Source organism: Vigna unguiculata, chromosome 1 (genome assembly GCF_037176805.1).
Source record: "Vigna unguiculata cultivar grain cowpea cultivar isolate G323 ecotype 2 chromosome 1, ASM3717680v1, whole genome shotgun sequence".
Taxonomy (NCBI): Eukaryota; Viridiplantae; Streptophyta; class Magnoliopsida; order Fabales; family Fabaceae; genus Vigna; species Vigna unguiculata.
In genome coordinates this window covers 29,598,950-29,743,128 of record NC_140792.1, presented here as the reverse complement: position 1 = coordinate 29,743,128, position 144,179 = coordinate 29,598,950, and the positions used below count along the sequence as shown (strand labels likewise).

Sequence of the window (144,179 nt, the reverse complement as noted above, 5' to 3'; positions counted from 1 at the left end):
GTAAAATCTATAGCTATAGCTTCTAAGAGGCAGGAGTGAGTGTGAGAGGTGCAAAGCCTTGGAGTTTTCTCAATACGCTTGACTTTCGCAAGTAGAGTTAAATGTCTAAGTGTTGTGGGTTATTAGGGTTGTGGTTATCTTTGTGTCGATATTGTCATACTTTTTGTAGACATTTGATTGTTGTTGAGAGTATTTGATGGTTGAATTGAATGGGATTAAAATTCATTCTAATGTGATATATTATAAATGATATGTTTGGTTATAACTACACTAGTTTATCCTGTTGTCTATTGTGTTGTGGTTTGTCCATGAGAGTCGAGCCTTGAGGGTTGTGTTGTGATGATTGAGGCTTGGAGTTGTCTTATGAGAGATAATGAATTTCTTACAATTAATTATTGACTTCAAATTAGATGATGAATCTTATTTGTAATGCCATTTTGATTGATTAAACTACATTTATGATAAAGATGAGAGGAGTGTGATAAATGACGGGACATGTAACTTGTTTAAAGAATGATTATATATATTCAATAAAAACTATAGATTTTGATTTGATGATAATTGAAATATATAATATTTGTTAATTTTCACTAGCTTACCTTTTTCATTGTGGTTGTAATTTTCACAAACTATAATTGTATGTTATACGTGAGCAACATTACGCAGATGGTTGAAGAAATAGAAACAAAACCACAAAGATCTTAGAATGTTGGAGTAAAATGTTTATATATATATTCATGTTGTTTTCAATTAGATAGACTTAAATTATTTTAGAGAATGTATACTCAACAAGTGTGATATGAATGGTTTGTTGACTTTGTTTACGTTTTTTAAGGCACACTAAACTCTGCTATATCTGTACACTAAGCACATCTTTAAAGAGATGTCATTGTTCATTCATTCAATAATGATGTTAAATTACCAAATATTTTTTGCCCTAAAGTCTACATTTAAAAAGACTCGTAGTAGGGTTATAGAATAAATCTTAAAATCGCATATCAATAAAGTGAACATACTCCGAATCATAGAGACGGTATAATCCACCTACACTTTTATTAGCATGCCACCTTAGACAAATCTGAAACTAGTTGTGAAATAAACAAGTATCTTTTCAATTGGCTCAAACAAGTATTTGAAACTAGTTGTGAAACAAACAAGTACCCGTATACTACTGAAATCAAATAGGTCCCAGTTCTGGCTTTTTCATGATTTGGAAGATTTGTACCATTTCTTTCTCTTTAAACTTCCAACCATTCTTTTTATAAGAATATCCTCTCAGAAAACTAGTTTATTGAAGGTATTTTCAATATACTTTTACAGGTCTAAAAATGCTTTTAAATATATTTAATATATTTTCAAAATAATTTTTAAAATATAGAGGGAGTATAGAGAGGAAAAATATATGGTTTACAAAGAAAGAAACATCATTTTTAACAAAAGGTGAAGTGTATAGAAGTGAGGGGGAAAGAGGTAGAGAAATAACTTTACCCGCTGTGAGATTAACAAACAAAAATGCGATAGTAATTGCTAACAGCTGGTGTTCATGCAACTACCAAGATTACACTGTACATAACAAAAGTTTGATAAAACTATACTCCCTCCATATAACCTTCCACACAGCTAAAAATGCATATTACAATGTAACTAATTCTTTAAATTAAAAGAGTGGCTCGAAAATTTAATATTGGGAATGAACATAATTCCCCAACGCTTTATACACCAAGTCATCGACAAAACCTAAATGAGTGAAACCCCATTCCATCTATTCACCAAGCTATTTCAATGAAACTGTCTTTGTTTTGGCTTTAGAAAAAGCGAATCAATTTTGTATTTAAAAAATAAAACATTGTATATCAGCAAGTAAAGTGCACAGTAACTGAACCACCCCAAGAACCAGTCATTTCAGAGTATTTTCAGAAAGTATAGATATACTCAGTATTTCCGAGCCAATAATTCGCAGGTTACTACATCGTCCATGGATGAGGCAGACTTTCCAGCACCTATGACAGGAACTATGCTGAAGATTGGCTCCTCACCATTTTTAAATTTCTTATGACTCATTTCCGAAAGTTCAAAAAGTGCATTGCTGAACATAGGTTGTAATAGCTGCACTGACATTTGAAGGCTTTCCGGGATGTAGAACCTCAAACTCTGCATAAGATGAAACGAGAATTTGAAAAGTGCAAGAGAATGATCAAGCTCATAAAAGAACACAAAGAGGGTGTGGAATAAAGTGGATCGCTGGTCTTCTTAACTTTTTTTCTTCAAATAATTATAGTTTCTGGCAACCTTTTGTTATATCGCCTACACTAGGCTCCACTGTGACACTGTTCCTTACTTCCAAATAGGAGACAAACTCCAAAAAAATGCATGGATATTTTTTAACACAAACGAACATGATGAACAAGGAGATGCATAAAATATCTGGATCTAGAAAGAGTGTTAGTTAAAGGTACTTAAAATTTTGTCCTTCATCTCCATCCCCCAAAGGTTTAACAAGACCAGACAATCCAAGGTGGAAGTTATTGCTTAAAATTGTAAAGAAAACAAGAAATGGGTTTCTTACAGACTGCAGAACTAAATTAAAATTCAGACAAAGGAAGAATAAAATTGATCAGGTGTAATATTTTAAGAAATATACTAACCATTATGCCTTCCCAGGTAAAGTCATTATCAGTCATAACTTTGTCAAGAAGATAGATGCAGAACTTCGATATCTTATCCATATATGCCTTAGGAAGAGAATATCTACCATTATTCACATTATCAGCAGGCTGAGAGTCAAAACATATCTTCGTGGACAGCTCACTTGTAATATGCAGTATAATGGCACATATCTTTCCAGAAACCAGACATTTCTGAACGCAAGAATCATGCCAATTTTCTGGCTTGAAACCCCAATAATGTGATGGTGTCTCTGATCTAGATCTTTCTGTTAAGGCCTCAGGAACTGTATCTGTTCCATCCTCAACATAAAGAATAGGCTTTATTTCTACGCATGCTCTGGAAAGTACAAATTGTAGATGCCCATGGACATAAATAGTGAGGATTTGTAATAAATAATAATAATAATAATAATAATAATAATAATAATAATAATTAAATAGAAACAATGATTCAATAAAATCCCTTCTAAATCCTAATATTCTAACCACAAAATATGAAAGACGGAAGATAATCCAAATGAAAGATAAGACTTTATTTCTACTAATCTGGGCAACTTTATTTGTGTTGTGGTTATGTAGAAAACAATGTTATAAAGGAGGGCATCATTTCTTAGAAAGGAGACTTAACTCATAAAACCAACTTATACTAATTTATAAAGTGGGACCTAACATACACACACATGTCAAGGACTGAGCATCTTGAACATGGAATTAGATATTAGTAAATGATACGACAGCGACCCAATCCAATAGTAGATGATACGATAAATCCAACAAACTTCGCTAAGATCTTTGGTACTATCTTAGAAAGGCAACTTTAAGCCTACTTTAACTTTACAAAACCGGTTTAAATTGCGAAGTTTGCACCTACTTACATACTATAATATAGTCATATCTCTAATTGATATGAAATTTCTAACAATCTTAAAACAATGAAACCTAATTTAAATAGAGAGTATGAGAGAACTTTAAAAAAAGGAAAAAGAATAGCAAATTATAGGTTCTAAATATGTAAATGGTTGTCTTTCTCTAGTTGAAAATCCATGAAAGCACAAAGGTTTATTGCTTAAACAAGCACAGTTAAGAAAAAGATGACTTATGGTGTACCCTACAGTACCTTTTAGGTAGATCAGGAACAAGAACATAAAGGAACAAGGGATCCAACCCTTTGTAGGTGTCTGTTTCCTGCAGATGGGAGATCTTCATCTGCCTAAGAATTGTTTCTTGTTTCTCCTGAATATTGAATCTCTCTGATGATGAAGTACGTTTAGAACAATAGATAACAAAAGCAATTGCAGATGTCGATATTGAACAATTATAGCATTTTGCCACTGCTTCACTGTTTTTCAGTGCTTGTTCAAGTTCAACATCAGGGCCTCCCTGGCAAAGATTCATTGTAGGAGGATCAAGCCCTAATTGACCAGCCATGTGAAGTAGACCCTCATGCAAGGTTGCCTGAAAGCAAAAACCATTAGGAAGAACAGAAGAGCCACTAGGTAACATATGAAATGTGATAATGGTATAATGTGCATAATAAAATGTAAAAATGGTAAACATATGGACACTATATGAGGTAAGCAAACAAGCAGAACTAGCATTATTCAATTAGAGGATTACCACCCCTTTTTAGTAAGGGCACCTAGAAATGAATCCCAACTCTCAAGTCAAGACACGTTGAATAAAGTAGAAATAAAGATCAAGCAACTAAAGTATTAGTTTGATTTTGGATTAGTTAATTTTGTGCTCAAAACAGCTTATAGTTATTAATCAGAGACTACAACTAAAAAACAAAAGTATTGGTCCAAATATTTAGGTAACAAATAAAATTAGTTAAAAAAAAATCAAGATAAAGCTATTTTTAACCTAGGTAACTTTAAGAACAAGCTTATAGAAATTAGGCAGAAGTTCTGCAAATTGTTATTTATATATAAATGCATTTCGCACTTATTAAAACAATACCAAGGAATAATCTTTCGAATTAAAAATTAACTCCATTAATCAGACCAAATAACTTGGAATGAAAACAGCATGATACTCTTGGGTCAATAGCAGAAAGTTTGACATAAATTTTAACAAAACTAATTGTCTAATTCTCTAAAGAGAGAATAGCACTAAAATTCCAAAGAATAATAAGTTCCGGTTTGAATTTTGTCATATTAAACATACACTAAAATCACTTTAATCTTAAATAAGCAGCATTCAGTCTCAAATTCAACTGCTTTCAGTTGTGTCCCATCCCAAGCCAACTTCCATAAACAGGATACAGATAACATGTGCAAACTACTTGTTCTGATGTAAATAATTGGCTACTGCTGAGATCAATGTGGTATACCTGGCTGTATGGCCCAATGCAACTAGGTGCCCAACAGGAAATACTCTGCACATGCAAAACCTTTTTATTTTTATTGTTTGATACCAGAACTTCTATGTATGCGCTGCTGAAACCTGATTCTATAAGAGGCATTTGAACAGTACTACGAGACGGGACGCCAAATGGACATTTCTCCTGTCTTATAAACTTTACATACGTCTCATTTGCCTCAGAGAACTTATTCATGTCATCAATGTAAAGGTGAATATAGAGCACATTCTCCCATCCAAAACCAAGGTCCAATAACTGTGATTCAATTTTCCCCAAGACAATCCTCAAGTCTTTTTGCAAACCTGCACTAAAGAAATAAGAAAAAGTTGTGTCAAAGAACAAAATGTTGTGAAAGTATGAGGTAAAACAAAACGATTTAAAAAAAATAGAAAAAGTAGAGAACAACTATGACCATTGCATGAATCTTGCAACCAGAAACTTAAAGAGAATGTGCCCTTGTTATTTGTTCTTGAGATGTTAAATTTATGTTCTATGCCATCCATTGCATCGGCTCTACAATCTAGAGGCTTGTACGTGGCCTCACATCCTTCTAGACTGTCATGCACTTCATACACAGATCCCGGTTTCTGTGTACAAATCTCATGTATGTTGTCTTTTGATTTTAAATACTGAACATCAACTTTATTTTCCAAATGAAATGACAAGGGATGAAGGATTCCAACAGGAGCTATGGCATCTGAAGAGTGCATCACAACTTGATGTTCATCGAGCACAATGCGAGCATTCTGAAAAATGTAGTAAAGATAGATATAGATAACAGAAGAAAAATATCGATAATAAATTGAGACCAGTATTTGGTAGAACCATAAAACTGACATCAAATGAATGAAGGAAAATCGAATACACAAGATTCTCCAGAACAAGATTTGGTAGAACCACAAAACAGAAACCAAAATGTATGAGTTTAAATTGAGACCAGTTTTATGGGTGACAACTAAAGATCAAATGGACAATGGTCAATACGCAAGTTGGTGCGCAAATTAAAGTGTGTTGGTGCACAAATTAAAGTGTGAAACCAATAAACTTCAAAAGGTGGTTGTATAAACTTACAGAGAAGAGAGGACAATCAAGAGTTAATGTTTCATATTCCCCTCCTTCACCACAAACATTGATTCCATATAATCTGCAAAAAGGAGTTACAATAAAGGATAGGGTGAAATAAATATATGAAAAGACCGTAGAGTCATTTACTCTAAAAACTTTAAAGAATTTACACAGATAATACACAAAGAAAAAGGAGGGAGAATAACTTCCGACATACTCTTTCAATTTATGTAAATAAGCAGTTAAGAAGGCTAATTCTTTACCCAAGTGCTTTGCAGGATCCAAACCCATGGCAGCTACCTTCAAGCATAGATGAAACATTAAATTCAGAACTATCAATTATTCAAGAACATTGCAAAAACAAGTTTAACACATTTCTTGGCTGGAAGAAAATGTATTCAGATGTAAAACTTTTTATTTTTGGCAACATATAACTCACCATAATATATTCAAACAAACCTCATTATTTTTAAAATTACGTGAATTACATTAGCATCAGTGTCATCAATTGATATTACAATGGCATGATGGTCAATAAAGCACAATTTGATCACTCTGCACAAATTGTAAGTAAGAAACACACAGGAGTAAGAACAAAGGAATCCCCTCCCATTTTACAAATGAAAAAGAAAGACCACAAAAGGCAAAAGCAAGCAAGAGAAACGAAATTAAAGAAGTTATACCTTCACGGTTACAGCTACAATTCCATTTGTAATCTGGTCAGGACCAAATTGGAGTTAGAATTATATGAACAATGGAGAAAATTAAAATCCTACTACACAATCACATATATGTATGCTATCAATTATGGTGACAATAATCCAAAACACTGTTTACCATTTCCTGGAGAAGCAATGACTGATCTTGTTTCCATAAGTATGCCAAAGAAACAAGGCCTAACCTTGAACAAACACTTTCCACCCGCAATCTCTGATAGTCAGATGCAATGGCTCCAGATGACACTGCAGTAACTGAGGGTATCTTCTTTTTCACCTCACGTAATAAAATGAACAGGTCTTCGACTTCATCACCTTGAGTTTCTTTGTAACCAAGCTCTTGATGCCTGTTAAGAAATTATCACACGAATGTTTAAACCAAACATTATAAGTTAAGATGGTTTAACAACGTTATAGTTCATAGCTTAAAAGGTTAACCACCAAACCGTCATTAGAAAACATAGCTGTTGAGGAGATTAATTGAGACAGAAAAGGGCGGGAGAGTGGGGAACTATTCTAGAAGACTATCAAGAACCTACTGGGTAGAAAAGCTAGTTTGAATGCTCATAACATACAATGGTATAATTATTCTAAAAATATAAAGGATAGGATACATTTAAGATACATATATAGATATGTATATAAAATCGTAAAATTTATATATTTGAAATTCTGCAAATCCAAACTAAAAAAATTAGACACTTATAAACAAAAAGGTTTATAATCCACTGTGATCATGAATTACTTCTTATTGTCTATGAATAGGAATAATACCATCAATCTCACTCCTTTCTTGAAATCATGAAAAGTTCCACTTTCAGTTCACCAAGGAAGGAACATTGATTTTATGTTGCTGTCTCATTAAATTTCATAAATTTTTTACAGTCCTGGAATACTTCACCTACACATATCAGGGAAGTATTCAAATATCTAAGACTATTGGTATCAGATATAAATACCTAAAGCAAATTAAACTGTCAGTGCCTCATTGTTGTCAACAATGCATTGTGGCGGCAGAGTAGCCTCGGGACATTATTCCAAACTTGTAGCAGAGCATTTGTGGCAGCTAACCAGGAAACCACAGTCATTTTAGCGAGTATAGTGGATAGAGGGAAATCCCCTCTAAACCCCTATGCTTGCGTGATGCTAAACCGTTTCTTGAGGGGATTTCTTTAGATTCCATTCTTGAAGCATAGATTCATCAGAGCTCTCTCAGAGGCTTAAAGTTTTTTTATTCCATGACTACTGTTATTATTTACTTATGCTTAGCTTCAAATTATGACTTTCAGTGATTAATTATGATTATGTTTTTTATGATTATGTTTCCCCTTTTTGATACCATTGAGTTTTGAGCATTTATGTATTTATAGCTCAAATTATTTAGTATTCATCTTGAAATTTCCGAATAGCACCATCTACCCAGTACTTGTATCACGATGTTGCAGATTTGGAGTCAGTCACTCCACACAGCTATTTGGTATTGATAACTATAGAATGTCAATAGGAGTTTAATTACCTTTAATTAACTAAGCTAACCTAACCTACTGATTTCCCTTAAATAAAATAATTGGCTGTATCAAAAGATTTATAATTAGAAGGCTTGCCTTGAGGAGCCTTGTATTCGCCTCCTGAACAATGGTAATCCCATGCATTCAGCATACCTGACGATAATTTGATGTCCAACCTGTGGAAAACATTGAGCAGTCCATTTTCATTTCATACATAGATGGAAAAAACACTTTCCAGTAAATGATTAAATATAAGCAGAGGTCTATGATTATGACTCTCTAACAATTAAGTTCATCACTTCAACTTTTTGTGAAACATCATATATTACAAAAGTGAGAAGAAATAACAAAAACTTATGAGGAAAGTAATTCCTTTCCAAAACAAAAACAGCTTGAATTCCAAAGGACCAAATGAAATTTTAAATTGCAATGTTACAATGAAAAATACAAAAATTCCTAATCTCATTCAACTTGCTTAGTTTAAGAAAACCCTGATATAACAGCAATGCTAATACTTTCTGTTATCTCATTGCTTCTTCAGTTGCAAAACGCGTATAAAAAAGGAGTCCATTTTCTTTTCAAATTTACCCTAAATAAAAGTTACTAGAAAGTTAGAAAACTGAGCAATGGAAATAACAAAAAGGGAAAATGGAAAAGAAACATACAGTTTGGTACATGTAACTATCGAGCTCGTCCACAGAATCATCAAGCGGCATCAAATTGGCCAATGCTACAATCTATTGTAACACCAATTAGAACAAATAAATACATTAAATAGATAAAAATGGAAAATGATTTCGGGAAAATAGGAAAAAAAAAAAAAAAAAAAACCTCGTGGCCATAGTGAATAGCTTTCATCATGGCATAGCAACTATCTTTGCCGCCGCTAACTAGCGCCACCACCTTCATCGTCGTCGCCGCTTGCACCACTGAAAGTGTGTCGTTTTAGGGCTCCACTGAACGAACAGAGCAGCAGTAAAACGCTGCGTTTGGTTTTTTCTGCTTCCTTATATTGTGGAGTTTATTTAAACTTAAAAATAAATTACTTTAAAAAAAAGTGAATATTAATAAAAAATTCTTATCAAAATGAAATTACTTAAATTTAATTATTATTACAACAAGTATTTTTTTAATTAACAGTGTCTTTTCTTCTTTTTTGAAAACAGCTTTCTTATCGATTTATTTTTCCAAATAGTCTATCAAAAATAAGCATTTTATAGTTATTTTTGGTTTCTGCTTTTTAAAATTAAATACGTATTAAATAGTTTTTCTGTTAAAGAGTTCTTTCTTAAAAGAAAAACTTAAAATAACCCCGCGGTATTGTAATCACTGGATTTGTGTCTTTCAGTTTTTCTTTAAATATTATATTAGACTATTTTCCAGATATTCTTTTTTAAAGAGAAAATACATAAAAAAAATTACACCTCTGAAAGTAGTAGTTTATTTGTTTTATTAAAATAATTGTTGTATAGAGAATTGAGAATATATATTACTGAGAGTCGTTAACTCCAGAAGATGTCATAAAAAAATTAGGTTGCAATAAATTAAAGTTCTCTCAAAAGCCTAAATTTACTAAACATAGAAAGTGCAGCGGTAACAAATTTTTAATGTGACTTTCCTTTTTTTATATTAAAAAAAATATTGATAGTAACATGAACAAAGTCCAAGAAAACAAAACAAATTTTACAGAAAAAAAAAAAGAAGCTTCCATGATATTAATAATTCAGGTACCTCAAAAAATTTAAAGAAATTTAAAATGGTTCGACATCTTAAGATCTACATACATAAATATTTAAAAAAAATATTATCACTCAAAGTATAATTTTTGATAGACCAAAATTGCAAACCCTTCATAATACAATTTTTCTAGTAAAAACTGCAAACCTTTTAATGACACACAACTACCCAATCCCCCATACATCCAAAAGATTTATTGAGTTATGGTGTTAACTCTCTAATCTCAACTCATCACTTTTATAATAATTTCGTACTTTTTCTTTCTTCATTTTAGTTAATGTGGGACTTTGATGAATACCCACCTCAGAACAACATATTCCTCCTTCACCAAAAGTCTCACATATTAAAAGATCATCTTCATAATTAACTACATTTGCAGAATGCGTGCTTTTATATTTCTCCATCATTTCCTTCATGTGTTACAAGTCCTCTTTGAATGCTCGACATTTAACCTGTACATGACCAAACTCTCCACAATAATGGCATTGAACATTAGTAATATCTTTCGATTGAAATATCCTGTTGGTAACCATATTTCTTTCTTGGCTCACCTTTAGTTACTAATATTTGACTATTTTCTTAACTTTTATCATCACCCATCATTTGTTGACTCTCCTTCAATGATCTCACTACATCATCTAGTCCTAGCGCACTCTTCCCAGCTAGAATTGACTGCACTAGTGGCTTATAAGACTTGGGCAATGATGCCAACAAAAGTAATTATTGTTCCTCATCTTTAATACTTCATCTCTTGCATTCATAAGTCTGGATACTAATTCATTGAACTTATTAATATGATCAAACACATTACCTCCATCTTCCATCTTCAATGAGTAGAAATTCACTTTCAACATCAATCGATTGGTGTGAGTTGTTGATGCAAACTTACTTTCCAACAAATTTCACAAATTCCTTGGAGAGGTCTCTCTCAACACAGTCACTTTAATTTGAGGAGCTAATGCCAATCTAATTGTGCTTACTGTTCTTTTTTTCTAAATCGTGTTCCACTCTACATCTTTCATCTCAACAGGCTTTTCCCTCTCTAAACCTCTCTAAAGCACAATCTAGACCTTGTTGTACCAAATAATCTTGAATTGTGCATTGCCATAAGGGAAATCCATCCTCCCATTAAATAAAGGAACATCTAGCTTCAACGAAGTCATTGCACAAATTTAAGAAAAATTATCAATACTAACCTTTTTCCAAGGAACCCACGTAAAGTTGCCTTTGTTCAGCACTTCAAATTGTTCATCTGCCTCCTTTGATCAGAACCTCAACTCGGATACTACTGTTGGGAAATCACGCACTAAGAAAATAATCTCTTCAAGTGGAAGCACACTCATAAATAAGAGCAGAAAAATATAAATAAAAACACAATAAATTTAATGTTGTTTGACACCTCAAGGCCTACATCCAGAAATACTCAACAAAAAGCATTATCACTCAAAGTGCAATTTTTTGTGGACCAAAATTACAAACCCTTCATAGTGCAATTTTTCTGGCAAAAACTACAAACTTTCTAATGACACACAACTATCCAAGCCTCCATACACTCAAAAGACTTATTGAGTTGTAGTGTTAACTCTCAAATCAACTCATCACTTTTATAATAATTTCCTACTTTTTCTTTCTTTATTTTAGTCAATGTGAGACTTTGATAAATACCCACCTTATAATACTAACTAATCATGAATTAGTTTCATTATAGATGTGCAAATATGAGTTGATAAGAGTGGAATGAGTGTGTATAGTTTCCTACACATGCTTTTGAAGGAAAAGTTTATGTTGGCTTTTGTTTTTATTTTTGAAGTTAAAAGTCTATATTTATCTCTCCTCTTGGAATTAAATTGATATAAATTTTGTATTTTTATTTTGTTAAATAATATGTTGTCTTAAATATTCTTTTAAAAGTATAATTAAAAAAACATAATATTATTAAAAAATTTAATGTTAAAAAAATATATTTGTATTTTCAATATTAAATATTAAAAAAGAAACTATAATTAGATAAATTTAAAAATAAAATGCTAAATAAATGAATGAATTTGTAGTAACTTAATATGAGGAAGATCACGGTATATATATATATATATATATATATATATATATATATATATATATATATATATATATATATATATATATATATATATATATATATATTTACTCATTATTACTATATCTTTTGTATCCAAATTAAAAAATTAAGTATTTTTTATATGTATACCTCGTTAATTCATACATTTTCATTTGTTTAGTGTGTTCATCCAATCAGAATGTTTTTGATAAATATAAATTCACCAATTTCATATGAAGTAATGTGGTATTACCCATATCTTTACGTAAAAGTATATTTTAGTCAACCAAATATTCTAGTTCTTCAATTGTGACCCAAATATGAATGTGTGAACCAAAGACATTCTATACTTGAATTATTTAGCTTGTTTTATATTATTAGTGGAAGTTATTAATCTGTATGAAGAAACTTTCATGTTGTGTATTGCATATGTTTGCGTTATTGTCCTTTATGTGTTATTAATTTGAGAAATTCTTAGCTTGTGGATCAAATGTACCAGTTGAATCTTATATTTCATCCATGTCATAATTCTAATCAGACTGCTTCTGGTTTTGTTATTTTGTATGATATTTATGTTATACTATGCTTTACTTGAACCCATAAACTACCTAAATGATCTACTGCAGGATAATGCTGAAAATTGTATTTATAGTGAAAAAGGATCATCATTGGAGCGTGTGCTTATTGTTGTTACAGATCCAGTATATAGCTTCTCATCACAGATCCTTTCAATTCCTTTTTTGTGGCATGTTTTTCCAAACTTAAAACAGGTATTCATTGTACTAACATATTTAATTGGCATCCTTTTCTCTGTTCCAGATTGATGAAGTAGTGTTCAAAGTATCTAATCATTTAACATAGAAAGCATGTATGATGGTGATGAAATTCTTAGAAATCACTGAAAGAAATTTTCCTCACTAACTTTAAACTTCTTTAAAATTCATTTTGTTTCTCCCTGCTGAAATACATAGAATTAATACATTCCAAATTTTCTTTGTGCTGATGGATCTTTATTGTGAAATTTACCAATATAGAATATAATCTTGTTAACCAAAACTGAAGGAAAAGGTCAACATGCCATTCATAATTCAAGTAAAAGGACCACGTCGAAAAAAAAGAAGAGAATCTTTATATTATGTGTTTTGGGCCTCTGTATGCTACTTAAATAATCTCGGGGATTTGGGGACCTCCTAAACTAATTAAAAATGAAATTATCCTTATCTTTTTTTGCTTATGTCTTTGTCTTTTCAAATCTCCAACACTCATGCTAAATTTTCCTTGGCACGTTGGATAACGTTCTACATATATTTTTTTCTACTTGCTTTCACCTTGAAAAGTCTTGTGAGAAGTTGGATTATTTTTTTTCTACTTAGGTATTTGCAAAACAGGGCCTGGCCAACATTCTGGTGGTTGGGCTTTCCTGCAGTCGTTTACTCCTCTTAATTGTGATTGCATGTTTCTTTCTTTTCATTGGGATAGTTATATGGATTCTGGAACACAAGATCAATGATGAGTTTAGAGGTCCACCCAGACAACAAATTATAACCTTGTTATGGTAAGTGATTTGCTTGATACAAATCATCATCATGATTCAACTGGGTGATCTCGTTTTTGTCTGATCCATATTTTAACAATGCATGCAGGTTTAGCCTTTCAGCTCTGTTTTTTTCCCACAGTATAGAAACAAAGAAGAAGAGGAACAAATGGATTTTACATTGCCAGAAACCGTCGAAACTCTCACACCAACTACTTCTGGGATTGATCCTTTACCTCCTTGTATGGCTACATCGTCAACTGAACATAGTAAAGGTCGGTCAGATGTGTGGGGGCATTTTACCAAACAAAATCCTTATTCTGAGAAGAAGGCTAAGTGCAATTACTGTGGTTATTTGATTAAATATTTGGCTGGAACAAGTGGGATGAGGAATCATTTGATAAGATGCAAGGAAAATCCTAATAGAGAAGCATTCAAAAGGAAAAAATTATCATCATCAACTACAGAAGGGGCTAGTGTTGGCCCTTCACCAACTATTTCTAAGTTTGATCAAAATGCATCTCGAATGAAGTTGGTGAAGATGTTTGTGAAGTCCGAGCTTCCTTTTCGATTTGTGGAAGATGAAGACTTTCGTGACTTTGTACGATCCTTGCAGCCACGATTTGAGGTCCCATCCCGCACTACATTGAGGCGTGAAATGTGGGAACTCTATGAAGAGGAAAAAGCAAAGTTGAAAATTTTTCTATCAAAGCAGTGTGGGAGGGTTTGCTTAACTACAGACACATGGACTTCAATCCAAAACCTAAACTACATGAGTTTAACAGCTCACTTTATTGATGAAGATTGGAAGCTGCATAAGAAAAATTTGATTTTTTCTCAAACAACAGGTCATTCAGGGGAGCTCATTGCTAAACATGTTGAGGCTTGTTTGAATAATTGGGAGTTGAAGCGAGTCCTTAGTGTCACTGTGGATAATGCTACATCAAATGATGTTGGGGTCCAATACCTCAAAAGAAGGATGTTATCATGGAATTGTCTTGTCTTAAAGGGAGAATATGTTCATATGCGTTGTTGCGCACATATATTAAGTTTGATTGTGAAGGATGGGTTAAAAGAGATAAGAGATTCAATTTCAAAAATTCGGAGTGCAGTTAAATATGTGAAATCTTCTCCAGCTCGATTTGCTAGATTCAAGGCTTGTGTTGAACAAGAGGGAATTTCTTATAAAGGTCTTGTTTGCCTTGATGTTGAAACTAGATGGAACTCAACTTATTTAATGTTAGAGGCAAGCTTGAAGTACAAAGATGCCTTTGTCTTGCTAGATATGCAAGATAAGAAATTTGGTGCTGAAATGGCCAAAAGTAGTGGTGTGCCACTAGAAGAGGATTGGGAATATGCGAGGTCTGTTCTACCGTTCTTAAAGATGTTTTATGACTCTACCATGCGCATTTCTGGTTCTTCTTACGTCACTAGTCATATGTATATGAAAGAAGTGTTTGGAATTGGTAAAAAGATTCGACAATATTCTGAGAGTAGTGATGTGAGTATAAGATCGATGGCAATGAGGATGAAGGGTAAGTATGATAAATATTGGGGAAATCCCAATGGAATTAATATCTTATTATTGATTGTTGTTGTGCTTGACCCTAGGAGTAAGTTGGATTTTGTTAATTACTTCATTGACTATATATTTGAATCTAGCATGGCCAGTGGATTGAAATCAAAATTATTGTCATCTTTAAAAACACTTTATGATCAATATCAAGGGGTTGAGGAGGGTTCTCAAAGTAGTCAACAAGAATCCCAACTAGATGATGAAGATGATGATCCTCATGGCATGAGCTTCTACCTAAGAGCTACAGGACATAGATTTGATTATATATCAGAGCTTGATAAATATTTGAGAGAGGATCCTGAACCTTATACAAAGTCAGTTGAGTTTGATGTTTTACATTGGTGGAAGGTCAACTCAACTAGATTTCCTATCCTTGCAAACATGGCTCGAGAGGTGTTAGCCATTCCCATCTCTATCGTAGCATCAGAGTGTGCATTCAGTACAGGAGGAAGGGTGGTTAATCCTTATCGTAGTTGCCTAACGCCTAAAATAGTGGAAGTACTTGTTTGCACACAAGATTGGTTAAGAGGAACTCCTTTCTCTATACTTTTTAATGAGGATCCTAAAGAGCTTGATGAATTTGAGCAAGGTGAGTTTTTATGAAAACTTTATATACTTTTTAGTTGATACTTTATATGAAAGCCTAAAATATTTTTTTTTTTGTAGATATAACTTCTCAAGACGAAGTGGGACCTTCAAGTGCAATTAATTTAGATGATTGAAGATGTATTAAGATGTATTAAGATGTATTAACATTTTGATGTTGTTTATGGGAGAACCTACTGGAGAACCTATGTATTAAGATGTATAAATATTTTGATTTTGGTGTATTGAAGTATGAGGCTTATTTCAAGTATTATTTCCTAAGCACTTTCAAATTATAAACTTTATATTATTATTGCGTATTATAATCATATGTAATTAGTGCAATTCGGTTCAAAATATTGTAATTCAGTTCAAAAACAGTGCAATTCAGTTCAAAAACAGTGCAATTCAGTTCAAAATCAATGCAATTCAGTTCAAAAATAGTACAATTCGGTTCAAAAATAGTGAAGTTTATTCAAAATCAGTGCAATTCGATTCAAAAACGGTTCAAAAATAGTGTAGTTAAATTAAAAATTAGTGCAGTTCAATTCAAGAATAGTGCAGTTCAGTAAAAAATAGTGCAATTCAGTTAAAAAATAGTGCAGTTCAGTTATGATATAGTGCAGTTCATAAAACAGTTCAGTTTATAACAGTTCAGTACAGTTCATATTATAGTGCAGTTCAGTACAGTACAGTTCAGTTCAGTTTATTTTTCAGAAAAACAGTTCAGTTCAGTTCGTTTGAACTGTTTTTCAGTTCAGTGCAGTTCATACGAACTATTTTTTAGTTCAGTGCAGTTTTTGGTAGTTCAGTACATTATAGTTATTTTTGCCCAGCCCTACTTGAATATATAAAAAAAAAGAAAAAAAAATCATTCTGTCTTCACTTTAAATATTATAAGACATCTCATTTTTCTTCTTCTTCTAAGAATTGCTATTCCATATTCTTGTGGTTTAGGATAGCAATACAAATTAATAAAAATAATGTAAAAATATAATAATTGATTGAGTGTTGGATATTGAAAAATTAACACTATGACACATGAAACATTTATGTAAAATATCACTGCGTGATTAAAAGTCATTGAAATGGACATTGGTTGTGAAAAATAATCAACTTTATAAAAAATATTATAGAAAGCTTAGTTTCTTGTAAAAACAATATTCTCTCTGAAGCCTAAATTTACAAAAGTTAGTCTTATTTATTGGATTATTTTTATTTGTCTGGAAATAAATTTACATAAAAATATATGAAAAATAGGTCTAAGGTAAACCTATCTTAAGTTTTAATGATAATAAATAAGATATTGATATACTTTTAAATTTGTTACACTACATACATTGTATGAGAGTAGGATTATTTATCGTATCCACTCATTTTCAATTGGTTCATAACGAAAAAGATAATCATTAAGATTAAATCATTCCATTTCCTAAATCTTTCTTAAGAAATAATTAATATATTTTATGTGTTAATATATTCTAATATAAAACACATTGTTATGAAAATCTTTTTTAGTAAAAGATTTGTAACACATTAGTTTAGTAAGATTACTTTATAAATTATAGTATGATAAAAGAAAACATAAATAAACGCAAGTAAGTCAGTTTTTTATAAAAAAAATTAAGTTAATCTTTCGAAACATAATTAATTCTTGATCAACTAGAAAAATTTACACAATGCAAAAGTTATATATTCAATCAACAATTACTCACTATCCACTTTTCAGTAGTCTCACAGTTACTCATCTTTCAAACCAGGGACGGATGTTAGAAGGGGTAGGCGGACCACGCCCCTCCTCCAAATTTTTTGAATTTTTTTTACATTATATACATTTAAATTTTTTTAAATTATATAAATTTTAAAATCTTTTTAAATTGTATATATCTTTTCAAATTAAATAATATTATATTAAAAATTAATGAAAATTAAATTATGTATTTTTTATTTATTTTATAAAGTATAATAATAAATAATCAAATATATAAAGAAACAAAATTATTAAAATATTTTTTATTTTCTCTTCCATTGTTTTTTGAGTTTCTCATATGTTGTATTCATCTCTCATGCTTATTTGTTTTTTGTTGTTACTAAAATAAGTTAGATAGAAACTCATCATTTATCAGTTTTTCATATTTTTTCTTCCATTCTTAAATAAATAAAAAATATAATTTTCTCTTGTCTTATTTGATAGTGAAATATTTATTTAACATTTAGCACTATCTTTTATCTCATGACCTTTTTGTATATTCATTTTTTATTAATATAGAAGAAGAAGCAATGTACTATGTGATTTTTCATAGTCGATTTTTAATTGTAACTTTATTATCATAGTTTTATTTTTAATAATTATGTCTCTCAACTTTTGATTAGATTATTATAAATTATTTTTTAATCTTAAACTTCTTTTTTAAATAGGTATATTGATGAAAAACAAAATAATAAATTTATTTTTTAAAATTGATAGAGAAACTGTCGGTGGAGATAAAAACATGATAATATGATTGCTCGTCGCATAACAATGAAATAAAAACTTCTGAAGACTTTTTGAATCAAATGCACATTAATAAAATGGAAGATGAATATTTTACAGATAATATGATTATTTACATCGAAAAAAGTTAACTGAAAAATTTAATTATGATTCAATTAACATGAGTTCAAAAATATGAAAAAACGATAAACATTTCTTTAGATATGTTTAATTTCTTTGATAGTTATAGATATACTAGATTATGTATTCATTTTTATTGAATTAGTCACAGTAATATTAAATATATAAATTTTGAGTACATTATTTTGGCTTCCCAAAAATTTTGGTGAAGATCTGCCATTGTTTCAAACATACACTATCATATGCTTATTTAAAATATAATATCATACTAGGTGAACAAACTACAACATAACAACACAATAGAGTAAGCTATAATTAATTTAAATCATACTACTTATAAGTTAAACATCATCTAATGAGAAAAAATCATTCTTTCTCAATTCACACATCATACTTAAATACATAAAATGTCTAAAGCTCCTCATGGCTTAGTCCTCTTGACTATTCATGCACAACTACACATTTGACTCCACCTTCGGATGACACACATATTGAGTAGAATTTTGAGACCTTGCACCTATTATCACTTTCTCAGTCTTACCTTTTAGGAGCTATAAAATATATCACGGGCATGCCACATCCTAACCAAAGAGTATGACAAGATAAATTCTATATTTGTGAGGTCTAATCTCTTACCGAAGCTCTAAATAAAAACCTCCATTGACTCTCACAACTAAGTATTTTCCTTTGTATGATTTTCATACTAGTAGAGTCAGGATAATCTCATTATGAAATCTGACATTAATACACTTCTCACATCATCACACAATAGTATTCCCATTCTAGGAATCACTAAATTCACAATCCACGTAATTTGTACCAAATAATATCATACAATACATAAATTTAAGACTATTTTTTCAAGGTTATAATATATTTTTTTCAGCGAATCCATGTCACGCTTAGCGAGTCCACACTAGAGTGAGACTCACCTAGTGATTACCTTATTCACCTAGTGAAAATATATCACTGATAATGTCTACTTTTACCTATTTTTGTGTGTTTATTGTCATTAATAAATCGACTATTTTCTGGTTTTTATCTTGTTATATTCTCAAGATTAGTGTGTTTTTTATTGTTTAATGTTTTAGTTATTGTATGCTTGTTTTTACCTCTAATCTCTATTTTGAGCGTGTTAAATAAGTAAATAGGAAGCATTTATGGTGGAGGAAAACAACAAGAACTCAAGGAAGCATATTTTGGACAACAAAAGTTTGATTTTGAGTCAAATACCCACGCCAAGTGCCAAGGAATCGCGCCCACCACTACAAAGTCATAAATGAAAATTAGTTACAAAGCATCAAAGTGCCTGGCGACAGAATAGTGTTGCCAGGCAATGACTCTCTAGAGTTGCCTGTTTTGCAGTTTTGTTGATAGCGCCCGACAATGCTAAGATGACGTCAGGCGGTGACGACGCTAACATGTCAAAAATGGGTATTTAAACATATTTCTCGCAAGGCAAAGGGTCATTCTCTTCCTTCTACGATTTCGCTCCACCTATAGTGATTGAGAGAGGCCCTTGGAGGTTGTTTGGGGTGTTGGGAAGTTCTCTCACTTCTCCTTGAGTCCCAATTTTCATCCATGGTGTTTTCTGTAAGACCCGTGAAAATTAATTAATTAATTAATAAATGCGGGTAGAAAGAGCCTTTATGACATTAATTATTGTTTGTTGTGACGTGGAAAAGTACTAGTTCAAGTGGTTGAGAGTACTTGATTGTGTGAGAGGACTTGGGTTCGAGTATACTTATGTATGTTTGTTGTGTTATTAGATTTATTATCTTTTTATTAATATATTTGTGAGTAGTGAGTGATATCATAATTATAGGATTATAATGGTTATCACCAAATGTTAATTGGCATAGTGGTTGTGCTTTGGCTTTATGAGGGGAAGGTCACGGGTTCAAACCTTGATGGATAGGAATTTAATCTTTATTTTTGCTATATATGTATATATCTGTGGATAACTCATCCTATTTGTGTGTGTGGCGATGATCGAATAACTTGTTATCCAGAAGTAGATGATTTGACAAGTGAGCTAGGAGATACTTAGAGGCGGAGTGCAGGGGGCTGCCTAGGGATTTTGAAAGGATTTTTCCATTTAATACTTTTGATGTAATCTAAATTATGTTGAACGTTGATAGACTTTTGGTATTAATGTAATTGCAAATATTGGAATTCGGTTATAACTAAAGTTTTTATTTTTCCCATGTTTTTGGGAATATGCGATTATAAATGAGGTTTTATTGATATTACCGTGTTTTAGATTATTTTATTATTCATTTTTATTTACGTAAAAGTAATATTCCTTAGGGATGTTACATTTTTCCTGATGAGGGAGAAAATCTACAAATCGGAGGTGTTGATGCAAATGGGAGGCACAATTGGAGCATGGAGCAGTTGCTAAGAACCTTGGGAGAAGCCTTGCATCTTCTCTTTGGTTTCTATTTCTTCCTTATCTCTTCTATTTGTAAACCCTAAGTTCTCCACCATGGAGAGCTAGACCTATTTGTTGATATTAGATGTAATGAACTGAATTCTTGTGTAATTTGTGATGTGAATACGTATGTTTTTCCATTTCAATTTTAGTATTTGATTTCCATGCTTAATGCTTGCTTTGGTTTGACCATCCATGCATGATTTATGGTTCTTGAGGTGTTGAAAAATGTCTTTTGAACCTAGAACTGAAATTGAATACCTAATGGAACTTGTATCTAGGGATATAACATGATTCATAAGTAATCTTGAGACTCTTGAACTTAAGGCATGATTGCTTGTTGATGATCCAAGGGATTAGACTTTGATGATTCACCATAGGCTCAAAGTCACTAGGAATATGATTTGAGTATTCTTGTGAGTTGATTTTGACATGAATATGGAATTGAGATGTTTGTGAATACATGAGAATGAAGTGAATGAAATCTACTCTTGACAATTTTAAATACTCTATGTTAAATTTCTATTTCTATTTGATAAAAATACAAAAAGAGTTTCTTTGTGTTTTTGTGATCTTTGTTGTCTACTTAAGTTTTCAATTGCGAGAGTTATCATGTGTTGCACAAGTCCCTTTAGAGAGAACAATATTTATCACTTGCTATGTGCGACCGGTGCACTTGCCGTTTTCCACTAACAATCAATGGAACTCTCTATTTTTCACATAAAATTCCCACTAAGTGACATGCATGCTCTTGCCAAGCAAGGGAGCACTATAACTAAATTTCCTAAAAATCCATCCAACAAAAGCTCTTCTCTCCCAACGACTAAGCACTCACCTCGCTCTCAGATTTTCACTCAGTCATTCCTTTACTCACCTAGTGAGCCCACCACCTCGCACCACTCTTGACGAGCTCGCCCAAGGAGTTGTAGCTCAACCAACGAGTTAAGGAGATTGAAGCCCTCTAGAATGCATATTTTTTCATTCTCACTCAACGAGACACATGCTCGTCCAACGAATATGCATAATTATATAAAGTCATATCTGATAACCATGCTACTAACCAATCTATCCAACATTTCACTCATTTTTTAGATGAAAACACACAAATCATAAATATATAAATGCCTCAAATAAAACTAGCTAGATCACACAACCAATTAAAATTACAGTTAACACCCCATTTCGTCCGAGTGAATAAATTTATTTTCATAAAATTAAAAAAAATGTGAAACAAAATTTTCTTCAAAGATTTTTCAAACTTTAATTTTAGAAAAAAAGAAGAGAGATGGAAAAAAGAAAAAAAAAGAAGGAAAAAAGAGAAGGAAGAACCCAATTTGTTATTAATTATCACACTCCTTCTCATGAGTCCAACAACTCAAATATTTTACACCCTTTGTTCCTGATAGAGAAATTAGTGATATGATTCTAATCATTAGAAGCAATATATCTTCAAATGATAAGAATCAATATTATTAATTGGGATTGATTTTATGCTCTGATTTGCTGCGATTTGATCCTCATAATGTGCTGCTATCATGACCAATTTCGTACTTATATTGTTCATTACAATTAATGCTGAGATTGCATTGATATTGCAAGGTGTGAGTATAAATACACACTCTCTCATGATCGAAAAAAGATTCTCTACACTTCTATATTTTTTTCCCATCACCACTTCCACATACCCACCTCCTTTTTTATCTCTCTTTTAAAGAAAAACATATTGAAGGAGGTAGAAAAAAAAACATTCTCTATACTTCTCTAAATCTTTCTCATTACCACCCATATAGACACCTCTCATTTTTATTTCTATTGGAAAAACAAACACAAAATATTAGAAATGAAGCAAGAAAAAAAGAAAAGAGTAAAGGTGAGGACATATTGAAATTTTTTTAAGGTATATCACTCTCAGTTCTTTCATCTTTTGATTTAATTTTTCCAATTTTCATTTTTTTAATCATAAAATAATATTTTTTCCCTTTCTTTAGTGTTTGTCTGGCTGCTCGCGTCGCATGACATCCAATTTAACTTTTGTTTTTTTCTAAAAAATATATATAGATGATCTAAAAATAAAAAAATAGTTTTCTTTGTTTACCTTTTGATATTTATCTTGTTGATCACGTCGCAATGACATCCACATCCACTTTTAAATAACTTTAAAAAAAATTAAAAATTTATAAATGATTAAAAAAATGAAAAAAATAAAAGATAAAAAAAAATTATTTCAAGTGTTTGTCCGGCCACTCGCGTCGCGTGACATCAATTGTAAAATAATTCAAAATATGAAAATTTTAAATAAAAAGCTTTTCAAAAATATCAAAAAATCTAAATCATTTTTCAAATAGTTTTGCAAATAGTTTTTCATAAAGAACTACGTAACCTTGATTCTCCATTGTAAATGGAGATACGTAGGAGCAAGGATTAATCATTGTTGGGCCTGAAAAAAAATTGTTTCTTTTATACATCCTTTTATATTATTTTTTAGGAAAAATAAATATTTTGAAAAATCACATAACTTTTGCACATTTAATTAAAGGTATCATCTTAGGACGGGCGTTGTGGGGTGCTAATACCTTCCCCACGCGTAACCGACTCTCGTATCCAAAATCTGGGTTTTTAGCATACCTTGACTTATCTTTTTTATTTTTCCGTAGTTTTCCAAAATAAGCTATGGTGGCGACTCCAAACCTCTCTATTTTTACAAATTTTATTTTTGGTTCGTCGTGCGGTTGCGATTTCGATTTCGGTTACGACAATTACCATACAACTAAGAATACATACAAAAATCAATACAATTCATTATCTATAGAAACTCAATTTAAATTAGATTTCAACACAATAAAGCACCATATTCCACCATCACACAATTCAATCTCATCACATATATTTAAATCTAAACTAGCTTCCCTTACCTAGCATATGAATACCCTTATCTTCCCCACGTGTCATTTTCTCATTCTCAATTTGATCCCTATATTTTAATTTTTGTCTCAATTTAGTTCTAATTTTTGTAAACATTGTGTAATTTCGTCCTCCTCCAAATTGAAAAAAAAAACTTTTATATAAATGTTATACAAATATTTTTATTAAATTTGTTTTTTTATTCAAAATGATATTTTTATTATATATTTTTAACAAAACTAAGTTTATTTAAATTTGTTTCACATTCAATTTTACTTAAAATTGTTTTCAAATTTTAAATTTATTTGTTTTTGGTTGTTACATAAACTAGGTAATCTTTTTTAAATTTATATAGTTGTTATTTACACCAACTAAAACATTTGTATAGAAATTATTGAATTTTACACATTTTAAAAATATGCAATTATTTAAAATATAAATTTAAATAAAAATAATATTAAAGTATGATGTAATAAAATATCACTATAATTTATGAATTTTTTTTGTTATTAGCATTATTTTCTATTAACAACTTTAAAACAATTTTAAATAAAGTTCAATGTAAAATATAAATTTAAATAAAATTAATCTTATTAAAAATATTTACTTGAAACATCAATTTTGATAGAAATATTTGTGTATATATTGAAATTAAATTTGGTTTCAATTTGGACAGGGACAAAATTGCTCAATTTTTACAAAATTAGAACTAAATTGAGACAAAAATTAAAATACTAGGACCAAATTGAGAATAGAGAAATGACACCTGACATAATAGCGACATGTGGCACTATCACTGCCACGTGGCACGATGTCAGCTTGACACGTGACAAATTTTTAATTTTTTAAAAAAAAATAAAAAAAAATTTCAAAAAATCTAGAAACTGACACGTGGCATCCAATTTAACGCCGTTACTACACCACTAATGAAGAGGACTTCATTGCATCAAATTTCCCAAAATAAGGACCAAATTGAGATAAAAAAAATAGAGGGACCAAATTGATATTTTGCTACGAAAATGGAGACCAAAGATATAATTTAACCAAAAATAATATTAAAATTAAATATATTTGGATGTGCTTATTTACAATATTAAAATTATAATTTATACTATTTATAATAGTTAAATATGAAAGTTTAATGTGATATTATAATTTTTATAAAATTATTAACATCTCTAAATTGTGTTTGCATTCTAATGTGATATTATATTTTATTATTTATTAAACAACTATTTATGAAAAAATAATTCATATTTTAAATAATGAAATTTAATTATTAAAAATATATATAATATAATACAAACAAAATAAGTCTATAATTTTCATAAATTCATAATATTACATAAAACTTACAAGTTTAATTATTGTAAATAACTTTAATTGTAATGTTAACTTTTTATATTTAATTACTATAAATAATATGAATTATAATTCCAATATTATATATATATATATATATATATATATATATATATAATATTTTAAAATAATTATAATGTAATCTTGTCTAATTAAAGTGTATATATTTTTTAAAACAAAAAATTATTAATAAAATGAATTTTGTAGATCCCTCATCAAGAAAGATTTTTATAATATTTTTTTTATGATCAAATTATATATATATATATATATATATATATATAAATAAATAAAGAGAACTAAAAAGATACATTTGAAAACAACACAAAATAACTACAAAAGAATATAAACTCAAATTCCTGACATATTAAAAAATAACTAATATGTAATATCTTGTTGACATATTTCACAAACATTAGATATTAATGATTCCGTAACACATTACAGAGATAACTAGTACTGAACTCATATTACTGACGCATTACACAAGAGATATTAATGATTCAGTAATTTGGACTTATATTGCTCACACATTACTGTACAATATTTTTTACGCATTTCAATGAGATCCTTTAAGCAATAAAATAATAATATTAAATATTATGTATTTAGGTCTCTCCAATAAAAAATAAAAACTCACTAGTTTCAACCATCTCACATTCAAAATTGTTTTCAACCAAAAAAAATGTAAACAAGTCTAAATAATTAACTTGATATGCTATATAGTTTTTGAATACAAAATTTAAATGACTTCAAATAACTTATTACTTTACATATTTACATACTTTTTCATTTAAACTTAATTATGATTATAGGAATATTTATTAAAATAAGACCTTTTATTCAAAAAACAAAAAGTTATTCCTACTTACTTGAAAGAGAAAACTACATATTTTGAAAACCTTTGGTACGCTCTTGTACAGTCCAAATAGTATAGAGTGGGTGTGAGAAGAAAACATTGAAACAAGTTTATTGCACACTAATGAAACAAACAAAACCCTAAAGGCATATGTATCCACACATTTATTTCCACAACATCTTATAAACATGAAATATGAAACTTGCATGCAAAGCTTTCCCTATTAACAACATCAGATATCACATGTATAACTCAAAAACTATTTAACGCGCATTCTGACTGAAATTTGAATTATTTTTTGAAAGATGAGAAATTGCAGACTAAAAAATTTCATGTCCTTCCCCAACTTCTAAATAAGCTCCTATGTTAAAGCTTCTATGTTAAGCATCTCAAATAAACTCGTATTGGACACATGTCATTGCATACAAATTTTATTATAAAATAAAATAATATTGGAAATCATTATTATTATTATTATGATTATTATTTAACTTTCCACAAATGTGTCCTGAAAAGCACAAATTTGACCCGATCTCAGTTTTGTTTCCATAAAAAGTCAGTCAACCTTTATAATCACTTGTTGAATAAAGTTATAATTGTGTGGACACCTTGCACCAACTAGAACCAGCAAAGCCAAATTAATGAAACATGATTGAGAGGTAAACAACCTAAGCCCATGGTTTTCTATTATAAGTCCTATGATGTTATAAATGAAGAAATAAATTGTCGATGCCGTTATAGTAAAGAGAATAAATGGAGCGTACTATTGATGCAATCTCAAAGTAAAAGAACAGAAGCATTCCTTGAATATTGACAGAAGGGGAAAGTGACAGGAGATTTTTGCATTGTTCTGCTACGGAACCATAGCGTTAGTAGTACACAGTGAGATGCTACTACTAAAAGGTTGAGAATACTACATATTCAAAACAAAAAAAGAAAAAAAAACTAAAAGGGTGTTGGACCCAGGTACTCTATTCCATCCATTTCTGAGTTCTCTGGCATTTCAATTTCTTCCAACCATGCGTAACTATAATCCTTGTCATTTTCTTCTTTCCCCTCACCAATCCTTTCTTCTGCACAGTAAATCGTTAATGGTCAGAGACTTGAAAAATAATGTGTCATTCAACGTGCTCAGACTCTGCAACGAAGTGGACAAAACCTCATACCAATTAACAAAGACAAAATCTCTTATTCAAAGCACACTGATTATAATTAAGTTTTGTGATTCCTTGAAGCAATGTGAATGTGTTTAGAGAGAGAGAGATACTGACTTGGGAAAACAGTAGAAGGGTGATCTTTGTAGTAGGAACAGTCACGGCCATCTTGTTTGGAGTAAGGAGGGCCAATGACATCAAGAACAGCACATGGGGTTATGGCTTTGAATTCATGGATGTTGCCTCCACTCGTTGGATACAGCACAGAAGTGTCACAAGATGATGTGAACACCTTATCAGCTTTCAACTTTGCCAATCTCACTACAAAAAATTAGAAACAAGAAACAGTACCTGCATCAGTTTTCAATTGGAAATTCATGAGTACTACAAAAATTGATAATTGAGAGAGAGAACGCACATTGAGATGGTTGTTGGATGAGGTTGTCATTAGAGATCTGAGGCTGAACCCAATCATAGGACTTGATGTGCATTAGTCCTAACAGAAGCTTGCTGAAAACAGTCATGCCTGGGTGGTTATGGAGAGGAATGATTCCTCCTTCAGGTATGAAAAAGATGCAGAGCTGCACAAAAAGGAAAGTGTTATTACCATAATTACTTAAGCACACAATAGCTAGCTAGAAGCAATGAGAATGAAACACACTTACTGAGAATTTGTCACACTTGTACACAGTTGTGTAAGTCACCCTTTGATTCTCTTTCCCTACATTTCCAGACTTGAAGAACTGCAGATCTTTATTTAGCCCAACATCTTCTGCCTTCATGTTATCTGAAACATATTTATTCACAAATCAGATCATGTCAAGATGAATATACCAAGTAATGGCAAAAATCAATGCCCAGATTCTGAAAGAGAATAAATTGCAAATCACAATCTACATGCATGTCATAGTTTTCTTCATCTTTAGCTATATAATTATTTTCTGAGTTAAATAATTGACATGAATAACACAAAATAAAATACAATTCTGCATTCTTGAGAAAATGAATATGTTAATTGAGTGCGAAAAACAACCTGAGAAAGTAAAGTTCAAACATGCAAACAGATGCAAAATTCAGACAGGCCCAGAACATGACAACATGCGAAAAAGGAAAAAATCATTCAACAAGTATTATCATGATTAACATCATACCAAGTATCTGACGCAATCTCTGAACATCTTGTGGAGAAGGAACAGTGCCAGCACCTTTGAAAGCTTGTGTGCATGAATGAAACAGCCGCTGAAGCGTGTTTGAAGCAGTCATGTCGGGTTTCCTAAGCCTGCGATGAAGCTGTTTCTTCTTCTTTCCAATGCCCCTTTTCACATAACCAACCTTGTTTCCACGTTCAACTCTCTCTCTACCACTATCCACCAAACTTCCCTCCATTATACGAAGAACCAGCTCTTACTTATAACTCTTCTCAGATCCTCAAGAATGGTTTTTGCAGAATCAAAATGAGAATTGAGAAAGTGTGACAAAGAAATGGAACAGTTGTGTTGTTTGACTTGAAGGAGAAGATGATTGAAATGTTGATATTGACAATAAATAAACAGTGAAAAAGTGCATGAGGAAGAGAAAAAAATGAGGATGAAATTTAAGATATTTAGTACATGATAAAGAGAGAGAAGAACACGGTTCGAAAACTAGGGGCATACAACATGGTATTGTGTTACTGTTTTGTTTTTAAACGAAAAGAAAAAAAAATAAAAAAAATAAAAGAAGAAGCAAAACCGGTGTTGTTGGTGCACTTCGTTCACACCCCATAGATTATTTCGAAACTGGCGGTTAAAGCGACCCCTGTTTTGTAGGTCACGACGGTGACTAGATAAGAAAATTACGATAATCTCCATTTTGTTGCTTTATCTTTTATTTAGGATAAAAACAGATTTTTTATTTAACTTTATCCTTATCTAAGTTAGGTTTTATGTTTCTTTTTCAACCATCATTATTTTGTACACACCTGTTTTCGGCATAGGATTAATTTGGCTTTATAACTTTCTTTATTAAATAACTACACATAAATGATCATTATGAATGGAAATTAAATTAATATTTGACTTTAATGAATTATCTCGGATTTTGTTAGAAAAAATTAGAATAATTGTTTTAATAGTTATGTAAAAGTAAATTTTAAAAGATATATTTGTTAAACTTGTATTTATTACTTATTCTTCTTTTTTGTAAGTATCATGTTTTATTTCAAAACATATATGAACATTTTTGAAATATAAAACCTGCAGGATATAACACGAAGGGTAGATGGTAAAATGAATCATTGTTGTGCATGACAACAAAAATGCATTTGGGATATTGAAAATGAGAAAAATAAAAAAAAGTAAAAATAAGTCACAAGTGTTTCAGACATTGTTTCACGAAACATAGATACTACCCGTGCACTCTTCTTCCCAAATACACAGATAGATGACAGTAGAATAATTGTAAGACAGCTTACTTTTTTTCTTTTTTTATAGTTATGTTTATTCTTTGAATCTCTTTGCAGCGTATGTTTCATGACTTAAACTTGTTAGAAAAATATTAAGGAATAAATATTTTTTTAATATTTTTGTTTTATTGATTGAAACTTATGAAATTGAAAAGAATCATGAAGATTTAAAAAATGATTTCTAATAGATTTTGATGACAAAGAGACAAGAATTAGCGAGAAGGTTATCTTGTTTACATTTATTTGGCCTGCTATGTTTTCGAATATCAAAGCTAATGTGGCAGAGCTTGAATTTGGAATTTGGAAGCATGATACGTGTAAACGATCTTTTGCTGTATCTGCGTTGTAATTGTAAATTTGTAAAGAGAAAATTCGAACAAAACAAATGTGTACAGTCAAAATCAGATGAAACACTGGCACATCTTATCTTTTCTCAGTCGATGATGGGAATGACTTCGAAAGTTGTGATTAAACGTGAAAACAATGAAGAGAAGTCAAATTCATTTATTTCTCTTTTAAGGTTAAAATCGAGAATGAGTTTCCAAAATTTGAGAACGAGTTTTTTAAATTTTATAAAAAGATATTTTTTATCTCATCTTTTTAAAGTAATTATCATTTATCCAGATAGATTAAAAACATAAATGAAGTAAAATATCATTTTCTTCATACAAATACAAATACAATTGATTGATATATTTCTATAGAAAATGTAGTTTCAAGGAGTGTGTAAGTAAAATTTATCTAATAAGTTTGTTCATTGATTCAAGTAAACCCCAACTGTTCATAAAGTTATTCTACTGGATTGAGAATCCGAATTTGTTAAATTTCTCACAGTGAGAAATTCAGATTATAAAATAATATATCAATAGCAAATTGTATATATTATTTTATATGGAAAATAATATATATTTACCTATATGGAAAATATTTTTAAATTGTATATAATGCATTTGATAATTTAATAAATTAAGAATACAAATAAAAACAATTATTAATATGATCTTAACATTTTATGTGAATGGAAAATATTTACTTTTTAATTTTTTAAAATTATATTTTTTATAACTTAAATATAAATATAATTTTAACATTATTTTTTATTTTAATATTTATTTAATGTTGAAACTTTTTTCATAGTACATCTAATAAAAACAACAATTTTATCTCGTGCATTTATTACACTATCAAATTTAATATATTTCTTAAATTTTGAACTCAATAATTAAATAAATATTTATTTTTCCAATTCTTTTACTTTAGATTTTAATTGAATAAATTAAGTTTAGATTTTAATTGAGTAAATTAAGTTTGAAATATTGTAACAGTAACAAATTAAAAGTTAAGTTAATACTTCATTTATCACTTTAACTTAATTTAATTTATTATGTAAATGATAAAATTATTTATAAAAGAATTATTCTAACGACTTAGAAAATGACTTTTTACTATTGACATAATTTTTAAAAGTAAGATTCAATTATTTTAATTAATAGAGTTTATAAAAGTGAAATTCAATTATTTCAATATAAATAAGAATGAGTTTCATCATTTAAAAATATATTATATTTTTAGAAATTACAAGTTATTTACCTTCTCTCTAAGTTTTCTCACACTTTTTGTTCCATTATTTGAAGATTTGAGATTTCTAGAATGATTTTTAAAGTGAACTCCCTCTTTCTTTCTATTCGATCAATCTCTTTATTTGAGTAAGTTGTTTCCTACCCTTTCCTCTAGGTTCAAATATGTTTTTCTTATGCATGTGGACACGCCAAAGTCAAAGAGTTCATTGACTTTGTGGTCATTGGACAAAAGTATTCTCGTTGGATGACTCTAAAGTCAAATAACTCACTAACTTAGTTGTCATGGGTGCTACCTGACGTTAGTGTTGTGTGAATTTTGTCACAAAATCTTGAGAGTTTCAACAATGCTCTCGTTGGGCGAATACTACATCGCTAGGTGATTTATTATAAAAATTTGTTATAGTGCTAAAGTCTCGACGAGATAGCCAGGTGTTGTTCTTTAAGCGAGTGTATGCTCTCACTAAGCGAGACCAGCAGTGTTTCTGATCATTCAATTTTATGAGATTTATGTTTTTATGATATAGTTTAATGATAGTAGAATGTTAGTACTATAATTATCTATGCATTTGAACTGTATGTTTGAGGTGTTAATGTGTATAAATATAATTTATTATGTCTTTAATAGATTATTTTATACCTTTAATACATAATTATCAAGGAATTTTAATTACTCCCTGAAAATAGAAAATATCCTATAATTCTCTCCTCCTTTAATTGAATATTAATATGTAAATATATTTTATAGTGCCTATTTAAGAAAAGAAGATTGCAAAATAAAAGTAAGTCTTTTTAAGAAACAATATTTTATATTTGAGTATGTTTTCATATACCGTGATATTTTGACATGGTATCATAACTACAACTTTGAACCGTGGGTCTCTCTTGTGTTCTCCATCCTAATCTTCTTCGACGTGTAATCGTGCTTCGGGTGTCCATCTTCGACATGACACCGTTCGCATTCGCTGGTTTCAAACTTGTGATTAACGTTCAAAATCGGTGGTAATTCTTCAACTTGTTCGCTTCTTGGTTCGTTCTTGTTCGTGTTTAGTGGTAGTTCGCGACTTTGATTCACGCTCGTATCACTATGATTGTCGTGTTCACTTTGTTTCGTTCTCACAGTTCGTCCTTGCTATTGCCCGCTCACATTATTTTGTTCTAGTTTGACATTCGTTGTTAATCGCAACGCCCCTCTCATCCTTTCTCCGCGTCTTTGTTCATCATGGCCTCAAATAAACTTGTCGCTTTTCTAGTTCGATTTAATGGGAAAAATTATACTGCTTGGGAATTTCAAGTTAAGCTCTTTGTCAAAGAAAAATAATTATAGGGTCATATTGATGGCAACGATCTCTTTCCGACAACTGAGGCATATTTGGCGAAATGGGAAACATAAGATGCCCAAATCATGACTTGGATTCTTAGCTCTGTTGAGCCTAGGGATGGCAACGGGACGGGGCGGGTACGGGTATCATGATCCCATCCCCATCCCCATAATAAAAATTAATCCCCATCCCCATCTCCAAACCCAACGGGTATACAACTTTTGACCCATCCCCATCCCCACCGGGTAACGGGTATTTTCTTATACCCATACCCATACCCATTTTTTTATTGTTCCATATATCAATTAAATATTTTTTATAAAAAAAAATTTAAAAATCACACCAACGGAATCATGATACTATCAAAATATTCAATATTAAAATAACATACTCTTTTTGATTTTCATGATGTCAAATATTAAGAAAAATATTATAATAGTATAAATCTCAAATTAAAGTATCAAATAACAACTAAATAAAATTCAAATAATTATATAAAAGCTAAAAAATTACACATTACTAAAATTTTATAATAACCAAAATATTTATTAATTTTACAAATGATCAGTGGTTTCATTTGCATTCGATCCACCTACACATAGAAAAAAAATGAAAAATTAGATATGATATAATAATTGAAATTGAAAATTTTAATTACTAGAATATAATGTACCTTCTTCATCAGATTCATTTTCAGAACATCTTTTCCTTTTAATTTTTTAACACCTACAAACACCAAATGTAGAATATTAGATGAGAATTCACAAAAAATACTAACAAAAAATATTAATAAATTTGAGTAACTTACCTAGATGGTTTGAGTTCCATATCCAACTTCTTGTACACATCAAAGCCTCTATAGTAAATAATTAAACATTATCATGAAACAAAAAATAAATAATAAATAAAATTATCATAAAGAAGTAAATATAATTAAATGTATGACCCAAATTTGAAAATATCCATTTGAACATAACATAACGAAAAAAAAAATGTATAATTAAGATTATGATAAAAGGAAAAGTACCTTGAAGATCTGCTTAAACCTTAAAGAACAAGCCAAACAATTAAAAGAGAGTAAAAAAGTGTATAACCAAAGTAACAAAAAGAAGAGCTACAAAATAAGAGTCAAACATTTTCATGAAAATAAATAAATAAATAAAGATAATCAAATGTGTAACCTAAAAATTATTTCATAGAATGAAATTGAGGAACACCTATTTGAACATAACCATGTACAGAGACTAAAAATTATGTAATAAGAAGAAGAAAAATTACCTTCAAAATTAAATCTTGAAAAACAAACCAGACAATTGAGAGAGTAAACAAAGTGTATAACAAAAAACAAAGAGAATGAGAAATATGTTATATATATATATATATATATATATATATATATATATATATATATATATATATATATATATATATATATATATATATATATATATATATATATATTATATTATATTATATTATATTATATTATATTATATATTATATTACTATGTATATATATATATATATTATATGTGTGGATATCTTATGTTTATATATATATATATATAATTATTTATATATATTATATTATATTATTATTACTATGTATATATATTATATGTGTAAATATCTTATGTTTATATATATATATATATATATATATATATATATATATATATTTTTTTTTTATAGATATATATTTATTTTAAGTATATATTATATTATATTATATAATAATATAAATATAATAATATATATTATATTATTATGTATATATATTATATGTATATGCGTAGATATTTTATGCTTTTATATATATATATATATATATATATATATATATATATATATATATATATATTTCTTTTAAATTTTTATAAATTTGTCATGTTATAAATTTGTTTATAAAAGATCTCACTAGTTAAATGATTAATTTGTTTTATACGTATATATTATATATATTATATTATATTATTATGTATATATATTATATGTATATTATATTATATTATATTATATTATATTACATGTATATGTGTAAATATATATATATATATATATATAAAAGTATATTTTATTTATATGTATATATACTATATTATATTATATTATATTATATTTTATGTGTAAATATATTATTTATTTATATATATTTTTTAGATTATTTAATAAATTATAAATAGTTTAGTAATTTAAGCGGGGACGGGCATTTGGGCGGGTATATATATATCCCCATCCCCATCCCCATCCCCAGTTGAAAATTTCGGGTATTACCCATACCCATACCCATATCCAGTCAAAGCGGGGATTTCCCGTCAAAACGGGGACGGGTTCGGGTGATACCCACGGGCACGGGTTTATTTGCCATCTCTAGTTGAGCCTCATTTTATCCTTAATCTTTGACCTTACAAAACTATTAAGGACATGTGATATTATTTGAAAAAGGTTTATCATCAAGCCAATGCAGCTCAGAGGTTTCAATTGGAACATAAAATGACTAATTTCAACATGGGAGTCTATCGATTAAGGAATATTTTTCTAGTTTTCAAAATCTTTGGGTTGAATACTCCAATATTATTTATGTAGGTATTTCTGGTGAAGCCCTATCAACTGTTCAAATATTGCACGAGACTAGCAAGCGAGATCAATTTTTGATGAAGCTACAATATGATTTTGAAGCTACTTGATCCAATATGATGAATCGCGACCATGTGCCTACTTTGGATGCTTGCTTGAGTGAGCTTCTTCGAGAAGAACAACGAATCATAATGCACACAGTTATGGAACAAAATATCAATTCTACTACTCTTATTACTATAGCCTATGTCGCCTAAGGAAAGAATAGACTAAGAGATATGTGTTCTGTCCAATGCTACAATTGTAAAGGATTTGGTCATCTTGTAAAGGATTGTTGACAAAAATTTTGTAACTATTGCAAACAAAGTGGGCATATGACCATTACTTGTCCTATTCGCCCTGCAAAGAAACAAGACACTACTTATCATGTCTCTTTTTTTTGTGACCCCATTAAGGCTCATAACTTGGGCCATTGGCTAAGCCCATTCCTTTTTAGTTTTTTAATTAAATAAACCTTCTAATTTGGTTTGCTTTTAAACATTGCAACCCATTTCACCAAATTGTTCACGAGATGTTTAAGTCAATTCAATCCACCAACCAACTACGCGCTCATAATTCAGTGCTCCATTTTATGGGCTTCCAATTAAGTCTACAACCCATTTCCATTGCAAGTGGCAGCCAACATTTTTCTTCAGCAGCATCAACGTCAATTGGGCTTGCACGTAGCAACCCAATTTCAGCAAGCAAAGTCTGCAATTGCTTCCAGCACACCAATTATGTTGCAGTCCACATCACGTCTCTATTGGGTCCAGACTCATGCATCATTCAACAACCTAATTTGAAGACCGCTCCAAGCCAACCTTTTGGTTCTCATTATGCTGCTGAACCAACATCCGTTTCTGTTTTCTTCTCTTGGAGCACCGCTAGGTTCATCTTCACTCATGCCTTTCGTTAGGGTTTGCTTTTCCTACCACACACATGCCTCCTTTTCCTAGCTAGGATTTACGGTTATCTTCACACATTCAACCTTTTGTATAGTTAGGGCTTCTTCCTCCTGTCATTGTGATGTTTCCTTAATTGTTAGGGCTGCTAGCCAAACCATTCTCCATTTACCGTTAGGAAACATTGTTAGACAACTTTCCTTTCATCTTTGTTTTTCTCGGTTTCCTTTTCACCTATATAAAGGCAAGCCAATCTCATGTAATAGCTAGCTTAGATGAATGATATGCGATTTATTCCCCATTCGTCAGCTCACCTTTCTCCTTAAACGAGGATTTCTCCTCCTAGGGTTCTAACACCGTGAGTGTTGTGAGGATTCGTGAGAGAACGAGAGTGATTCATTCCTTAATCAAGTCTTTCACTGCATTCTGGAGGTCGTTTCGGATGTTCACCGTCGCTTGAAGCTAATTTTCGCCGATTAACGGCCTGACGGCCTTATCACTTTTGGTGCTTTGAGTTCTACTGTTTTGCCTGCTCCAAATTTTGTTCCTACACCTCCTGTAAGCACTCTTACTCCAAAAATTGTAAACCAGATGATTGTGTTAGCCTTTTCAACCCTTGGTCTTTCCGGTAATACTCTTGTTTCTTCTCAACCCAGTTATCTTGATTCTAGAGCATCTTAATCATATGACAAATTTTGTTGTGTCCCTATCCAATGTGAAACCTTATAACGACAATCAATAATTTATACAACTAATGACACCTCCTTACCTATTAGTGCTATTGGTGATATTTCTCCTTCTTTGCCAAATGTTTTTTGTCTACTAATCTTTCCACAAATCTTATATCTATTGGCCAATTAGTTGATCATGATTATAATGTCCAATTTTCTTATTTTGGTTGTGTTGTGCAGGATCAAATGTTAGGAAAGATCATTCTGAAAGGACCTGAAGTGGGACAACTCTTTCAGTTATGCTTCTCGCCTTCCACATATTGTCCTGCTTTTTCTGTAGTTTGTTTTGATAATAGACAACTAAATAAAATGCGGCATAATCGGTTAGGTCATCCAAATTCTCATGTATTTAGTACCTTGTTTAAATCTGATTCATTGAGCAATAAAGACTCATATGTTTCTTTTGATTGTACTACCTGCAAACTTGGTAAAAGTAAAACTTTACCATTTCCTTATAATGCGTCTCGGGCAAATTATTGCTTTGACATTATTCATAGTGATGTTTGAAGGATTTCTCCTATTGTATCTCATGCAAGTTATAAGTATTTGTTACGTTCATAGATGACTACAGTCGATTTACTTGGGTATATTTTCTTTGGTCTAAAGCAGAAGTTTTCTCCATTTTCAAAGTTTTGTTTCTTTTTTAAGACTCAATTATCTACTCACATAAAAAAAATTCAAATCAGATTCTGGAGGTGAATATATGTCTAATACATTACAAAGTTTTCTTCAAAATGAGAGAATTATATCTCAACGATCTTGTCCTTCCACACCACAACAAAATGGTGTTACTGAAAGAAAAAATTGTCATCTTCTTGACATTGTTCGCAGTCTTTTGCTTGAACCTTTGTTCCTCCTTGTTTTTTGGGTGAAGCTCTCTCCATTGTTCATTTAATAAATCAGTTATTGTCTCCTACTATACATAATATTACTCCTTTCTTTAATTTGTTACGATATTTTCCTTCTTACTTTAATCTTCGTACTTTTTCTTGTGTTTGTTTTGTGCATCTTGTTCCTCATAAATGTCACAAATTCACTAATCAACCGATTAAGTGTGCCTTTCTAGGTTATGCTATTAATAAAAAATGTTATGTTTGTTGTGATCCTCAACTTCATCGCATTAAACTTTCCTGAAATGTGGTTTTCCTTGAAAATCACTTTTTCTTTCCCTCCTATGTTACACCATCATCTTTCTCCTTTATGCCACATTTTTTAGACTCTTCTCGCACTGTGGAACAGTTCAAGTCTGGTTTGGTGTATACAAGATGTCGTCTTCCTTCTAGTCCCTTTCATGATTTTTCTCTAATACTTGATTTTGTCCTTCTGCCAACATTTGATCTTGTCACATATGTTCTACCTCTTCATTGGTCCACTTGATCATCAAAACCTCCGAATTGGTATGATTTCTTTACACATGTTTCTTTATCCACTACATTGTCTTCTATTTCTATTCCTTCTAGTTATACACAAGCTATGGAACATGACTATTGGAAAAAAGCAATGTAAGAAGAACTGCAAGCACTTTAAGAAAATCATACGTGGAACATTGTGTCTTGTCCTCCTATAGTCAAATCTATTGGAAGTAACTGGTTGTTCTCTATCAAGCTTCGATCTTATGGCTCTTTAGATCACTATAAAGCTCAATTGGTCGCTCTTGGTAATAGACAAGAGAATTGGATTTATTATTATGAGACATTTTCTCTTGTAAATAAGATGACTACAATTCAGACAATCCTTGTTATTGCTGCTTCTTAATCTTAGTCATTGCATCTAATGGATGTGAAAAATGTTTTTCTTCACAATGATATCAAAGAAGAAATCTACATGAAACTTCCCTCTGGTATGCATCCTTCTTCTTCTACTGATGCTTGTAAACTTCAACATTCCTTCTATGGGCTTTAAACAGGCTCCTCAGACTTGGTTTGAGTAGTTTCGTATTACTTTGCTTAAGTTCTCCTTTACGTATGAATATTCTCTCTTCTTTCACATGTCTCCTACTAGTATACTTCTCCTTGATCTCATCATTACCAAAACTAATCATGAGTTAATTACTAAGTTGCAAACTCAGCTACATGCAACATTTCACATGAAAGATCTAAGACAACTAACATATTATTTAGGATTGGAGGTACATCATCAATCCAATGGCATTTTTTTAAACCCACAAAAGTAAATTCAAGATTTAATCAAATTGGCAGATTTAGATGGAACTACATCAGTTGATACTCCTATAGAAGTAAATGTCAAGTACAGGAAAGATGAAGGAGATCTCTTGCTTGATTCCATTCTTTATCGACGTTTAGTAGGAAGTCTTATCTATGTCACCACTACTAGACTTGACATTTCGTATGTTGTTCACTAGGTCAATCAATTTATGTCTCCTCCTTGTCATCTTCATTTTGTCGTCATTTGTCATATTATCCAAAATCTTAAAGGATCATCTACATGTGGGTTATTCTTTCCCAAAGCATTATCTTTACAACTTATGGAATACAATGATGCTGATTGGGCAGGATATCCAGATACTCGTAGGTTTACTAGCGGTTGATGTATATTTCTTGATAATGCCTTAATTTCTTGGAAATGTAAGAAGCAAGATCATGTTTCAAAATCTTCTACCGAGGCTAAATATCGTTCAATGTCATATGCTTATGTTAAGTTATATGGCTATATAGTCTTTTGGACCAAGTTGGGTTTTCCCAACTTTCATCTACACCTTTTCATGTAGATTATACAAGTGTTATTCAGATTGCTACCAATCTAGTGTTTCATGAACGTACCAAACATATTGAAATGGATTGTCATTATATTCAAGAAGCCTTGACCAACAATGTCATCTCTCTTCCTTACATCTCTACTGATCTTCAAGTTGCTGATATTTTTAACCAAAATTATGACTTGGCAACACCATCAATTTCTTGTTGGCAAATTGTTACTAGTTGATTTACGAACATCAATCTGAAAGGGGATGTTAATGTGTATAAATATAGTTTATTTTATCTTGAATAAATTATTTTATACTTTTAATACATAATTGTTAATGATTCTCAATTACTCCCTAAAAATAGGAAATATCCTATAATCCCTCCATCCCTTAATTGAATATTAATGTTAACATATTCTATAGTGTTGATTTAAGAAAAGGGGACTGCAGAATAAAAGTAAGCCTTTCTAAAATACATTATTTTGTATTGGAGTGTTTTTCATATACCATGATATTCTGACATGAGGAAGGTATACTTTGATTCAAGATGAATTAAACTTGAGTTTCTTTAATGTATACATTGATGTAAGGATTCAATAACCATCCAAACTTATATAGAAGAGGAGGATGAGTACGTGAAAGAGTAATAGAAAGTCTTAATCTTTGAACAATCACAGAATTCATATGACGATGGGAGGACTAACCTTATGTGTGGTAGGATAAAACTCACTGACAATAATTCTACATGACAGTAAAAGTCACCATATAAATTTGAAATGTTTGACTTTTAAAAACTTTAGAGTATATTTTGTAATAAAAATTGTTCAAAAATTGTTCAAAAATTTATTTTTCAATTATAAAATTTATAAAATATAATACATAAATCTAAATATTTTCTATACATTATCATTAATTTTATATGCATAAATTAATATTTCAGTGTAAGGTGATAAGAAAAAATATTTAAATTACTTTGATCTTGGGATGATATTTTTTTTATAATATTGTTTTCATAATTTGAATTGTTGTGGTGTTTATTGTCATTGTCAACTAAACTTGGAGAGTCAACTCAATAGCAAGAGACAACATTAAATAATTAATTCTGCTTGTAAAATTAACTACATCCAGGTACATCCCCAAGTGTTTTTTCCTGTTCTTAACAAATAATTATGAGAAAATTATGAGAAGACAAGAATGAAGTATCTCTCACGATTTATGCACCTTTAAAGCTGACCAATGTGACGTAATAACTATCGACGTAATTGTCTCTGCAAAAACAAATATTAATTGCATGAAAACCATTTCCTTTTAAAGGAAGATAATCCATGTGATGTCATTTTTTAATTCACAAAAAGGAAACTTCACATAAATTTCTTTATCATCTGAAGCATAAACAAAAACTATATAATGAATGCAAGGGAAACGTACTCTGGGAGCATTGTTGACAACTTGGGGTCTTCTATCAGAAACTCTCTCGGGGTCTGGTATCAACTCTGGACTATCATGCTTATAAAATGCTTGTAAAGCTCTTCCAATAAATGGACGAACAATATTCACTTCCATGGCAGACAAATTTTTTATCTGCAGTATGCAGAGAATTATGAGGTGCACTGGTCATCAAAGACATAAGTAGACATGTAATGAGACTTCAAAGAGGGGAATAATGACATAGGAATCCAATTCTCAAAGCAATTATTGAAAATGAAGTGTAAGAAGATCAACATCCCAAACCTTCTCCACTCTTAATCTTTATTTAATTGTATAATTATGGAGAAAATTATGAGTTTTTATAGTAGAATGAAAGTATTCAATATAAGGTATGTCACGCAGTATAATGGTAAAATTGTCTTTTTTTGTGACTTCAATTTACAGAGATAAGCATAAAAGAAACTTAAGATTCAAACTATAAAACATCCTGGATTCAGAAGGTTTTCATTGTCGTAATGTTCAACAGCTAAAGAAGAAATTGTTATATTCAAACTTTCACTTGTGTTTCCTCAAATTTAGCTACATGGAGACCATTTTTAACAGTATTGGCAGCAGAAGCACAATTGAGATGAGAAGATCTTATAACTTGTGGGTCAACTACTGTTATACAGAGAATGGTTGTATCACCTTCAAACAAGGACTACTGTAAATTTAAATTTAAATGAAAGGAAGAATGCATATATATGGTTGTGTATTAGATAAATCCTAATCAACAAAAATAAACAAATCACTGATACATCTGTAGATATAATCAAATCCTGGCTAAAATGCATGAATCTACTATAAATATTACCTTGACAGCAATTGTACGACCATTAAATGCCTCCAAGTCGGTTTCAACTTTATGAAACCTTACATTTCTTATATCCTCTATTAGAGATCTCACCATATATAAATCGGGAATGTTGTCACGGGCACTGAAAATTTAATGAAGAAAAGGTAAGTTGGTAGAGTAAAATAACTGCATCTAACAGAACAAATATCAGTGTCCCTAAACGTACTGATCAAAAAGAAGTCTTGAGATTTCCACATAATGAAATGGCAATTGATCTGACATCTCTTGAGAGTCTCGCTCTGCCTCCAAAACTTGACTCAACTTCTCTAGTCACAAACAAATGTATTGGATTGGAAAATATTACATCTATATTTCTTGCATCATTTACTGTTTAACAGAACGCAACTATAATATTCACATGAATTTTAACCTATACAATAAAAAGAACGGTACTACTGTCTTCTACATATCAATTAACCGCTACGAGAAAGGAAATAATAAAAAGGAAAGAAGTCATCACATTGATGAAATAATTAGTGACAAAACAAACGGTGGAAGATATTCAAATAGAAGAGAAATCAAGAAAAAAAATAATGAATTTTGTATATTGTATAGCATCGTATGATGTCGTGTGAATTGTTACCTATAACAAATAAGAGAGAGAGAAAAAATAAGCCATAAAATAATATCTAACCATATGAATTAGTATGATATTTTTTCTATCACATCTTATTTAATATGATCAAATCATGTCTTTCACAGGATAATTTAACACTTTCTCCAACTGAAATGTACGTATTATGAATCAAGCATGTTAAAAATGGTCACAGGTCACGAAGGGATCAAAAAAATGTACTCAGGCTGTGATGGTGGTTGGCCCAAAAAAGCTAACCGGAAGGAAAAATACTTAGACAAAATGTCAGCGGTGATTTTACAACACGAGCTATGAATAAAAACACTGGCTTGAAAAAGAAACTCACTAGAAAATGTGGGTACTAAACAATACTGGCCAGAGAAACATCCATGGCGAACAGTACTAACTGAAAACTGCTTATAGTTGATGATAGTATTAGCCAGAAAGATGTCTACAGCAAACGGTACTCAGCAGAAAAAGCTGTCAGCAGAGAGTACTTGTCCAGAAACCATTCACAATAAAAAAATAACACTAGCCAGAAAGAAAGCTCACCAGAAAAGTTATCAATTATATCTTTATCACAATCAAATAACATCTCTAACACATTATAAAGTGAATCTCAAAAGTTAAAAGGACCCAAAATAGTATGACAGACAGACTTTCCGTGTTTATGAATACGGAGGAAAACAGAAAATAAAAAAAGAGAGAAGAAACTAACATGAACAAATTATAAAAACATTCTTCAAATTTCTTTCACAACAGCACCTCTAACCTATGAATATGTCCACAGTTAATGCATTATCATTGTCACTGTTTGTTAGATTGTTGCGAGGAGGGTAGGTAGGAGAGAAGAGGAGGAGGAATAAGAAAAAAAGAAAGCTTACCAACGGACATCCACTGGGGAGGCCGAATGGAGCACTTGCCTCTCTTCTTGAGAGCAATGGCCAACCACAACGGTACTTGAGTAACTATCTGGGGCGTAAATGGGCCAAAATCTCCCTGTCATTCATTGTTAATAAATAAGAAGGTAAGGAGTACGCATCTGCAAAATAGAACCAGTTTCGGGTGTTTGAATTCTTCCTTACACAAATGAAATTGAGAGGTCCCATTTTGAGATTAGGCACAATGTCAACGATCTCATCCTCAGCAATGAACTCAAGCTGAGAGAAAAATCATAATATATATTAATATTAATCAACGTAAACTAAAGAAAGATTTTACAACACAAATAGCATACCTCCTCTGCTGAGAACAGTGAAAGCTCATGGTTTGATTGGCCAGCCATCTTGTCTCCCTCAATTTGAACTCCACCTAATGGATCTAATCTATCTGTTTTACTTGTATCCAGATGAAAATCTAACAACAAAAGATCCCTGTTCAGAAATGCAGCTTACTGTAAAATCAATTACTTCAGTACTATATCATTATTATCTACTGCAAAATTGAGTTGAAAAAATAAACAGACGAACACATAAAATCCACCTCTAACAACAGTTGTAACTAGTACAAGAGATAGAGAAGAAGAAACAAAACAAGAAACAAAGCCGGAATTTGGGAAACAAAAACCAAAGAACACAAATCTCACCCTTAGATTATAAAAACAGAAGAGTGAGATCAAAACTCAACTAAAATTAAATCAAGCTCCCTTTTCTCCATCCTCCTATCATGTTTTCACGTACTATCATACCGGTCTTAAAGCAGGACCAGAAACAAGAACAAGAGAACCCAATCAAATTATAATGCATTGCGTTATGATATCCATAACTGAATATGAGAATGACTAAAATGGACAAGAAGAAGGAGAATATAATCGCAGATGAATGGGAAGAAAGCATATGGAATTGCGAAAGAATTAAATCGCTTATTTTATTTTGTTGAAACCACATAACGAAAATTTAGACAAATTTTTTATTTTCTGGTGTCAATTGGACGAGGAGTGAATGAATAGATTGGATTAACAAGCCAAATAGAAAAGCCAAATAGAAGTAGAGAAATATGCACAACCATGACAAGCCTACAGAAGAATCTTAACAGAGAGAATAAATACACCATGCAAGAAAGAGAATTGAAGCAACCAATGTACCAACCTCTGAGCTCTGGTTGACCACCAAACAGCGAGATAACGGCAGCGGTGGCTGATTTGAGTATAAGGGCGAGTTAGGGTTTATCAAAAACAAAAACAGGAAAAAGAGAACATAGGATTGAGAGGAAATGGCTAAAATACTACACACTATTTTGGAGGGAAAACAAAACATAATTTAGAGAAAGGAGGGAAAAGATTCATGTGTCTCACGAATTTTAATTTCAAATTTCAGTTTCTTACTTTCCTTTCATTGTTTTGGTTTATATGAATTTTATTTAACTGGGTGGCTGATATATCAACACTTTTATTTTGAATATTTAATTATTTTGGTTTCAATAAATTTAAAAATAGTAACCAAACATAAATATGGATGTAATTTTTTATTTATTTATACTATTGGAAACATAATACGTGTGTTATTTATTTTATGATAATTATTTATTTTATGATAATAACAAATAAATAGTATATTTAATAACTAATTTTTCAGATAAAAGTATTGAAAAAAAATTAAATTAAAATTATTAAAAATTATATATAAAAATACTAATTTTTTATTAATTTATATAAAACTACCAATACTAATAAATAAATAGAATAGCAATCACATAGTATGTTCATTCCGGTTCACATTTTACTGTGTAATTTTTTGTTCCTATTATTTGTGTAACTATTTTATGCATAATTTTTATAAATTTTTTCTTTGGTATCCAGGGATGGTACAGAACTACAGAAGGGAGTCACTTTCCCAAACTTTTTCTATTTTATTTTTTATGTATATTTTAATATTACCATATAAAATTAAAATTATATTTATATTTATATATTATCTATTAGTAAGGATATTTCTTCAACGATTTCAGTTTATTTTATATGATTTCAGTTTATTTTATATTAGGCAATTTTTTATATTTAATGATAGTTTTTACTATGATATGATAATGAACAATAATTATATTTTTTTTTATTTTATTATGATGTGCGTCTGTTTTTAGTAAATAAAATAAAAAGTTAATTAAAAAAAAAACTAATTCTTGTATAAAAGTCTTAATTCGACACTCAGATTCTTTTCTCTAACTTCTGTCACTGTTTGTATTAATTTATTTCAATAATATTTGTACCATTATATGTATATCAGTATACAAAGATTATTTATATTTTATATCCTATTTTTAGGGAATAGTCTTGTAATCAATAACTCTTCTTTTATCTTTTATATAGTATGGAAAATAGGTTTTATGTATTTGGTTTGTAAAATATCATTTACTCTATGATTGATCTTAGAGGAAATTTAATACATAGTTTAAAGAAACTTTATATATTTATATTGTAAGTCGAAAATGACACTATTATTATTTGTAATATGATAGTAAAAATTTTGGATAAACTAATATAAAGGGTATTTTCGGCTATTATGCATTACACATTTGCATTAATTCTTTACATACCCTAAGAAAACTCCTTTACAACTTTTGGTAGACCATTTTGTGAAAAACATTTTAAGCTTTATTTAGACTCTCCTGAAAATTACCACTGTTTTTCAACATTAATAGTTACAAATTATAAGATATTAATTATGTGCAAATGTTCTTATGAGATTATGTTTTCGAACCTTCTTCATGTGTTTAATTGGACATGTGGTATATATAGATTATTTTATCTAATTGAAAGTTATGGATGTATGTATCATATGAACAAACTAATCCATCCATTTATGGAGAAACCCTATTTCTTAATGTATTTTCTTTCTTCCTTGTTTTTTTTTTTTTCACTTCTCAATTTTTGATATCATACTATTCAACAAACTAATATTAGAGGTAAGCTTCTACTTCGTTTTCATCCATTTATGGAGAAATCCCAATTATTTGATCTATTTTTCATATCCAAAAAATTTCAAGAATATTCAAGAAGGTGTCCAATATAATCAAGATTGATAAGTTTACAAGGAAATGTTGAATTAAATGTTTATTACAGAAATAAAAGCTATAATCAAGAAGCAATTTTTTTTTTTTACTTTGTAACTTTATCCATTTGATCTCTACCACAAATAAATTGATGCATCATGGAACATTCTCTCTGAACAATCATGCTAATAATGAAACTTTTCAATTGTGGTTTAAACTACCTAGTTTTCGTCATTGGAAAATTAATGTGATCTACAATAGTCTATCCCTTGATAATTTCACAAAGTTTTGTGTGATAGATACATTGTCAAACTCCTAATGAGTAATTGTCGAACACAATTTCAAATTGATAGACAAATTGATTAAATCACTTTTTCAAATATCATTTTTGTAAATCTCTCCTTCAAATATTAGTTTGTAATGTAAAATGGATAAAATATATAAAGATTTTAACAAGGTATTTATACTAATTCATTTGATAATTTCATATTTCGTTGACTTATTGATCAACATGATCAAGATTCTACTCAAAGTATATAAGGTTTGGACCCATCCACTTTTGGTTTACAATATGTATTCTTTAACCACCCCTCGTTAAATATGGGTATTTTTTAACAATAGCAAATCCTAATTAAAACCTTAGTATTCTTAAGACCACAACCAGTTCTAACTAAAACTTAAGTATTTTTTAGACTGCAACCACTCCTAGTTAAAATCAAGTATTGATTGGAACATAGTCACTTATGACTAAAACACTTTGATTACAAAGGGTGTGATTTACAAGATCACATGTTTCGATCACTAAAAGAGATTAATGTTCATAGGCCGATACATGGTTATGAATACTTTTCTTATTGGATATGAATGCAAATAGTGTTCTTCCTCACACAAAAGGATTAAGATTACTTTTAAAGCTTGCAAGCATTTTTACACAAAGTTCATAAGCATTGTAGTGAACACGTCCACCTTTCTTTTTAAAAGAAAACTTCTTTATATAAAGTTGAGACAAAAAGACTCATTGCAAAACCCTTTTGAGTTTTGTAAAGATTATGAGTCTTTTATCTTTGTTGGCTATTGTTTAACCACTTTCGAGGACATAGATGATTTCCATGCAACAAGAAATACATGACTTTTTTGCACAACTTCTTTAATATACACATGGCTTATCAGGTTTAGGTAGGTAGCTTCTTTCCTCTTTAGCAGAAAAATGTTGGACTTAACTCTACAATAGTGACATTATGACTTTTCATAAAAGATTTTTATGTGCATCATCTTTAAGCATGCTCCTGAAGATATCTTATGTATATATATCATTATGAAATCCTCTTTAAGAGAAACCAAGACTTAACATACTCTACACAAAGAGAACAAGTGTTTATAAGTTTTTATGTGTACTATGATTATTCAAGACTTATCATTAATCAGATTAAGCATGTTTATCATTTGTCCAAACAAAACCTTGTAAAATGAAAATTAATGTAATTTTTCATATAATAACATAAGTTCCAAGACAATTTTCTTCTAATTAAGTATGCAAAATTAATGTAATTTTTTAATATATTTTTTCCAAAAAAATCAAACTAAACATGCAACTATGAAAAATAGAGTTATGTAGTTTTTTTAAAAACTATTTGAGAAAAATAAATCTTTTGTTTGTAAAAAGTTAGAATCGCATGGTTCTTAATAAAACTTTTGCTTGATTGATATTTTTTTAATTTTAAAATTTTAATACATGTTTTAAATTATTAAGTGAATCAATGTAAGACCCCTTTTCATTTTGATTTAAACTTTTAGGGCTTGGCCTTTTACTTGGGCCCAAGGTCAGCCAACTTAGTATCTCAAGACCCTTTCCAGAGTCACTTACCCACCCATTCTACCTCTTTTCCCTAAAACAATTCCCCTTCCCCCTTACGATGTTGAAGCAGAAAGTTCTGTTAGGGCATAAGTTCCTTCCTTCTTCGAGCTAGTTGAGCTCATTTTTCCTCTAAGTAAGTTGAGCTCGAACTTTAGTTTGTTCCTTTCCAGTTCAGGTGCTTTAGTTTTTAGTATGAGTTCCTTCCTTAATAGATGGGTTGCTCTTATAGAATTTTTAGAGATCTTTATTTCTTTGGAGATTGGTTGTTGCCATTGAAATCTTGCTTCTTTCTTAAGAGACTGGTTACTCTCATCAGATTTTTTTTTTCTCATTCCTTAAGAAATTGGTTGCTCTCATATTATTTTAGGAGGTCTTCTTTATTCCTTAGGAGATTGATTGCTCCCATCAAAATTTTACTCATTTCTTGAAGAGACTAGTTGCTCTTATTAGATTTTAGGAGATCTTATTTATTCTTTAGGAGACCAGTTACTCTAGTTGGATTTTTATTCATTCCTTAAGAGATTGATTGCTCTTGTCAGATTTTAAGAGGTCTTCTTTATTGTTTAGGAGGTTGGTTGCTCTCATCGGACTTTTACTCATTCTTTAAGAGATTGGTTGCTCTCATCGAATTTTAGAATGTATTCTTTATTCTTGAGGAAACTGATTGCTTCATGTTTGGTGACCAAACCCTTAAAAATCATGTAGACGAAAAAAAAAAAAGGAAAAATCATGTTATCCTGAACTATTGTCAATCAAAACAAGGTGCATTTATGAAAACAATGATCGTAGAGGCATCAAGTGATATGGTTTCAAGACCATGAGCAAGAGAGTGTGTTTCAATAACACGTGATAGTATAAGGTGTGGACGCTCCATCCTACCACCTCATTGATTGTGATAATAAGTATTGGAAAAATAAAAATATTTAGACATCCGAAAATATTTTAACGCTGATGCCAAAATATTCTAACCAAAAGGTAAAATATAATCAACTAGAACAACCAAAAAGTGGTGTGCCTTTCCCTAACATTAGTACCCCTTTATCCTTGTTTTTCTTGACCTTTGAGCTCTCCCCTTTTCATTTATTCTTTCTCAACATCTTATTTAATGTCATCATTCGTACTTAAAATCTCATCTTTACTATTCAACTCCTCGTCTCTCTTGTATAACTCCCCATAAATACCGGTCAGGTCGGCATTTTACCCATCAGAGGAGTCTCATTGGTAATTAGGCCTAACACCAGAATATGTATGAAATATAGTAACACAATTAACATATATCGATGATTGATCTAATTGTTATATAGATTGCACCGATCACAAGTGAATATTTTTCCACATAATTAATTGTGGATCAAGATTGACAGAATTGTGCAAAGCAATTTGTGTTTGGTGACATCGTCATGCTAAGACTAATCTAAATTGAAAACCATTCTTGTATATCAACGTCTATGTAGGTTTGCATTGGTGTTACTGAAATCTGGCTGCCTCGAATCATAATAAAGCTGGTTTTGATGAATTTTTAGCATCTCAATACAATGTAGCGAGCTGCTTTTCGAATTCTTAATCAACGCAGCTGCTACCGAAAAGGTGTCTCCACCTTTGGTCATGCTGCAGGATCAATCATCGGTGCCAAAGTAGCGATCACCAAATTCGCCTAATCCTGGGATAACACGGTACTCTTCATTCAATTCAACATCAATCTCAGATGTGACAATCTTCAATGACGGAAACCTTTTACACACGCAATGGATTCCCTCAGGAGCCTGAATGCAAAAAGGCCCATAAACAGTGTGAAATGATAATCAAATAACTGATTATATCAGCAATAAAGAAGGCATCGGCATTAACTCACAGAAATGAGGTTCAGGAATATAATGTGGTTTTCTGGTACTCCTTTCTGAATGAGTAATTCAATTGCTTGGTTGGCAGAGTTACCTAAAAATAGAAGTTATTGATGTTAATCTATTTATCAACAACGAACACAGAAGATATTAACAGTATAAGATAAGGTTTTAAGAAAATGAACAGTGGACGGCTAGACTAGTACAAGTGGGCCATCCCAAAATAGTAGTTAAGAAACAATTTAGTGGGTCAGTACTTTCACTGGTTCTTCATGCAGTACCTAGCAAAATACAATTACGTCTCTTCTACAACAAATTCAATTATATTTATTTATATCATCATTATCATATCCCTGATTCCCAATAAAATAGTATTTCTACATTAACAGATACCATTCATACCGGTAACATAATGTACAACTTAACTACCACCACATTAACACGGTTTCTTCCCATCAATTCAAAGAATGCGAATAAAATCGTGGGCATTGACTGCTGCCCTACGAATTTCAAGAAAAAATGGCTTTTAAAATATAAATGAAAAAACAAATGCCGGGAGAGGATTCCAAGTGTTAACCTGTGGCCAGGACCGGGTCAAGAAGCAAAACATGCCGTTCTGAAATATCCTTGGGAAGCTTTTCATATATTAGCTGCTCAGAGAAGTAAAGGGTTTACCATTGAAAACCAACATCAGAAAAGAACCTATACATCTATGTCTAATTCCAAATAATTCATTTACCTGTTTTCCGTTGTCTCCATCCCGGTGAATCAAAATTTTACCAATTTTAATGCCTTTACAACATGCACGAAGTGCATTTTCCATGCTCTCACCACTATAATCCAAAAACAATGTACAACAATAAGCCCAAGGAACAGAGTCTTGAAGTGAACAACTCCAGTTTTAGTACTACTAAAGACTCAAAATGTTTGGTGAACTACATAACCATATGAAAATTGAGACCATTAATCTAATCAAACAAGGGAACTGTATTTAGTTCCATCATTGCATTTCTAAAAATACTGTCATTTACACTTCACTCGCCAAAATTAATACCTGATTCAATGCTCACCTTCGTACAATTGAAACACCACACAACTTTTTGCAGAAATCAACACCAGTATAGACAGATCCTGCAATATGAACCTCACTTCATTTAATTATGGTTGTCAACATAAAACTCCATTAGTGAACTACAGCTGATCTGCTACTTCTTTACCAAACATGTTGCAGTTCACAAAGCATAGATCTTATTCCCCAAAAACCAAGAGTTATAATGAACATAAAAACTGACAGGACTGAGAACAATGACATATGATAATTACCTGTGGGAGTAATCACTTGCTTTTCGGTGAAAGGCAGATGACCTAGACCATGCTCGACAACCTGATAACCAAAATCGTGTCTCACGAACTAAGTACTGAACACCCATGAAGGGAAGAAATTCAGCAGAGCTATAAATCATACAGTACCAGACGTATAAGTCGATCTGAATAAAACACGAAATCATGCTTTGATATGTCTCGGTCCCTAATCAATGTATGCATCCCTCTTATCTGAAATGTATAACCATAGCCAACAAAGTACCAAGTAAAATATTGAATTTTCAGTTAAGGACTTTATCATATTTAAAGAAACACATAATCAAAGAAATGCAACATATAATTATTGAATAAAGCAAGATACAAAAATAAGCAAATCCGGTCAAAATAAAATATTGGTCTCTAGTCTTACACCAACAGTCTCAGAGGCAATCAGACATATATGTCCAATATACCCATAGATCTAGGGTGGTCATCCATCATGTTTTTGTGGTGCAAGAGGTTTCATAAGTGGGTCCATATCATTTTCAAATCTTGGTACTCATCATGTCTTTGCATCTGTTTTATCAAGGTAAATTCCAATCTTTCTTGTCTCCCCACATTTTTGCTAAGATGAAGCTGCATTTGTTTCTCCACTCTAATAACCAAGAAGATGGTCTCCCTCCCCAAAAATGGGAGCCTTTCCAAAGCCTTTAATTATCGATTGATTCCTCTATCGAACCAACACTTCATACTACCCTCTAGCTTTCCCCCATTCTTGGTTGTATCTAGTTTGAAAATTTGTATCTGGTTGACTCTATCCAACCACTTGTACTCTGGTTGGAAAATTTTAATCACAGTCTTAACAAAGGTCTGCCATATTTTATTCAGATTTTGCCATTTCCACCGAACCTGAGCCCATCAACTGAAAATACAATCTGTTAGAGTCCTCACAGTATGCAATATAGCTTCTCAACCTCTAGTGTTTTCACAGCAGTTAAGTGCTACAACACATACATCCTACTCCTTTAAATATCAAAATCATCTTTAAGATTCAATACTGAAAGCTCTAAAACCAGAGATCTGCTTAAGAAAAAAAAAAAAGAAATGTTCACTGGAATGGAAAGGAATGAATACTGGTTTTCTCTTAGGATTTTGAAAGTCTGGGATCTCACACACCTTCAATCCAATCTGATATTTACCAAAATCGATGCCCATGATTTTCTCTTCTGTCTAAATCTTATCTCTGTCTAATTGTCAATCTGTTAGAATCTCCCCATTGAACAGAAATCACCTCATTGGGCTTACCTCACATTATGCGAACTTGTAGCTTGTCAATAACAACTTTATGCATAATAAAAAAGTGAATGACAAATATTTTATATTGTCTTTTACTTTCAAAGGAAAGAGTTAAAATTGTGATTTGTTAAACTTTTTTGTTGGCCCAGTTTTCTACAGGTCTTTTTCAAGCTGGATTTGTGATTTATTTAATTTGGTTACCTGACTGGTTCACCAGTTTTCCAGTTCGACCAGCTGGTTTGGGTTTCAAAACACAAATAAAGGAAAGGGAAGCAAAAATTACTAAGTACAAGACAAATTATGTTACTTCCTACCTAAATGAATATTCCAGCCTCTTTAGTGTAGTCTATGCATTTGCATCATTTCGTTACTGTATAAAAATGACAAGTTGTAGCCCTGAAATGTGTTCTCAATTTCCAATTTCAGCTTCCATTTGATATATATATCCCAATTTGAATTTGAATATAACTAGAGTTGCATCCTACTAGGTGAGGTCAACTAGCTCCATGGATCAAATGCTGTCATTTGGCATGTATCCAAATTCAAATAAAAGCAAGAATATCTTTATGATATATCTTGTCAAAATAATTCCTTTTTCTTTCTTCGAGATTCATAATGAAACGAAGTACTTTGGTTACATTGAAATAATAATTCCTATGATTTGCAAAAATGTAAAAGTGGATAATTTTCCATTTCAATTCCACCAACAATGAAAAACTATGATACCAAGGGTTTGTTAAGGTTCATTAAGGTAACTAATCTATTTGTGTGAGAAGTATGAATGTCTCACTGAATGCTTCTCCAAATTTAACATCATTAAAAGTAGAGAAAGAAAAATAAAAAATAACAAGCTATGTTTAAGGATACCTGGAACGTAGACTGAATAACATAGACATTTGGATATATTTTGCACAGATCATGTTGACCAAGTTTTGTACGGATATGTTGCACAATCAAATCAATGGCTACATGATTATCACCTCCGCGAGGAATAATCACATCAGCATACTTTTTTGATGGTAGAACAAAATCATCAAATGCAGGCTTAACAAATTTTGCATACTGCAAAAACAGCAACACAAGCAGTTACGGGTAAATATCCAATGTTAGTAATAGCACATCATGGAGATCACAAAATTCTCTCTGTTCACACATGAAACTTTATCAAAAAGATAAAATTGATAGAAGTGCTGTCCTTATAAGGTAGCAGTTGTAAATCCATGCTTGCCAATTAAACTGTTGGACATACCTGTTCAAGAACAGAGTTTATATCCCTGCCCCTCTCAACTGTGTCCCGTCTAATTCTACGAGCTAGCCTCACATCAGCATCTGTAAGCAATTAATAAAAAATGATGAAATTAGACACAGCTTGGAGCTTCCATTACCATATAAAATACTAATCTAATAGTGTGTTTCAACATTTGCAATTTTATTCCACGAAATGCGAACATGGGAATATAGCATCCCATTCTGAGGTATTGCTCGTGCCAAAGAAAAGCAGGTATACCTTGTTTTTACTTAAATTTTATTCCTTTGAAGAGGAGAGGGAAAGTTATATTTCCATAGGAATATCAAGAATGCAATGCAGTCTACTCTTCCATTCTACATATTGTCCAAGAAACCATCTGTCCATCAAATTAAAAACAAAAAACACCACGCTTTGCTATAATAATCAAACAATAAAACTCATGGCTTGACCATAACTACAGTCTCAGCAATTATGCTGCGTATTAGTTGTTTTTAGAAGTTTCTTTCTTTCATATTCTTAAGAAATGCCTTCCAACGAAGCATCCACAGAAGCACAACACAATTAATAAGTAACTATACTCCACATTGTTTTTCATAAACAATTTGTAAACTCCCATGTCAACTATGTTTTGAAACACCGTTTACAACCGCAATTTTGGGATTAAAATTAAGGTTTTAAGACTCTCCGCAACCACATTAGATCCACAATAGCAGAGAATTTATACACAACTTTCCACAACATCAAAGATTGCATCACTGAACACAACTGCATTTTAAAATCTTTCATATGACTAATGTTGTTGAATGATTAAGATACAAACCTGTGTCTACAAAGATCTTCATGTTCATCAGATCCCGCACATGCTGATCATGGAATACAAGAATCCCCTCCAATATAATCACATCGGAGGCATTAACCTAAGCAAAGAGCACCACATCAACTAAAAAGAAATCCTAACAAACCAAAAACAAAATGACATCATTCTTTTGGGTTGAAACCTGGCGAAAACTATCAGAAGAACGCTGATGTTTCTTGAAGTCATAGATGGGAACATGCACGCCCTGACCACTGATGAGTTTCCCCATGCACTCTAACAACTGCTCCGTGTCAAAAGCATCTACAAAGAAACGGAACCCGTTGAGTGAACTAAACTAAACTCGCTCAAGTCAACCAGTGAGTTTAAACGAAAATGAAAATTACCAGGGTGATCGAAATTGTACTCATGAACACGTTCCAACTCTTCAGGTCTCAGCCCACGATAAAACGAGTCCTATACACACAAACAAAAATAAGTAAATTATTTTAGTGCCCAAAATTGGAAAGCGTCTTGTACTAGTCTCTGAAATTAAAAAAAATGTCAAATAAATTCCTGAAATTGAAAATGCAGTACTTACCACTAAAATATAATGACAGTTCAGGAACTACTCTCATTCTATTCCAAAACTATAGTTATTTTAACTTAGAATAATCAGGAAAACCTTAACTACTACATTTGTAGACTAAAATACCAACCCCTATTTAATGGTTTTAATAAGGGTATAACTGGAAAAACATTACAAATATTACCTTACATTTGCAAAACTATAGTTTATGAACAGAACTAAATTGCTGAAATAGCTATTGTACAACACTGTTTTGAAACGGAGGAAGTACAACGAAAGTAAGCTGTATATCTTGAAAACTAAAATGATAGTAATACTGAATGCAAGGATATTAGGACAGTCTCTCACAGTTTCAGAAAAAATAAAAATAACAGTCCCTCTATTTCTTTGTCTTCATTTTTACATCATTTAAAATTTCTTGATAGTAGTGAAGTTTCCCAGCATCATGACAAAAATCAAAAGAAAGGTTTGACACATCTCTTTATCATTTGGCAACAAATATCATTTGTTATTTAATTGATACTCTATTGTTTACTCTACGGTTCTGAACAAAAGCATCAATTAAATAATTATTATTATTAATTTAAATTAAAAAAAATGGAAAGAGAATGAAAGTGTGCCTGATTGACTAGGACGACGCGGTGATCGTGAAGCTGCTGAATGATCATGTCGCAGACAGTGGTTTTCCCAGAGGCAGTACCTCCAGAAACTCCTACACACACGTGAATCGCATTCGCTTAAATTTGGAATTGAAACATTGAAAGAAGGAAAAGTGCGGAGAGAATGAAGAATAATAACCAATAACGAAAGGGCGATTCGGGTGGGAATCCGGGGCTAGGGTTGAATCGGGGGTGGCGGCGGCGGTGGCGGAGGAAGGTAGGAGGCCGTCGAGTCTGAGGCCGGAGAAGTGGGCCCCAGATGCGGCCTCCATGACGTAGTCAATCGATGTCGTTTCTTCAGGCATGGTGGGTTTTTCAGTGTAAGGTCACAGCTTCTGTTTCCTTTTTATGTTGCAGCCTTTGCCTGAAAGAGACTTTTATTTTTTAGGGTTAAATATGCTTTTGGTCCCTTAATTTTCAATAAATTTTGGAATTAGTCCATTTTGAAACTTTGGACCAATTTAGTCCTTCATCTTTCGAAATACGTGAATTTAGTCCTTTTAATTAAATTTTTTTAGGTTTATTTGATATTTTATACACATTTCAGCATTGTATTTGAGTTGTTTATACTTTTTGACACATTTTTTGTTTTAATGTTAAGTCAAATACTATTATGAAACGTGCTTGAAATGTCAAATAAACTTAACAAAATTTGATTAAAAGGACTAAATTCACGTATTTCAAAAGATGAAGGACTAAATTGGTCCAAAGTTTCGAAATGGACTAATTCCAAAATTCACTGAAAGTTAAGAGACCAAAAACATATTTAACCCTATTTTTTATTGTTCCAATTATCATTTGTTGAAGTTTTTAGGGTACCTTTAATCACTTTTATCTTAACGAAAACTAATGTTAAAGTTTTTAATATACTCGTTTTAATATTAAATAGACTTAAATATATATTTAGTTTCTATCTATTATTTTTTATTTAGTTTAGTTTTTTATTTTTGTTGTGTTTAATTAAATTTTTATTTTTATAAATTTTGTTCAATTTAATATTTTATTAACGATGTTTTTTATTATACGTGTCAATTTTTGATTTTATTTTTTAGATTCAATTATTAAATAGAATATAATTATGTAAAATATTATTAAATTATAATTATTAAATATTTAAAAAATATATATATTAACATATGTAAAATTGACATTTAAATTTAAAATATTTAGTATTTTTATTGTATTTTAGATATTAATTTAAAATCTAAAATGTTTTATATTTAATGTTAATTTTATAAATATTACTTTACTTTCCTAAAGTATTTTTAATATTTAAAACATTTTTAAATATCAATTTTAAAAACATAAGATAAATATTAGAAAAAAACATTAATATTTATTTTCTTATAATATTTAAAATAATTGTATTTTATTTAACAATTAAATATAAAAATTTTATTCAATTTATAATTGAATTTCAAAAATAATTAAGAAAAATGTCAATTTTAAAAATAAATTAGTATATTTTTTATAAAAGATATTAAATTTGGTGTCAATTTGAAAGGGATAAAATTGATTCATTTTAAATAAAATTAGGACGAAAATAAACAAAAATAATGAATATATAGACTAAATTGAACAAAAATAACAAATATAGGAACTAAATTGAACGAAAAAAATTAACACAACCACACACGTGACACATGACACTGACATTGACACGTGACACAATTATGACTTGGCACATGGATAATTTTTTAAAATTAAAAAAATTAAAAAAAAAATTAAAAAATAATTCGGAGTTGACACGTGACATGTACTGTTAAAAAATATTAACTATATAAACATCATCAGTTAAGCCTATTAAAAACTATAAAGATAAATTACTATTTAACTAGTAGTTTAGAATTTCCCTATATAAAAAAATTAAATTTAAATTAAATTCCAAATGTTTAAAAAGTAAAGTGAATCGAATATATGAGATACGATTAAGGTAGAAAAATTAGTGAAATTTATCTCTCACATTTTTATCTGTTTTAAATAATTTTTTTTGTTATATATTCATTTACTTTAATTCTAGTATTTTTAATTTATTTCTCTGCTCTTATTTTTAAATGTTAAAACTTGGTGGATTCTGTTTAAAACTTTGCTAATTTACTACTTACAAAAACTTGTAAAAGTATAAAAAAAGAATATGAAAGGCATCTAAAATGTGTTGGTTTGAGCTTGGGTTATCTTTTGTGTACATTATTATAGCTTATGTTCGACGCAAAGATAATTATCTAATAGTTTTTAATTCCTAAAAGCTGAAAACTATTCATTTTCTTCGTTTAACCATCTTTCTTGTGTAACTTATTTATATATTTTTATGTATAAACACTTATGTTTAGATCTCAACGTAGTGAAAACTTCAAGAGTGGCCTATACTTTTGTTTAAACCATCTATATATGATAACTTTAGGCAAAAAAATTATTTAATAAGTATTCTAGACAAAAAAAAAAAGAATGCATTAAATAGATGTGTAAACCTCACCTAAAAACTATATGTAAGTATGTAATATCTTGTACAAATTAATTAAATTTCTCTCTTTTCCTAATTAGATCTTGTAACCTTCGTATAGAGATTTTTTGCATTGTTTTATTTGACAGTTGTAACGTCCCATTTAAATAATAACATAATTAAATAAAACATCACACTTAATAATAAAAAGGCATTGTCATGGAGTGGAGATGTCACTTCTTACACTTATACAAAACACTTGGAACAATTATCCAAAACACTTGGAATAGAAAGCTGAGGCACACTACGATGCCATTAACAAGACAAAATAATAGTTCAACAATATTCAAAATAAATGCTCAAAGAGCAAGGTAATACATGGGCCACAACCCTAAAAGAGAACTCGGAAATAAGAGGATCCGACCCAAGACAAGCTAAGCAGCGGAATGTCCATCACCCTGATGACCATGAGGAGTTCTCGCATCTGCTCACATCAATAAATTGATGATCATCACAAAAGGAGAAAAACCACACACAAACACACAAGTAAACATAAAGGGTAAGCTAGAGTGAAAAATGTTTATCATACAATTGAGCATGCAACTTAAAAGTCAAAGACACATAAATCAACCAAGCATATGATGACCACAAAGACACTCAATTATCCAGATACATATAATCAGTTGGATTCAATGGATGTTTGCACTTGTGGTGGCCTCTATTGCTTTGCAGAACCAATTGCCAATGGGTTTCACCCTACCACACACAAAGTTAGCCTTCAAACATCTAAGGTCATTATCCTGTCAAATACTAGGGTCTCCTGCTACTCTCACCACTTGAGTCAGTACGCTTTTTGTGAGAGTAACTGACTCTTTAGAGTGTCAGGATCAGTGACGGAACTTGACCAAAAATCCTAAGGGGGCCAAATTATATTTGTTATATATAAATTATTTTTTTAATTAAAAAAATTAATTTCTTTACATCATTTTTTTATTCAAAATAAGCACTCATGACAATAGAATCAAAACAATATAACAATAATATATATGAAAGAGTAACATAAAGTTTATCATCAACAATAATATATAAAAAAACAAAGTTACCTTTATTCAGAGTGCTCCTTTACGCTCTTTCAATGACTTAAAATCTTTAATAATTGAATCAGAGCTGAAACTAGTTGCAATATCCCTTTCAATATAGATTATCATAGTGCTTGCTAAAAATTCAGCCTCCATCTTATTTCTCAACTTGTTCTTGATTATTTTCATTGTAGAAAAAGATCTTTCAGTTGTAGTTGTAGAAACTGGAAGAGTCATGATAAGACAAAGTAATCTATTTATCAAGTAGTAAACTTCAGAATTTTTTGTTGTTGCCAAACATGTACATAACTCTTGCATTGTTGATAAATTCTTCAATATTTGGATTCTCGTGAAGTTTCTCAATTTTAGATGACGTAGATGCATTTTTTTCATTTTCATCACAAGCCTTCCTCTTGAAAAAAGAATCAATTCTTTTACTCTTTATCATAATTTTTCTAATATAAATTTTTCACCTCTCACCTATTTACAAAAAGATAAAATTATGAATACTTCAAATTAAATCTTAAAAGCAAGACTCAATATTTTAAGAAAACTAATAACTTCTAAATGATTAACTTCCTTTAACTTAGAGTAATTCCTAATCTTGTTCTTCCCTTACACAATTTCAAAGCTTAAAATAGCTCTATCTACACAAAGAAGAGTTTGATCAACAATTAAAGCATGATTTTATGATTTCTAACACATACATGTCTAGAGCGTAGAAAAGCCACATACAAGAGAGAAACATATTGCTTAAAAAATAAAAAGGAAAAGATGAATGTACTCAAAAGAAGAAATTGTTCAATCCAAAATGTTTCTTAACTCTTCAATTTTGTGGTAGTGCAATTTGATTTTGAAAATAATAAGAAATTGATGGTAAAAATTGAGATGAAAATAAAACGGGAGAAAGAGATGAAGGCACAGAAGAGAGAAACCAAATAAAAAAGTATAAGAAATTATAATAAAGAAAAAAAAGTGATTTTTAAATTTTAAAAAAGATTTTTCAAACTAAATTAATTTAAATAAGATAATAATATATAAATAAAGTAATAATATATAAATATATTTTTAAAAATATATAGAAAATAAAATAAAATAAAATTAATTAATATAAATAAAGTAATAATTTATAAATATTATTTTTTAAATATATAGTAAATAAAATTAAAAAAAAATGGTTGAGGGAGTCGTGGCTCCCCCTTGTCCCTTCATACTTCCGCCATTGATCAGGATGCAATCCTTACTTGAATCGTTACTAAATTATATAATGAGGCACCACCAGGAAACCTTCGTGAAATTACGTCCTAACCATGAAGCACCACCATGAGCTCCCACTAACAAGGGTCATGGAATTACGTCCTGACCATGAGGCACCACTACGAAACCATCATGGAATTACGTCTTGACCAATCAGGGACCATCATGTGATCTCACCTAGAAATTCATGGAATTACGTCCTAAACCGCACCAAAATCATGTATCACCAACCAGCATAAAATCATCATACATACCAATCTCATACCAATATATATAGCCAACCATCCCACAAAATTCATATAGACTTTCCATTTCATGTTCAACATAGCAACATCTCATCCCCATTTAATCTCATACAATCTACATGGCACCATACATCAAATATTATATGCATACTCACATACTTCATACTTTAAATAAGGCACTCCAACCAACCATGCAACCAACAACCAAAAACATGGAAAAGAACACAAATTTTAGCACCAGTCTCGCTCAAGCAACAAGTCCTCGCTTAGGCGAGACTGCCAACGGAACGCATAACAAGGTTTGCGAGTTCTTGCTTGGGCGAGATCTCCTTGCCTGAGCGACACTGCTCTTCACCCAAAGGTGAGGTCTCTCGCCTGAGCTACAACCAAGCGAACCACAACAGGACACCATGAGTTCTCACTTGAGCGAGATGCTTCCTCGCTCAAAACGAAAGCTTCCTGCCTGAGTGAGAGCTCGAGCAGCAACCTGGGTCAGTTTCTGCTATTCTCGCCTAGACGAGACAAGCTCGCTTGGACGAGAACATCAGATCTCGCTTTAGTTCAAGCACGCATCAACAGACCACTCAAACCAAATAGCATATAAATGCATTCCATACATTCACAATAGCACACAAGCCATACAAATATGAAACAGAGTTGAAAATAGACATATTTACGAAAAATATGATAGACCCTAGCTTCCTTTACCTGGACAGAGGCTAGTGAACAATGGTAAACACCCAACAATGAGCACCAAAGCTCCTGGAACAGCTTAATGAGCTGGAAAAATAATGGAATAGAAAGGAAACAAGATTATCAAAAGGAACCTTAGTTGGAACCAATATAACAGAGCTAGAAAAGAGGGAGGTACTGGATGAGGAACAACTTATGTGGAAGAGAAATGGGTTTCGAAATCCTATGGGCCAGCCTTAGGCCCAACAGATTAGGGCAGTCCTTAAACATTAGGACTGAATTTAAGTGGGCCTTACAGCAGCTTAGCATTGCATCCAAGTACCAACCTAGCATAATTGATTAGGTATGTGGTTGTGATGAATGAATCCTAAAATTGTTCCAATATGAAATTTGTTCTATATTGTTGATTGGGATTTATGCTGCTGAACTTGAACTTTGATTCTCTATTGTCATAGATAAAATTTTGCTGCCAATTGGTTTTTAAAGTGCTCATTTTATTCCAAAAAAAAAATCTACTATGGTTTTAGTAAATTTACTGCATTTGTAAACTAATTTGCCTTGTGTTGTTGTTTCCAAATCCAAAATTTTGCACTCATTCTGCATAAAAAAGTTTCCTGATTTCTAAGGTGAAATTGGTTGAGTAGTTGTTGTTACGTGCTGGCTTAATATGGCCACCTGGGTTCATGCTCATTGAATTGATCTTGCTGTTATTATGTGCTACTTTAATGCTGTCACATATATGTTTTAAGCTGGTTTGTTGTTGTTCTATTCTAGTTTAGTGCTCACATAATTCACATAATCTCATCCAAGTCAACATCATTTTCTTATTGCCATTCATTTATCTATCTTAGTCATTATACATTATAACAGTTGGCCATTGCTTTTCCAAAAATTCATTTTCCATTCATCTATCTGAACAAATTTGCATTGCATTCAGGTGCACAATTTAAATCTGGTTTTAACATGCACTTCTGCAATTTAAGTTCTGTTGCCAATAGGGATTCACGCACATCATCTTGGTCTTGTGTCAAGCTCATTTTACATTGCTCATGGTCTAATACAACAAGTGGTATCTGACATCTACACTGCATGCCTCATCTTTTAGGTTCATCTTCATTCCATTTTAGATTCCATTATAGGTTCCTTGTATCTCATGCATTGCATTCACTCATATCTTAATTTAATTTCATCATGTATTTAGATAGTTTAGTTTTTAATTGAATAAAAATCCAAAACTTTCTTTTAATTACTTTTATTTATTTCAATTTCTTTCCCTGTTTTGTTTTATTCTATTTTCTTTTTGGCGAGATTAAATTACGCAAATTAAACTTAACACGTATAATTTTCTTGGATTTGATCTTAAGTCATTTTCCCAATACTTCATTAGGAGGATAATTTAGGTTTTGTTTAACTAAAAAATGACTATGAAAAATTTAGTTAACAAGGTTCAAAAATGCACTAGGCGCAAGTGAATGGCGTTGGGTGGTGTTGCAACTCTTAAACTTAAGTCTGATGCTTATACCATTTTTCAAGAATTTAAATTTATGGTTGAACTTTAGTTGTTACCAAAATAAAAAGCCTTCAATCTGATTGGGATGGTGAATTTAGGTCTTTTAAATCCTTTATTGCAACTATCTCACACACTACACAATTTGTTCTCACACTTATCGTCGAAATTGTGTGGTGGAATGAAAACACCAACATATTACCGAATTGGGTTGGCCTTATTACATCATTCTTCTCTTCCCTTAAAATTATGAGATTTTTCCTTCCAAACTATTGTTTACTTGATTAATAGGTTACCAACTGCCTTATTGCAGTTTTAGGTTCCCTACATTGTCTTGTATAACAATTCTCCTAACTATGGCTTTTTCGAAGGTATTTGGTTTTGCTTCTTTTCCTTTTCTTCGTCCATATAACAACCATGACCCGGAAGAATTAAGTAAATAAATAAATATTTATTTAATAAATGTGAGGGAAAGAATCTATAAAGTAACTAATGCAGAGAATTATGATAAAGGAGTAGTGGTAATTCAAGTGGTTAGACACACTTAGTGCATTTGAGGGGGACTTGGGTCTTTTGCATGTCATTAATGTGATGTTTTAATTATTTAATTTATTGTGGACACATATATGAACACATGTTATGAGTATGAGTATGAGTATATGTGTGCATATTAGGAGGGAGTTGTCATTTTCCGTTTTAATTATATTATATGCAATTGTTTACAACTTTTCCCCTATATACGACACACTTATGATTATTATTATTATTTTTTTATTTTTATTTTTATTATTCTTATTATTATTAATTTCATTTTATTTTATTTTATAATTATAATTATTTTTAATATTATAATTATTTTATCATATTTATTATTATTGTTTTGTTTTATTGATGATTTTATTATCATTGATTTATTATTAATGTTTTATTTTATCAATATTATTATTGTTTTTCTCAATAGTATTACTATTTAATTATTATTATTATTTCATTTTATTTTATTTTTATTTTTATTTTTAAAATTTTATTTTATTGTTATTGTTATTATTATAATAATAATAATTATTTATATTATTATTATTATTTTATTTATAATTTTATTATCTTGTTTTATTATTACTATCTTATCTTATTAGTATTATTATTTAATTATTACTGTTTCATTTCATTTTATTATTATTATTATTTTTAAAATTTCATTTTATAATAATAATAATAATAATAATTATTTATATTATTATTATTTTCATTTCATTTTATTTTATTATTAATTCTATTATTATTATTATTATTTTATTTTACTATTATTTTATTATTATTGTTATTATTATCGTTGTTTAATTTTATTTATGATTTTATTATCATTATTATTGTTTTTATTATTATTGCTTATTTTATTATTATTATTATTATTTTATCTTATTATTTTGTTTTATTAGTATTATTGTTTCATTTTATTTTATTATTATTTTCCTTCAAATAAAAACAAATAGAAAGACAAATTTCAACCTTAGCTAATGACTCGCTTAGGTCAAAATTTATTCGTCCCTTAATCATGGGAGTACCATTTTTATTTATAGAAGACAAATTGGTTACAAATATACATAATCAGTTAATGCATGATAATAGCATTAAAGATAATCCAAAATATCCTCCTAAACAACAACTAGAATATTCCCTCAAATAATACTTGATATTATACATCTCATAACCGCCTAATATAATCTAAAATTCTATCTTTACGTGCTTTTGTTCATCCAAATACAACTTAATATTGATAAGTCGATCCACAGACGACACACGACACGTCACCAACATTTATCATGTTGTAATAACCTCGGTTATACAGAGACAACAGCTACTTCCCACTTTCTTCCTTCCCACACATCGGAGGCATTAGGTCAACCTTACGAAGAACTAATACTTCTTCAACATCAGGTCGACTCCATGGCGACCCCAATCTTCCTCTATGCTAATCGATTTTAAGACGACGTCAATCCTTTTCCTGGTGCACTTTCAGCATCTAACCAACTTTGAGATGATCTTAATCTGCTTCCCTAGAAAGCTTCATCCTTTGGTCGGTTTTTAGTCGATGCTAACCATCATGCACCCCTCGTCCTTCCAACGTCAGAAATCTTCATTATTGTTTCATTTTATTTTATTATTATTTTTATATTTATTGTTTCATTTCATTATTATTATTATTATTATTATTATTATTATTGTTGTTGTTATTGTTGTTGTTATTGTTATTATTATTATTATTATTATTATTATTACTATTTTATTGCTCGTGCGATATTTTGGGGTAATGGTTATGTGTTCTTCCTGGCTTTTATATTGTTTGGTTGTCCAGGATTGTGTGTTGGGTATAACACTTTGTTTTGATGGTTTTATGTGAATTTATTGTGATTCTCCATGATGTATGAAAGCAATGATATGATTGTGTTTTATGTATGACCATGTGATATTGTGTACTTGAGTTCAACTTAAAGATATGAAAGTGTATTACTTGTCATGGATGCATGTTTTGCGTGAATTGAGTATCTTGTGTAAATAGGTTCATTGGAACCTATTCTAGAGTGTCAAAAACCAGTAAATTACCAGTTACTGGTGTGGCATCTAGCGAAACAGTGTAAACCGCCAGGAGATAGACCATAAAGTGAATTTTGGAGCAAAACCCGAGAGCTGGCGCTTGGCGACGTAAGTGGTCCCGCTAGGCGGTGTGTCGTAGAACTGGGCCTGGACCAAAATCCAGTGGGCTGGCGCCCGATGCCAAGTGTCCTGCCAGGTGATGTTGAACCAGTTTTCGCCAGGCGATGCGAACGAGGCGCCAGGCGGTTCTAGGTGCTAAATTGGATTGCGAGGAGGATTCTACACAACTTTGGATGGAGGTTTTGATGCGATGCTTTGCTGGGGTCATGTTAGGAGTTCAACTTGTATTGGGGTAACACGTGGCCACTCGAGGTTGTAGCCTGGTGGTTTTGGAAGTCTAGTGGAGTGTGCGAAATCGTGGCTCGTACAAATGAGTTCCGGAAGATTGCCTTCCTCGGTGTTATTTGACAAGTTTGGTAGTCTTGGGATAAATATAATCTGCAGTTCGTATTGGGGAACTCTACTTGATGTTATGAATTGTGGCCGTGACAAATTTATTCCTGTGTGTGGACTATTAGGTGGTGGCCTGTAGTTGGAGGGGCGAGTAGACAATCGTGACAACAAGGATCGATCAATGTAATCATCAAAGGGTGTAGAATCAAGAGGCGTCTAGAGGAAGATTTGGAGGTCAAGGATTAAAGGTTGTGGCTTGTGAGTCTTAGGAAAAGCAACGCTCTTACCGGGTTTTGGTGAATATGTAAGGGTTGTGCTCTTGCTGGGTTTTGGTGAGCAGGCAAGGATGGTTGCTTGTAAGTCCTAAGAAAAGTAATGCTTTTACCGAGTTTTGGTGAACAGGTAAGGATTGTTGCTTGTTCTTCCCAAGATGCGTTGGGGCGTGGTAAAGGAAACTAGTTGGTTATGAGAGAATAATGTACTATGTGATGAGACTTTAGAGAATTAAAAGTGTTGGAATTGGAATATTGTATGGTTATTTATTATTTTGTGTAGTGCACGTTTATTCTGTTGAGCTCACCCTATCTGCTTGTGTTTGGCGATGATCGTGTAATGTGTTATACGGGAGCAAATGATGTTATAGGTGTTGCTGGTGAAGCATAGTTTCAGAGAGCGGCTAGCTTGAGGAAAAGCTTTTATGATGTTTTCTTGTTTTATGGATTTTAAAAATTTTGTAAACATTTATCTTACCAGACTTGAAATTTGTAATCGACAATTATAGTTTGTGGATTTTGGTTTATTGTGATATAATAAATGTTTTAAATTTTCTCGCGTTTTGGGAAAATGAATTATCATAAATGCGATTTTATACTTATTTCCTATTTTAATTATTTAAATTAGTAATATCCGACCGGGATGTTACATTTCTCGGGTATTCCAATTCTCACAAATTATTTGTATTTGTCCAAATCTAGTCGCATGTATACTTCAAATATGTTCTTTTCAACCAAATCAAATTTCCTTATTATGAACTTTTTCCAACATCTACTGATCCTGCCACTGTCCTTCCTCTCTCCTTGATATTTTAGTCTTCTCCTCTTGTCTCTACTCAGCCTCATATCCTCCTATTGAGTCTCCTCCTTCCAACAACAATCCTCCACTTCCTTCTCTTGTATCTCATCCTATGCAATCTTGTTCAAAAGTTACTGCCACTCACCGCAACGTTCATCCTTGACTATTACCAACCAATGTTGAACCTTATAGCTTTTCATAGACTCTTAAAAATCTTGATTGGGGTACAGCTATGTGTTCAAAATATGAAGCTCTTATTCAACAACATACCTAGGATTTGGTCTCTCTACCTTCTGGTTGAAAAGTAGTGGGTTGGAAATGGGTATTTCGTATTAAAGAGAATCTCGATGGTAGTGTTAACAAGTACAAAACTCGCTTGGTTGCTAAAGGATACAATCAAGTATGGGGATTTGATTTTAAAGAAACCTTTTCTCCAATTATTATCTTATGGATGGTTTTGAAACTGTTGACAAATCTTTAGTTTGCAAACTTAATAAAGCTCTCTATGGTCTCAAAGAGACTCCTAGACAATGGTTTGACAAGCTAAAATCTACTCTTTCTTGTCTTGGTTTCCAATCTACCAAATTTGATCCCTTAAACACAGTGGCAAAACTTAGTGTTCTTGTAGGGGGGCCATGCCCCCTCCTAGATTTTTTTTAAATATATATATATATATATAAATTAAATTAAGTAAATTTTTATTTATTTTATAAAATATTAGCATAAATATATATGTTGTTGCGCCTATGTGTATGAATTTTCTAAATATATATGATATTATATTAGTATGTGATGATATAGTAATATCACTAGGTTAATAAACAAAATAAATCTATATTTATTAAAAACAGAGGGGAATAAAGGGAGGAAAGAAAAGAAAATAACTCTTAATGAATATAAAAGAAGAAGAAAATAGTTGTAGAGAGAACATGTAGAAATAACTGTTAGTCTTTAAAAATAAATAGATAATTATATTGTAAATGGTAAATTAGGAATAAGTAATTGTGGACACAATAGTAATAAAACATAAAATTAAATATAATATATAATAAACAAATTTTTTGAGATATTTTTTACATTCTCTTTCGTTCTCGTTGAATTTCTCACGTATTCTCACTCTCACATGTTTTCTGTTGTTTTTGAATAAAAATATGAACTTAGACACAAACTCATTCTTTCTATTCTTGTTCCTCACATGTTATATTTCATTGTTGAAGATAAAAGGAATAACTCTTTATTTGTCCGTGAAATATTATCTATAACAATATATAAATAAGAGTCTTTCTTTTGTGTTCACATTTCAAAATACCAATTTTACCCTTTAAAATATAATTATTTATTAATTTTTTGAAAATTGACCGTTATTTTTACAAGTTTTTTATAAAATCATCTATCTCTGTTTCTTCTCTTCTTCTTTATTTATCAACGGTTGTTCTCTCATCTTTTTTTATATATTTTACTTTATTTTTAATAAATATAATTTTATTTTATAATAAATATAATTTTATTTTATAATAAATATAATTTTATTTTATATATTAACTTATAACATTACAATATCATCACCTACTAATATAATATCACACATATTTAAAAAATGCATACACATAGACGCGATAACGCCTGTGTTTATGCTAGTTTTATAAATAGTATTTTGAGTTTTGAGTTTTGTGTAGATTTAACTTTTTATGAATATATAAGAAAAACTATGTCTTATGTATTTTTTCATAACTTTTTTAATTGTGACTTGATTATCATAAATTTTTATTTTAATAATTAAGTCTGTCAATTTCTTATTAGATTTTAATAAAAAAATTTAAACTTAAAAAAAAATATATGGATAAAGAACAAAAGAATAGATTATTTTTTAAAGATGATAAAGCAAGATTTCATAAAGATGAAAACAAGACATATTTATTTGTTTACATATTTTGAATTCTTCACCTATTTTGAAGGATGATACTAAAAATTGAAGGATTTAATTAGAGAGGTCGTTTTTTAAGATCAAAGGTTTGAGATTACATTTTTGAAACGAATCTAAGTTTTGAATATATTATTTTGACTCTTCCAAAATTTATGATCAACATCCACCACTGGTTCAACATTTATTGTTTTATCATCATAATTCCCACCCTTTGTATATTTTGATTTATGTCGATGACATCAGATACACCTCTAATTCTCTCATTCAGCAGCTTACTTATACTCCACTTTTTCTCTCAAACAACTTGGTGAACCGGACTATTTCTTGGATATTGAAATCCAGAATCGTTCAGACAACTCAGTGGTTATGACACAGAGTAAATACATTCGTGATCTTTTGCACAAGACCCAAATGATTGAGGCTCACTCTGTTTTATCTCCGATGGCCTCTTCTTATAAGCTCTCCAAGTCTGGATCTGCTTCCTTCTCCGATCCCACTTTCTCATTTGTGATTGGTTCGTTACAATATGTTCAGGCTTTCATTCGTCCAAATCTCTCACCTTGAATAATGTTATATCTAAGTCATATTTTCTTTTTATTATTTAATTTTGTACTAGCAATGACCTTTCACCACTCTTCCGTTCTTTTTATTTTCAGTTGTTTTTAGTTATTAGGAGGTTACACTGTTTTATAACTGCCAATAACAGTTCTGTAACTGTTTTTCTTTTTCGTCTATTTGTAAACATATTTAATGAATGTAAAGTGTGATTTTCCTTTCCATTGACAAATATTATCCTATTCTTCTATGCATTCACTAGTCACGAGACTACATATTCATCTATTCAGATTATGTCTTCTATTTTTCTGATCAAACTCTAATATTTGTTAGTCTTGTGTACAAAGAATTCACATCGATTTGAACATATCAAGCTAAAATTCTCAAGAAACAACTTATTACCTCTAACAATAGTTAAATGTTTTTAAAAGATAGATCATAACAAACTCTACATTTTAGTGTCTACACTTAAAAATCATCCTTCTGATATTTATTATAGGGACTATAATGAATGTTTTTAAATATAAAAATAAGAAGTAAAGTTTGTACATGTACAAAAACTAATGAAGTAATTAAATTTTCAATTAAATGATTTTTACTCTGGTCTCTGTACAAATTTATTTATTTATTTTTAGTTTGTCTAAAATTGTAAACTATTGTTTTTAGTCTAAATAAAATGTATAAATTTTGGTTTTAGTTTCAGTAAAAAAAATATATATATATCCTTCAAAACTTTGAAATGATTTGTCTCTGAGATTCATTTCAAATAGATAAATATCGTATTTTATATGTCCTAAAAGATTTTTTTAAGTATTAATTGTCGATATTATACCATTCAAAATGGTTACTTAATTATACCATTCAAAATGATCACATCATTTTCCATTCAACATATAATTAATCATATTTAACCCTTAAAACATTTTATAAAAAAAATAAAAAAACAGCACATCGTTTTTATAAATATATAGTTTATATTAGTGTTAATATTTTATGTCGTGAACTTCAAGCTTAACTTCTCACAAAGTCTAACGACGTTTAGAATATGGTGAAAATGTGGCGGTGAATGGATACGCCCTTGATTCTAAGAATTCCACGTTGTGGCCGTGGAGACCTGGGCTCGAATCCCAGCAGCCACATTGTAGATTTTTTATTCTGTACGTTTAATAAACATAGATCTCCAACATTTGTTGTAAAGCACAATAAATTTGTATTCCCAATATGCTTTTTTATATGGAAAATGATATACTGACCCTTTATTTTGACTCCACACTTGACTCCCTGACGTGGCATGCACAGGTGGAATTTATTTTTGAAATTAAAAATAATTTTTTTGAAGCATTTTACTTGAGACGTGGCAGGTTTTGGAGAGTGGGTTTGGACGTAAATATTGAGCGGGTTAGAAGCACGTTTTGGAGAGTGGGTTTGGGCGTCAAAATTGAAAGGGTTGGAAATTAGGTTTTCGTGTGGAGAGTGGGTTGCGCAGAGACAGCAAAAACGAAAAAAGGGAAAAGAAAGAAAGAAAGGAAAAACCCACTCGAAGGGAGAAAGGAAGAAAGGAGAATACGTGACTCCATACGAAGAGAGAAGACGAAGGGAGAAGACGTTCCTCCTAGAGTTAGGGTTTTTCTTCATCTCCATTGCTGGATTCAACTTCGTGGTTCGTAGGTATGTTTTATTTTTGTGCGTTTCTCCACTACGACAACATGTTTGTGGTATTTTTTTTCCGAAGTCGTCGTTGTGGGTTTTTTGGTTAAGGAACTGAGATTTTTTTTTTTTGGTTTTCGCCGGCATAGTCGAGTCAGTTATTGTTTAAAGACAAATTTAACATCTATCTTATACAGGTGAATGACCACAACACTGTAATCGAAGACGAAGCTTGCGAAGTTAGGGTTTTTGGTGCTTTCAGTTGTTCGATTCAGGCGGTGGTTGGTAAGTTTGTGTTATTTTTCCTTTTCTGTGATTTTGGTGCTTTGATAGGTGCATGAATACTAGTTTTCTAACTAGGTTGATGAAATCTGTCTTATTTTATTGTGATGACCTGTTTGCTCACAAGTGATGATCTGTGCTGCATTTTGTGCAATAATGTGGTTTGACTCAATTTTGTGAATTCATACCAGTCAATAGTTGATTATGGGGTGATTAAGTATGGGTAATATGCGTTCATTTGTAGTTATTTCTTTGATGTGGTTTCATACCCAAGTGGGTTAAAGTTGTATGATTTATTGATGATGACTTGTGTGCATCCAAGTGATGAGTTGTGCTGCATTTTTTGCAATCATGTGGTTTGACTCAATCTTTTTGATCTTCCATACTACTTTATTCCATAATTGATTATTGGGTGATTCTGTTTGGATAATGTGAGTTAATTTGTAATTATTCCTAAGATTTGGTTTCATTTCCAACTTGATTACACTTGTGTGATGTATGAGTGATGACTTGTTTGGTCACAAGTGATTATCTGTGTTGAATTTTGTGGAAGCGTGTGGTATGACTGAATTTTTGTGATCTTTCATGTGATAGCACTCAATAGTTGATTATGGGGTGATTATGTATGGGTAATATGCAGGTGATGTAGTATGGGTAATATGCGTTCATTTGTAGTTATTTCTTTGATGTGGTTTCATACCCAAGTGGGTTAAAGTTGTATGATTTATTGATGATGACTTGTGGGCATCCAAGTGATGAGTTGTGCTGCATTTTTTGCAATCATGTGGTTTGACTCAATCTTTTTGATCTTCCATACTACTTTATTCCATAATTGATTATTGGGTGATTCTGTTTGGATAATGTGAGTTAATTTGTAATTATTCCTAAGATTTGGTTTCATTTCCAACTTGATTACACTTGTGTGATGTATGAGTGATGACCTGTTTGGTCACAAGTGATGATCTGTGTTGAATTTTGTGGAAGCGTGTGGTATGACTGAATTTTTGTGATCTTTCATGTGATAGCACTCAATAGTTGATTATGGGATGATTATGTATGGGTAATATGCAGGTGATGTAGTATGGGTAATATGCGTTCATTTGTAGTTATTTCTTTGATGTGGTTTCATACCCAAGTGGGTTAAAGTTGTATGATTTATTGATGATGACTTGTGTGCATCCAAGTGATGAGTTGTGCTGCATTTTTTGCAATCATGTGGTTTGAATCAATCTTTTTTATCTTTCATGTGATAGCACTCAATAGTTGATTATGGGGTGATTTAGTATGGATAATGTGATTTCATTTGAAATTATCTCTTTAATGTGGTTTCATTGCCAACTTGATTACACTTGTGTGATGTATGAGTGATGACCTGTTTGGTCACAAGTGATGATCTGTGTTGAATTTTCTAGAAGCATGTGGTATGACTGAATTTTTGTGATCTTTCATGTATTCAGGTCATAAATATGGCTGCAGTCCGTGAGGGAAGTGAATTCAATGTTGACCGCAAGGTATGATAAATTTTGGATTTCAATTTATTTTAAAATTTGTTATGATAAAAATGACATACCTATTTTTTTTATTGTTCCAAATCTGTTTTAGGCATTCATGCCGGACAAAATTGATTGGTAGTTTGAATAGGAAGTTAACAGATGAGCAAAAATCATTTATCCGAGGAACACCATTTGGATGGATGGTCGAGTTGAAAGAGTCTGTTAAAATATCTAGGAATCTTTTGACTCCGTTAATCAGTAGGTGGGTGGAAAGGTTGGGGGGGTTTCACATGAGTGCAGAAGTTGTTGGATTTACCTATTTAGATGTATGTATTGGTCTAGGTTTGAGGGTGGTTGGTGAGAACATTGATTTAAACCAGGAAGGGTTAAATAGTGATTTAAGGAATTTATTTGGAGCTTCCAAAGTTGTTGAAATCGAAATGGTATATGATTACATCTTAAAACATATTAAAGTGCTTTGTTTAGAGGATTTTGGTAAGCTTTACGTTTTGTTAGCAATTTCTGAGTTTTTGTTGCCCAATCGTAGTGGAATAGTTTTTTTCTATTTTGTTCAACATTGTTGATGACCTTGGTAGTATTGGGAAATTTAATTGGGGTTGAGTGGTGTATGAGTTTTTGGTTGGCAGTATATGTGAAGCTAAATTGTTCTTGAAGGAGAAAGAAAGTACCAAACACTTCCATGTAGCTGGATGTGTTTATTTGTTACAGGTACTGTATGTTAAATTAATTTCAAACTTGTTTGATCTGTTTAAAATATTTGGTTGAGTTTTGACTGATTTTGATTACAATTGTGGCAGTTATGGTCTTTTGACCATTTTTTGATTCCGAATTTAAAGGATTGTCAGCGCACGACAAAATTTCCCAGAATCTTACATTGGATGGAAATGAAAGCAGGGGACAACGTAATTAAAAGGAATTTGACAAATAACACTATAAGTTGGGTATTTTGTTGTTTGATTTTTTTCCTAAATCTGTCATCTATATTGATTGAAGTTTGTAGTGAATTGTTTCAGGTTGTTGCAGATGTTGCTGCCTCTTCAGAAGAGCTAACCAATCCCTTCGGTAAAGAAGGTTTTGAGGTATATGGACGTCAAACTAAGAGTACTAAAATAGTTGACTTAATTAAAGCTGTTGAACAACAAGAAAGTGTGTTAGGGGAATTGCAAAAAGAACTTGAAGACTTGAATGTAATGATGATTGAGAGGAAGAACCAACGCCAGCATCAGCAAGGCAAAATGAAGTTTTCTGAGTTTGGTGAAGCAAGTGTTGGTCATTCGCAAACACCTAATTCGAACCACCCCACTGGCTGCATTGAATTTGGCAATTCTGGTGACAGGGGTCATGTGGAAGAAGTTCATTTTTCAAATCAGGAAGCACAAGAATCCGAACAAAGCAACATGTATGTGCGACGAAGGGAGGGTCCTCGGTTGCGTGTTAGGAGTGTGGCAATAAGAACTCCTTTTGCAACATTTAGTGGGAGGAAGCGCCATAAGTAGTTGATTTAGAGATTTTATGTTTGTTGTAATTTGGATTTCTATTGCTAAATTTGGTATTTTTTATGTTTAGAAATTGTGGTCGTGATTGATGACAATTTCCTTGTTTGGCTTAGTCATGGATTTATGGAATTGTGAGTGGTTTATGTTAAGTGATAGTTGGATGTTGTTCATCTTAATTTTGATTGAGTGCAACTAAATTTGTTAGCAGGTGAACAGCGAATACATATGTGGTCCAAAATTTAGTAATATTGGTTACCACACAGATGACAAATCAGTAATTATGTGCAAGATGTTGTTCACAGGTCAACACTTAATATATGATTTATCTACATTTAAAAATCTAAGAGTTATTATGTCCAATTTTTTGGACCAGGTCACTACTTAATTGTTCTTGAGTCATCATATAATTTTAATACAGATAACAAAAATATCATGTTGGAGTTGTGGATGAATTATGGCACACGTAGTTTGTTGTTGTTTAATATGTTTCATATACGCAATAAAGGTGTGATATTTCATTAAGTTTGGAGTAGTTATTATCAATTATCACACACCTATTTTGGTAAGGTTAACTTTTGTAGAATTTATGTTATCTCAGAGAGCACGAATTTGGAAGGTGTGCAAAATTTTTATTGTAGGTCAGCACTTAATACTTCATTGATAACCAATTATTATTGTTAGTGTTAGGCATGTATGTTAGGTTCCACTTGTACCACAATTTACCCATAGATTCATCATGGGCAGTAGCCTACATTAAATTTTACTCTATTTATGTGATTGATTGTAAGTGAGTTTCATACTATAACCTTTTTCATAGATCAGAAATTATGAAGGTGTGCCAAAACTTTGTCGCTGGTCAACAGTTAATTGTACATAGATGATCATATAATAAGTTAAACTGATAGTTACATGGATATCACAGTGATAAAAGAAGTTTAATATCATAGATGTAGTAGATCATTTCAACAGTGCCATGAAAATTAAAATTAACAACTGAACAATGGAGGAGATGCTTCGTCAGAACTCCCTTTCACTCCAAAAGCCGCTGCCGTTGCCGGTGACAATAGAACCTACAACTGCGACCACAACAGGGGGTGAAATGAGGACTCATACCAGTTAGCGGGGGGGAGAAACGAAAGAAAGATCAAATTTTCGACCAAAAAACCATTCGCCGTCTACACTGCACACCTTGCCGGTGGGAAGAAAAACGGCGACTGTGCGGAGAGAATACGATTTTTGACTGAGTGCGCGGGAGAAGGAGAAAAGACAAACGGTTGAACTCCTCCACAGCAAACGCCCTCCCTGTCCGCAAACCCTAACCCTTTCAAGGTTTAGCCGCCACACAGATTTTGTTATCTTCCTTCGCCAGAATAACCACTCCAAAAACCGCTGCCCTAGCCGGTGAAAATAGAACCTACAACTGCGACTATAAAAGGGGGTGAAGTCAGAACTCATACCAATGAGCGCAGGGGAGAAAGGAAAGAATGTTAAAACTTTTGACCAATAAACCCTTCGCCATCTACAATGCACACCCTACCGGTGAGAAGAGAGATTTCGTGCGGCGACTGTGCGGAGACAAGAGAGTATGGGTAAGATTGAGTGCGCGGGAGAAGGAGAAAATAGAAACGCTTAAACTCCTCCGCTACAAGCCACTTCTGTAAAATGCTTCAAAAAAATTATTTTTAATTTCAAAAATAAATTCCACCTGTGCATGTCACGTCAGGGAGTCAAGTGTGGAGTCAAAATAAGGGGTCAGTATATCATTTTCCTTTTTATATTTTCGAGACACTTCAATTTTCTAACAATATCGTTTTAATATATATTTTTTTATTATTTGAAACACAAGTTTAGTATGCTAATGCTAATATTTAACTGTAGTGCTTAGAACTGATTTTGTTTTTAATTTCCTCTCTACAAAACTTACATAGCCATATAATAAGAGTTCACTCTATTATTGTCAGAACATATCAATTAGTAGTATGATAAATTATATTCTATTTTGAAGTGCGTTCAAAAGAAGATTACAATACGGACGATTCTTATAAATTAAATTTATATTTATTTTTGTGAAAATAGTTTTAATTCATCTTTTATGAAAGCAACTTCAAGTTTTAATACATTTTCTTTTGGTTAACAAAAATACATGAAAAGCGTCTGTATTTTAATAACTTGTTTTCTGTACAAGAAAATGTTATATCTATCTAAATTTGAACTGCAAAACGAAATAATCTGTTTTTCATATTTTTCAATTACTATTCAAAGATACTGATGATGGCAACATTAGTTTTTCTCTGTAAATGGAAGATAAGGATGCAACCAAATGCTGCCCTTCCATCCCAGAAGCTGAAAAGACCCAACATCTACCTGCAGCAATTACTTTGTCAAAAAATCACTGCTTCTTCCCCATGCTTTAGGGTTGAAGTTTTGAATTTGCTACTGAGTGACGTTGGCTCTGGCAAAATGCATTTTCTTTGTCTTTTCAAACAAAAACTTGTCTCCTTGCCACTCCAACATCAAAAGAAAGCTGCCAAAAAGCCACTGGATTCTTCTTCCGTTGTCTCCAGCTCCTCTCTAGTTAAGTTGTTTCTGAAAACAATGTCATAACAATTCAGACTGAGACCTTGACTCATCTTTTATCTTCTTTTCCTGGGCACAAGAGAATTTTTTCCTGGGTGGTTGTTGGAGTTCTTTAGCTGCAGTGTATCCTCCGAGTCTGAATCAGACATTACCGTTACAACCCCAACGGGGGAGGAGGAAGAAACTGAACCTGAAACAGGTTTCTTCTGTGGGTCTGATTTTTCAGATGCTACAACTAGTTTTGACTTCTTACTATTGTCCAAAGCAAAAAGGGATGGAAGATTGTCCGACGGTTTAATCTGTTCTAGCTTGACCTGAGAACCAACCCAAAAAGCAGACTTGAAAAAAGTTGTACAGAAATAGTGGTCGAAATATACATTTAGAAGGTACTGTAACCATGCATGCATCATTAAATAATTGAGTATAAGGCTCACCAAAATACACTGTACACGTTTAAATTAGTTTATTTAGCAGTAAAAAGAATCGTGGCTTGGCTATTTGTTGTTTTTCAAAAATAGTAGTAGTAATAATAATCATTTCTCAAACATAAGTACTTTCAAGAATGCTAAAATTGAAAATTACAGCCAAAAAGGAAAAGCATCACAACCTTATCGTAACAGATATCCTTTGAAATATTTGTGACAAGCTCACCTTTTTATTAGGACCGGCCTTCCATTCTGACATTGAATAGCCCAGAAGTGGCGCATCAATAGCTCCAGTAGGCAGTTTTAGCACCTCTCCATTGCCCTGTCGATCAATTAGCGAGGATTAGATTGATTGGAAAGACATTGAAATAGCTCTTTTTCACTTTAGTTTAGTTTTATCCATGTTAGAATAGCATTGAAGAGGTTGGATATTCTCTTTTACAACCTTAGCTGTAGAGAGTGCAATAACGTTTGCAGCATCTTGAGGCTTCTCTGGAATAGTGGGACTGGCACTTAGAAAATCTGAAGTGAGACAATTCGATATAACTTTTCCTTGTCCATCTTTATCTTCATGCTGAAAACATTCCTCCTCCAGGACAGAAGAAAACATACAATTCTCCGAGATATCAATACAGGTGTCATTTTCAACTCCAATGCTTTCCGTTGCTGCGCATCCAACCTTTAAGTTTGGTGTCTGAGGTACAGTTACATCCTTAACGGGTACCACATTTGACAACTGTATCATGATCATATACAATTTATCAACATGTAAAAAACCAGTAATTAAAACCAAATAATAAAGTCATAAAATACTACTTTGGAAGCTGGCAAGCCACTAAACAGTTAGGGTGTCTTATATAGGTTGAGGATGGTGAAGGCGGCTACAATATATGTACGAGGCAATTCTGCTTTCATATGTGACAATAGATGGTTGTTTCTACATGAATCAATTATTATTTAATGTCAGAAGAGTGTCTTTACTGTTTAAATTATGAGGCAGTTATTGATATCTTTATGCCAGACAGTTATGAGGCAGGTTGTTTATGAATTTGAAAGTGTGCTTAAGAGAACTCAGTTAGGGCTTAGGCCTGTATTTATGGAATTGTTCGTTAATTCTGGTTTTGCTCAGAATTATTATCAATAAAATTATCCCTATTTGTGTATGCAATCTCCTGAGTCTAACAATTTACATTTTCTTATTGGTACTATTTTTGTGCTACAGTAAGATAACAGTCAGCAGCATACAGCTTGATGTGGCAAGTCACATTATTCCAGTTCATCTTGATCACTTAATAATTAAGAATAAGGGCAAAGGATAAATTACCAAGAATAGAACGTTCAGATTTATTCAAAACAATGCAAATCACTATTAATTACCAACCAGACATGCTACAGAAAATTCTTGCATCATTCAGCAAGGTTTCAACCAATCAACATACTACTTACACTTGCTGCACGTTCTTCCTTCAAACGTAGTGCAGCCTCTTCAAAGGCAACAGCGTTTTGCATAGAATGTCTGACAATGTTAACAATAACATCAAGGCTGCGCTCAACATATGGGAGCTTTGACCTTCCTACTATTCTCCGTAAATTGCTTATAATGACAGGCATCTGCTTAGCTTTGAAATGGGAAAACAAAAACTGAATTGTTGTTTGCTGTGCAAAAGTACTACTTATTAAACAGAAGACAATAGAGAAGTCTACATAAATTTCATTTACCAATTTCAAGAATAATTCTATTTGGCAATACATAACCAGGCCCCTCATCATCTGCACGTGCAAGACCATCACGCCATTCCCAGAGCCCCTGTGAGACATGCAGTGCATATGAAATATAATGGTTGTGATTCATACAGTAATCTGACACAGAAGCAGCAATATCTTAGAATCTGGACTTTGGAACTAACTTTACCCTAATAAAAGTTAACTCACAAGGCAAAGACTGCTCAAGAAATATATGCTCCATTTAAACAATATTACTACACAAAGTACTTGAGAAAAATAAAAAGAGAATATATTTCAGAGTTTGTACAAGACTCTCTTAGGTTCTTACATTTATATATAGAACCTGCTAGATCAATCTGAAGGGATACAGTAAGACAAAGGATAGAAAAAATAAAGGCACCTCTAGACCCTAGGTACAGATAGGTACAACCAAAAACAGTTCTTTAAATAATGCCTATTTTTAAACTCCCCCTGAGAGTGAAACTGGAGCATACAAATAATATGTGCCAAGTTTGGTCCTAGAGTACTCACAATCCTCGTACCATTTTGAGAAATTCATTAAAAATAGCATTATTTGCCTGCGATATCATATGAAGTAGGATCCACAGTAGATGATTGTGAGGAAGGATCAGTTTGGACAACTACGGCAGATTGAGGGGGACGACCATAACACCTATCAATCTTGTAGCCTAGCTTGTGACAATGATCACACTTGTGATGCCCTTTTCTTGGCTCGCAAGAGCGATTGCAATCATCACGTTAAGATGCCAAAGCAGAGGAATCATCAACGAAAGTAGGTATCTCAATGATGTGTTTACTTGGCACATGCAAAAGGGTGGAACAAGTTGAAGTAAAACTGGACACAACAGGGGAACCCAAAACTTGATTGCGGACATGGCAATATTCATCAACAAGTCCATGTAATACCAACAACATAAAGAACTTTAACCGTTGCTCTAGTTCTTAGGCAGGAGTAGAGGCTGTAGGTAATAACTAATTAAAGTCATGAAGAAGAGCATGAATTTTACCCAAATATTCAGCCATTGCGCCATCACTTCAAGGAGAAAAAACAGTGAGAAGATCGTGACATAAACCATAAAGACGTCGAGTGCCATTGGTGTATAATAATTTTTCCTGTTCCCAAACTTCAAAACACGTTTTGTAGGCACGAAACCTTTGTTTTAAAGAAGACTGAATGGTAGACTTGAGAATGATGCATAACTAAGCATCAATATTCATCCCACGGGAAACTTCACTAGCAACAATAGTAGTCACACTCTGAGTAAGATGATCAACATACCTCTAACTCTTAAGCTAAAGTTTAATGTTTGACGCCCAAATCGAATAATTAGTGTCATATAACTTATTAATAGACAAATGCACATTCACAAATTGGTGGTAGAAGAAGAAATATCGGAAGAGGCCACGGACAAAGCCATGGAGGAAGAGAGAAAAACCCTAAAAAAACCAAAGAGCTCTGATCAGATCAACAAGGTCATATCCAGAAAGAGGGAGGGTGATTACAACCGGAGAAGGCCAATCACGCATCGCCACTGGCGGCGGAAAGCTGTTGCTGGGTGAAACTTCAAACAGCGAGTGAGAGGGCGTGAGGACTCCGATTGCGGCAATTTGAACGACACATTGGGTGCCTAGCCAAGACGAGCAGAACGATGTGGTCATCGGTCTGAACTGTAACTCCAATGACAATGGCGTTTGCGAGAGCTCGGGTTACGGTGGCGGCTCTAGCAGCAACAACGACGAAAAAAGAAAAAAAAAAACAACCAGATAACCTAAGCTCTAGATACCATGTTGAATATAGTGAAAACTAGGTATAGGGTTAATCTCCCTTGTGTAAAATACACATAGGGTAATATATTTTATAATGAAGAATAATACAAGGATATATGGCAAATAATACACATAAATGTGGTCAACATAAGATATTGTTAGATATTATGACTAACTATTTAACATATTTCATTGAGATGTCAAGCCAGACAAAAGTTCAGAGCAATGTTGTCAAACTTGAAGATTGTGAGGGGATCGGAAGGGGAATGAAAACTCGTAACTCAAGGATCGTAATTTGACTCGTAAGAGTTATGAGTAGAAAAAAAATTATATTCGTAAATAGGTGCATCATTTAAAATAATATAAATGATAAAACCAACTCATACATAATTCATAAAATGAGTTCATAACAATTAAAATAGTTTCATAAGTATGGTCAAGCATAAAACATCTAATAAATTGTTCAATGTTTAATACAAACTATCCAAGGAATGCTTTCATACAAAAAAGTAGGATAATCATCATTGTCCTCCACATCATCTTCATTTTCATCAATGTTCTCTCCTTTAGGACCTTCATCATTATCAACAATTGGACGAACCTCCAAATCATCAATAGGTCCTCCGAAATCAGATTAGTCTTTTCAACCTATGTCACCATGATCTCATCGTAGGATGGTGGCTAAAATCCAGCCAAATGTTTTGCAACCAACTCAAGCATCCTCGTAAACTTTTCACTCTTTGCCACATTAATTGGAATTGCATGTTGTAGAAAAATAAAGCAATTTCTTGACAGGCATCCTCTCTCTCACTTTTTTTAAAGATGGAATTGATAGTAGTTTGAGTATTCCTTCTTTTAAAAATATTTGATGACTCATCAGTACCTTCTTCACTTGGTCTTTTTCTAGCAGATTTTGATTCACTCATGCCACCATTCCCTTCAAATTCTTTGAATATTGATCTTTTAATCAGATTTTGCTTGCTACAACAAAGAAACCACACCCAACATTATTTTTTAACATTTTCTGAAATTACAATACATGCTCCAACATCCTTTGAAGTTCCTACTAAATGATGCTTGAGTCGATAAATTCCACTCGTCAATACCTTCTCACAATATTTACATTTCAAGTTTCTTGCTTTCCCATCAACAAAAATACAATGACTCCATGCAGGATCTGTCCTCAGTCCAACTCCACTCCCTCTTCCACTTGATGCCTTTTTTTTCTTCAAACAGGAAATAAATGCAAGCAATGCAAGGGGGAAAAACGGAGCAGAAAAGCAGTGTGCAGAACAGTGGTAGAAGAAAAAAATGATGTGAGGGTGCAGAAGATGACACCTAGGGCGGCGACGACATCGACAAGGGCGGCGACAGCGACAGAGTGCGTCTGTGACGAGACAAGAGCAAAAATTGTTTTGCGCGAACTGTGACGTGAGTGAAGTTCGTGTGTATTTTCATTGGTAAGTCTTCTATTGAGGTGCAAAAGTTGACCTATTTAAAGGGGGAAAAAGCATTGAGTTTTGAGTTGGGCTAGATCAACTTTAGTAACTCATGGAGCAGGTCATTTTAATATTAGATGGGAAAGCCATCAGACCTAGCCACCCCATCACAACTCTCAGAACACTAAAACATCGCACAGGGAGGATCGATGCAAGATAGACTCGGGAACGATCCTTCGATCTGACAATCAAACTCAAAATATCACTCCGATCCAGCAAGCTTCCAATCTGACATCTGCATCAGCTCGCTTAGGGGGCCAAAACTCGCAGGATCATGCGAGTTTGCAATCTAGATCCCGATTTTGACAACATTAGTTTAGAGCATTCTTTCACCGACAACTTGTTAATTGACTTAAAGAAATAAGGTCTCAAAATGTCTAAGACCTCTTGCTCAACAAATTGCGATAAAATAGCACATAACTAAAAATCTAGTTTTTGCCACTAGGGTTTTTCTTCATCTAAAACACGGGAGACATCTTGTTCAAGATGATTATGATATCCTTGACCAAGAAACCATAACTCCACAAAAGCGGACCAAGATAAGTAATTTTTCAGTTCAATTTTGCAGTTGTAATGGTAGGAGTAGCAAGTAGAGAGAAGTCATTCCAATAGTAGAAGCCATTCCAAAGAACCTTAGCTTGAGAGGAAAACCCTAGGATTCCAAAAAACCCTAACTTGAGTGAAAACCCTAGGTGAAGCTACAACCACTGAAACAAAAGGACAAGGACAAAAACACATCCAGGAGGCTCCGGGAAGACAAACGATGGCAATATAGTACATTTCAGCATTGGAAAGGCGACACGTGGAGAATACGCTCATGAAGCACGCTGGAAGAAGACAACATGTGTGGTGGCGGATTCAGAGGCGGGGGGCACCAAGGATGGCTTGCGCTCCTCAAGGTGCACCTTACCCTGACTTCGCCGGAGGAGATACGCCACCGACGGCGAATGGCGACGGCAAACGTTGGAAGAACGACGGAGGACAATGGTGGCGATGACAGACAATGAAGATGAACTAGAGAAGATGTTCTAGCTCTTGATACCAACTTGAAGAAATTTAATGAAGTAAAATACTGAATGTTTTCTTACACCGTTACAATTTTACTACGGTATGAGTACAAAGGGGCAGAATACAAAGGGTCAAGGAACTCCCTTAAACCCTAACCCTAAAGTTGGGTTCCCATTCATGAATAATGATAAAATAAAAACATTACATTTCAACCATGTTCTATATTTATATAACATACATTTCAGGGGTCTTACAATATCAACAGAAGAAACCGTTTTCAAGAGAAAAACATGCTAACATTTCTAGTTTGTGTAAAGACAGAAGAATAGGGGTCATATTGTGCTGAAACAGTGTATTTGAATGACACCATGAAGTATATGTACATAGGCTAATTACATTAATTACAAAAAATAGGAGGATACTCAATTTTCTCTAGATCAATACTCAATATACTCAATACTATATATCCCTAGATCAAAGAGAAACTTACTGAAACAACAGCAAGCTGTTGAGCATTAAAACCAGCCCCTCGCAACCTTCATAGAAAACAGTAATAAATTCAACAAAAATACTTCAAAAATTCACTTCACATAGAAGTGGCAGAATTGTAGTTTGAAAAACTTGCTACTAATAAGGAATGCTGAAGTAATTAAAGATTGACAATTGAGAAAAAGTAACAAACCCATATAAATGAAGGTACGAGTTTTCTGTAAGCAGGTCCTTCTCATATAACTGCATGCAGATATCATAACTGCGCTTGTAAACCTGTAAGTGAATGGAATTCTGGTTAAAAGGCTGAAAGATAAGATTTATTAAGTCAGCCATTCTGTAGTGTTGTTTTTCGTTTTGATTAAAGATCTATGTTGTTAATAAGTGATTAATTTTGGAAAGAATACTACTATAATTAGCACTAGTTAGGGGTCAGATTGATTGCAAAATCAGCTATTGGTACGGAAATTGAGATATTTTGACAGAGACTCAACCAGAGCTAGCATTTGTAAGTGTTGTAAGCCAACTCATAATGAACCAAAGGGCAAATCTACTGGGCAAGCTGTTGATAAAACTCTCCAGTACTTGAAATTCACATTATGGAGAGGCCTGTCATTAAAAAAGGTAGAAGTTTGACCATGAAAGCCTTAGACAGATGTTGACTATGCAGTTATCATCAATTTCAGGCTATTGCATGTATTTGGGAGAGACTCTTGTCACATGGAAAAGCAATAAAGCAAGATGCAAAGAACTGTCCAAATTTTCAGATGATGAGTGCCAAGTGTATTTGAGGCTTAAATCTGAAAAAATTCAACTATCAAGTAGAATCTTCTTTGGCACTAACTGTTTTTCAACAATGGATACTTGACTCAGGTGTCCCTGGTCATATTTCCAGTAATAGATCTTCATTCTCATTTATCTATTTTCCAAAAATTCCCATGGATACAATCTTAATTGTCTTGTACATTCCAATTGTCCTTACAATTTAGTCTCTTCAAACCAATTAACTAGCTCTTTAAATTGTTTTGTAACATTTGATGCTAATTCCTTTGTCATACAAAAACATGACACAGGTCGTCTAAATGGCAAAGGAACTTAGAGTAAGACTTTATACAGAGGAGTGAGAGAAAAGACAAAGACGGGAACCAAATTGATGTTAACATGTTAGGATAGCATTCCCCCAAAAATAGAGACGAAGATGATTGTGAGGAAGAAGCATCAAGTAGTTTCAATAAGATGTTTCTTTTTGTGTTGGCTACTCCATTTTGTTTAGTAGTGAGGACACAGTTTGTCACTATGTAAAACATGAATGAATATATCAAATCGTGTTTTTGATTTCATTAGAAAAAGTGTCAATCATAGAAAACACTTTTGATCAATTCTTCATTAACCAAATCCAAGAACACCCAAAGTAGTCATCAACAAAGCTAACAAACCAAATATTTGAGTGAACTAGACAAATAGAGACGAATATGTTTTCCTAACTAACATGACTCACAATTTAAGCTAGACAAATGTTTTAAACTTGATACTATCTACTACAATTTTGTCAACCCATAATGGAAAGCATTAGAGAAGAAAACTAGGGTTTAAATGCCTAAGGTCAGGTTGGGTCATGCTACCCAATGCTACCTCTTCTTCTTTCCAACTATGTGCGTGGGGTATAATGATTTCTGCCAGTGCCATTCTGAGCCACTATTTTACGACACCTAATGGAACAACTGTCCAACAAAAAATCTGCCACCAAATCCCGCCATGGCACCTCCATGGCTGTTTTTTGACAATACTAGTTGATAAGAAGTGTATATGTTCCCACTAGACATCAAATGGCAGTCATGTTAACTAAGGTCTGTCCACTGAATGATTAGCAAGGTGGGAATGACGAACATTCATTCACCGAGCAAGAGTCTTGTAAATATGAAGTTAATTTACGACCGGATATTTTTCTACCAATTAGCACTTATTTAGAACAGAGATGGAGTGTCTTTAATTACTCAGAGTTCTATTATTGAATATCAACAACCTATATAAGTAGATTCATGACTGTATTCCTAACCAAGCAATAATATTCAGATTATTCCTTTTTAATGCTCTCTTTCCAACTATCTAAGATTGAAATATTGACTAGTTTAGCTTGGATAATTCCCCTTTAATGCTTGCTTTTCAACTATCTATGATTGAAATAATGACTAGTTAGTTTAAGTAAGCTTGAAAGTTAAAATAGTTTGGACCAAATAGACCAAGGGAAAAAGGAGCATCTAATAATCAAATAAACTAATTGATAGATTACATGGTCAAATAGTTGGTTGGTATCAACTTACCTCCAGTAGAGGATTATCACAACCTTCAGACTCCTTAGACAATGTAAACAATTTGATCCTCATTAAATCATATATATAGAGCAGATAGTGTGTATCCTCTCTGCCATATCTATAATCAGAAAAATAGTTCATTAGATTGTAGTTATAAAAATCACAAGCTTAATATACAAGTCAATATGAGATAAGACCTTGGACTAATCAAATTAATATTTTCACACATAGATGGTGTTGTAAATATACAAGTCAATCATGATTAGCAGAAAAACTACAGATAGTGTTGTAAATAGGGAATTATTAGGATAAAAATATCCTACTATCTCCCAGTAATTAGGAAAATATCTCTATAATCTACATATTCATTCAGATTTCACTTCCTTTTTTTATATTTCTTTTTTAAAGAGAATATGATTGTCACAAATAGAGGTTGAGAATGTAATTAGCATGATTATATTTACTAAAATATTTCTTTATTCCCTCTCATTATTCAAGTTGGTATCAAAGCTCCAAATCTTAGGCTCTCTATTGTTGTCGCAGCCACCATCCTTGAAGACAGCGGTAGGATAAAAAGGCACTAGAGATCAAAATGTTGGTAGTTGTGTCACCCTAAAAAACATCACACGCCACATCAGTGTCAGCAGATGCAGCCCAAGCACCCTATTCCAACCACACCCACCGATCATCACTGCCACCACATATAGGCTTGCAGAGATCCCCTAAGTTCACTCCTTTTTCTGTTAGCAGTTTGCTTTTTTATTTTCTCAATGGCTGAGACTAAATTTACTCCTATGGATCCAAATGTAGTGGACTCTTACCAAGTTGACGCAAAAATTATTTGCAGTAGAGCAGGAACATTCAGAGGATTCTAAAAGGATGGTCAAGAATCTTGACTCAAGATCATACCAAATTGATGGTGGAGGACCGAGGTTAAATGAACCTAATTTTGAGATTTGCGCTAATGAAGATTCACTTATCATGACTTGAATGTGGCATTCAAGGGTTCCCAAGATAATTCAAAATTATATGCTTTATTCTTCTGCTAAAGAAATTTGGGGTGACTTAAATAACACCTTTTGGAAAAAGATTTTGCTGTCTGATATGACATTTAAAGCAAGGTGTTTGATACCAAACAAGGTTCTCTCTCAATCAAAATATCACGAAACTTTGAATGGGCTGTGGATAAAACTAGATCAGTACCAACATTTGAAGATAACAAAAACACATGCTGCCCCGCATGTTGAAGTTGTTGAAAGAGGAAGAATCTTTAAATTTTTACATGGTCTGAACCATGAATATGACCTAACCAAGACAGAAATCTTAGGGAGAGAAAACGTCTCCTCTAGCGGAAGTGTCAAAGGAAAAGAGACTCGGAGGGTTGTCATGCTTAATGGAGAAACCTCCAACACAATCTGTCATGACAACAACAAAAGGGATCATCAAGGGATCAACCACAGGAGGAAAACCTGCAGCAAAAAAGGTAACCATGGAGAATAGTTATGTTACTAGCATAATATAGGGTAACTAAATGTTCTATAATTATGTTCTTTTCCCTATAAATTAAATAGCTTCAATGTGGTCTAAACACATGAAATTCATCATATGCCTTCTTGATTTGTCTCTTTTCAATGGTCACAAATAACCTTGGATGCCTTTCTCCATTTTAAACACTCAGCTTGTATCCTGTGTTTGATTTCATTAAATTTCCCATCATTCTTAATCTCCAAGATTTACATCCCAAGCTATTTTCCTCTTATTTCTTGCTATATTTGCAATGCATGTACTCTGTCTTATTCTTAACCACTCGAGTAAAAGCCTTTGTTTCTAATATGTCTCCAAAATGCAAGCCTAAACCTAACCCTTTCCCTTGAATCCTCAATCAAATTCAAAGCTATACCATCGGCATAAGTGATGCATTTAGGGATAATCTTTCATATATATCATTGTTAAGCACAACCAAAACATTGAAGTTAAAACTCAAGATTAAACCCCAATAGAAAATACATCTATAGAATTGTATATGCTCTGAATGTATTGTGTGTCTAATGCAGACCACACAATATGTATTTATATTACTGAATAGAATCAATTACAATAAAGACACCTAATAATTAGGAATCAATCATCCTAATTCTAAGATATGTAACGGTTGATTATATCCTAACAACATCCTTATAGTAAAGTCCATAGTCTCGCCTCAAAGAGCTCTCACACTAGTAGTTACCACATCTATACAAGTCTTGTACACAAGTCACGCAAACAAGTTCCCTTTCCAAAGACTTCCACAACACTTCTCTTGACAACTAACACTCAATACGAGTTTTTTAAAAAGCAGACCAGTTATTAAATCAGACAAGATACGGGGTTAACCAGTGAGTTAAGTTTAGTCAAATGAGCAGGTTTATATTAAATTAGAAAAAGTAAACATCAATAAAATATATCTGCTTTAGTTGTCGATTGATATACTTCCAATAGCCAAGATTCATTTACCGGCTTGAGTTTTTAAAATCCAGTTTGAATTTTCCTCTAACATTCATTTTGTGACACTCTACTCTAGATGGAACAGCCTGTGCAGGTTGAACCGCCGATTTTGTCCTGGTTATTCTCTATAATCAAAGTCTTTTCTATTTATCTACGTTCAATCGCCTTTCCCATAATTTCATAGTATGGACAATGAGTTTTATCCCTTTATGATTACATAATTCTAAATATCTCCCTTGTCCATTTAATATATTTATAATCTTAATACACGTTTTCCACATCCCATTATTCCCTTGTTACTAAGCATCCAGGTATTTCTAAGGAAAATTCATTGGGAAAGTTTCTAGGAAGTGATTCCCATGTGCATGACACTTCTAGTCGCATCTTTTAAAAAAAGAAAGCTCAACAGTTAGCTCATTGGTGCTCTTGTCTGAGTCAATAGGCTCACTGAATCCTTGAGTTTTGTGGGTAGTAACTAGTGACTAAAAGCTTCATTATGAAACATATGTCAAAGTGATCATATAAATGCCAAACTCTCGGTCTAACGTCAACTACAGATAAACCCCAACTGAGTACAGAGAACAAGATAACTTATTAGACCTGTGTCCCCCGAAACCTGGATCACATACCATTTGTTTATTATTGGATAATAAATTAAACAAATACACATAAAAACCAGCAAAAACCTAAACCATGGGAAGAATCAACAATGTGATAAGTTTAAAACATGGTTGCACCTCAGCATCACATCAGGAAGAGGGCGTAATCTCCAATCTGCATTCTGGTATCTGCAAGGAGTTGACTAGTCAACCTTCTAGAGTGTTGGTAAGAATAAAAGGAATATTTATTCCACAGGAAATTATACAGCTTGTGTTAAGAGTTAAGTAAGACACTTAAAAAGGTTAATTCCAAAAAGTAAAGACAACATACTCCTTGTTTGCAGTAACCCCACAGAAGTGTTGCAAAAGATGTTGCAAACTGTATCTCTCCAACTTTAACACTCTAGAAGCCTGAGCAACAAAATTAAAAGATTCATTAGTCCTGTTTGACAAAAAGAAGAGAACATTATAGAATGAATTCCCACCATACGACCAATGAACTTGGGTTATGACAGGGATGATCAGAAGCAATAAAACTCGAAAGTTTGATTTGTCATTTCATGATGTCAAAGAATAGATCAACACATATAGATGCATGTCTCAGAACATTCATTAAACTGCCATTTCAAAAGAAACTCTATAATGAGGTGCAGAAACTCAGCCATTTGATCATACAAGCAAGAAAAAAGCTAAACAAAAGCAAAGCAGACATAGATCTCAAGGCAGGGCTTATTTCCAGTTTTTTTCTCCAAGGACACAGCAAAACAATCATCTTATTACTCTAAGGAAACAAACTCATCCAACATTAAACACAATTCGCAAGTATTATTAATGAAGCTAACCTTGTTGGGATGACAATTTCAAGAAATAAAAAAACAATTGAAGTGCTTTCACTTAACAACTTCCGCTTTTAGGATGGTTTGTGTTAGAAGTGAGTTTTAAGTCTAACTCAACTCCACAAAATCGGCTTATAAGGTGAGGTTTGCACCTCACTCATATATTGTGAATTGGCCTTATCTCTAGTCGATGTGGGACTTCCAACACACCCCCTCACTCCGAGGTATATTTATCTCGTGCGTGGGACAAGGAATTAGTGGATGGTCCGTTAGCGGCCCGATATCGGGTGGAACAGAATGTCCAAGAAAGTTCGCTAGGATAAGCTCTAACTTGGCTCTGATAATACCATGTTAGAAGTGAAGTTTAAGGCCTAACTCAACCCCACAAAACCGGCTTGTAAGGTGAGGATGACACCCACTTATATATTGTGCATTGGCCTTATCTCTAGTCGATGTGGGACTTATATATTGGAAGTCCCACATCGACTAGAGATAAGGTTAATTCACAATATATAAGTGAGGTGCAAATCTAACCTTACAAGCCGGTTTTGTGGGGTTGAGTTAGGCTTTAAAGCCCACTTCTAACAGTTTGCAAAGCAACTGTTTACATGCCAAATTCACCAAGTAAAATTACTTCTGCAAATATTTCTTAAATGCCCCATACATGCAGAGCCAGCATCAAATAGCTAGAGAAATTATTTAATATAAGAAAATATGCGGCAACAATTATATAACTCAACATACAATTTCATTTCCTTAACTAAACAAGAAAAATAATTTTGTTGTTAGTTGGATATTAAATGCAATATTAAAAGTTGTTGGTAGGATATTAAATGTATCACTAGAAGTAGAAGATTCTAGAGATCTCTTGTAACTATTACTTTTGAGTTTGAGTTCTCTATATATAGAAGTTGATGTACGGTTTCAAATGAATTAACAAAATAAGAATCTTCTTTCAAGTAATTTCAATACTGAACATCCTTAGAACAAACAAACCTGGCCAGTATCAAACATGTTACAGACATAAATGCCAAAATCCCGTTGCAGCCACAAAATATCACGATCTGCTCCATGCAGGACCTATTTTAACCATAAATAAAGTCAACAAAAGAAGCAAGTTGGATGAATTAAAGAAACATCAGTCACGTGCATTTGACCTTCTTCTTGGTAGGGTCCTTGAAGACTTCCCTCAGGTATGGCCCAACGTTATTACGAACCTTCAAAGTGTCTATAACAAAATCTTCAGTCCTGGTTGAGATTTGCATTAAGCAAGTCAAACCTTGGAAAGACCGATAATGATTATGTTCCAAATCCACCTTAACATTCCAAGTCAAGATAAAAAAAATCAAAAGAATATAATGAAACAAACGAACAAGAGAAGTATCCTACAGGAAGAATACAGACTATAATTAAATTGAATGCATTAAAAACAAAACGGTGTTCAGAATGCAATAACAAATTGCAATATAGATAAAAAGAAGATCAAAACATGATTTTCGAAAAAAAAACAGCTTAACCAAAACAAATAAATCACAAGGAGGGAAACATAAATGAAAGCAGAAAAAAAATAGTCATATAGGTTATACAGCTTGAGCACACACTAACTTAACCTTACAACCCAACATCTGCCATAAGGTAAACATCAGAAAAAAGGAAAAGGTAGATTATATTTTCCAAATATGGCATATGTTAGTAAGCTTGAAAGACTAGCTTAAGACTTGCTTGCTTTGAAGGTTTGTACACATTCCAAGACAAAAACAAGCAACTGATACATTGCGGTAAACAGTAACTTATTGCAATAAAAATATTCTCAATATCTCTGCAGTGATTAAGAGAAAATCTTAGAATCTTCCTCTTCATTTCAACATACCATTATTTCCTTATTTTAAAGGATTTAATTATTACAAATAGAGATGATGAGAATGTAATTGGAGTGATTGTTATCAACAAAAATATTTTTTTTATTTTCTTACATAGTCCAATTGGCATCAAAGCTCCCGATCTTGGGAGCCCTGTTGTTGTTTGCCACCTTCGTTGAGCTTAGTGGTATACCAAAACAGTGTACCACTCCAACTATCACAATGCCGAAAGTTTCCTTGTCAAGAGAATTGCCACACACTGCCACATGCCAACACCAATGTCAACGTGTGTAGACTATCACAAACAGGGTTGGCAGGACCTCCTGAGCCCATTCCAAGAGGTTGTGACATCTCATTTGGCTCTGATTTGAGTCGATCTAGAATTTCTTTTTCTTTTGCCAAATGGGTTCTCTTAGTTATGTCTTCATTTGGGGATTTCTTTTTCAAAGTTTAGTATGAAAGCTTATAAACAAGAACTTGATCATTTGAGAACAATGATTGAATCAAATGACCAAATCCTCTAGATTGCATAACCTATCCATGAAAGGTAAGAGTGCATTAAATATTATTGGCCCTTGGTCTCAAGGTTTTGGGAGATTCAAGAACAATCACATGACTCCATTTCTTAAGCTCTTTAATTTGTATGTCAAAATGATAGGAGAACAACTTATTATTCTCAAAAATGGTGAGTGTACCCATATGCAGATTCGATAATATAACTTTAGGATCATCTATTGTATTAAAAGATCTTTTCTATGTCCCACAACTGACTAATAGTCTTATTTCTATACAAAAACTTACAAAAGATTTGAATATTTTAGTAACTTCTTTTCTCTTTTTATTGCATATTCCAAGACCTTGCCATGAAGAAGACAATTTTAATTGCCAAGGAACAAAGTAAGTTGTATAAGTTGGCATCCAAACGCCAAAACAAAATAAAAGTCATAAGCTTGAACCTACATTAGAAACATGGGCAAGTTTCCAAATATGGCTTCAAAATAGAAGACTTGGACATCCCTCATTCAACCCTATCAAATCCTTGTTCTCTCGTTTGCTTACAAAAGAGTCTATTGAGTCTTTCAAATGTGATACTTGTCAATGGTCAAAGCATCACCATGCTTCCTATACCATCTCCGGTAAAATAAGTAATTACTCATTTGACTTAATTCACTCTAATATTCAGGGACCTGTTTTAGAATTTATTTTTTGGATCAAACCAGTTTGTCATTTTTATTAATGATCGTACTTGTAACACATGGACATACATTATGAAAATAAAATTTGAGATTTTTTAATCTTTGTTACATTTTTTTGTTCCAAAATCAATTTAGAAAAAAACATCAAAAGAATTAAGTATGATCATGGTATTGAATATGTGAATCATAAATTCTCCAAATTTGTATCATAATGGTATAGTTCATAAACTATTATGAGTTAACTCAACAAAAAAATGGGGTTGTAGAAAAGAAGAATCGTCACATTCTACAAGTAGTTAGAACCCTCCTTTCTAGATGTTTGTTCCTCAAAACTACAAGGGGGAAGTTGTGTTAACTTCCACATACCCATCAATAGGTTATCCACTTGTGTCTTAAATTGCATTAATCCTATTGAGTTTTTATTGTCATTTGTTCCTTCCACTCCCCTAGTGTCAAGTCCATCTTATCGAGTCTTTGTATGTGTTGTTTTTGCTAACTCTCATAATCCTAAACACAATAAACTAGATTCTGGAGCTTTAAATGTATATTCATTGGTTAATTGATTATTCTTCTAATAAAAAGGGGTACAAATGTTATCATCCTAAGAGTTGTCATGTCTTCATCACCATGGATCTCACCTTTCATGAAACAAAATATATTTTTGTCAACATTCCACTTCAAGGGGAGAAATCACTTGATGTGGAGGAGCTTTTCTTCCTGTCATTACCATAGCTTTCTTTGCACAATACTCAAGATCCAAGTGATGAAGCCACCACAAATGGAATCAAACCAAACCGCAATGAAGAAGACAAATTCTTTGGCAAAAAATATAAAAAAAAAAAAAACGAAACAACACACTTTGACTCCAAAACAAGAAGAGGTGGTAAGGATCCCTAAAGATAACAATGAGGAGGTAAGCATTATAAAGAATTTGCACATTTCATTGAGAAAGGGAAAAAGATTGCGTTAATTATCCTATTTCTCAATATGTTTGCACTAAAAATCTTTCCAATAAACACTAAAGCTTTATGTTGCCATTGATGCCACAAAAATTCCTACCCCAATCTAAGAAGACGTGAAAAGTAAACATTGGATTCAAGACAGGAGAGGAGAAGAATGCAATATAAAGAAACTCAACATGGGAAATTGTTGACCAACTAAAAGACAAAAGGACTGTAGGAGGCAAATGGATATTTTCAATGAAAAAATATAAGGCACGTAATATAAGGCTGGATTGGATGCAAAGGAATACACTCAAATTTATGGAATTGATTATGAGGAGACATTTTCTTCTATAACAAAGATGAATAGAGTTTGAGTTATTCTTACTCTGGTAACTCATTTTGGTTGACACTTAGACTGGTTGAATGTGAAGAATTTTTTTTTTCTTCATAAATTCCTCTAGCATTTAACAAGTGGAAGGAATAAGGTATGCCTCCTAATTAAGTCTTTATATAGTTTTAAGTCATCTTTAAGAGCATGGATTAGGAGATTTATGAAAGTAATGGTTTCCTTAAGATACAACCAAAGCCAAGAAGATCATACTTTATTCATAACTCACTACCATGGTTATCAAACTCACAAGTTAACTCGTTAACTCATCCGAGTTTACGTTTCCACTCACCCTGGGCGAGTTAACTCGGAAGCAAACTTGTTTTTGGAGCAAACTCGACAGACTCGTTGTGAACTCAGTTGAACTCGTGAGCCTGCAACCGAGTTGGCGAGTTAAGAAGGTTTTTCCTTTAATTCCAAAATGAATCCATTTTTACTTGTGTTAGGATTCATGTTCATGTTCTCCATGGTCACAAGTTGTTGGTTGCCATTGTGTTTGTGTGTGGTCGCCATCGTGGGTGCTCGCGTTTGTCTTGGGTTCGATGTCGTGGTGGCGTTTCTGGTCTACGAACTTCCTGTGTTGTCTTTGCAACGGTGCTGGTGAGGGTGGGAGTCATGGAAGATGAAGTTTAAGTTAGCCAAGGTTTAGGGTTTCTACTAGGCCTTTTAGGCCTCAAATCTTTAGATTTCAAAGTTCAGTCACTTTTGTGTTATATTAAATAAGTTCGGTGACTTTTGTATTATATTAAATATAGATATTAAATATTAAATATGATATGTATATTAATTAAATTCAATGTTAAAAAATAGTTGGGAAAATATAAAAATTATTTAAAAATATATAATATGATAAACTAATAATAATAATAATAATAAATTATTATATTATTTATAAATATTTTAAGTTTTTTTTATCTAAAGTAAACTCTTAGAAGTTTAGAATTCGAGTTTACCCGGCTCCCATGAGATTACGTAAACTTTTGAGTTTAACAACCTTGCTCACTACACTTCTAGTATATGATTATAAGAGATGAAGAAACAAAGAAATTAGCTTTAAAGGAAAAACTAGCAACCCATTTGAAATGAAAAACTTGGGAAAACTCAACTATTTCCTTGGGATAAAGGTTGCTTATTCCAAAAGGGGGATATTCATCTTTCAAAGAAAATATGTACTTTATCTCCTCAGAGGAACCGGTAAACTAGGATGTAGAACTTCAAGAGTACCTATTGAACAAAATCATAATTTTGGAAGTGAAGAGAGTTTTCATGTAGAAAACACTCAATACCAGATACTGAAATGAGAACAGAGATTTAGAGTGAATATGAGAGAGTTCTTAAAACCCTCTCAAGACTTTCATATTTATAATATCTTCATATACATCAAATACAATGAACATAAGAGGATTCTAGAAGACATTTCTAGGAACTAGTATCAACACAAAGTACAAAGCACCTAATAATAAACCCCATTAAAGGTCATTTATTCTAACAGAAAACTTGTTTATTTGTCCCACACGATATTAGATATTGCTGATGCAATTAGTATGGTAAGCTAGTTTAAGCATGATGCAAGCAATTGACAAGAATTCTTCGATACTCAAAGTCAAGCCTAGGAGAGGGGTTGTTGAGAAAAAGGAAAAATTGACTTCAAGATATATATTGATTCAGATTATGCAAATTATGTTGCTAATAGAATATCTATCTCTAAGTATTGTATGTTTCTTGGAGAAAGCATGGTAAACTGAAGAAGCAAAACACAAGATAAAGCATCTCGTTCTAGTGTGAAAGATAAATTTCAAACCCTAGCTAAGGGTGTATGTGAAGGACTAGAGATGAAAACCATACTAGATAACCTTAAATGAAGATTGACATCTTTATAAAATTGTACTGTTATAACAAGATCGCTATGAGCATTGTCCATAATCCAGCAAAAACATGATAGGACCAAATATATTCAAATTGATAGGTACTTCATCAAAGATAATCTTTACAGGAGTCATGGGGTTACAACGCATGTCCCAACACGACTTCAAATAGTGGACATTTTCACTAAAAGCTTCCTTAAGACAAATTTCATGATCTTGTAAACAAGTCTAGAATGATTCATATTCATTACTAACTTGAGAAGGAGTGTTGCTAATAGCATATTATTAGGATAAAAATATTCTCAATATATCCAAAGTGATTAGGAAAAAATACCTTTAGAATCTTTCTATTCATTTAAACATTTATTATCTCCTTCTTTTAAAGGATTTGATTATTACAAATAGAGATGATGAGAATGTAATTGAAGTGATTATTATCAATAAAATAATCTATTTCCTTACATGCAATGTTCAAGTGATACAGCTAATACATGCAATTTATTGAGCATCACCACAACAATGACTACTACTCAACGTAATATCAAAAACAAACAACTTCAATAGCAGTTAGAGGAAAGGACAATTAACTTTGATATACTGCTGTCATTAACATATACTAAGCACAAAGAACATCCCTGAAAAAGAAGGGAAGGTACACACAGTAAATAATAATCAAACTAGTGATACTGCACGAGGAAGATCACAACTATTAGTACAATTTACATACAGATATCCAACGCATGTCAAGGGTGTTGATTTTGTTATTGCCTGTAAGGAACTGTTCAATACACAACATAATTGAAATTGGAACAAAAACAAAACAAAGGAATAAATATCCAAATACCAAGACATGTACTAACATTTGTGCAGCTTAATAACAAGATTTAAATGAATGCACAAACTATAAATTATGAACCATTGCAGCTGTACATATTATAGACAATAATTTGTTGTTATAACATGGTTTGGCTAATGAATAATGAACAAGCTTTAAAAGAAATGTACAATGAAGCCACAAAAACAAGAATCTAGTAGTACAAATGAAGGAAGCTTTATAGTAAAATATAATGAACAGCATTTATGGTATACCGCAAATTCATTAACTGCAGACAGCGTAGCAGCCAACTCCTTCAATCCTTTGACTTCCTCTACAAGCTTGAAAGGGGTGCATTCTATTGACAGAGGCTTTATTGGCACAAGATCCTCAATATTTTCTTTATCAACAAAATCCAACACAGAGAATTTCTCCTGAAACATGATTTAATTATTACAGAACATAATTAAGAAATAATAGATTAAAAAGAATTATATATATTATTAAGATTGTCACACAAATTGGGTACAAATCTAATTGACCTAATAAAAGTAAAGAGAGAAAAAAAACATGGGTGGCTCTGTATCAGAAGATATGGAAATGTAATAAAATGGTTGAATGAGAAGCTTTCTACACGATTTATGAGTTGATTTTTAAGCAAAAGAGCATTACTCCAAAATTAAGAAATGTGGGGCATAGACACCCTATAATATCCACGTCTCTACCATAGTAACTACCCTTGGCAGCCTAAATCTAGGCGACTACGGTCTATTACACTTCACTAGCCTTCTTGGTCACTCTTTTGTAGGTTACTGTTTTCAAATCATAGGCAACTAGCTCTGATCCCAATTGATATGCTAGAAAATTGTGTTGCTCCATAATGTACCTCATAAAAATTTTCCAAACTCCACCACCTCTGCATATCCATTCTATTGGAGATTCCACATTGACTAAAAATATGCCTAAATTATAATATATAAGTAAGTGCGCTCCTCACCTTACATGTCAATTGATATGCAAGAAAATGTGTTGCTCCATACTGTACCTCCTTAAATTTTTCCAAACTCCACCACCTCTACATATCCATTCTTTTGGAGATTCCACATTGACTAAAAATATGGCTAAATTATAATATATAAGTAAGTGCGCTCCTCACCTTACATGCAAGTTTTGTGAGATTGATTTAAATTTAAAGTCCATTTTCTAAAATTATATCAGCACCCACCTTATCATGGTTTGTTAGGAATATAGTGTCACTCGCTATCAAATCACCAACAAATATCTAGTCCTACACTAAAGATGTTAAATCCTTGAAGTGAGAAGATGTGTTGACGATCTCATATTGACTAGAGAAATGATCAAAGTATAGTATATAAGTGAGTGCAAATCTCCACTTACAAGCTAATCTTGTGAGATTGAATTTGCATTAAAGTCTATTTTCTAAGACATTTGTTGTATCTCTTGTTCCATCATAGTTGCCAATTATCGTACTGCCTCTTTGTTATCTTGATTCTGACTCAAAGATTCCAATGTCTTATGCATATTTTCCCATCTTCCCTCCACATTCAACCCACCATTGCATTCCTCAACTCGATTTGCATCAATTACAAGTACCTACAACTCCAAGATTGATCCCCTAGTACAAATTGATTAGCACCATCTTAGAATTTAGGTCTAGATCTAATTCAACCCTACAAAACTTGCCTATACGATGAGGCTTGCACATCATTATATACTATATTTTAGTCATATCACTAGTTGATGTAAAACTAAACCACCACCCTTGAGGTTGCAATTATGGCAATCCCCAAAATAGCAACAAATAAGGTATGGGTGATCACAATTGAAGTGGCTTTTCAACACTCCCCCTCATGCGTGGGACTTCTAGCATGAAATGCAGCAAATGCAAGTGACCCAATAATGGATCTAAGATACACTTTGATACTATCTTAGAATTTGGTTTTCAATCTAACTTAACCAACACAAAACTAATTTGAGCAATGGGATTGATGTTAGAATTGTTAAGGGAGAACCAATGAGCTTTCATGAGTTTCTAAAGTTGGGTTTTGTGACCAAAATGTGAGAAAAGACATTTTTGTGGAACTTAAGCCCCTTAAAAGCTTTCTTCCCTTCACAAGACTGCAATGACCCTTCTCTCTCGTTAGATTTGACATCAAAAAATACACAACCGATAATTTAGAACTTGCGATCCCTAAATTCATCTCTCTATCCATAAGAATTGCTCAACCACCGGTTTTCAATTTTCTTTAAGTCTTTTAAGCCACAAGTTAAGCTGCTTTAGGGGCTTCATCTAAATTTGGACGTTATTAATCATGTGTGGTAACACCACATTCACATTGACCCCAACACTCCTCCAAGGGAAATCAAATCACACCTAGCTATTGAGGGCAAAGCAATTGCACTTCACAACCAACAATAGCTAGAGTGGACACTACAAGAAAATATCAAGAGTCCAGTTCAATAAATCCTATGAATTTTGTATTCATTCTTAGTCACTCTCCGTTGTGTTTATTTTAACCTAGCTACTATAGCCTCTTCCACTATAAAGCAACTTATGCTCCTCACTACTCCTTTGTCTAACTTGATTATGTTTTTGCCTAGTTCTAGATGTCGTCCATTGACTCCTCACCAACAAGTTCAAAACCCATCTCTTTGTTATATGTTCGATTATTCACTATGAATATTATTTAACTTTAGGTATTATTCTTTATTTTTCAGTATATATACATAGTATAATATAAATTTATTTAGGGTTACAAATTGCAGACAGCTATTCAATGTTACGTTCCCTGTTACCTTTTTTTCTCACTCCATAATCAATATCAAATATATAATAAATTGATGTGTTAATAAATAATAAATATCTTTCTTCAATTTTAGTGCATGGTATTATTAGGTGTAGTACTTAAATAGTTAACTATATCCTTATATTTATTTTTTAAAAATATTTTTTTATAATTTTTGGTAGGATCTTACAATCCACATTATGATTTATGAATTACAGTCCTTAACGCCCTTTTCTAATACTAGGCAAAATCTCAATTACGACACTCTTCCTAAGAATACCCCATTCAAGTGGCATAGTTATCTCCTCTCAGTTGAGAAGGTTATTTCGAGCATTACAATGAAAGGGGAGCAGTCGAATCAAACTAATGTCATTCTCAAATGTGATGCCCGATATTCTAGCTAAAACAAGAGCTTCTTCTGTCATTGGTTATTTTACTACATGGTGTATGCAGAACTCAAAAAAATAACCAAATCATTGTCAAAAAACAGAAACACTTAACATCGTACAATAGCAGCACTAAAGAGATGGCGTGTTGTGGACTGGTGGACTGCTACAGAAGAAGATTAACAAGGTTCTCACAGCCATAATTGTGGTGGAAACTGCCATTGCCACACAAACAGTGACACAACCCTAAAAAGGAATAAAAAAAAAACATTTGGGGCTGTTTTTTTGGGGGAGCAATTTTGGTTCAGAAACTTGTTCTGTCCATGTAACAAAAAACATTTACAGGCGTTTTTTCATAAGGAGGGAGGCGGGGAATCTGGAGATTTCCACCCTTCACAGTGGTTAATGAAAAAAATAAAAGCTTTCTTTTGCATCATCGCGTGATGCTGAGTCTAGACAAACCACAACTGCGCCCATTCTCCAGCAGCATTTCCAATGTTTGCCAGCCAATTTTGTTAATTCCCAGCAAGCCTGTTGATCTCAACAATCCTCCTTGGGTGTTCTGATCTCTGTTCTGTCTCGGTGTCTCTAGGCTGTTCCTTTCTTTTTAATACCAAACTCCACTGAGTACAGGTGTTTCACCATTATGTGTTGTGCCTTTAGCTTCAATTTTTTTACCTCCGATCATTTATTATGTATAAGTACTTACTTTTAGGTATTTTTTATTTGTCAGCACCTATACTTATGTGATATGAAGTACTTATCACAAGTTTAAAACCGCGTTTACAACCAAAAAGAAAATGGTTCAATCGAAAGGTAGTGACACTGTAACTTTCACACCACGGTTCTTAACATGGGCGACCTAGACTCATCAAACATTCAAGCACTAATAGCATATCGTGAAATAACATCACAGATAAACACAACGGCCTGCGCACCTTTGAGTCCATTCTTTTAACCATCAAATACGAGAGAAACCATTTTAATAATAATTCATAACCCCGTAGCTAATTTGAACCAGACCCATATTTCCATTTCCAATTTAAACATTAATTAAGCTCAAATCCATAATTATTTTCGAATTGCAAAACAGCAAAAGTACTAAAACTATGACAGAGGCAAAATAATTTAAATTCGATGCAATGAACGAACCAGTGGATGAATAAACCGCTGACCATCTTCACTCTTCTCCAACAAAACATGCTCAAAAGGCTGGTTTGCGTTATCAACAACAATATTATACGCATACTGAGGCTTCTTGATCGTCGGTATATGGAACGGCACTTTCGTCTTCTCCTCCAAGTCGTTCTCAAAATCCACTCCCTCCTCCTTCATAATCCTCCGCAACTCGTCCACCAACTCATCAACCAGCTCGAAAACGTCGTCGTTCGCAGTCACAAGCCACTCGTACGCGTCGTCCACGTCAGCGGGAAATACCGAGCCTCTGCCCCAAATATTCTCCGCGGAACCAATTCTGTTGAGCATCGACTGTGTCCTCCGCGCGATTTCTTCTATCGGGCGTCGGAACTCCGTGAATTTGTAGTAGAAATGGAAGTCCTCGCCAGAGGGAATGCATGGCGAAGAAGCGGAAAGCTCCGTTAATTGGTGATCGAAGTCCATGGCTCGTGAAGAGGACGGTAGAATTTGTTAGAAGGGGTTTTAGGATTAGGGTTTCAGGGTTTTCGCCATTGTCGTCGGAAACTCACTACTGAATGCTTACGTTTGCGTCAGTATCAGTTTCGAAACAGTGCGTGTGAGAAGAGCTTCCTTACCAGTGCAGGCTTCATATACGTTTATGTCACGTGGCACGGTCCACGTGGGAAGTGAGTACTTATGTTTATACATGCGAAATTCGACTTTGACTTGCTTTCAATGAAAAAACGTTGTTGGAAAATCTTTTGTCCATATGTTGTGTTTCAAATCCGCGTATATAAATAAATGGAAAAAAGTGTCGTGGGTCTTAATCTGATGACCACGAACAGAATTCGTAAGTTGCGAAATAAAAAGAAAAAATGTATAACACATGATATAGAAATTAATTATTTTAATTCATAATCTTAAATTCAATTCTTAGTTATAAAATTGCATTAATAGTATGAGAAAAGGATGTATGTGATCTTCTTAAAAAATCTGTGATTCTCATTCATATATATATATATATATATATATATATATATATATATATATATATATATATATATATATATATATATATATATATATATATATATATATATATATATATATATATATAATATAAAAATATAATAATGTTATGATTCCATTTTTTTATTTTTATTTTTATTTTATTATATAATTTAATGTAGACCATTGAAATGTATCATTATTATTTTTTTAAGATAATTAATGACTCACGTTAAATTACATTAAAAAATAGAATGATATTATAATTTTTCTTATGAAAATATTATTATCTCCCTCTCATTTTATTAATGCGTGTTTATTAAATGTTATCTTGTTCAGATATGCGATGCGAAGTGAAATGAAATAAATGATGAAATGGAACAAAATATTTTATAATAAAACGAAAAAAAAATTATTAAATCCTATCTTTCACTACATCTTCTCAATTGATATAAATAAAGTCAAACCAATTAAGTTAAAAAGATAACATATCTTGTTTTTATTCATATATCTTAAACTCAATTTTATTATTTAAATAAAAAATGTAACACAACATAGTAAAATTTAGTGTTTTATATTGAATAGAGATAGAGTAAATTTTTAATATATAAATGAATACAAATTTGACATTACAAACCAATTTGATAAGATTAAATTAAATTTAAAATATTTTTTTAAGATTGTGTTAGAGTTATTTAAAAGAAAGTTCATCATATTAAAATTTGTTGTTTATTGAATTTATCGTATCAATTATTATTAAACTAGTATCAAAACATTCATAAATATCTATTTAATAAGTTTGAAATGTATTTTGTTCCTACTGAATATAGATATACCCGTGAACACAAGTTATGTAGGGTTTCGGTGCGTTGTGGTTGAGAGGTAACTTGGGTTTTACTGGGACGTGGTTGCTCCCCTTCGCCCTCTTCGTTGTTACCTTCTAGTTTTCGTTTGATACTAGCATTTTTGGCTCGGCGCTCTGCCAGCTCCTGTTGTATAGCTCACATGATCGCCATCTGATTGCTTTTTGTTGCTTGTGCCTCATGTCCGTTGCTTGTCATGTTTCTCATGGACACCATATGCATCAACTTTCTTCGGCCCCACGATGGGCGCCAAATGTTCCTACCGAATACAGATTTACCCGTGAACATAAGTTATGTAAGGACCAATGAACTTAGTAAATGCACACGTCCAACTTCTTTGTAAGACCTGGGAAAATTTAATTTATTAATTAATTAATTAATTAATTAATGCGGGTAGAAAGCGCCTTTATGGCATTAATTATTGGTTTATGTGATGTGGAAAATTACTAGCTCAAGTGGTTGAGAGTACTTAATTGTGTGAGAGGACTTGGGTTCGAGTCCTATGTATGCCAATTATGTATTGTTGATTTATGATTTATTTTTAATAATATGTAAGGGTATGGAATTTGAAATGTAAACTTATGTTGATTGTGTATATCACCAAATGTGAATTGGCATAGTGGTTGTGCTTTGGCCTTATGAGTGGAAGGTCATGAGTTCAAACCTTGGTAGACAGAACTTAACCTTTATTTTTATTAAATTTGGTTTGGAGTGAAGGTGGAAAGGTAGAGAACCTTGGAGGCCACCAAGAGGGTGGGAAGTTTTAAAATCCATCTTAAAGGCACCTATAAAAGCCAAAGGGAAGGGTTTTGGTAGTGTGGTGGGATCAAACTTTTTATGCAATTGTATGGTAATGAATGAGAGTTTTGGTAACGAATGGGGGTGAATAATTGGGTTTTGCATTTTGTGTGGATTGAAAGAGTATAAAACCTGCTTCTGGAGTTGTCGTGCCATTTGATTGCATTGCTCGTGTTTTAAAAGTTGTTTGGTATTGGTTTTGGTGACTTGAGAGTGTGTACAGAGGCAAGACCCTGCAATTCTCGCCCAAGCGAGTCCATCTCGCCTAAGCGAGAATTGTAGAGCGACGTTTCTGGTTTAGAGGCTTTGTAGCTCGTCCAGGAGAGCTATTTTTAGTATTGAGTGAGTGATACCCTCGCTTAGGCGAGGGTGGCTCGCCTAAGCGAGATGGCGACGAGTTCAAGTATGATTGAGCGCGATTTTCCGCCCAGGCGAGGGAGTTTGGAGGTTTGAGCGAACTAGGGTCTCGCTCAGGCGAGAAGGTCTCGCCTAAGCGAGATATCGGGATCAGTTGTGATGTTTTTGTTGAAACCTCGTCTAGGCGAGGTCTATGTGTTGTTTTGGGCGAAGGTGTGACTCGCCCAGGCGAGAGGATCTCACCTAAGCGAGATAACGTGGTGTGGTCATTGTTTTAAGCTCGCTCAGACGAGGTGGGTTAGCCTAGGCGAGGCTGAGGGCTTAGCTCGGGCGAGAAGTCCCTAGCTTAAGCAAGTTTATGCATGTTATTGTGTTTCTACATGCTTGTAAGTGTGTTTTGGCTACTTATATGAAAGTTAGGATGTATATGCATGTGGTGTGGTGTTTGGGCTTGAAGGACTAAGTCCAATAGGGGTCTGAGATGTGCTTGGTGGTTGAACACATGATGGGCAAGGAACTGGTTAAGTTCCTGTCGGCTACTAATGGGCGAGGAGTCCTTAGTATGGTGATTGCATGTGTCGGGCGCACGATGGGCAAGGAACTGTTATGTTCCCGTCGGCTACTATTGGGCGAGGAGTCCATAGTATGGTGATTGCGTGCGTGCCAGGGTCCAAGTTATGAGACTTGGATGTTTTTACTACAGACGAGGAGTCTGTAGGGCAGGACTATGAGCGGGATAGGCTCATAGGGTTGGACCACAAATGAGTTAGTTTCGTGGAAGCACAATGAAGTCCCAAGATCTAGTTCATGCATATGACTCATGAAGGACTATGAGGTCATGGTTGGATGATTTGGAGAGTATAAGAAATTTGATTATGTTATTTTGGGTTTGGAAGCATATTTATTTCTTATATCTGTTTATATTTTTCTTGTGCATAGCTCACCCTATCTGTGTGTGTATGGCGATGATCGGATAAATTATTATCCGGGAGCAGATGATGTGACAGGTGAGCCAGGTGATGCGTAGACTCGAAGTAAGGGCTAGCAGGGGATAATTTTTGTATATACATATGTTTATTACTTTCGTTTTGAGGATATTATGTAATCCTGGCGGGAGCCATAGACTTTTATTCAGTTTCATGAATTTTTGGACTCCTGGATTTAATGATTTTAACTTTTAAAGTTTTATATTTCCCGTGTTTTGGGAAATAGTGTATATTATAAATGCAGTATTTATTTTCGAATTTTTAATTGCTTAATATCAGTAATATTCCTTAGGGATGTTACATTCTTCACCTCAGTTCCAAAGTTCAGGAGCCTAAGTATCTCCTTCCAAGTGCTTGAGTATCTCCTTCTGAGTGCCTGAGTATCTCCTTCTGAGTGCCTGAGTATCTCCTTCCGATGAAGAGTGCGCTGGTGGGGGCCTACAATGCCACTCTGACGTTCAAGTCAGTGTCAGAGCAATAAATGACAGTAATAGTAAAAATAGCATAGCATCTTTACCTCGTGAATAGTGCCTTTTATACTACTTTAATGGGCCAAACCCTATGGGCCTAGGGTTTACATTGCTTAATTGGTTTTATGTTTCATTAGCTGTGCTTAATTAATCTAATTCCTTTCTTACCGCTCTATCTCTTCCGCACAGGCTCAGTATATATTATAACTTACTTTGTCGAGGTATCCTCTGCTCTTATGCCAAAGACATTAAGACTTATTCCTTAGTTAACCATCACGACTTCCTCTCTTACCTTCAGATTACCTATCTGCCTTGATAAGCTTGTGTACTACGAAACTTCCTAGGATGGAGTATGTTCGGATTACCACATTGGTGCTCGCCAGGATTGATTACCAGGCTGGAGTATACTCGGCCCTTCAGGCTTTAGGATGTAGTATATTCGGATTAGCACATTGGTGCGTGCCTGGATTGATTATCAGGCTGGAGTATATTCGGCCCTTCAGGTTGTAGTCATCTCAGTGGGTCCATGTGACCCTTTCCCCAATATGTACATATTTATCTTGACATAAAAGAATATTTTGGATCGACTAGAGATAAGTTAATAAATTTGTAATGTATAAGTGAGTGCAAATCTAAGTATAATTGAATTTTATTTAATTTGTAATTATACCATTCCTTTATATTTCACTTAATTCTATTTTTTCTCGTTAATCCAAATTAATAGTTAACAAAGGGTATAAATTATATGAAAATAAGAGAAAACACAAATGCCAAAAGTTCCTCATATTCTAGAACCCCATTGTTCACTAATAGAGATCAAAATTGTAGCTTTGAAAATATATGCATGGTCTCGGTCATTCTTGTGAAACTAGGAACACTGCCCCACAGAAGAAAAAAAAAGGCAATTGAATTGGGGTGAATAAATTAATATGTTTTGTACCGTATCACCTATCAACACCCCAGTCAGGCCTTGGCAAGGCGGACAATCCAGTGGGTTGTTGATGTGACAATTTCTCCAGAATGATTTTAGGGAGCTCACAACCGAATGGCTTGAGGAAAAGCGGTCGATCGGCCATATGTAATTGAAAATCACATTGAGACTCTTCTTAATGTGAGCATTGACGAACATCAACCATGATTTGTCATTCTCGTCAAACTATTTGGATGCAAGAACATGGTCGATCGGTTTGTAAGATGCCTAGCCGCGTCAGCCGGGCGGACCAAGAGGTAAAACCTGAAAATTAAAGTAAAACAAGTCAGTAATCAAGTTTAAAAAGCAATTTGGCGATGATTAAGAAAACCCTAATCATAGGCCCATATAAAAAAACTATAAATAGGAGCCTAAGATAAATTGGTAAAGACTTTTACTTCGTATTTATTACAGCATTAATTGTTTTCACCCGAACGCACTTGAATTGACTTAAGCATCAGAGCCTTATCAACAGGTACCCGATCGTCTCTGGACAACCGAATGGGAGAGATAAAAAGGAGACTGAGTGAAAAAAGTTACAAAGAAGAGAGAGTCAAGATAAATTAAGTGTTTTAGATAGGTATAGGTCCCTATATCCAAACATGTTTTTTTAATATATATATATATATATATATATATATATATATATATATATATATTAAATTTGTTATAGAGATGGATTGTTCAATCATTATTTAGAAATTTATATTGTTATTACGAAAAGAAAATTTGAATATTATTTTTTAATTTAATGGTATTTTAATATTTAAACTATGAGATCATGCGGTTCAAATCTTTTTTATTATTTTATATATTAATTATTATCATATAAAATTTTAAATTTGGTTAAGTTTGTAAAATTATGTTTTATATATATATATATATATATAATATTTTTGTTCATATTGGATGAATTTGGGTAGAGTATATAGAAGGATTTAAGGGAATAGAGAGAATTATGGTATTATTTACTTTAAGAATTGAAAGGTGAGATTGAATGAATTTGAAATGACAGTTAGGAAAATATTATAATAGATTAAAAAAATAGATAAAATTATAAGATTATATATTTGTCCTTATAGTTAAAAATAATATAAAACAAAGAATGATTGAACTAAAATTAGTTTAAAAGAAAATGTTGATGATTTGTATTTAAATTAAAAATTAATGCATGTAATATTGGTATTAAAAAAAATACTTTACCATTTTACTTTAAAAAATTCAAATTAAAATAAAAAAAATTTAACAATTATTTTTGTAATTAAAAAAAAATAAATATAGTTAATTTCGAAGACAATGAAATTGGTTGAATGGATAATTATAATTATATATATTTCGAAGAAAATGAACAAAAAAATTTCATATGCGTAGTCACACTATGCTTTGTGACCACAAAGCACCATCTACCACATATAAATGAACACTAAACTCAATCTCAAATAAATTCAAATAAGTAGGTTGGTCGAGTGGTCAACATTTGTCAAAAATATTCTTACTGAAAATTACTTAATTAAAATAAATAAATAATAATTAAAAATCAAACGTTATATTTATTATTCTCAAATGTGGAAAAATTTAAAATTTATCCATCACGCTTAAAATTAAAATAAACTCGTTCACTAATGTATTATAAGTTCAAAAACACCAACTATATTAAAACAATTATAATCAAAATCTCTAGCCAAGGGTCCCATGCTATCCCTCTCTCCGTCCTTATGCATCAACAATATCACCTAGAATATCATCTGCTCCCATGTGACACATCACACGATCATCACCAAACACAAACAGAAAGGGTATATAATGCTCTCACTAACCTATCTATTTGTGGTCTTGCCTCTACGAACCTCCCTGCTCGTAGTCCAACACATGTGATCCATCAACTACGAACATCCCCGCTCGCAGCATCTCTCAAGTGTGAGCACGAAACATACGAACCTCCCTGCTCAAACCATCACGTGTTTACCACCATTCATGAACCTACCCGCTTATGGCACAACATCTCTTGATCCAAGTCTTACATCATTAAATGATAACAGAAGCAAGAAAGAGTTCCTGGTTGCGCGTTATCACATGTCGTTGCCTAAGCGCCGCAAGCGAAAATCCTGCACAAATCACCTAGCAAAACACACTCGTCGCCAGGCGCTAGGCTGTAAACAAACACACTGTCTCAGGGTCTATCGCTTGGCGGTACGCACCTCGCCGCCAGGCGCCGCGTACCCAAGGATGTGCATGGTGATCCTATCGCTTGGCAAATACCCATAGGCCACCAGGCGCCACACCAATAGCGCAATTCTGCTGGTTTTGGCACCCAAATTAGGTCGTTCTTTAATCCAGATAACTGCCAAAGGCAATAATGCACCCTCACATATCAGGACCTGATGCTAATTACCTAGCCACACCACACATGGTTCAATTACCTATAACTCATATTCACATATTCATGTATTCAAGATATGTGATTCACCAAGTTAACGGAGATGAATAATTTGAACTTTTTAAAATAATTGAAAAGCTAAATTGAACGAACCAATAATAAGGAGACAAAATTGAATCAAACCAAAAAATTAGAGAACTAAATTAATAATTATACCTAAATTTTTTACATTATCTAATAAATTAAATTTTTTTAGTAATTTAAAATTAAGACTTACATGAAGACAAATATAAATATAAAGATGGAAGATATATGTAACTAAATATTATCTATGTCCAATCAATATGAAAATTCACCACTAAAATAAAAATGAATTTGAATAATAACCACGAAAACAAGTTCATTCATTTGTAAATCAAGAATATGACAAATAATTTAACAAGATCTACGTGAAATATACCTAATTAGCAATAATTCTTTAAAAAAAATACATATACCAAGGATGAATTACAAACATTTCTCATTTGAAAAGTTAATCAAATTCTTCGGGAATAAAGCTTTCAGAAAAACCCTCCTACGCAAAATGAAACGAATTACCAACGTTAAATCTCAAATCACATCAATTAGTAAAGAACATAGATATAATGCTTTTAGCGGAACATTATACAGTCACTGAATTCATGCATCAGGAAACAACAGAAGGAATTCAGGATTTCTAAAGTTTAGCATTCCCTAAAGTTTGTCAAAAGCACTAGCATGCTCATTTCATTTGGCAAGTTCCTAAACGTTGGGCTTCATATCTCCCCCAGATAAATCTGCTTGTCACTGCTGCAAGATCCAATAATAGGCTCATTGGGATGAAAAACACACTCATTAACAGACCCATTGTGACCAGGAAGCTTATACAAGATGCGACGAGAAGTGGTATCCCAGATGTAAACCATTCGATCAGAACTACCAGCTGTTACCTTGCTTCCATCAGGAGACCAACCACACTTCAACAAGTTCTTCTCAAAGTTGTGTTGGTGCCCTTCCAACACCTTCACACAGCGATTTTGTGGAGCATATGGGCGCATGTCCCAAATGCAAAGCTTGCAATCCATGCCGTTTGTAAGAAGGTATGACCCATCAGGACTCAACTGCATACCAGTAATCATATCTTGATGACCTTGCAATGTCATGGTAACTTCACCTTTACGCAAATCCCAAATCTTGACATCATTATCAATACCACCGGTGAAGATCTTATCTGATGCATCAGAGAACCCAACAGCAGTAATCTGGTATTTATCCGGGAATGTTTGGATGGAACCCCTTTGACGCATATCCCATAATTTAGCAGTTCCATCATCGGAGCCACTAACAACAAGAGGTGGTCCCCTTCGAGAAGGACAACATGAATTAACGTATGAGAGATGTTCTACCATTTTCTTTATTTGTTTTCCTGTTTCCACATCCCATGCCCTCACTGTTTTATCAGGGCTGGCAGAAATTATCTGTGTCCCATCAGTAGTCCAGTGAAGATCTAAAACTGCATTCTTGTGACCTTTCAGAACCATGAAGTTCTTGCAATCCCCATGCACATTCCAGAGGAAAATTTCCCTGTCATGAGATCCAGATGCAACAACTGATCCTGCTGGATTGAACTTCATGGTATATATAGCACTCTGGTGACCTGACAGCAACATGATTGGTGATTCCAAACTTGAGGTCCGCTGCTTTCCATTTGGCCCAGGAGCTTGAGGGGCATTATATGGAACAGTAGACCATTCCATTGGCCTTGGACCAACAACTGACAGAGCACTTTCACCTTCACTTGGAAAAACTTGCATGTTGAACTTCGCTCAGAATTGAAAGGGTTAAATTTCCAAAACCTCACTGAAACAGAAAAATAAGAATCAGATTAAGATCCCAAAAAGAGTTACATTAAAGTTAGTCAATGACTTTTAAATTAATTCCACAGGTCTTCATCTACAGTTGCAATTAAAAGCATGATGATAAATAAATCTTCAAGAGTCTTCCCCAACCCTCAAAAAAACGAAAACACCAAAAACAAATGTGAAAGGTAAAAATTATAAGGCAACATTTGTTAAAGCAAAATAATCCACTAAAAACGAAATTTTCTCCCACTAAGTATACAATAAATTCTGATAATCAGATGTCAATTTACACAGAGCACAGCTAAGGGGTGACTTACCTTTCAGTTGATTACTTGATCTTAAATATAAATACGAAGTATAAGAAAAATGTTCTTCATAGAAGAGTAGGTAATTGTCTGCCTTGATAAACGAAAGTAAACTTCTCTTTTGGAGGAAATTGTATATCAAAGAACAGTGGTAGTGGGGGTTGGGGGGGTGTTGAGCGTATGTATGCTTTAGCTAGCGGCTAAATCAAGCTGCAAATATGACCAAACAATAATTGTCGTTGTCTTGCAAGGAAAAAAACGAATTGTGTGAAGGGATTTGCTTAGTTCAGTTAAGTGTACTTTACAATCAAACTCGCATCACAATTGTTTAACCATAGCTTTATGACAGACTCTGTTTTCCTTTCATATGTTTATTTCTCTTCCACCTCTTGAACAGAACTGATGTTATAATATAACAGTTATAGCAGATTAGAAACTGAAACCGCATCATCTAAATCTTGAGTTAAAGCTTCTCTATCTTAATTCAAACCCTTGAACTCCTACAGCCCGCTATGACTCGCCACAGATTCCAGTTACGAAAAATATCAAATCCACTTTCAGCTTGGTTTCGTGAAGGTACCAATTTAAGAAAAGAATAAAAACCATTAGCCAATTCGTAAACAGGAAGAATGCAATTGGGGAACAAACCCAAAGATTAAGAGAAAGTTGAAACAGGCTATTGTAGGTTGTGTACTACAATCATTGGTGCTTTAGCACAACCACTTAAGGGAAGATTAAAAGTTACAACTTTTCAAACTTCTCCTAACAAACAGTTCAGTTTGGTTACTGGAAGAAAAAAATCATTGAATTGCACACGTAACAAACAAACAAACAGCTGCAAATGTTGAACATAGAAGCAACTGATTATAAGTAGTATGATTATATGCAGTTCAAATCCAAGGTTTTGTTCGGATCACAGAACCTTTTTCCCATTCATATCAAATAGAACAAATCAATAACTTATTGACAATAAGCAGTAACTTCCAAAGCAAATATTCCTAAATAACACTACATAACTGATAGTAATATCAACCTCCAAACAGCACACAGATTCTGATAGTACACGCAAAAATAAAATAAATCCAGAGCATGAGCACAAATCAAATAAGATACAAAATTTTATTGAAAAATTGTCAAAGCTGGAAAAATAATGGATACATACAATCCAATGTCAAACCAAACAGCAGCGTGTGCAAACTAAACAACGAGGAAATCTGAAAGCAACAGCAACTTGTTGAAGTATATAGTTGGCAGTACAAAAAGGTTTATGCAATTGAGTAACTAGGGTTTACCAGGTGAGCGGTGTGGGGAAAAAAGCGCGAAAACTATTTTGCAAAGAAAGAGAAAAGGGATTTGAACGGGGCAGAGGCTAATTGCGAAGGATAAAGTGCAGACAGTGAGTGGAAATGAATGGAATTAAGGTGCAGGAGAGGAAACAAGGAAGAAAAAGGAGAAAAAAACCTGAGATTGAGACTCAGAATTGGTTCGTTGGAACGGTGTGGAACAGGGTTCGGAGAAGGCCCACACGCGCCGCTGCTCGAAACACTCGTTTGGTTCTCCTGTAAATGTATAAACAGATCAATTTACAACCCTCCTCCAATCGAGTTGGATGAAAGGGGGTTTCATCACTGATTTAGGTCTGTACTCCCGGAGCATTTTTTTTTCTTTTTATTAGTTTTTTTAATTAAAAATTACAATTTTTACATGTCGTTAATTAATGTTGTGATACAATATTAGGTTATATGTGTATATTTTTTAAATATTCATAATATTATGTATTAGTAGGTGATGATAATATAATATTATTGTAAGTCATGATAATGTAATATTATTAAGTTAATATATAAAATAAAATTATATTTATTAAAGTGAAATATATAAGAAAATATAAGAAAATAACGGTTGATAAATAGAGAAAAAAAAAGCAGAGATAGAAGATTTTATAAAAAAATTTGTAAAAGTGACGGTTAATTTTTAAAAATTTAATAAATAATTATATTTTAAAGGGTAAAATTGATATTTTAAAATATGGACACAAAAGAAGAATCATCTTTATATATTGTTATAGATGTTACTTAAATAATCATTTAAATTTTAGAAAATAAAAATAAAAGAAAAATAGTCTATGTAGACTAAACGAAAAATCATACATTCTATAAAAATTAAAAATGATCATTTTAAATTTTATATAAATAAAACTTTTATACAAGTTTTTATCTATCTCAAAATACTTAAATAATATTTTGATAGTTACCATTATTAAAGTTGAATATAGTAATTATATATATATAATATATATATATATATATATATATATATATATATATATATATATATATATATATATTGGCAGAACTTGGACAAAAATTGTAGGAGTGCCAAATTGGATTTGTTATATATAATTTGTTTTTAGTTAGAGAAAAAAGCTCTTCATCTTTTCTCTTCATTTCCTCTACTTAAAACAAGTACACATAATAGTAAAATTCAAAAAAAAAATATTATTATCATTCGCTATTATATCATGATACCAAACCATAAATACCATTTTAGATAAGTTTTTTGTACTTCATCAATTTGATTTGGTGGTATTGTCAAATTTGAGACCGTTTTTTCCGGATTGTGTTCTAATGAATTTTTAAATTCATTATATGTAACTCTAAGAACTTTAGAGATTTGTCTTATATTGTCTTGAATTCTTGGTTTTCATGAAATTTCTCAAGTTTAGTTATTTTTTTTCATCTTTATCACAAACCTTCCTCTTTAAATTTTTTTTTTTTACTTTTTACTGTAATCTTTCTAATGTAAATTTATCACCTCTCGCCTATATAGAAAAAATAAAATTTATATTCACAAATCACAATTATCACAGTACAAAACATAACAAAACTCATACCACTTTAATTAAATAAGCAACATTGTATAAATTCAAAACTTAAAAAAAAAAGATACCATAGGCACCGAAGAACACAAAATCCCTAAATTTCATAATTAAGGGTTATAATAATTTGGGAAAAATTATAATGAGGGTTCATACCAATTTCATAAAAGAATCCTTAAAATCATAATTAGGGTTTATATTAATTTGAGATAAACATAATTTGGGAGAAACTGTAAGACCCTAGAAAATGGCGTTTTAAAAGTAATAGTGGTTTAAAAATAGTGAGACTCGATTATTTTAATATTAAAAGGTTTTAGTATAAATAGAATTGTTATAAACGAGTTTCATTATTTTAAAACACACCATCTCTCTAGAAACCACTTTTCTAGAGTTCTCTGACTTCTCTCTAGAGGTTATGTCTCTCTGGTCATCTGATTGAAGAACCGAGACCGTAGGATTGATCCTCTCGGCAAGCTCTTCAAATTGGACATCAGTTTCTCCGTTCGCGTAAGTTGAGTTTCCGCTATCTTTTTAGTCTTTTTCTGTTTTCTGTTGCATGCAAGCCCTCTTCCGCTTGCATGCGACGTTTTAATCATCAGTATGAGTCTCTGTTGATCAGTGATCATAACGGTATGTCCTGATCGTTCTTGTGATGTTTCTATGTGTAGATAGAGCATCCTGTGGAGTTAGAGGTGTTGACGTTTTTAAGGCGTTGACGTTTATAAAGCTGTCTAAACATGATAACAGGTAAGGGAAGCTAACCACTCTTTAGCCTGAGCGAAAACACCAGGAGACGCACTTCTGTTCCTGCGCGAAGTCTCGCCTAGACGAGCTGGGGTCGCCTGAGCGAGAGACGGTCTCGCATAGGCGAACCAGCCTAGCCTGAGCGAGAGTTCGCCCAGGTTTTCTCTTTTTGCCACTGTTAGTGTCTCGCCTAGGCGAGACTGGCTCGCCTGAGCGAGATGACCTATCGCCTAGGCTAGACTTTTTAGCCTGAGCGAGAGCTAATGTAGTAATAGTGCTCTAATTCTGTTTTCTTTGGTGGAAATGTATGTTTTTATGTATCCTTGTGCAACTTAGGCCCTGTATGGTTGGAATGCTACCATTAATGTATCGTATGATTAAATTGGATGAATACAAATTATGAGAAGATGTGGTTGAATTAGGATTTCAAGGGAAATTCTAAGAGGAATGTTTTAGCGTATGTAAGGACATAAGGACTCCGTATGGGTTGGTATCCTGAAACTCCAATAATCATTCAAGCTCATATAGAGCAGAATGGATTATGTCGTGAGGAGTAGCAGGAGGTCCTAGTCTTTGGACTTGATCAAGTCTTAGACGCGAAGGGGACTTACCCTGTGAGCGGTCGGGTGATAACTCCTTGTGTCCAACTCTGCAGAGTTTGGGAACCGTCACAGGTGCAAGCCACCCAGAGATCCAATGTCGCTTACATAATCCGGATATCGAGTCTAGAGTAATATATCTGCATTGTGGTTGTGGTGGTCTATGTGATTCTAGTGAAAATGACAAAGATTGCATGATTTCTGTTTATAATTGAACTGTATGATTCTTTTAATCAGATTAGCTTACCCTTGCTTGTTGTGTGTCTGTCTCGTGTTGTATGTTTTCCCTTTTGCGATGATCACCTATTCGGTGGGAGTAGATGTGGTTGCAGTGTCAAAGGCACTTCTGGAGGATAAAGAGCCATCGTGTTAGTGTTGAAGAGGAGGTTTCCAGTGGGAGCTTTAGCAGCGGTCAGTAGTACAGAGTTTATTAGTTTAGTTTAAGTGTATAAGTGATATATTTTTATAGTCATACCTTTTGTAAGACTATATTAATATATTGTGTACACTGGATTATCTGTTGTGGAACTAGGATGAAACTTCCTATTTTTATTAGTTTTAAGCTGCTAAAATTGGGATGTTACAGAAACATCCTAAAAAGAATCATGAATTTAATATACATAAATCATAATAAGATATTAACTTTGATATGTAAGATCATGCAATAATGTATACTGCAATATCAATTTATGTGTTTCTCAATCTCTATTGTATTTATTTCTTTTCACACACTTTCATGATAATTTAAACGGTGGAAAGATCTTATAACCAGAAAAAAAACCCTAATCTCTTTTATAAATCAATGTCTCCATTAAAATTTTTTATTTTATCTTTTATTATAATTTTTCATAATATAAACTTAATATAAATAATATATAAATATAATTTAAAAAAATATAAATATATATAAAAAAAATTAAAAAAAAAATAATTTGGAGGAGCTGTGACTCCCCTATGTCACCATATAGATCCACCCATATACATATACATATACATATACATATACATATACATATATATATATATATATATATATTTTAACTCGAACGTCAAATTAAGAATTAATAATTAAGTATTTATTCATAAGTAAGTATATTTTATGTTATTTTTTTATATAGAAGTTCATAAACCTATAAATACACAAAATATTAAAGGAAGAATTCACCCTATTATCAAGATTTATTATTATTATCATTCTAATATGTTTATTGTATTAGATAATCTTCTTCTGGTGGATTTTCATTCAGTCCCTAACACTTTAGTCAAAGCTTGTTATTAAGGAGTCCATGAACTTAAAAATGAGATCTCAATTGAGCTTTGTCTTTTGGTAGGAACTTTTAGCATCTACTGTGGGTTCGAGTAAATATTTTTTTGAAGCACATATTTATTGTACTAGAATTCAATTTATCATCTCTTCTTCCTCAAACAGTAAGATGGGTCATTATTTAGTAGTAAACAAATTGGATGCACTGTGGAGTGCCTTTTTCAAAATGAATGGTGAAACAATGACATGATCACAATTATGTAACAACAAATCACATAGAACATTTAAATTCAAGTACAACTCACCAAAGATTTGGAACTTGTTTGACAACAACATCAAACTGAACTGCAAGATATGTGTAACCAAATAAACATATAGGTGCGTGCTCAACAAACACGAAACTCAAAGATGATCAATAGAAGTAGGATTTTCAACCAACTTGATAAGTTATTGAGTCACATGCCCTAAAAGATCATGCCTAAATATCTTCACAAGTGCTTTGTTGAGGTGAACTTGAAGTAGCCTTAGCCTCTTAGTTGAATAATTTTATAAAGAAAATCATCAACAAATATCATTTGTTCACCCTCAGATCATGTTGTCAGCCTTTCACCCAAGTGAAAATGCCCCAACAATAACAAATAGAATGACTCATTCGACCCAAATGGACATTTAAAAGCCTATATGATTCAAGTCAATCCACTCTCTGATGACCTTTTCCATTGAAAAATCATCACTTATATAGAGAACTCTCAAACAAATGGTTAAACACATTTAAGAAATCACGTCATCCTAAACGAGGATAAAAAAAAAGCTTAAACATGCAAAAATTTTATGGGCCAATGAGATGTCAAGTGTCTTTTGGAACGATAATTGTACTTTTTAATCTTTCACCAAGAAGACCTCATTCTGACTTACTTACGGATCAAACACCATGATTTATGTTTAATTAGGAGAAACATTTTGGACGAAAACAATTCTTTGATAAAAATAATAATAATGATAATTTAAGATTAAAACTCAAACTAATACATTAAATTTGATAAGAGACAAAGATAAAAGAAGAAGTCACTAAAAGTATAGCAACTTAAGAGTACAACACAAACAACTAAGGACAAACTTTCCATAAAGGTGGTCTAGTGTGGTGAAAAGGTGATAAAACTCGAGAACATCTAACAAAAGAAAAATATAATACAAAATTGGATTCATTTGTATCAAATTTTACATTCCCTAACAAATATAGCATACAAGTTAGCATGACTAGTAAACTTATTTCAAGAACTTGAAATGCAACACATTTAGAAAATTATTATAATTAAGCTATTATTCCATTGTTATTGAATGATGTACAAATTTATCTTAAATTGTATCAGATATAAGGTTCTCTTAACAAGGTTTTAACAAAACACATTTATAAAATAATGATTTCTATTAGATATTTTATTAACAATGATTAATTAGAAGTATTCACATATTTTCTATTTTGATTTAAAACATTAACATATTGTTGTATTACTTGTGCTTAACAAAGGTTATAAAGTTTGATAAACAATTTTTACTAAAGTGTATAGCTTGGTAAATTTTTTTGTTGAACTGTTAACTTGAATAATTCTTTTTTACTGATTTTCTGTTAAATTACTATGTTAAATTTTATGAAGTTGGTTGGATAAACATTTTCAATCAAATTTTAAAGTTGAATATAAATATTTTGATAAATTATTAAGCTAAAGTTCTTGAAAGTTGGATAAGGCGTAATAAATATGTTTTCAAAAGTACTGAGTTAAACTTCATGAAAGTCAAACAAGCATTTTCAATCAAATTTAAGTTGGATAGTTTTTTTTTTACTATATTTAAAATTTTTGGTGTCTTCAACTAAAGTTTCATGCCATTTTTTACTAAGTTATCAATTTTAATTATGTCAAATAAATATTTTTTATCCTAATGGATAATATATTTTACTAATAATTATAATAAACTCAGGTAGAAATATATACTCACAATATAAGTTAAATATTTTGACAAAAATATTTATATAACAGTTCTTACATTTATCAAGCTACAAAGTCTAAGAAAGAGGTGTCATGTCAACTAACTCATTATCATCAACCTTCATAGTCAAACTAAAGGGAACAACCTCTAAATGATCTAAATGATGACTATGTCCAATCGATGAATCTATGTTATGTTAGAATAATGATTATTCAAATAATACTAATAATAATAAAAATATGAAATAATATGATAATTATTAAAGCAATAATAACACTAAAACATATATATAAATCAATGAATATTAATAAGAGATCAACAATTATAATAACAATAAGAGATAAAAAGTAGATGAGGAAAGTAATAGGAATAGTCTGGATTGAGGCATGCACAACGCTATCCTTAGAAAGAAAACGTCCCTATTGCACAGAACTAAACAAATACACAATCATATATGTTTCAAATTATATACGATTCTCTCCCAAGATACAACAATCTGTCAGATCGATCGAGTGTAGCAAAAGATCTCCGAACCTTATGAACACCATGTTTTAAGAGATAGTATAGAGAAGAAAAGAATAACACTCTTGAGAAAACTCTAATGTTTTTGTTGTCTCTGTTGTTGTATTTTTTTCCCATGCACCTATGTGATATTTATAGGTAGAAAAGGGAGACAAAAAAGTAAATTGTATTAAGAACATAGCCGTTGGCCATAAAAAACATTAACCCATAAAAGATCTATAAAAACATGAGTAACAGTAAATTTTTTATTTTAATTATTTATTTTTTAAATTATATTAAAAATATTTCTAACATATTAGTCTGAAACAAATGCTTGCAGAATAAAGTTCACTTGATTATTGATTTCAGAAATTATTAATTTACTTTCATGTGTTAAATAGGTGTAAATAATAATTTTTTATCAATAAAGTTGCTGCCCATTCAATTCTTGACCAAGATAGCAAAGTTAAACAAAGAAATGACACGAAAGCTATGCATAACAAGTGTGAACGAAGCGTGAAAAACCTAATCCTAACATTAATTAAGTAAGATTTCCTTTGATTTTATTTTGAATTTTGAAATTCAAAATTTTCTCCTTTAAGTCACTTTAAATTTTAAGCCAAAGCTTTTAGGTTTCTAGATTTGAATTTGCATTTTATTCCGAGGGACATTTGAGTTGCATTTAAGCTTAGAAATTTAGAGGCCAAGGTAACTCTTCCCTTCATAGATTTTTTTTTTTTTTTTTTTTTTTTTTTTTTTTTTGTATACTGAATTGATTGAAAGAATTTTGAGAGTCCTTCGAAAGAGAGGGCATGAAAACATTTATTCTCTCGTAAGTTTTTCCTCTCTATTTTCTCTCTGCTTTACTTTTACAATTACTCTAAGTGTTCATGTTTCCAATACTGTATTAATTCCTTCATTTATTTTTAGTTTATCAATCTTATATGTTTTGAATTGTCTGTTAATATTTACTTTTCTCTTGAAAGTAAACATTCATACTTATATATGGTAATATGAGTTTGGGTCTGGCTCATTGGGCCGACCCGTATAAATAACGTAGACAGATCAGGATAGTGAACTCATAGGCCCGCAATAGCTCAATTTGCAGAAGTTCACAACCCGTGCGGGCTGGTCCACAAGCTTGTATAAAAAAAAATTTGCACTTGTATATATTAGTTACTCTTTTTTTCTATGCTCTTGCACTAACATTCCAAAAAATTCTTGTATGACTGGAAAATATAAGTATTATGTATTTTTTAATGTGCTAAATTTTGAAGAATACATCGTGTATGTCAAAATACGAATATGAATATGATGAAAATGTTGAATTATTAATTTATCATCCAACTCCCCAAAGTCTTTGCTTAATTTTGTGAACTTCTTAAATTTTTCCAATTTTTTGAACATTGAAAATTTTATCATAAGAATTAAAAAAAATGGGTTGGCACGTAGGCCCACGGGCCCGCACTTATGCAAGGTGGGCCAGACTTTTCAGTCCGCATTAAAAATACAAGGCTGGATGGGTCGACCCGTGTTGTAAGGGCCAAGTGTGAGCCGGGTCTAAACGGGTTGAGTCGTTGTTCTATCTTTTTCATTGTGTTAATATTATTCTTATCTTGTGTTCATATTCTTGTTCTGCTGTTAGATATTGTACCTAATCGACACTGTTTTAGTATGGAACCAGACAATCTCAAGAATCCCCTGTGTTGATCCTCCCGCCGTTCCTCTCTGGACTCTCCCTGGATTTGCTTTCTGCGTGAACTCTGAAGGGTGGGGTACCTATAGGCACTCCGACGCTTAAGTCAAGTAGTGATTCAATATGAGGCGTATGTAGCAAAGTGAGAAAAACATACCTCTTTGTAGTCACTAGACCCTAATTTATATTAATCTCTTAGTATACATGTTATTATTATTTGCGGGCCGTTCGCATTCGATGATCAACTCTTTCCTTTTTGACTAAGATTGTATGCGTCAATTCTTTCCTTATTGACTGAGATTGTTCATCTGTGCCTCGTAAAGGATCAACTCTTTCTTTTTTTGAGATTTGTTCGTATATACCTTGTCAAAGATTAACTCTTTCCTTATTTAATGAGATTACGTGCTACTCCTCTGCACCTTTGCAAATAAATCCTTTTTTCCATCCATAGCATTATTGGGTCGGGATATACACGGTCAAATGGGCCAAGATATACCCGACCTTCTTGCCTTGCCCCTATGGTGCTTTGTGTTTTGTTGGGCTGCAAAGCGGACACCCTTCATCGGTCGAGATGTGGTCGGTCCTTACCTGGCCGGGATGATCCCGACTATCTGCGCATCTTTGTTGGGCTAGGATGTTACCGGCCTACACCTACAAATATAAAATTCAACACTTATATAATCACATGGATTAAATTTTCTTATAGTGTTCTTAAATCCTTAAAAAGATAAAACAAATCAAGTTCCTACCCCAATCATGCTAAATCATAAGACTTTTATCCAGAAGGCAACTTGGTCATGGTTTTATCCAAAAGGTATTATGACACATGACCTTTTTAAACCAAGTTTGGTCTTGATAGTTGTCTCAACATTGTTTATCTCTTCTAAGGCCACTTAAGAATGATGTATAAATGGTGAAGAGAGACCATACCGGACATTATTTATAGATACTTAACCAACTTTAGAGTCATATTTAATTAGATAAAAATACATAAATTTGTTCATGGTAGAGTTGAACTAAATTTATTTACAAAGAATTTGGAAGAATTTTATAAAAATCAATATTCATATGAAATATCACTACTAAAAATATTTATATTTCCTGCCAATTTTGTTTTGAAATTTTTTTTAGGAAATACTTACAAATTTTGTTGTGAAAAAGAAAATTGCAAGAAATTGCTACCAATTTTCTTACAAAATATTTTGTATAAAGTAATATTCGCAATAAATTTTGTAAGAAATGTTTACGAATTTTATAATTTTGTAAAAAATATTACATACGAAGGAATTACTTGCAAATTAAAAATTTTGAAAAAAGTTTAAAAAAAATATTTTCTTGAATTTTTTTTAACAAATTTATAAGAAAAATCTGTGATATAATATAAGAATTTATAATAATGTATAAAAAAATGGATAAAAGGAAAAATACATCTAATTCCTTAACGAACTATTTGTACACTGAAGTAAAATCCTCGGTATGTCAGTTATCAATATTTTGTCATGACTTTAAAGTTCTTACCGACTTTAATGTTATGCAAGTGAACCTCCTCTAATTATCGTCAAAGTTTAAAAAAGAAATTTCACTCTTTTTGTTCACCTGATTCAATAATGTTCTATTTTCAATAAGAACAACAAAAATAAAAATTGAAATTCATTCTAATTTTATATAATAACAAATGTATTTATTGTCTGTAATTTATAATTATTAATGAAAGAAATTTGTTGAAAGTCAAAATGTATAATGTACTTGAAGTCAAAATAGTAATATCCTTTTACAACTCTAATTATATAAAGATGAATAAAATTTGTATTCTAGAATGAATAGACACTCATTTATACTCAGACTAAAAAAATTATAATATTTGTAAATGATTAAAATTGTAAATTGCAATAGAAATGGTTAAAAATGATATTTTTTATACTTAAAATAATATATATAATATAAGTTATGAAAAATATATTTTAACTGTTATTATTTTCAGAAAACATTATATCTGTTTAAAACCGTCAGAAAACATATTTTTATTTTATTTATTGTATTTCGATACTTAAAAATGATTATTTATACCAGTTAAAATACATGTGTTTATTGTATGTGTCTTTATTTATTTTATGATAATAAAAATAATAAAATTATAATTATAAAAATAAACATAAATAATTGTTATAATTTTGTAGATATCTTTATTTATTTAATTTTAAAAAATTGTTAAAGTAAAATAAATAAATAAATAACGGTTAAATTTTAAAAAATATGATCATAATCTATAATGAAGGAGATTTCTCTTTTTTATCTACATTTCATAATACCTGTTTTACCTTTAATCATTTTAAAAATTAATTATTTTATAAATAATTTACTTTTAATCATTTTTTTTACCCTTAATTATTTTAAAATCTCTTTTGTCTTAAATTATTATTTAAATTTTTTTTACATATATTTTTTTTTAATTTTATATTTAATGACTATTTTAAAAATTATATATTTGTTATTGATTTTAAATTTTTTAAAAATTAAAAAATCGAATACTTTGTGTTCGCTAGTAAGTTTAAAGAAAATTAAAAAAAAAATCTTTTATATATATATATATATAGATATAGGTATAGATGTTATATTCTGTTATTATTTAACAATTATAGAAGTTTTGAAACACGGTGACTTATTGTTTAAATAAATTTTTTGAATTATTTCGTTAACTTTTTTTGCAAGTCCAAAATTTATTTATTAATTACTTTTAAATTGAACTGATGAGTTGAACCATCTAACTTCATTTCATTCGTTAAACCAACCATTTTATCTAATATAAACTAATCATCCAAATGAATCTCCATCGGCAGTTCCGACATGTCTTTAATGTCTTGCTTTACTACATTTTTTGTGAAAAAATAAAGTAAACTTGTTTGTATATAAAATTTTTCATGTTTTATAGTTCTTATAAGTAAAACAAATCTAGTTTTAAAGACCTCATAAACAACTTTCAAGCATGTTCTTAAGAAAATATTTTAATAACCACCCTATTGCATCTTTATGTTTTGTTGTGAAACCAATTTTTTTTTCTTCCATGGATTCATGAAAAGCTTTGTCTATCTCTATTATTATGTATATCTTTATGAGTCTGTTGTGTAGCACCGTTACACACGAGAAGGAAGAAGGATAATGACGCACCGCAAGAAGCAAGTGTTGCATGGTCAATACAATGTGGCAACTAATGACCCTGTCCACGTATCACCCTCTTTTCTATTACTATCAGATCAAACCTTTCCATTTTTTGTGCCTCTTTGCATTCATTTTATTTTACTCACTCAGAGACGTTATAGGCAAAAACCGTGACTTAGGTTATGGCGATGAAACTCAAGTATGTGTCTTCCATTGCGGAGGATGTCATCCGTAGATGTGCACAGTAATATCTCTCTACTCTTACACCCTCTTGTGTACCATTTGCTAATCATAGTAATAATCTTATACCAGGTTGTTAGAATCATAACATAATTATTTAACGTGTTCTTTTACTTTCTCCATGTTGAGTAGTTTTTAGTTGTTTTCCGAGAGATTAAAGTGGACCCAATTAATTCCATGTTCTAGTTTTGTGGTAGATTATCATGAAATGTCGTCAACGTTGGTTATTACGGTGGTTCAGAATCTTGATCATACTACTTATAAACCTGTCTACATTCTCACATAGAGTACAGACAGATCTGTAACAGTGTAAATTAATGATTTCAACAAAACATTGGTTTTTGAAATGAATGATGTTGGATGTTTTGTACTGAGTGCAGTCACACAGACAAGTTGTGTTAATCATTGCCATGGTTATCAAGAAAAGATCATCATGAAATGCTAACTAGTAAATTAACTTTGCCTTTTTGGTGCTTAGGAAATTGGATACTTCGGTAGAGAGTTTGGTGGATGATTTTGAAAGAGGATGGAAGCCTGAAATGGGAGACTACTGCAAAAACTTAATCGAATTTTGCAGTGGGAAGGCTGTGAATGAAATGTGCCCCAACATAAAGGAAAACATCTATGATGGCTCCTTTAGCAGGTTGACATATGACATGATGCTTGCGTGGGAGAGACCTAGCTACTTCGATGATCAAGAGCTTTCGGTGTGCATATTTATTTCTCTCTATGACAAACTTTAATTTTGTATACAAAACTAACATCATAATACAAACAAATAATAGTTCTTTTTACTGTGTTTTGTTATAATGTACATGTAGAATTAACAAGCTATTAAAATGGACAAAATTTAGGTGTTTGATAAATATATTTGGGACCAAGATTATCTTGCAGTGGTTGTTTCATGCTTCAGTTTTTTTAGTAATGAAGTTTGTATGCATTGGCTATCAGTTCCAGAATCTATTGCTACTTACCAAATTCTCTTGGTATAAGGCATGTGAGATTAACATTTACTAACTCAAGAAGATTCTTCAAGACTACATAGCTTCAATTTATGGGTCATTGGATCTGGTGTCCTGTTTGATCTGAACTTTAATATGAAACAAATTTTCATCTAAGGGGTTTTGTTCTTGTTTCTACTCATGTTATTCAATCCAATGAGGCTTTTGAGGTTTGCAGGAGCCTACAGCCAAGGAGAAAGAAGAAATGAAAGAAGAAAAGAAAGAAGAAAAGAAGATAACTAAGAAAACCACTGAAGAACAGGATGATATCCCTCTCTTCTATTCAGATATCATGCCCCTCCTTGTAAGAGAATCCTTTCTCCTTGTACTTATTATAGTGATGAAAAGAGATGATGGATTTATAAGCTCCACCCCCATTCCTCTGCTTTGTTTCAAGAATCAGTTTGAATTCAAGGCTTCTGCAGGTCTTGTCCTCTGAATGCATGAAACTGAAAATTGTCTATGAATAATGTACATGAAAAAGGATGTATACATACTGTTTCTTGCATTTTAACCAAGCCAGTTTGATAGAAATAAACAAAATATTTATGGTTTTAGGTGTTTATATAGTTTCATCTGTAACCTTGCACCCTTTGTAAATTCTGTTTTGGTATCATAATTCATAAATCATGTTGCCAGGTTAATGATGAGCCCAATGTTGGAGAAGATTCATTTGTATGGTTGGGATCATTAGTACCATTAGTTGCAGATGTAGCAAGTGGAAGATTTACTTTTGAAACTCTAACAGCATCGACAGGCTACAGGCTGCATTTTCCAGCATACGACAAGTTCTTGAAAGAAATGGACAAGTAATGCACCCATCTGACAAATGTTGTTTTTTTAACTTGTCCATTTGCAAGCATTTGCAGTTCATTAGTATTATAGCTAGGAAAATCCTCTGATGCTTTTTAGGCTTCGTTTGGAGTACTGTTTAGCAATAAATAAGAGGCCAATTCACAATTTATAAGTTGGTGCAATTTTCACCTTACAAGCCGGTTTGTGGGGCTTGAGTTAGGCTTAAATCTCATTCTTTAACATATTAAAGTATTTAGAGTCTTTATATTTAACAAGCTGGTTTTGTGAGATTTTTTAGACTTAAAACTCACTTCTAATACCTATTATTTGATAGATGAACATATAAGAAAGTTCAACTTCTTATTATTATTTATTTTTTGTAACTCATGATTCCACAGGTGCATACGGCATTTGAAGAAACAGGCAAAACCAAATGGGGTGGAACTGGCAGAGGATGAATATATATTACATGTAGATGGAACAGTGGTGAGTCAGAGAGTAGTTCGGCACATTGGAACACAAAGTTGGCCTGGTCAGCAGCTTGGTCTATCGAATCATTAATCCAATAATGTTTTAGAATTTGTCAAAAACATTCGTAAAAAATGTAAAATGTTGCTTTGGTTTTAATTGCCAGGTAGGCTTACCCTGACCAATTACTGTCTTTACTTTGAGGCTTCTGGAGTAATCAAATATGAAGATGCTCTCAAAATAGACCTCTCCAAGAATGTTGAGCAGAGTGTTAATCCTGGTGCCACAGGTCCCTGGGGTGCTCAACTTTATGACAAAGCCATAGTCTATGAGTCAGCTGATTTGTAAGAACACTAGTCATAACGTTGTTCTGCTTAAGTTTGTTAGTACCACCTTAATGTAATTACGTGAATAGTTTTTTTCTTTTCAAATTTCTAGATCAGAGACAGTGGTACTGGAGTTTCCAGAGCTTACAAGTTCTACAAGACGTGATCATTGGCTTGCTCTAGTAAGGGAAATAATGCTTCTCCACAGGTTTTTATCGAAGTATCAGATAAAAAATCCAGTGCAGACGTGGGAGATGCATGCAAGGACAATGTTGGGAATCATAAGGCTTCATGCTGCAAGAGAAATGCTAAGAATATCACCTCCTGTCCCAACAAAATTCTTAATATTTTCCCTATACAATGAGATACCAAAAGGAGATTTTGTACTGGAAGAGCTCGCGGATAGCCTCAAGAAAAACAACTATAGCCATTCTAGTAGTGCAAGTTCTATCCTTAGTAGTATGAACATTACTAAGATAATAGCTTCTGATGTAATAACAGATGAGCCACCAAGTCATGCAGATGAAAGCGTTTACGATTTAGAAGGAGAACCCTCATTGGAGACCGCTATCCAACAATCCAGAGAGGAAGAAAGGGAAATTCTCATTGCTAAAGCTACCACTGAAGAATTAAAGGAGGAAGGAGTTATTGACAGTGTTTTGGTTATAACGGTAAGGGTTTAGTTTAGCCTAAACAAAGCTCATAAGTATCATACATCAATTTGCTGAACTCTATTAAGCACACGTGATTGTCCAAAATTGGTAAAAGATTGCTTTATGTTTTGTAATCAACTCTTCATTTGAGAATCAGATGTGAGAACGGTCCTGGAATGGAATGAAAGCTTCACAAGTTTGGAGTTTAGACTTAACACTAGTTTGCTGATTTCATTGTACAGGAACTACTGAAGCCACTCAAAATTGTGGTCCCTTGGTGTCGACAAATCTTCTCATGGGAAAGGCCATTATTAACTCTTGCTGTTCTTACTGCATCCCTTGTGATCACCTATATGTAAGTTTTTTTATATATATATACCAATCAAATTGTGTTAGATGCATAAATGGTTTTCATTACTGTAAGTGGGTTTTTCTAGAATGAACAACTATGTAACATGCACTGCATAATGGCAGGGAATGGGTTGGCAAGACATTTGCAGTTTTGTTGATTTGGGCAATAAGAAAGATGCTTGTGGCAAGAAGAAACAAGATTTATGAGAAACACATGGAGATAGTAGTGAGTAGATCTAATATGGCTTCTGATCAGTCTACATTGGAGAGCATTGTCTCAGCTCAGCAAGGATTGTACACTGTTCATGAGATGATGCAGATAGCAAACATAGCAATGCTAAAGATATGGTCAATACTTATTTCAAAGGCTGAAAAGGTACTTCCTTTCTCCTTACATGTTTTTTCAGCACTTGTTACAATTTGAGGTTGTTTTTGTTTACTACATACATACATATCCTTGTTCCTTTTGCAGCATGCAAATTTAGTGATGGTGGCTATGGGTGTGTTGGCGGTGTTATTGGCAGTGATTCCATTCAAATTCTTCCTTATGGGTCTGATTATCCAAAGCTTCACTATGACATTAGGAAAACCCTCTGAAACAGGGAATAGAAGGTTGAGGGAATGGTGGGATGCAATACCAATCGTTCCTATTCGTGTAGTGGATGATGTTCCTGACTCTGGTGATGAAAAAATTGGTCATTAGATTCTCTGGTATGAGTTTACATAATGTAGCCTATGTTAAGTGGAACTGGTTAGTGTACATAACAATAGGAAAATACTGAGAAAAGTGAAAATAAATGTCTAAGTAGTTGAGCCTGGAAGTTGTTTCATTGCATTCCCTGCTTCAACTGGTTCAGTCCTATAAACTTCATATGAATTGTAAACGATGTAAATTATTACCATGTCACACTTGTCAGTTTAATAAAGATTTGAATCAGTTTTGCTGAATTCTGTCAAAAAGGTAATGATTTTTCTAATGCGGTCAATTTAAGTTTTTGTTTTATCACTCTTTTCTTTGCTATACGAGACCTACGATACTTTTCAAATGTGGTAAATGGCTCCTTGATTCTTACACATTACTCTAAAGTACTAAAACTACACAAAGATTTTGTCCTTTTATTAGTTATAATAATCTTTTTTATAAAAAAGTACACGTTGTAAGCCTAGCGGTTAATGTAATGTTAAAAATTATGTTACTCGTCATATTTCTCAAAAGAGAAAAGAGTGTAGTGACAGAAAATTGAGGTGATTATATAGTTAGTTAGTGAGAAAATTTCGGCTGATGGTTTATCCCATTATAGTATTAGAGGACACAAAATAAATTACAATTAAATCACTTCTAATCAAGAATCAATGAAATAATTATAATTTTTCATATCGCGCTATATTATCACTACTTTTATTGAAAACTTAAAAGGTCCAGGTAAATCTATTTTCTAATAAATAAATAAAAGTTAATATGTTTTTATTAATGAAATTTTGATGTATTTTAATTTTTAGATCTTAAAATGAATGTATATAATTTTTTTAATCTGTGTAAAATAATTTTGAAGATGTTAAACACGTTTTGTTTTTATGTTTAATTTTTATGTTTTATGTTTTATATTTAATGTTAGTATTTGAGTTTTTTTTTATAGATTTATGTTTCAATGTATTTGACACGTCAAAAAGTTTAATAAATTATACAAAAAATTATATTCATTTATTTTTAAAATTTATAAATCAAAACGTATTAAAGTTGGACGAATTATAATTTTCGTCAAAGTTCATAAAATAAAAACATATTTAACTTAATAAATAAAAGCACACATTTTGTCAATTTCTGAATATTTCATTTACTAATTTACATAACCAGAGTACATGATATATCATTTTTTTTCATGATATATCATTTGTGTTCTTAATTGTATTACTCTTGGAGTTATTATAGTATCTCAAGTGTTACTCACTACATTCACATAGAGCAACATATCTAGAAAGGGTCATATATTCATAAAGAGTTACACATCATAATATCATAAAAGTCATATAATATATACAACAAATACATCATCATTAAATACGTGTCTCTTAAGTGAATATATTTTACTTAAGGGATTTGGATTCCTTAATAAAAGAATATTTTCTCTGAGCAACATTGCCTCCTTAATAAAAAATTTTATTGGTTGAAAAACACTAAAAGATCTAAAATAAACTTAACAATAGTTTTTTTTATTTACTAATAAAATAATTTATATTAAAATTATTATAATCTTATTTAAAATTTATTTTTCAAACTTTTTGAAATTTTTTAGAGGTCTAAAACTAAAAGAAATTTTTTGGTGTCTTTTATTTTTAGAGACCTAAAGCAATTAGTATTAAAAGATTTTAGATATTTTTCCTTAGAGACTTAAAGCAAGAATTTTACTTGTTTGGACCTTGAGTCAGGATATGATATCTCTCTTATTTGAGTGGCTTACGGTCACACCTAGGAAAAATAGAGTTAGTTTGACCTCTCCCTCACTTAAATGTTCACTCAACTATTGATTGAGAGTTCATTACTTGCTTGAACATTATTTCAATCTTTGAGCAATAATAATCATTGGTAGAATCCAATAACTTTTAGAAACATTAACTTTGCTAAATTAACAATGCCATGACTACGTTATCGCTTGAGCATTGACGTGTAATTTTATAGTCTCATATATTTCAAAATCTCATTCTTCAACGTTTAAGTGACTTCTTCTAATACTTGCTTGAGCTTCCAATTTTTCAATAAAAGATGAAATTATCTTAGTGTCTCTCTTGCTAAAGTCTAGAGTCATTCCTTGAATATCTACACTTGCACTTGAGCAATATTGAATGATTCAAAATGGTGACTCAATATTCTAGCGTGACTTGTAATCCCGTGCCTAAGCAAGCTTAACTCAAACACACATTTATCATGTAACACTTAAATCATAAAACTACAACCAATTACTAAATATACCATTTTTTTTCTCCTCCAATTATCTCTTCAACCATTATAATCCCTTATCAATGTTAAACCATTTATTTTGAACATATGCTAACAGCACCAGCTTATTCTCTACACATCTAATTAATATTCTATTAAATGGATTGAAATTAAGTCTCCTTACTATTATCAATGCTCTATACCTTAAGTAAGTCGGAAGTATAGATATATGGACAATTAGAGCTATCAAAATGGGTTGGAACCCGCGAGCCAACCTGACCCACCACGGATTCGAGTCGGATTGGGTTGAATTTTTTTTACAAAGTTCAATATAGGTTAATTTTTGACCCGACTCACTTAGAATCCAGCTGATCCGAGTTGATCCCGTGGTGAGCCGAGTTAGCTCACCAACTCGCAAATAAAGGGTCATACAAGATTTATTTTATTATGTTTGATTTTACATTTGAGCCAAGTTAGATTGTTTTTTTTAGTCATTTGGTAATTTGTATTTTTGTGATTTTGATTTGTATTTGGAGTTTAACATACTTTTGTATTGTATTTAGATTATATTGAAGTTTATTTAGATTTTAATAATAATAATAATAATTTAGTTTACTTTAGACTAAAGAAAAAAATTGTATTTTTTGTAATTGAGTGAACCGCTAATCCACCAACTCATGGTTAGCTGGACTGGATTTAAATTTTTTTGGCTCACTAATAAGTGAGTCGGATTGGATTGGTTCACTAAGTGACCAACCTATAGTAGGTCGAATCGAGTCTGGCCAGGTTATTTATTTTGACAACTCTATGAACAATATATCTCCATAAATAATAACTCAAATATAAGAAAAAAAAATTGAATGTAAATAAAAGATCTGATAGAACCAACTTTTCAAAAATAGACCAAACACACCTACCTTATAAAGTCAAACTCATTTCCAGGGATAGATGCTACAAAATCCACAAGAAAGAACTTTCCAAGTATGTGATGTAAATGAACTATAAATGAAGCAATATGTAAATCCATTTGAAGAGAGAATTTGTCAGCTATATTCTAATTAGGGATTAAGGTTATCTACTTTCAAGATTTACTTCAGCAATTTCGTAAGAAGAAAACCACTTCTTTTTTTTCCATGCACGTAAAAAACAACCAAATCTGGTTAGGGATGTGGAATGTAGAACATTAATTTTATTTAATAGGTTTTTGAAATGATTGTCTTCAATTTTATTTTACTATTTTAAACGTCATCAATTCAGTTCTATATTTTAAGAACGAATAAATATATTCCTTTCCAATTCATTAAATTGACAATAATAACATTATAACAATGTGTGTTATGAACAATAAATAATATATTATTAGTTAAAAATAATTTATTAAGAAAAATAACACACAAAGAATAAAATATCATACGTCACTACAATAAATTTGATGAAAAAGATATTAATTAAAATGATTTAAAATAATAGAATAAAATTAAAAAAGAGAGTAAATATTAAAACCTTTTTTTCTTCCTAATTTGCAACCACAAAATTAGGTGACGGTCAAGATAGTCCTTTTTACTTTATGCTTTTCCTTGTGAAAAAAAGAAAAGAAAAAGAAAAAAAGGCTATCCATTTGGCGTAGCCGTTAGGTATAAATATGTGTACAGAAAACGTGAGCATGGCATGGTCTTGGTTATCCGTTATGTTTGACTGTTTGATTGGACAGGTTTTTCAAAGTCACGGTACCAATTTAGTGCCGTTTGCTTTTAAATTGGGTGAGTTACTTTAATATGAATGCATTTCCTTTTTAATATGAATTCTTTCATATTAACTATTCTTTTTTAATTCATTTTCTAACAGTTAATAAACATTTACAATGTTTATTATTTATTCTGTACAATTTAAATTTTGAAAAAATATTAGCAGTTTATTTTTCATTAAAATAAGTAATTTACTTTGTAAAATATAATTAACGTAAACAAGTATCGAGTTTTTTTTTAATTACTTATTCAACCTTTTAATTGTATAAAATGAACATTCTGATTCTTATTTTTTAAAATTATTTATTTTAGTTTTCATATATATATATATATATATATATATATATATATATATATATATATAATTTTTTAATTATTTTAGTGCTTAAGTACCATTTAACACTTGTAGGAATTATAAAGAAATTAAAAATATTATATAAAACTAGAAGACGAGGTTTACTAAAAGTACATTTATTAAAAAAAATCATAAGAAAAAACAAATGACTAATTTAAGTAATATTTCATAATAAAGGTATTTTTAATCTAAATAAAATTTGAACATCATGATCTATTTCGTTTGTTGAAATAAAAGAGAGGTTTATTCTTCATGGAATAAAGAAGATTATATATTTATATATAAAAATATATATAAAGATATAAGTCTAAACTCATTGTATCTAATAACTTAATAACAAAAATATAATAAGCTGAATAAGAATATTTAACACACTATAAATAATATATTTCAAGTTTGGTATAAATATAATTAATTTTAGATTTCATTGATGATTTAGTAAATATATTTACTGGTTGATCACTAAAATTATCAAATTATTAATTTTTTTATATACAATTTTTTTTTCAAATAAAGTAAAAGACGATATTTGAGCTTATATGAAAAATTGTTTGATTGTGATACATAAATGCTTCTTAAAAAATGAATTTCCAAATTATATTTATTTTAGTAATTATTCAAGTCAAATAAACATAAAGTATCTAAGACCATAACTCTATATTATACTTAGGAGTGACAATGCGAGCTAGCGACTTATTTAGGCCTGACCCGTATTAGGCCCGCACATTGTGGGCCGGGTTGGTCCGTCCCGCTTAGAAAACGCGAGCTGGAATATGTGACCTGCCCCATATTCCTTTTGGCTCGTGAGTCCACGGGTTGGCCCACATTTTTGGAGCATCATAATTTTAAAAAATTAAATTGTTGCATTTAAATAATTTTAAAAATGCAAAGTTGTACATGCATTGATCAAATTAATTTGAAGATAAAATATTTCTTAAAGACCATCCAACGAAAGTCATATTTTACAAGCTCAACAAAGCTTTATTCTACACTAAAACAAGTTATGGATGTGAACATTAAGAATGCAAAGCAACCACATCTCACTAATAAAAAATAGTGTAATAATCCAATAAAGAGCAGTCCAATAAAAAATAGTCGAAAAGAGTTCAAAAATTGGTTCACACGTGAATCCACAAGTTGAAGTTTAAGAGTGTTAGGTTATGCGGACTTGTGAGCCAGCCTGTTTTGCCTCACCTCTGACCCACGTGGGTTGCAGGCTATGTGGGCTAGGCTTTTTCGAGCCAACGAGCTCAATATCTTGACGCGTCCCCCGTTTTTTCGGCAGGACGGCCGTCGGGCCAAGCCCACATGACCTTCCCTAATTATGCTTCCACACTAGATTTTGCTACAACTTTTTATTTCTTTCTCCTATCACCAAATCACCTGAATAACTTATAACTTTAGTGTGATTATTGAATCCATATAATAATCTTTTTTCAGAAGAACCTTTAATGTACTTCAACAAATGAATGGAAACATTCTAATGGTCTATATATGGAGAATTAAGAAATTTACTCCCCAAACTAACTTCAAAAGAAATGTTAGAATGAATAGTTTTAAGATAGTTGAATTTTTCAACTAATCTCCTATACTTGTCAAAATTTGACAATGACTCTCCTTGAATAGGTAAGAGTTTGACATTAGGATCCATGAATGTGTCAAAAGACTTTGAATTTATTAACCTATTTTCATCTAAAATATCTAATGCATATTTTCATTAAGAAATAACAATTCCATTGTTGGATTGTGCTATCTCAATTCCTAAAAAATATGAGTTTATTAAGGTCTTTAGTTTGAATGTGGTGACAAAGGTGTGTTTCACCATGTCTTAAAAAACTACTTGAGGCCATACAAAGAATTGAAGAGATAACATACCAAATCAAGAAAACTTCCATTGAACAACAAAACTCATATTACTCCATATAAATTTATTATTTGTACGAGTTTAATAAAAAATAAAAATTGATGAAAAAGACATAATAATTTTTTTTTAGTCTTTTGTTGTATACATTATGTAGAACATCTTCGATATATAACTCATTTGTAGGTTCTTAACATATTTTTTGAGCTAGAATGATCCAAAGCAAAAGTTTTATAAACACTAATAGGACATGTTTATGAACCAAAGAGTTACTTTTTTCTTTAATAATTTCTATACCTCCGTGCCATATTTATCCAATTTTTTCTTTAATGGTCAACTCATTATATATTCAACTTTATGTGTTTTGTAAGAAGGAAAAGTATCTTTATAACGATTATTTCTTCAAAATAAATAATTTTTATCTAACAGTTGTTTTATTAGAAAAAATAATAAAAAATAGAAATTTAAATAATTTTATTTATGTGACATCTCATTTTTAATAGAATTTTTCTAATAAATGATGCATCACATAGTTATAATATAAAAAGAGCACGCGACAAGAAGTATATAGGTATCAACCATTATAGTCATCCATAATATACGGGAAGGAAAAGCCAAAGACACAACACAATGTCATAAACAAAATCTAAACATGAAACAATTTGACAAAAGATTGCTCACAAAGCAATTGAATTTCAATTAAAAGAAAAGTTCTTCAAAATAGGCTCAGTAGTGAGCCAGATCCAACAAACAACTAAACTACACTGCAGCATGCCCATCTGCATGGCGACTACCAAGTATTTTCACATCTGCTCACACCAAAAAAAATGGTGAAAATTGCAAAAAGGGAAAAGCCATACAAAAAACACAACACATACAAAAAGGGTAAGCTAGTGATAATCATATAAATGATCAGGCCATTCCTTAAGCAAATTATAAACACATAAATTATTAAGTATACAAGGCATGTGATGACAAGCAATGCAAGACCTCTGACTCAATTATTCCAGATTATGCGCTTGATATATAATTCTAAGGAAGTACGCACCAGTGTTGATTTTTAAACTATGCAGAGTCTAGCCACAAGGGGTTATTACCCAATCAATCATAAGGTTAATCCCAATATGTCTCAGGCTCAAACTCTTCCCAAGACAAGGATCTCCTACCACTCTCACCAGATAATCACTCTCTCTACGTGAGTGTGAGTGTGAATGATTATTAGAGTTCATAATACCTTCCTTATCTAGACATCTCCTATATCAAGGCATACACTAACCACACCATCACCAAGAATTTCCCTTGAAACTCTTTTACCATCAACATTCCACTTGTTATCTCATAATTATTATCATCCCAAGCTAAACACATCAAGTACAGGTCAAAAAATGCCACATCATTCATGCATAGCTTCATACATCATATTTTTAACATTAACTCAGTCAATCACAAGTTAAAGTAAAGAATTAAAATTCTGCAGTTATTCTCACTTAAGTTAGATTGATCTCGCTTTAGCTAGAAATTCTCGCTTAAGCTAGATTGGTCTTGCTTAAGCTAGACTGGTCTCACTTAAGCTAGACCGATCTCGCTCAAGCTAAAATTCGAATAGAGAGCAAAGTGAAATTCTATTGTTCTCGCTTAAGCTAGAAATTCTCACTTAAGCTATATTGATCTCGCTTAAGCTAGAAATTCTTGCTTAAGCTAGACTGATCTCGCTTAAGCTAAAAATTCTCGCTTAAGTTAGAATAGCAGATTTCCACAGGTTTCAACATGCAAAAACCCAAAATCCCAAACAACAAAACTAAAAAAAATACAACCACGAACATCAAACTAACATTTTAAGCACGATTCAACAACAAAAACATTCAAGACACTAAAAAAAAGGTTTTAAAGTCCTAGGTTTCCTTACTTAACAAATGCTAAACCAACTAAAATCAAGACCAAACATAAGAGAAAAATCGCACGTCTACAACTTAAGGAGTTAGAAATAAGAACATAGAAGACACAGTCAGTTCCTTGATCACAAACGGTGCCATGCCAGGACTGTAACCGAAAAGAAAAGAAACAAATAAGGGTTTTAAGTTCGACTTACACAGAGGGACGAACTGTTCAGCTAGTTCGAAAGAGGATCTTACTCAAGCCTTAGCTCAGCTTCTGAAAGGAGAAAATAAATGATGAGATGTTTCAGTTTTGGAAGTCAGAATGAGAGTTAGTGATTGAGAGTTAGTCTCTAGAAAGGGAGTTATAAATTGATTATGGACCCTTATCCACTAAAGCTGAGCTCATTTGCTTTGAAAACAAAAAAAAATGGTGCTTACAATTTATTTATTATAATATATAGTAATTTATTGTAATTTTCATAAAATTACAAAAAGTGTCTCCACTTTTTCCTCACTTTTCCATTTATATAAACCACTAATAGAAATCACCTCAAATTTATTCATAATCTACTTACTTTGAAAATCAAATTTATATCTTAAAATACTCTTCTCACCTTAACATTAATTTTTGAATTTAAAATTTATTATCATTTATTCAGATTCATTATTTAATAAAATACATATAGAATATAAATATTGAGAAAACGTAAAATAATTAACAAGAAAATAATAATTTTTTCAAATTATAGAAACCAACCATTTTATCGTGTGGAGTACCCATTGACCTAGTTTAAATAATTATTTAAGAAATCATATATACCCATTCAAACTATTTTAATGAGGCTAGATCTAACGTAATATTTAAATATATTTAGATCTAGTAAAATAAAATATCTGAAACCGTTTCGACAGCAGGGTACTATTTACTTTTTCTCATATCAAAAGTTTTATTATTATTATTTATATTTATTTCTCAAAAACTGAACAAAACTGTCAGTGGCGGTTCCCGTTCAACCGGTGTCGGCAGGATTATAACCATCCATGCGTCATCTCCAAAACGAATCAGACAAAAGAAATAACTATCAACTATTATAAAGAAATTATTAAAGTATTTAGATTTATAAGGTATTAACGCTTTAATTAAATCGATTATTTATAAAAAAATTGTATTTTAAATTTAAGTCGGTAACGAAAAGAAGAGGGTAGTGGGAATAACGTTCTTTCCTACTTTCTCTTCTTCAGATACGGAAAGTGGGCCCATCTTATCCTCTTTCGGATCTTTCATTTATGGCCCATAATGGTCGGTGGGTCACCTTCTCCCTTATTCCACGCTACCCTAATTAATCCATCATGCTTTAAACTATTTTTAAAATACTACAATTACTTTTCTTTTTTTTTCTAATCTACCATAGACTTGTTTTTACTCTTTTATCCTCCATAGTTTAGTTTAGGTCAAGTAATAATTTTAGTCTCACGCTCCTCGATTCTTTTATGATTTAGGAATTCTTTAAAAAAGACATGAAATTAAAATTTATTGACACTAATTTTTTGTGTGTTAGAAAGTGTTTGGGTTTAACATTAGTATCAAATTGTGTAAACTAGTCTAAAATGACATTTTATATGAACTGATTTTTAAAGTTTGAAAATCGAACAATAGATATAAATATTTAATTTTATATTTTAAGTTTATAAACTAAAAACATATTTAATTTAATCTTTAATTTTTAAATGTTTGAGTTGATCCAATTCATTTATAAACTCAAATTATTTATTTATTTAAATTAGCATCAAACATTTAATTAATTGAAATAGAAAGATAAGTGTGTGTATAATTCATAATTAGACTAAAGCTACAATGTTCTAAATTATTGAGAAAAAATAAGATGAAAAAAAAATCACATATAATTACTAAAGTTGCATTGTATTCTTTGTTTTAAAACAAGAGGACAAAAAAAAAAGGGAATCATATTATGAATTTGGACTAAATTAAGCCCTCATACATACCTCTTTTTTTTTTTTCTCTTTGTTAGGTTAATCAGTATCTATCATAGAGTTTCAACTTTTCCTAGCTTTTGTTTTTGAAATGAAAAAAGAAAAAGAAAAATAAAAATGGTTCTCAAAGTAGAATCTAGAATGCAAGGTCAATTAACTTTACAAAACATATAGTCCATAGCTTATAATAGAATGTACCTAACCAAAGTTTTGGACAGACATTGTCATGATTTGCATAATACATTGCCGCATCCAACTTTAAGATTTTTTCTGTCTTTGCATTTCGTAAAAGCATATGATGTTTCTCTCAACAGATGCCGTGGTACACTAGAAGAGCTACAGTTAGGTTACAAATGCACAAATTTTAACGACACAATTGTCTCTACCCTAACCACTCGACACCTGGTTTCTTTTAGGCCCAAAGCTTTTTCCTACGTCCTTGTCTGATTAATTCATGTTCACATACTTTTATTTCACACCTCTGATTAATTCTTAAATAAAACATAATTAATTTTCAATTTTACAAATCACAGTAATCACCAGGTAAACTAAAACACCACATTCGATTTGATCTTAGAAATTACATAATAACATCACAGCTGTCACAAGTATATAAAAAAGATCGTGTGAGGTATCAGACTGTAAAAGAAAATATTTTTATAAATGATTACACGCAATGAACACGGTGATGGTCATTGGAGTAATTTCAGATGGATAGCATATTTTCTTTTCCCAAGTGCCACTTTCTTCCTATAAATAGGGTTCATCTCTTGGGGTAAGAACATACCAAAACCAAAACCAAAAGAAGAAGAAGAAGAAGCGAAAGCGAAAGAGAAAGAAGAATGTCAGGAATCATTCACAAGATCGGAGAGACCCTTCATGTGGGAGGGCACAAGAAAGAGGAGGAGCACAAAGGGGAGCACCATGGTGAACACAGTGAGTACAAAGGAGAGCATCATGGTGAGCACAAGGGTGAATACAAAGGGGAGCACAAACCCGAGCACCATGGAGAAGAGCACAAAGAAGGGTTCGTAGAGAAGATCAAGGACAAGCTCCACGGTGAAGGTGGTGAGGGCGAGAAGAAGAAGAAGAAGGAGAAGAAGAAGAAACATGAAGATGGCCATGGCCATGACAGCAGCAGCAGCAGTGACAGTGATTAGATATCACTGCTGCATCACCTATATATATTTATATATGTTAAGCTAAGGTAAATTTTTCCTTTTCTTATATTGTGTATGTTCTCTCAACATTCTCCATGAGGATGAACTAGGAAATTTCTGATCTTGTTTTCTTCTGTTACTTTGATCAATGCACAGAACATAATGACTAAGGTTTGTTCTGATTTTGTTTTTCTCCTTTTTGTCTGATGCAGGTGTATGTGACCAGAGTAGTGAGGGCTGTGACTTCTTTTCTTGCTTTCTTGTGATCTGAATTTATGAGTGAAAAAAAAAGTGAGAGAAAATTGTGGTTGGTCATTTCTGTGGTTTGGTTGGTGTGTAATTAACCCCACTGCTTTGGTTGTATATTATCATTATGAAATAAAAATTTTAATTATCAGTTTTAGTATTACATAAAGTGAGTTATTCTGATTAAGTTTTAATCAGATCTTAAAACAAAAAGGAATCGTGTTTGCTGATAATTTTTTTTCATTGGATTAAGTTTTAATTTTCATTTGCCCAAAATTATTAAACACTACTTCGTTTCTTATACAGTCAAATCATTAAAGGTAACTATTTTATCTGGACAAAATTATTCATGTATATATATAGTCAAATCATTAAAAGATATTCTCTATAAAGATCAAATGACTACTAAAAAATGTTTTAATTTAAAGATAAATCATATGAAAGTTAAAGTTTATGCGATTGATATTCCTAAAAGAAAATCAAATGGGTCAAAAATAAAGTTTAGCACATTGTTTAAAAAAAAAATACATTTTACAAAAGTTTAATACTCTCCTCCCTAAGAAGGAAAGTGTATGTTGATTGTAATTTTAAATAACAATTAAATAATTTAATCTTACTTTTTCTCACTTTTTATTTATTCATGGAATTAAAATTTTAAAATAAAACACTGATTAACATAAATGTAGTGATCCGACACCGGTTAACAGCGAAAGTAAATTTTTAAAAATTATTTATTAAATGAAAAAATAATAGAAATATTTGTATACCTTTATCGTGTGATTATCAACACTATAAATAACTCTTTTAACTACTATCTATTAAGGAATTAATAGTTGACTATTAGATCCAATTTAAAAATGAAAATAATTAGAGTAAAAATAGCCTATGTCTTTATTATAAAATAATTTATTTATTTATGAATATAGGATTAAAGATAAATATAATTCTTATCTGATTTCTTTTTTTTACATTTTTATATTTTTCTATTTCTGCTTTTAAAATATTCTTTTCTAATTGTAAAATATAATCAACTATAGTCAGTTTAGAGTTCACTTGATTAAGAAAAAAAAAATATTAATTAAAACAATTGAAAGAATAAATGTAAGTCACTGTGACAGTTTTTTACGAAATTTTTAGAATCGTAATAAGTAAATAAAAATATCAATAATAACAATAATTTATTTTATTTTATTTTTATCATTTACTTTTATTTACTATTCTATTTTATATTTGTAAATAGTCAAATTTTTTTTTATATTCTTACTTTCTTTTTGTCTTTGCCAAATGAAATCTAAGTATTTAGGATTAAAGGTTGGAAGATAAATTAAATTTTGAAAAGGTATGATGGGAAAAGAATGGGGTGACAATAGTAATTGCCATGTTAAAGCTCTCGGCATCATATTTAGAACTTCGAAAACTTTGGACCGGCCTTTTATTTAGCCTCGTTCTTCAGACGGATTCTTGGGGCTTCTCCCTGCACCCTCAAGCCTTTCTCCAGTACCCCAAAACATTTGTAAATTCTCTTTTTGCCCCCTCAGTAAAAGTAAAAGTAAAAAGAGTAAAAAATATAATTTACTCTCACACAAACACCTCCTACACACCCAAATGTAGAGATGGCAAATAAATTCGTCCCCGTGGATATTGTCCGAACCCGTCCCTGTTTTGACGGGGAATCCTCACATTGACTGGGTATGGGTATGGGTATGGGAAATCCCCGACTTTTTCAATTGGGTATGGGGATGAGTATGAGGATGTACATATCCCCGCCATAATACTTGTCCCCGCCATATCTCCGTCTCCGTTTAAATTATTAAAATATTTATAATTAATTAACTATCTCTCTCTCTATCTATATATATATATATATATATATATATATATATATATATATATACTTTCTATTTCTTATTTCTTTTAATTATTTGTTTGTCTTGAAACTCATTCGCATCTCCAATATATTTTTTATCTTATTATAACCTTTATGTAATTATGTTAAAATGATGTATGTTAATTAAAATTTTTTTATGCCTCACATTTGAATATTTCTATTATTTTTTAATATTTTTATGTATTATATATTTTCCTTTCACATGAGAATGTTTATACTCTCAATTTAAGGTAATATAAAAAAAAATCTTTACTTATTATTATTATTATTAATTTTTGTTTAATTTGAAGAACTCTTTTGTTTCATTAAAATAATTTTCGTTATTTTTCAACTATTGAGTATATATGTTGATATTTGAAAAGTTTTCTTAGTTCTCTAAGGTATTTTTCATCTTATTATACCTTAATTATACATTTGATTTCCTTTGTGCGATTTCTTTCGATAGTCTCTCAAATTATTTCTAAAACACACATTTGTTAGTTTTTTAATATTTTTATTTATTGTTTATTTTCATCATGTAGAATAATATTTCGATATATTCTATCTAATTATTTTTTATTTTACAACTCATTATTAATCATACTGTAATTTTTTCACTTTAAATTATGTTTGAAGTGGTTAAAATTATATATATATATATATATATATATATATATATATATAATGATATTTAGGAATAATATATGATAATTCACTACAAGAAAAACATGAAATAGTGAATGATTTAGTCATTAACCCATATCAATCACTATTTTTCGTCATTGGTAGTAGTAGTTGATTTATTATCTGAATCAGTGATTAAATTAGTGACCGATTCAATGATCGAATCGGTACTTGATTTAGTGACCAATTTAATTACTAATTTATTTGTAATTTAGTGACAAATTTTTTGGGCACTAATGGTATTTCTTTTTAATTTTAACCACTTCAAACATAATTTAATAATTTGTTCTCTAAGGTATTTTTCATCTTATCATACCTTAATTATACATATTATTTCCTTTGTGCGATTTTTTTCGATAGTCTCTCAAATTATTTCTAAAACACACATTTGTTAGTTTTTTAATATTTTTATTTATTGTTCATTTTCATCATGTAGAATAATATTTCGATATATTCTATCTATTTTTTTTATAATTCATTATTAATCATACTGTAATTTTTTCACTTTAATTGTATAAATAACTTTTATTTACTACAATATAAAAATTTAATGTAATTGCTATGAATATTTTTTTGTCACTCCAACATATATTGAAGTTCAAAAGATACAAAATCTATGTCAAAATTTTATTATTGTGTTTATTATTTGTTCTTTGTGTCATTTTGATCAAGTGATGTGTTATAACTTTTATTAGTGTACTAGCGTAAACACATACGTTATCGCGCCTGTGTGTATGCATTTTTTAAACTAAAATGTTATTAAGTTAATATATAAACTAAAATTATAATATTAGTAGATGATAATATTGTAATGTTAGTAAGTTAATATATAAACTAAAATTATATTTATTAAAAATACAGTGAAGTATATCAGAACAGATGAAAAAAATAACCATTGATAAATAAAGAAGAAGAGAAGAGCAAAGATAGCCGATTTTATAAAAAAATTGTAAAAGTAATGGTCAATTTTTAAAAA

The 144,179-nt window shown here is 31.7% G+C and overlaps 8 protein-coding genes and 1 pseudogene across 13 annotated transcripts; 3 read left to right on the top strand and 6 right to left on the bottom strand.

The window, feature by feature from the left end:
* Positions 1 to 1,524: 1,524 nt before the first annotated feature.
* Positions 1,525 to 9,311, bottom strand: LOC114194713 (endoribonuclease). Its single transcript, XM_028085090.2, has 12 exons — positions 9,149 to 9,311; positions 8,983 to 9,054; positions 8,414 to 8,493; positions 6,931 to 7,156; positions 6,777 to 6,809; positions 6,311 to 6,393; positions 6,100 to 6,172; positions 5,441 to 5,774; positions 4,999 to 5,330; positions 3,784 to 4,121; positions 2,646 to 3,003; positions 1,525 to 2,151 (listed from the first exon to the last, which is right to left on the bottom strand). Exons 1-12 carry the CDS (start codon positions 9,224 to 9,226, stop codon positions 1,933 to 1,935), a joined length of 2,226 nt encoding a protein of 741 aa, XP_027940891.1. The 5' UTR covers positions 9,227 to 9,311; the 3' UTR covers positions 1,525 to 1,932.
* A 17,468-nt stretch (positions 9,312 to 26,779) lies between these two features.
* On the bottom strand, positions 26,780 to 28,766 carry LOC114175952 (plant cysteine oxidase 2-like). 2 transcript variants are annotated; one of them, XM_028060812.2, is made up of 5 exons: positions 28,302 to 28,763; positions 27,816 to 27,937; positions 27,569 to 27,731; positions 27,268 to 27,471; positions 26,780 to 27,069 (listed from the first exon to the last, which is right to left on the bottom strand). In XM_028060812.2, the coding sequence occupies exons 1-5, from the start codon at positions 28,534 to 28,536 to the stop codon at positions 26,942 to 26,944; spliced, it is 852 nt and encodes a 283-aa protein (XP_027916613.1). In that variant the 5' UTR covers positions 28,537 to 28,763; the 3' UTR covers positions 26,780 to 26,941. The 2 variants fall into 2 exon arrangements, with proteins under 2 accessions (XP_027916613.1, XP_027916620.1); XM_028060819.2 differs by having other exon boundaries at positions 26,880 to 27,134; positions 28,302 to 28,766.
* Positions 28,767 to 40,514: 11,748 nt separating this feature from the next.
* PSF2 lies at positions 40,515 to 44,679 on the bottom strand. 4 transcript variants are annotated; one of them, XM_085674623.1, is made up of 9 exons: positions 44,430 to 44,679; positions 43,580 to 43,715; positions 43,428 to 43,502; positions 43,227 to 43,341; positions 42,689 to 42,793; positions 41,935 to 42,034; positions 41,727 to 41,850; positions 40,874 to 41,026; positions 40,515 to 40,713 (listed from the first exon to the last, which is right to left on the bottom strand). In XM_085674623.1, exons 2-9 carry the CDS (start codon positions 43,625 to 43,627, stop codon positions 40,696 to 40,698), a joined length of 738 nt encoding a protein of 245 aa, XP_085530749.1. In that variant the 5' UTR covers positions 43,628 to 43,715; positions 44,430 to 44,679; the 3' UTR covers positions 40,515 to 40,695. The 4 variants fall into 4 exon arrangements, with proteins under 4 accessions (XP_085530749.1, XP_085530752.1, XP_085530756.1 ...); XM_085674626.1 differs by having other exon boundaries at positions 43,580 to 43,698; positions 44,430 to 44,670; XM_085674630.1 differs by having other exon boundaries at positions 43,580 to 43,735; positions 44,430 to 44,660.
* Positions 44,680 to 49,429: 4,750 nt separating this feature from the next.
* LOC114192607 (uridine/cytidine kinase UKL1, chloroplastic) lies at positions 49,430 to 56,258 on the bottom strand. The gene is made up of 14 exons (XM_028082389.2): positions 56,053 to 56,258; positions 55,875 to 55,966; positions 55,073 to 55,142; positions 54,871 to 54,989; positions 54,693 to 54,789; positions 53,873 to 53,952; positions 53,491 to 53,685; positions 51,496 to 51,579; positions 51,349 to 51,409; positions 51,096 to 51,156; positions 50,765 to 50,858; positions 50,603 to 50,675; positions 50,037 to 50,119; positions 49,430 to 49,947 (listed from the first exon to the last, which is right to left on the bottom strand). Exons 1-14 carry the CDS (start codon positions 56,216 to 56,218, stop codon positions 49,801 to 49,803), a joined length of 1,422 nt encoding a protein of 473 aa, XP_027938190.1. The 5' UTR covers positions 56,219 to 56,258; the 3' UTR covers positions 49,430 to 49,800.
* A 20,553-nt stretch (positions 56,259 to 76,811) lies between these two features.
* LOC114184609 (protein RRP6-like 2) lies at positions 76,812 to 102,520 on the bottom strand. Its single transcript, XM_028071930.2, has 14 exons — positions 101,825 to 102,520; positions 97,755 to 97,913; positions 91,571 to 91,729; positions 91,410 to 91,493; positions 89,909 to 89,988; positions 89,716 to 89,766; positions 86,504 to 86,612; positions 84,376 to 84,458; positions 84,184 to 84,229; positions 79,393 to 79,480; positions 79,120 to 79,292; positions 78,119 to 78,409; positions 77,900 to 77,995; positions 76,812 to 77,562 (listed from the first exon to the last, which is right to left on the bottom strand). The coding sequence occupies exons 1-14, from the start codon at positions 102,290 to 102,292 to the stop codon at positions 77,305 to 77,307; spliced, it is 2,145 nt and encodes a 714-aa protein (XP_027927731.1). The 5' UTR covers positions 102,293 to 102,520; the 3' UTR covers positions 76,812 to 77,304.
* LOC146888848 (uncharacterized) lies at positions 87,265 to 88,459 on the top strand (annotated as a pseudogene).
* A 7,741-nt stretch (positions 102,521 to 110,261) lies between the features above and the next one.
* Positions 110,262 to 113,504, bottom strand: LOC114193019 (Transducin/WD40 repeat-like superfamily protein). 2 transcript variants are annotated; one of them, XM_028082712.2, is made up of 2 exons: positions 113,285 to 113,504; positions 110,262 to 111,516 (listed from the first exon to the last, which is right to left on the bottom strand). In XM_028082712.2, exon 2 carries the CDS (start codon positions 111,468 to 111,470, stop codon positions 110,433 to 110,435), a length of 1,038 nt encoding a protein of 345 aa, XP_027938513.1. In that variant the 5' UTR covers positions 111,471 to 111,516; positions 113,285 to 113,504; the 3' UTR covers positions 110,262 to 110,432. The 2 variants fall into 2 exon arrangements, with proteins under 2 accessions (XP_027938513.1, XP_027938520.1); XM_028082719.2 differs by lacking the exon at positions 113,285 to 113,504 and adding an exon at positions 112,986 to 113,251.
* Positions 113,505 to 124,754: 11,250 nt separating this feature from the next.
* Positions 124,755 to 129,429, top strand: LOC114176699 (ArgH (DUF639)). The gene is made up of 10 exons (XM_028061821.2): positions 124,755 to 124,891; positions 125,366 to 125,594; positions 126,067 to 126,192; positions 126,528 to 126,697; positions 127,082 to 127,215; positions 127,318 to 127,495; positions 127,590 to 128,148; positions 128,373 to 128,485; positions 128,605 to 128,857; positions 128,954 to 129,429. Exons 1-10 carry the CDS (start codon positions 124,830 to 124,832, stop codon positions 129,182 to 129,184), a joined length of 2,055 nt encoding a protein of 684 aa, XP_027917622.2. The 5' UTR covers positions 124,755 to 124,829; the 3' UTR covers positions 129,185 to 129,429.
* A 10,586-nt stretch (positions 129,430 to 140,015) lies between these two features.
* On the top strand, positions 140,016 to 140,821 carry LOC114163546 (protein SRC1). Its single transcript, XM_028047852.2, has 2 exons — positions 140,016 to 140,453; positions 140,619 to 140,821. Exon 1 carries the CDS (start codon positions 140,089 to 140,091, stop codon positions 140,404 to 140,406), a length of 318 nt encoding a protein of 105 aa, XP_027903653.1. The 5' UTR covers positions 140,016 to 140,088; the 3' UTR covers positions 140,407 to 140,453; positions 140,619 to 140,821.
* The last annotated feature ends 3,358 nt before the right edge of the window (positions 140,822 to 144,179 follow it).

Bases quoted from the DNA above. Each gene is read 5' to 3' on its own strand.
- LOC114184609 (XM_028071930.2), bottom strand. From the start codon at position 102,292: ATGGACTTCGATCACCAATTAACGGAGCTTTCCGCTTCTTCGCCATGC. The intron at 91,494-91,570 runs GTCAAATGCACG...TGGTTAAAATAG, and splicing joins AGGACCCTACCAAGAAGAAG to GTCCTGCATGGAGCAGATCG. The intron at 77,563-77,899 runs GTGAGCTTGTCA...GTTGGTTCTCAG, and splicing joins AGGCCGGTCCTAATAAAAAG to GTCAAGCTAGAACAGATTAA.
- LOC114175952 (XM_028060812.2), bottom strand. From the start codon at position 28,536: ATGGAGGGAAGTTTGGTGGATAGTGGTAGAGAGAGAGTTGAACGTGGA. The intron at 27,938-28,301 runs GTATGATGTTAA...AATATGTTTCAG, and splicing joins GAGATTGCGTCAGATACTTG to ATAACATGAAGGCAGAAGAT. The intron at 27,070-27,267 runs GTCAGTATCTCT...TTTACTGTGCAG, and splicing joins CCCTTCTACTGTTTTCCCAA to AAGAAAGGATTGGTGAGGGG.
- LOC114192607 (XM_028082389.2), bottom strand. From the start codon at position 56,218: ATGCCTGAAGAAACGACATCGATTGACTACGTCATGGAGGCCGCATCT. The intron at 55,143-55,874 runs GCACACTTTCAT...TTGTGTGTATAG, and splicing joins GCGTCGTCCTAGTCAATCAG to GACTCGTTTTATCGTGGGCT. The intron at 54,790-54,870 runs GTTTCAACCCAA...CTCTTTGCTTAG, and splicing joins CTTCTGATAGTTTTCGCCAG to GTTAATGCCTCCGATGTGAT.
- LOC114193019 (XM_028082712.2), bottom strand. From the start codon at position 111,470: ATGCAAGTTTTTCCAAGTGAAGGTGAAAGTGCTCTGTCAGTTGTTGGT.
- LOC114163546 (XM_028047852.2), top strand. From the start codon at position 140,089: ATGTCAGGAATCATTCACAAGATCGGAGAGACCCTTCATGTGGGAGGG.
- PSF2 (XM_085674623.1), bottom strand. From the start codon at position 43,627: ATGGCTGGCCAATCAAACCATGAGCTTTCACTGTTCTCAGCAGAGGAG. The intron at 42,035-42,688 runs GTGAGTTTCTTT...GTTTGTGACTAG, and splicing joins TTTAGTACCCACATTTTCTA to AGAAGTTGAGTCAAGTTTTG. The intron at 41,851-41,934 runs GTACGTTTAGGG...TTAAATTTTCAG, and splicing joins TCAAGACTTCTTTTTGATCA to TGCCCGTGACAACATTCCCG.
- LOC114176699 (XM_028061821.2), top strand. From the start codon at position 124,830: ATGGCGATGAAACTCAAGTATGTGTCTTCCATTGCGGAGGATGTCATC. The intron at 124,892-125,365 runs GTAATATCTCTC...TTTGGTGCTTAG, and splicing joins GTCATCCGTAGATGTGCACA to GAAATTGGATACTTCGGTAG. The intron at 128,486-128,604 runs GTAAGTTTTTTT...GCATAATGGCAG, and splicing joins TCCCTTGTGATCACCTATAT to GGAATGGGTTGGCAAGACAT.
- LOC114194713 (XM_028085090.2), bottom strand. From the start codon at position 9,226: ATGAAGGTGGTGGCGCTAGTTAGCGGCGGCAAAGATAGTTGCTATGCC. The intron at 8,494-8,982 runs GTATGTTTCTTT...TGTTTTCCACAG, and splicing joins ATAGTTACATGTACCAAACT to GTTGGACATCAAATTATCGT. The intron at 3,004-3,783 runs GTACTGTAGGGT...TGTACTTTCCAG, and splicing joins GTTCCTGATCTACCTAAAAG to AGCATGCGTAGAAATAAAGC.